The sequence below is a fragment of the Pavona decussata genome, unplaced genomic scaffold, assembly GCF_977016875.1.
Source record: "Pavona decussata unplaced genomic scaffold, jaPavDecu1.1 SCAFFOLD_131, whole genome shotgun sequence".
Lineage (NCBI taxonomy): Eukaryota > Metazoa > Cnidaria > Anthozoa > Scleractinia > Agariciidae > Pavona > Pavona decussata.
The window spans coordinates 1246519-1385000 of record NW_028145545.1 but is presented as its reverse complement, the minus strand read 5'-3'; the positions used below and the strand labels follow the sequence as shown (position 1 = coordinate 1385000).

The window sequence follows — 138482 nt, the reverse complement described above, 5'->3', positions numbered from 1 at the left end:
CAATCCTAAAAAGACAACGCAGATGTAGATTATCAGGGAACAGTGAAAATAGAGCTTTTACAATGGTACAGGTCAACTGCTTTCTTGGCGTGAACAAAATCTCACAAAATTTGCCGTTGTCTTATCTGCAAACCTTGTAACAAGAGCACCGATTACTTCAGCAATTAGCAATTTTCCTAGCCTAAGTAAATATAGCTTGTTGAGTCATTTTCCTCTGTGAAATACCCTTGTTGATCCGACCACACTATTAGCACCAATAACGTCTAAAAACTCAGTCGTCGGTGGTCGTTGTTAGTGGGTCTACCGTAGTTTGTTGTACCTTAAGAATTCCTGGAATTTTTCCTTGCTACACGCGGACCACTTCATGGATCCTGGTCCGCTGGCTATGGTTGAGGCCATGATATTTCGATGATTTGTGCAGGGAGAACCGTCATGCGAGACACCCATCCTGTGTACATGTGATGGAAAAAAAAGTGATGACTGGAAGATTTAGCTTAATTGCTTTAGCTTGATTGACCTCACTGATTATCAGACACTCCGTCTTGGTGTGGAACCTTGCCATGGTGACGGAGCTTGGGTGGGCTAATGCAGATCCAAGCTCAACATCACATGGTGAGATCTTAAAAAAGCTCAATGGATACGTAAAAAAAACCAAAGTACGAGATATCATGGAAATTATAAGCAAACTTAAATGGAATTGGGCTGGTCATGTAGCGAGAAGAACAGATAACCGTCGGACAACCTGCATTACGTTCTGGACGCCCCGGGGACACACACGGAACCGAGGAAGACCAAGGACGAGAGGGGGGGGGGGGGGGGGACGACTTACACAGTTTCCTAAAGCACTGGGACCGTGTCGCGCAAAACGTGGTCCCGTGGAGGTCAATGGGGGAGGCCTTAGTCCAACGACGGACATTTAGCGGCTGAAACTGAACTGAACTGAACTGAACTAATAATCAGACAAAGCGTAATTTTACTCATCATACACAGTTCACCAGTTTCTAGCAATCTTAAAATGCAACGAAAATTTTGATTTCAATTCCCCACTCCAGAAATTGTGAAAAGACAGCTACGAAAGACTGCTATGGGTTGTTGGATAGTCTGAATAGACGGGCCGACGAATAAGTGGATTTGTTGGCATTTTCTCTGGGTAGTGTAGCTCTTTTTAAATAGTTTTCACCTAAATATGTATTTTCTATGCAACTGATTACCGAGAAATGCAGTTATTCATCGACGCAATTCCATCTATCTACCGAAACGATCCCGTAATCCCTCACGCGCACCAGTCTCCTTGTACTTTCTGGAGTAGGGAATAACAAATTAACAACGTAAACTTTACAAATGGATTGATCAAACTTACGTATGAGCTAGTTCGTGAGCTATAATCACAGCGCTTCCAAGACCAGCGTCATTGGCAACTGCTGCACCAAACGTCTTGGCGCAAGTCGATCCCAAAGTCGCTATTCCTGAAAATAAAATGAGATACTCCTTTAGCTACTTCCTCTTGCAATAAAAGCGGTAGAGTTGTTACTAAGATTCTAAGTAAGGGTATCTTCTTTTCTTTATGTCGCCGCACAGATGAGATATGTCAAGAAATGCACACTAATGAGATGCATGAACTGTATGATAGACATCACAAGGTGTCCCCTAATCTAATTTACAAAAACACAAATAATTCTGTCTAATACGAAGTCCTACGAAAATGACGGAAAGAGTCATTCAGATTGGCCTCTTCGGCCATATGCTCATATGAAAGAGAAACGTATACTGGGTTTCAATTTCTGAACGAAGAAAGTACAACAGAAGACGTCTGTACATGCTCTCTAGCATGAGGCAAAAAGCCTTTGTTTATGCCTTGTGCAAGTTACTTCGGTTGGAGAATATCTGCCCAGAAAACAGTAGACATTCAGTTGAAATAATCAGAAAATCTTGAGCACTTTTTTCAGATTAAGTGAAATGTTATCTCGTGGTAAAACTGTTGCCTTTCTTCCCAAGGGGTCCATATAAGATTTGATTTGTGTACAAATTCCACCTGGGGCTTCGAAAAGGCATCAATGACTTGTACATTTAATAGAGTCGGTTCGTTGAAATATTTTGCCCTTTTATGATAGCGTCTTTTAAGTAATAAAAGAAATGGATCTCGGAAACTCACCTCCTGAGCTCCTGCAGCCAAAAAGGAAAATAAATAAGTTAGAAAAAGAAGAAATAATACTGATAACATGGAATAATTATACTAATACCAGACTGGTCGAAGTAAAATATCAGTGGGGTAAGCCGCAGTTCTCTCTCTCTCTCTCTCTCTTTTTCTAAATGCTACAAAGGTTCTTTTCCTTACAGGGAAGTAAAAACTTTGGTATTCTCTCCCGCTGAATTAAAATAATTGGGAGTCTTATGCTATTTTTAGAAAAGAACCTATCGAACACCTCAGTGATACCTAAAATGGTAGTTGTTCAGGTCGTTTCTTTTTATCCGTGTAAAAGTACGTTACATGTATTTGAGATGTAATTATTGTATCACTACGACTTTCATGTAAAGAAGTTATAACTTATCCAGAACTACCGTAGTAAAATACAAGTGATTCATTTACTCTCTCTCTCTAGCTTACCCTCCGGTTATCAGAACGATAGCATCTGGATGGCTTGGATCAAGGTCTGAATGAGGAAAGTTTTTAGATGCCCAGTTCTCTAGCGCCTTGATTCTCTCGACTAGTAATGCACTTGAGTCATATCCAAACTAAATGAGTTGGAAAAAATAATAGAAGTAGTTACGATTATACAAAATAATTGGGACTCTATTTGTCTGCTTGTCTTTTGTGTTTTTTAAGCTGTTAAAAATCGTTATCATGAGAGAGTGTGCTATTTCAATTTCTATTTACCCCGTCTTTCTTTAGTACCAGTCGAACTATCACCGGAGTGATCTTGATCGAGCCAATACTGCTATCGTGGAATAACTGTGTGACCTTTGGAGAAAGAAAATAAACAGGATATATTTTACAATTATTTCACGAGCGTGCGTTGAATGTAAGCACAAATGTTACATTCAGATTGGCTACTCGTTAATGAGCAATGAAGGATGGTACTGAAAAGTGCTCAATACACGTTTCCTTCATATTTTATATTATTAAAAATTGACTCAGTGGATAATGCAATTCCAGCGATTTGATTGGTTTAGCGGCCATGGTATTTGAGCCATTATACCATGCCCCACAAATATTGTAAGAGCACTCTTGTGGTGGAAAAGACAATATCCCTGAATCAGTAGCATTAAGCGATATTTCCGTGGTTGCTTTAATAATAATAATTCGTGCTTGTTGGATACGAGATGATTATGGCCAACAGGGCGCGCAGCGCCGAGCTGGCTATCATTTTGTGTCCAACACGCGCTTGTGGAATAATTGTTAATGATGCCAGAATCGGAGTATGACTGACCCCGGAACACATGGTTGAGTACTCGGCACTAGCCTTACTCTGCGAAAATTTGTGAGTAATACTGATTTGGATTAAATTCCTAAAGTGAGCGGAAAAAAGAAAGCCCATTAGAAAACATGTATGAAGTCGTACCAATTGTTAATAGAATAATAGTAATCATAATAAAAAATAATTAACAGAAAACGTACAATATGGGAAATCATCAACAAGTGTGTTTTAATCCCGTCTTCACCGTACGCTGAGATCGCCAAGTTGTCTGCTACTAGCGCCATTTCCAGGAACTTGTGCGGAGCCTGACGCATTCTTCTTCGGTGTTGGTTAGTTTTCACCTCGCTCATGACTGTGTTTCCATTATCTAAATAGGAAAAGGGGGCTAAGAAGAAGAAGAAGAACAAGAAGAAGAAGAAGAAGAAGAAAAAGAAGAAGAAGAAAAACATTGTATAAGCCATTTTCAGGTATTTCTTTGTCTTAGTAAAACAATATATTTCGGCGCCTCGGCCCTACGGGCGTCGGTTTTCATCTAAAACATGAGAAGGGAGGGGGGTTTCCCCTGGTACCGTCCCCCTTAATCTACTGGGTATTGGGTTATAGCAAAGAAATAAGAAATAGGGAACAGGGTATTAGGTCACATCTGCAATATTCTCTAGGAAAACCCGTGGAAGAGGATAAGAACGGATATAAACCACGTGATAATATTCCCATATGAACAGAGAGCGTATTTTCTGACACCATAACAACTGTTGGAAATTTCCACATTCATTATTTGAAACATTACTAAATGATTTGAAGGACTGCATACCCACACAACGGAACTAAGAAATTACCTGTCATGTCACAATGTTTTTAAGTACGCAGCTTCGGCACCTGAAGACTTTTTCTTCCTGGAGTCGCGCCTAGCTGAACCATAAAAGGCCAACACCGGGTTTGGTGCTTACGTTCTGAGAATACCATTGATATTGATATTCAGAGTTAAAATAAACTAATGTGGGTTATGTATCTCAGGGTGACGCTGAACAAGTTGTAGTCCAAAGCAACCTGGCCTGGTCTTATTCAACCTCAATTGTCAGTCGCTACTTAAATAACTTGCATGGTCCGCAAATAAGCTGCTAAAATTATTTTATTTATACACAAGCTCTCAATGAAAGGATTAAAAATTTCTATTTTATTTTGCTGTAGTGATACCTTTTTTGTCGTCTGAAAATAAATATATTTCAAAGGACGTTTGGGGAGTCATAGTGTGCTACGAATAATAGATATCACCATTTGCATTCACACGGCAAGGGTACAAAATGAAGGACGTTTTATCCTTTTTTGGCCATGAACGCTTCAGTTTAGGTCTCAGTGTAAGATTTTACCTGAAACATGGTAATCAGACGAAAGTTCTTCTTCAGTCGATCTTCGATAGATCACGTGAGGATCGCCATCAAACTCATTTTTTCTAACAAGGTGTGACGGGATTGGCTGGATATAGAATGTGTCATCTTGAGTCCGGATCATTCCTGCCTGCGATGAAAGAATTAAATATTACTTATATCGGTGGTAGAGATATTATTATAAATCTTCAATTTTTATTAGGAAAATGGATAAGATCTTTATTAAAAAGGGGCCTTAAACCATTTGGAGAGATTTAATACGATGATGTCTCCGAGAAACATTTATCCTCTTTCCTTGAAAAGTCAGTGGCTAATTTTGCAAAAATCGTTGTGCCTTTTGGACAAAATTCGCAGTGAATGTGTGCCTGACGTTTATCTGAAGAGCCCTAGATAAAGATAAGGACATGTGAACTGAAAATATAATTGCACTGCGTTTCCAGTTAATATAACCAGACAGTTTGTCACTTACCAGTCCTTTGTTTCCATTTACAGCAACTAAAGATCCCGGATCGGACATCACGTGACCACTGTAATATACACCGCGTGGAATTTCCTTATATGTAGAGCTACCATTGTCATCTACTGTCTGAACCATAGCTCCAAGGGATATTTGAGGTTTAGCTTCAGTGACTTTTAAATGAAGTGACCTTCCAAATGCCTGAACTTTAAAGTACTTCAAGTTAGGTCCCTTTGTATCTCTTCGTGTCTTGAATTGTTCTTGGAGGAAACTATTTACCAAATTTCCAGATTCATCGGACTCGTAAGGCGTTGTCACCTCGTATTCTGGAACTAAAAAGGGAAATCATTTTTGAAAGCAGTGATCTAGAACGGTTTTCAATTGAGTGTCGTTAAACCAAATCCCAAGTAACTACTGTGTAATGAGCCAAACTGAGTGAAGGAAATTCATGCAACCGGCACCAAGCGCGGGAGAACGTGAGCTCTCGAGTCACGATTGGTTTTGGTTTGGCTTCTCATTCATTGGTTCGGAAAGTGACCTGATTTCTTTTTAACCAATCGTGGAGCGCAGTAAGTAAAATCAAAGAGAAAACGAATTACTTTGGACACTCTAATTCTGCAATCGTAATTACTTGGAACCAGACGAACTTCTGGCATTAAATTCCCCTTCAGAAACGATGAATTTTTTTCCAACAACCTGACTTCACAGTGGCTCTTATAACTCAAAAGTAAATTCCCTGTCTAGATAACATTGAACCCAATATATTGTGGATTTGAGATTGCAAGTTCAAGAAAGTTGTTGGACGCTGTAAACACCAGAATTGTTGTTTTGAATATTTGAAAATTTAATCAGACAAACAAACAAACAAACAATCCAAAGAAAAGAAATATAAAGCAAAATTGTGTCTCTGATGAGCAGATATAAATTACCATTTACTATAATGCAAAGCACCCGAAAGGATACTTACGGGTCCAATTTAGCAGGTTTAATCTCAATACATTCAGGTTATTCAAATCTAGACCCCTAAAAGCGTTGAATATTGCTATCTTTCTCTAGAGCCTGAAATGTGTCCGTTACTGTGAGAAAACTCTTCTAAATAATGGGATTATCCTTATTGCGAAAAAAATACCAATGTGTTACTGTCGTTTTCAATCCTGATCAGTTGATTACATCTCAGTAGACATACATCATTTGGACGGTGAACACAGAAATGCGCCTTAATCAACTCACTGAATTAAGACGCATGTGCAAACCTTTGTCACGGGAGTCAACTCCAAAGGTCGTCTGTAAGTCTTTTTCTTTCATGGAATGGTGTAAATCATGGTGCTGTGGGTAAGAATTATACGATCGTTTCAATTATTCTCTTGTAATATAATTTCATGCCTCACAAATGATGGATTAATCATAAGAATAATCAGCGGACATGAACTAGGGTGTCGGAGATTGGGCACCATGAGTTATCGATTGTGCAATAAGATCAGTGATTGACAGTTGAAATGATGTAATCATTAGAAATTCTTTTATAGTTACCGCCCTGAGTGTTTTTACTTTACTTGAGATCAAACCTCGGACCGAAAAGAACCTCGTAATCGCGGGGAGAATAAACCTTAACCTTGTAACCTGTGACTTGCTGTGGATACATCTCTAGCGGCCGGAGAATTCCAGCAAAAGGGGCGTTTGTAGGCAGATCTTTCAAATATAGGTAAAAATAAGCTGGAGACATGAACAACACAGGCAATATAACCTTAAGGTACTTGGTAAGCCGTAAGTTGTTCCACGGCAAGTCTTATACTTCAATTATGTGCAACGGTTTTTCTAAGGTGTGGGAAACGAATATAATTCTTAAACACTTAACAATACATTACCTGGCCTTTGAGATGGCGACTGCTTCCAAACACGCCTGTTTAGAAATAAAGAAACAGATAATTGAGAGGGTATTTGAACAGCGCCGAGTGTTGCTCGAATTTATGGCTATGAAACACATTTTAACTGGACCTCGCTAGGTCTAATTAGGACTAGTTAGGCTTGATTAAGGGCCCATTAAAGTATCTTTCGATGCCGTTGCTAGGCGAAAATCAATTTGCTATAACTCTGCACGTGTATGTTTCAATTGGACCAAATTTGGGCAATACCCATAGGGGGCAAATATGGGCCAGTTCATGACGTCATCGGACCACGCCCTATGTCACGTGACAAGAAACAGAAAAATGCAAAAAAATGGCTTAAACCTTTTTTCCCGCATTTTCTGTACAATAACAAAAAGCCGTTTTGAAGAAATTTTGTGAAATTTTGTGAAATATTGCCCGGCCAGGAGCTCCTGGCCCGGCCCATTGACAAGGAATGAAAGAGCAACGAGATTACGTATTGCATATCTTGGATGAGTTGTGGCTTTAACGACAGGAATGCTACTCTTCAAGTTGACTCAATTTTTCCCACATCGACTACACATGAACTCGAACTCTTCAACTGTGTTTTGTTTTACCGAACAAAATTCGAATTCAGTTTCTTTTTCACAGTCACAGTGTTGTAGATTACTTAAATTACTGCTAACTAGGTTCTCAAGCGAAGTTGATGTTGTAAGGAGAAGTTGTCCATCAAAAGTTTCCAGCTCACCATTTTCAGTCGGGTTTTCTATCGAGTGGTTAGCATTTTTGATGTAAGAATGAAATGCTTGAGCTAGAGCTGCTTTCAAGGATAATTTACACAGTGTTATCGCAAAAGACGTCAGGGAGTTTCGGAGCGGTCAAAAAGGCCGCGGACACAGAGTTTTCTTTGAAGTTTGCAGGTGATGATAGCGCAAAACTAATTTCAGTTTGTGTCTCTGCATCTTTGAGTTTCGATTCCCAACCTGACACTGGAAATCTTGTACTGTCACCTTTTCGAGATTTCCCCATCGACATGCAGCCATCGCTGCGGCTTTCTGTTTCATCCGTACGTGGATGACATTTTCAAGCAAAACACTCAAGTTTCAAAAATAAAGGCACAACTCACATGTTGTAACCGTAAAGCAGAAAATGAATCAATAAAAATGTAAACGAAAAGTTTTTCTTGTTTTTGTTCCAACGAAGTAAAAAAAAGGTACCGACGACTTGAATCGGCGACGCCGGGCCGGCGCAGAAAAAAGCGCGCGAAAAAATTTTGGCCGACCGGAAGTGAATTGCACTTAGGTGGCAACCGTGTAGCTTAGCAACGAGATACTTTAATGGGCTCTAAAGGCTATAGGTAATTTATCGCAGCATAATAAAATATAACCCTAGGATATGACCGCATAAACCTACGACTTACCTGGAGTGAACATATACATAAAATAAACAACGATTAACATCTTAAAGTTGCGAATTGAAGGAAGGTGCAGGTACTGGCTCACAAAATCTGTAAAAAAAAAAAAGAAAAAACATAATGGTAAAGAGAAATACAAGGTTTTAAAAACGTCTGCGTTGAATGATTTTTCTCAAAAATAGATGTGCTCATTAAATTTCAAAGATGAATTTAATGCTGTTTTAATAATAGCTCGGAAAATTTCTAATCTCTTATCTTCCACTTTGTTATGTAAATGAATGCTTTCCATTGAAACGCTATCGTACTAGTCAAATAAACCACATGGAAAACAGGGAGAGAATTATAAGTCAAATTTACCATTACAAAACGTAATACGTTGTACAACATAATGAAATTGTTTTTCAAACCTGATTATATAAAAAAAAAAACAATACCTCACAATACAGCGCTCTGAAAGTTTTCAGCCTCGCCTTGAAAAAGTATATCTTTCACCGCTAATGAACCTCTTTTTACTTTTCCAATATCTCGATAATTGTTTTCATGTTATCATATGCTGTTTAGCATAATTATGTAGTAACAGCTGTTCTATACTGACTGTCAAATTAACAATGTTACAATTAAATGGACCTTTTGTTTCTTTGCCATATACCACCCTTTACGTATTCTACACATTTCCTCTTTTTACACGAGATGACAACCTTTCTGTTGATGTGATAATATTTGATCGGAAGCTGGTGGCCTTACGTGTCTTGTATTTCAGGCTTTTATTTCGTTTTCAGTTATATTCTGTTTCAAGTAACCTGACGCCCAGCATATAAATACAAGTAATTTGTTTGAGTTCCATGCGTTAAAAGGTTGTAATCATACTTTACATTGATACTACTTCCAATACTAATTGATAATTTCTAGAGCGCTTTATACCAAGGGTCTAAAGCGCTTCACAAGAAATATAAACTATAAAATGATTAAAAACTAAAGCGTGCTTTTTTTCACTAGCTACCCAAACACAGGCGCAACCACAAGTGCAAGCACAAGAGTGCTTATTTCACCCTGAAAACGGCCTTGACGCAAGCATAAGCTCAAGCGCAAGCACAAGCACAAGGATCAAAAGTTTTCCTTTTCTTGTGCTTGTGCTTGCGTCGCGTTCGTTTTCATTTGACATAAACCTCTTATGTTTGTGCTTGTGCTTTTAGCCTGTGCCTGTGAAATTGATAAATCTTGTCAGGACGATAGTTAAAAATCTATTATCAGAAAATAATAACGATTGCAAAAGTGCAATTGCAAAGGTTAAAAGAGGGTTAAAAATACACCATACGAACAAATGAGTTTTCAGTTTAGATTTAAATTAGTTAAGGTTTTCAGCAGTTCTAATTTCACAAGGAACAGAATTACACAGTTTTGGAGCGGCAACGCTGAAGGCTACGGTCCCCATAGGAAACGCTCTTTGTACTTAACTGCATATATCAAAGCCGTTAGGTATCATTCTTTCACGGATCAAATCCGTACCGACTTAATCTGTACCCGCACAAGACTTCTAGAGATCCAAACTGCACCAGAACAAAATCTGCATATACCAATACTGTAGGAATACGTGGAATTGGTACAGTAATCCTTACAACCACAGGTTTAAACTAAAATCTAACGAGGCTTTTACACCGTATTAATACGGATTCTAGACGGATATCTGTCTAAAATTACCCCTCAAGTTCTGAAGAAATTACATGCGTTGTGGTTCAGGGGTCCAAAGTTTTTCTAGATGACAGCAATCGTGTTTAGTGGGTAAAAAGGACGATTGGAATGAGAAACTTTCTGAATCTCAACTGCAGTTCACGAACAGGATGGCGTTGAGTGTTTGTAAAAACGAAAAGTCAAGTATCTGTCCATGTTGACCGGTTTTATTCAATAATGAGGCCGTGTGACTAATTTTTAGTATCACTGATATTTTTATGGTAGATCTGGTGAATCGAAGCTCTCACCAAACTCGAATGAGTAAATATAAAAAGCATCTTTTCAGAGTTTTCTTTTTTAAAACAAAATTAAAAAGAACTGTTTCTGCTATTAAAATAAATAAGGGACTTTCTAAACAAGAGCACTTAAGTTGACCCAGTTCGTGCTGTTTTATGTATAACATTTCACAACTTTAAAGTTTAGATTTTAGATTTGAGATTTTTCCAGTAACTCGCTCTAAGCATAAAAACAGTTTAAAAAGAAAAGTTAAACTGAATAATCTTTATCTTACCTTTAAATTTTAGAAGGAACTATTTTGTGTCACTTATTTTTCTCAGTACTGTGGTTTCACAAAGCTCGCAGAACAAGATTTATATAATTATACGTTCGGACTACAAACGCTTTCTGCTTGTCAAGAAGACGAAACCTTGGCTATCAGCTCGTTTAGTGTATTTCGTTGCTTTTGCGAACACACTTTTAAAGTAAGTTGTGTAACACGGGCTTTTTAGTAAAATGCTTGAATATTGATTCATTTTGACACATCCCGCGTAACGTGTGTAACGTGTTTTAGTTAAATAAACAATACAAAAGTTCCATGAAGGAAATAGGATGATATGTTTAGATAGTGAAAACAAAATCAAAATGGTTTAATAAAAAGTATCCTTTTTATCCGTCACAAATTATATCGGATAAGGAAACCGAAACGCCAACGCCAGTTATTCGAAAATAAATATCTTAAAAGTAACAAAGGTTTTTTTTTGTTACTTTTAGGAAAACAGACACCCCCTATATCGCGCTAAGAGATTTTAAGGGTACGTTTTTTGGCAACTATTCTGGGAAGGGCATTCTCGGAATGGCGTTTAGGCGTGTTTTTTGTTTACCATTGTTCTCATTCCGGAGGGGGTGGCGGAAGCTTATGCACGATGACGTTAAGAAAGCGGAGTAAAGATGGCAGCAGTAGGGACAACTACGTCGAAAACAGGCGGTCTCTGGCGTAGACCGCTTGACACTAGGATCTGAGTAGGCTATTATCTCATTCCGTGATCGTTAGAATTGTAATCTATGTCATTCCAGTCATCGCACTATTTGAGGCAAATTAGAGTGAACGAACAAGCTCTCATATGCATTCCGCTTTTAAAATGATCTTTTTTTAAATTTTTTTTATTCCCCAATCATTCTAATCAAACCCATTTTGTTCATTCTAATTCCAGAATAGACCAAAAAGCTAGCCTGCGATGTAGTATGTTCCTTTCCAAGTAAGCGCAAGAAGCGATCGAGTTCCTTCTCCCCAGAAGCTTTTGTTCACTTCACATAGGCTACCAAAAACGGCGCCTTTTAAATACTTGTTAATACACGAAAACAAGACAACAAATCAAAGATTTCAAATACTTACAACACTGTCGGCCGAGAGGACTTGAAAGGTCGGCTGAATGTATTAAATAGTCATTGAAAATAGTAAAAATTGTTGTGTGGCGTTGGCGCAAACATAGCGCAAAATGTAGCGCTGTACATGTCAAACCTAACGTTGTCTGCTTTCCCCAATAAAGGGGCCGGTTGGTTCATGTTCATACTTACAAGTCAACATTAAGGGGAGGAGGGGGAAGGGGTGGGGTGAAATATATCAAATGTTTTTGTCTCCAACAAGGCCTACAGGCCAAGCAGGGCGGAGTAAGAGATCGAGTTCTGGGACAGGACTAAACACAAACATGCTTCTGATTTTGGCAAGGATCGGTCTCAACCACTTTGCAACTGCTTGTCGCATCTAATATTATTTCACATGTTCCAAATATACTTTTAAATCTTGAAATAGATTCAGGCGGAGGTCCCGCGGATTATGAAAGCACTGAGTTCGCAAAGATGAGACAGGTTTGACCCTCCCCCCACCCCAAAGAAATTTTTGTGTCGAATGGCTTGGTTACTAAGTCGCCGGCGAAAAGGAATGCGCGAAAGTTTCGAAGCGATTACAACCAATGGAAGGCGATTTTTGGTGTTTCTGTCGGTCTCTTGAATAGGATCGTGTTCTTCTTTATTACTTTGTAGGTAAAGTCAAACCCGAGAATGTCAAAATTCACCAAAATGCGGTTTAATGACTTCAAAACAACGAAGCGGCCGGGAGACAACAGATTGACAGCGACTCATGTGGTAAGTAATATATCAAACACGAGAAAGCGTGTTTCATCAGATATCCAAACACTGAGAAGTAGGTTGAAAAAACGAGGCGCAGCCGAGTTTTTTTAAACGACTTCGAGGTGTTTGAATGTCTGATGAAACACACTTTTGAGTGTTTGATATGGCTTCTCAAATGATCAATAATTCTTGGAGAAATTCAAGGCTAAAGTTGGCAAAATTTTATGGTAATTAGGATCACATATCCAAACCACGGTCACAGTAGTGATTTTCTTTGTTTTCTTTTGATGAATTATTAATGAGTTTGAGAAGCTTACGTGAACTTCAGTGGCTGCTTAATGGTATTTTCAATTGATCAGCAGCTTTGGTGACACAAAGTGGTGTTATTGTAATAGTAGCATCCTTGGGGAAGTACACTAACCATTGTATTTTTGCTTCACCTTCGTATTTTTACTGGAAAACTGAAATGAAATCAATACAAGTTTTGCAGCATCAAAGAAACTCGGGGTTAAACAACAATGCCTGAGGGAATTTACCAGCCGTTGCGGAAAAAGGCGGCGATTGGCCGTTTTAAGCCCGTTCCAGCCATAAAAAATTATAATCGAAGTCATAACTCAGGTAGTCTAGGATCACTTGAGCAGGCAAACCCTTGTACGAATGAAAGTCAATGAACAATTGGTTCATAGTTAATTTTTATAAGCGTGCCTATTTTTCAGTTGGCTCGGTTTCCTTTGTTCTTTTCGGTTGAATATATTCAATAGCCCCTGTCAATGGTCCATTTCGGAGTTGCTTTGAACCTCATTATGAAAGCGAGGCTAAGTGCAAAGCTTTTCACGTGAAAATTAGTTTTATTTGCATACGAATGAAAACTAATTTTCATAATAATAACTGAGCACTTAGCCTCGCTTTCATGACGAGACTCGAAATGGCCTATTACTAACTGTCTGAAAAGCTGGGTGCGAATTTGGTTGTTAAAGGGGAGAGCGGGGCTAAAAACAATAGCTGATAACAACGGACGAGGGGATTATAAGAAGGGGGGGGGGGGGGAATATATACCGCTCGACTTATTCCCCTTATTTAGTAATCTCAAACATTTCAACGAGTTCTTAATCGTTTATTATTAAAGAAAAAATGAACAACAAAACTTTTACTCCTACTACTACTACTACTACTACTACTACTACTAGTAATTCAATAACAGGCGCAACAACAAACTCAAACTCATCTTCTTGTCGACTACTAGTTGGAAAGGAGTTTCTTTCATCGGCGACCACTCATTCCATACTCGTACTGTCCCACTGGTAGCTTTCTTTACATTTGCAGGAATGCGGTCACTAATCCGTTCAGCAAAGACAGTGTAAGAAGTTTTCGGTTAAAAAGCCTTCATCTTAACAATCGCTCATCGTTGTTTCCACACGGAACGATAGCCGACTGCACACTATTTCCAAAATTTAACAGCAGCCGCTCAACCACGTGTAGTGTACTGAATGCAGTGAATATGCAAGAGTGACAAACATGTTTACCACGCATACCAGCAGACAAAAGCAATTGTTTTTACAAATTATTGTGTGAATAATCCAAAGTTCAGAAAACAGTTGAGAAAAACATCTTTACCGCCGAAATCTCACTACCTACTACTGCCATTAAAAAATGTTATGTATTAGACTTCCACCTGGTATAAAATAATCATTTAATTATTTAAGGTCATTGTTTCTATTAGGAATCCTCACCAACCGAAAAAATAGGCATGTTATTGACCTGTCCCTCGGGGATATGTGATATATTCCCCTCGTGGCGTGCCCTCGGGCGTATATCACATATCCCCTCGTTCCAGGCCAATAACCCTGTTTATGGATACACCAGCGGAGAGCACAAGAGAAGCGTAACGGCGGTTCTTTTGCTTCTTGGGCTCTCTCAACTTCCCAAGTAAGTTTTTAACTTGAATACGTACAAAGGTAAAATATTAACCAATTGTACATAGCTGATAGGAAACATTAAAACAAGCAGAAGAACAAACAAACAAACAAACAAACAAACAGACAAACATTTGAGCGGCGAGCGAAGAAATCTCTAAAATGAAAACCCGGACACTCACTATATTAGCTTCACTTACTAAGCTTTCTTTCCCGGATAGCTCTTATACAAGAAACGAGCTTTTTCTTTCTCTCGAGGTTCTAAACGATATTCTGATCGTGAGCTGTGCAAGAAGTTTGTAGGAACTGTTTGTAGACTGCAAGAAGGATCCGCGTCGTTGGCTTGTCAGTTAAGCTTATTTGTGCCGTTTTGATTTTTGAAATGTTTTTAAAGAAGACTGAATATTTGGATAGGGTAAGGATTTGTGGGGAAAGAGAAAATTAAAGATTTTAAGGTGATTTGAAGGTAACAATTGACAAACCAATACCAGACAGTCCATGCACTACCAGCACAAGGTGATCTGTACTGTGTTGGCGAAACTGTATGAATTTCAAAGTATTCATTTGTTTTAATTTAATACATTTTAAAAGCTCTCTTCAAACAACACTTTCTTCCAAATTTCAACCGTTAAGGTTACCGTATACCTTCAGACGTGTCTCGCGTCCAAGCGATGTAGCGCGTCCAGTTTAAACTGTAGATACCTAAACCCCTATATAAAATTAAAGCTTAGAAAGCTGGCTATCAAACTATACCAAAAATTTGTGAAATAAAATGAATTGACGAATTTTTCACGGCCTCCAAATGCGAGCGTCCGAATCACCTTTTGAAAACTACAAGTGAAAGCGAATTTTGTTTTTCGTTAATTTAATTTGCTTCTCAGTTTCCGGACCCACAGCGCTAAAAAAACGTGTCTGCGTTTTTCCATATTCAATCGCAATAGAAAGTTACAAAACATTTTCGAAATAAGATAAAAAAAATGTGTAGTGATCGCACAAAAATCGGTCTCGGAGAAGACATATTTGGAAAGAAAAAATTCGCAGACACGTTTTTGTTGTTAATATGTTCAACTAGCTACTGTCCAAATTTGAAGGCAAACTCCCTTTGAGTTTTAGCTTTTTGAAGTGGTTCCTCCAAGTGAAATTCGAGACAACAGTACTAAAAATTCGGCAATTCATTTTATTTCAAAATGGTATAGGTATAGTTTGATAGTCAGCTCTATAAGCTTTAATTTGATATAAGGGTTTAGGTATCTACAGCTTAAACCGGACGCGCTACATTGCTTGGACGCGAGACACCTCTGAAGGTATACGGTAACCATAAAAGTAACATTCACGACATTGATCTTCCCTTCCTGGAATCAGGTAGCCCGCCATTCATGTGTTTTACACAACAGTTAGCTTTTTGTATATCTGTGTCAAGCGTCCATAAACGTGGTAGGTAAATAAGGATTTTGTAAATTAGTAGTGACAATTTTAGCTAGTCTTACATAATCTTAGTTATTTTTAGTGTCCCAAGTTAGTGCAGATTACGTTAGAAGCATTTGACACTTAAATTAAGCTCCTTACTTACCTATTAGTTACTCTTGTGAGTAGAAGACGTTCCAAAACCCACCTTGCAGGTCGATGGAAAAGAGGAGGAACGAGTGCGTGGTACTGATTGTTTTCTGGCCCGTTTATATTTTCTCGTGTGTTGAGAGGGTGAGATGATATCACCTTAGTTTCCATTTTAGCGATTGTTATCAGTAATTTTTTTTGAAATCTGCACCTTTCAAAAGCTCTATTTTCACTGGACCCTTATAACCTGAAGCTGCATTGTTTTTTTTAGGGCTGGGAGCATTATTCTGTTGTTCGTTCTTTTGTCCTCTCGACCAACTATGTAAGATGCTGCAAACGGTGTAGGTCGCCCCGACTTCGGTACTCTTTATTAAAATAAAACAGCATAAAACATGTATCCAAACAGCAAGTGACATCATATTGTAAAAACAGATCGATTCAAAAATACAACACATTTCGCAAACAAACGAACAAGCAAACAAACAAACAAACAAACAAACAAATAAACACACACACTGACACACTAAAAAACTTCAAGTTTATTCTGTTTTCGCCGTTAACTTATTTTGATCGATTAATTTCCGAAAATTATCCTATTGTTCTATTCCGTTTAATCCGCAAAAGGATATTAAAAAGATCAATTCGCACAAGCCACAGGTGGCATATAATAGACAGCTGGCCGAAGAGCAGAGGTCTACGTCTCGAACTGAAAAGCTTTGTTTTCTAAAACCAGGCAAGACTTCACAGGTTAGACTTCTCTGCTCAAGGTTAGGCCATTCTCATAAAATTTTTCATTTTCGATGACCTTTTCTGGCCCATTAACGTAGGTCGGTCGGTTTATAGTGTTACAAAAAGCGACTTATTAAAAGAAAACAACGGCAACAACAAATATCTCCAAGCTTGCCTTGATTTTATCTTCCTCGCGCCTGCCATTTTACAAATGGTCACTATAAAAGTAGTTTCCAAAACTGATGTCCGAAGATATTCTTATAACAGCCCTGATTAGAAATGTTCATTTTACGCCCAACTATTTTTTTTTTCAAGTATGATTTGGGTCATTGGGCTTCAAACGCTTCAAACGAACTTTTCCTCAATTTTTACTTGTTAATCCTCAGTATTCCCAAAATTTTTCTCGCCCACTTATCTTGATTTCTGCATTGTTAACTTCTCTCTCTGCGCTCAAAGCTAGGCAAGCCGGTTACCTGGGAAACGAGCCCACGCTCTTTCACCGCAATAGAGCGTCGGGAATCGAATGTAGCTCAGGGCCGGGTCGTTCGAAGGCCGATTAACTGTAATCCACGACTAAAAGTTATCCGAGGTTTTCATCTCGCTCATTAAAGATGATTTTAAAGGCTCATTTTAATCTAATGGTAAAGAAAAGTCTAAGGCAAAACTGAGGGACAAAAATCTTTTGGACGAATCCTTACGGATTAGTAAATAGACTCGAATCAAAGTTCACGTTAACCCAGGATTAGCTTAATTGGGCTCCGAACAACTCGGCCCAGTATATTATAGTCCAGCTGGTATTCATCTAGTGCATAGATTAAAGAAGGCCTGCAGCCATTCTCTGAAACCAGACTTTCGTATGGAAGCACCTTTTTGCACGCAAAACCATTCAGTTGATGCCAGTTTTCAGTTTAGGAAACTTCGTGTGTGACCGCCCGGCCGGTCAAAACGGTCAATTTGGTTTATTATACATCACCGCCCAAGTCGATTGCAAAACAGCTCTGCCTTAGTTAAACGATATTCTTAGTGATTAATTCTTCCTCAGTCCGTCTGGGTTATAACTGCCAGTGTTTTTGCTTTTCTTTCACTAGTTGCATAATTCTCACCTTTTGAAATTGTGTTCATTAAACTGGACTAACGGACGGTTGCGAGAATTTTTATTTCAAACTTACCCATAGCAATGTCTTAGTTGGCCAATGCTGTAGAAGTGCTTTTAAGATGACGATGATAGTCAAAATATTCAAATGTTCGGATCAAGTTGACAGTATTTATTTGTAAACAATAATTTCATGGGCAAATGTATTAAACTAAAAAGAGGAAAAAAACAAAAAAATATATATATATATATGTGCATGCCTTAAAAATCAATATAAATCATCAGCATAAATTTCATGAACAAATTGATCATCAACACCAAGAGGCTTAAATCAAGTGGAGGGCTTCTGTGCAGACGTAAGTTTAAACTACTGATACTTACTTTAAAATACTATAACGCTGATTCAACTTAATAGCAACAGAAATTTCAAAATATTTTTAGGATTCTTTACTCTTTCTCTACTTCACTAAGCCGAAATTATAAAATTAAAACTTTTAATGTTATGATGTCTTTTAACGATATGATATCTTTCATTGTTTTGAACTCTGTTTGTCTTGGGAGCAAAAAAAGTTAGCATATGCAAGGATTAGTTTTATAATACGTATCGTTGACAACCAAAATGCCACGGCCTTTCGAGATCCACTTAAATCGTGCCCAGTTAATTAACTTAAGTCGAATCGGATTTAACTATTCAAACCACGGGATGTTATTTAAAGGCATCGATTTTCCAAATAATCCATGATATTAAAACAATATTCTGCATCAATGCCACAAAGGATTAAAATTTGTTAAAATGACATTCGCTCTTTTCGCATAAGGCAGTTCATTCACTAGTACCAAAGCGCTGTCAGAGCTGTATTCAAAATTGGATGAAATAATCGGTTTAAGAAGGCCAGTGATTCCACGTTCCTTCCTGCGGAACTAACATTTATCGACTCTTCATTTTTCTGGTAAATCTAAAAGCCGCTTAAAACCGTGCAGATGTCGCACTATAGTGATCAGTTTTCCATGGAGTGTCATGATTTTTTTTATCAGAAAACAACTGAAGTGATAACATCCGAAAGAAGACAACGAAAATTAGTTCATATTTGTACAGACCAGTTTCAAGGACATAGTCATTGTGATGTGAGCCAATCACGTTGCATGTTCACAATCCAGACGGTAAATGACTCCTGATTTTAGAGATAATACTAGACTGACTGTTATGCCAGTTCCATAGAAGACAAGGAAATTCATTAACACCTTATAGCAGTAACTTATTGCTTGGTAACGGCTGTTAACATGGCAGCTTTTTATGATTCTTACGTAACTTAATCTTCCCTTCCCGTGGAGACAAGGTCGTAGATTTTCAATGTACCTTGAATTTAATTCAGCAATTTCTAAGATCAATTAAGACTAAGAATTCATAACCTTCATAGATTTTTAGACAGTACAAAGTCACGCCCCCCCCCCCCCCCCCAAAAAAAAAGGGAAAAAAAAATCTCTAAAACATCATCGACGCCTACGACTGTCGTGGGATTTTGAAACGTGTTTTAAAATCGCACGACATTTTATCGTATCGCAGCAAGTAGAACGTAGGTTTAATTTATACGAGACAATTCGTTTCATGGGCTCGTGGTAAGCATACATGTCTTAGGCTTGATCCAGACACCGCTCCACTCATGTGCCGAACCTAATTGATGAATTAAGTCCGGCGAGAGAGCGAGACAGTTTGGTAAGGCAGATTTAATTTGATAAGGCAAACATCGTTAAGTTTGACAGGGGCTGCCGCATTATGTGACACTGGAGCGGCAGCTGATTCAGACGCCGCTCCTACCATGTGCCGAACCTGTTGCATAAATTACCACTTGTATGCCAACTCTTGTGATTGGCACAAAGCTCCATACCGTGACAAGTCACGCATGAAGTTTTAACCGTCGAATGAGGATAAACATGAGTATCGCTTGGTCCGTCTTTTGGCTTTTAGTTCGCCTAGGTTTTGTGCTTCATTTAGAAGCAATTGCTTTGGCTTTGTCTGTTTTACCTCAGCGACTCATTTCATCCTGACAAAATATTTAGAATTGAAGGCTAAAATAATTGGAAAACGTCCAAATTACCGATAAGGTTTAATTTCTGTTATTGTATGACTGTTTTAGCGATAACTAAACCAGATCAGCCACATCTTTGTACAGGATTCCTGATTGGGTTGTCTCGGTGAAAATTGTTTCCTTCCTTTCTACAAGGTTTGGCGAATGAGCCAGAGTCGAGCTTAAATGAATTAGGTTCGGCATATGAGTGGAGCGGCGTCTGTCGTTTCTTGTTGTTGTTGGTTTTTTTTTAAGGCTTTCTTTTCGCTACTGCTTCAGTTGCGTAAATTTTTTCTTCTATTTATTCTTTCACCCGCAGTTCAAATGTATGTTTCATATATTGATATTAAAATATCTTTTTTTATTATCAACTTAGCTTTTTTTTCTATTGCTTTATAAGAGTGTACTTAAATCCAAAAATGAAAGTAAAATTTGATGAAATATTTTAACCAAAAAAAAAAAAAAAAAAAAAATGAAAAAAGACCATAGGCCATTTCCGAGTTGCTTTGAACCTCATTATGAAAGCGAGGCTAAGTGCAAAGTTTTTGTTATGAAAATTAGTTTTCATATGCAAACAAAACTAATTTTCATATGAAAAGTTTTGCACTTAGCCTCGCTTTCATAGTGAGATTCACAGCAACTCGGAAATGGCCTATTAAAGGTCTAAGTGATATTTAACACGGAGGGCTGAGATAAGTACTTTGTATAAAAAATTAACTAACGGGAAAAAACGACAGTTTGAATTTTGTTCCAGCTTCAGTGGAATGCTCCTTTCACAACTTTTGCTTATCAAGGGCCATTAGTTTTAAAGGCAAATTAAAAATAAAATTCTCTTTCCGAAATTTCCGGTGTTTATCAAGTTTCAAGGTAAAGAGAAAAGCTTATCGAGAGAAAAATCTGAAATTGCCAAACGTGTTTTTTTCTAACAAGAGTGTAAACAAAGTTCTCAAAGGAGATATGCAAGTTTAATTGTGGAGCCACAGACGTTATCCCTTTTCCTTTATTTTTGCCGGTTTAGAATTCTCAGAAGTCACGTTGAATTTGCCTGTAAATGATTGAATGCAAAAACAATCGCGGTGGTCTTTGAATCGCATGCGAAAACTATAAATTGAAATAAATGTTCAGACGAGCTATATTCTATCGTGTAAGACGCAGTTCTCTTCGAATATCTCTCGTTTTTAACTTAAAACGGAGTCAGTTTTCAGCTAGTTTTGACCGTTTCTGCTTCCCCATCCTTCGATCTTGAGTCGTTCGTGCGATTTCTAGTAGTGAGTGTGGGCGCAAAGTACGACGTCCCGAGAAAAATAAGTATATCTTCACTTTGAGACAATCTTTGTAAACTTTCGAGCCCACAGTAATTTGGCCTGCGGTATAGTCAAGGAAAACATCCAGAACGGTGATGTTCAAAGCTTTTTGTCTTTATACGATGAGATGTAACTCCGCAAGACCCTGTGGCTAGTATGGCAATCGCAAGCAGTAATAATGATTATTTTCTCAGCATTTTTCGTCATTTGCACGCCTACAATTTGATGCTTGTCTCTCGGACTGTTCTCGCATTATTCGACTTTGCGAGTTATTTTCTATAAGAGTTTTTAAAGCGCCTTGTCTTCAATATTACATTCACAGTGTAAGCTTAATACGCTGCTTTGGGGTAACGTTTAAATGATAAGAAAAAGATTCAATCGGTAGCTGTCACTTAATTAACACTGAGAAAATGTTTTCTCTTAAAGATTGAAAAGAAAACGCCTCGAGTTGCAGGGCAAATAGAAAATAGCAGGTTGACTTTAATTGACGCTGTTTAATCTCCCTTACGGTATCTCTGCTTTTTATTTCTGTGGATCGCTCTCGAGCTCGCTATTCTTTGACGATCCGCCAAAAGAAAAAGACAAAAAGTACAACAAAAAACAAAACAAACCCGTCCAACGCGAATTGAAGTAAAATTCAATAATGTACGATCTGTTGTTACTACTGAATGAAATTCTATTCATTTTTATCAATAATCTAACGGGTAATATTGTTTTTTACGTCACTCGTGTCAAGAAAACCATATTTATCCATATATTACACCCTTATTTTGATGCCCACTGCTGAACTGTTCTACGTAATTACGGAGGATCTTTACAAAAGCTCAACTGAGCTTACTTAAGATTTCCTTGCCTAATATAACAGCTTAGTTGTGCGAAAACCATTAAAAACATGATGTAAAGGATTTAAGGAAAAATATAACAATAAAAAAATCAATCTTTATTAACATAAAATATTCGTTATATTGAACATACTTGCTTTATCTGATATCAACCGGACATGATAGTTTGAAAAGCTATTGCTTAAAAGATTAAAATCTTCTTACGTGATGAAAAAGAGGGAGATATCAAGATATATTTACCTAACACGTGGGAGTGTAGTAGGTGTGTTTTCCAACTAGATATTGTCTAATCGCAATAAGTATCGTTATTAAATAGTTTCCATTCTATTCATTCTCTTTGAAAGCATTACACCTTTATGGATACAATAAAGTGGAGTATCCCATTTGCAATCCAGCCAACACACTTAAGGACTTGGAGTCTCTCTAAACGGAAGAAGTGTAATTTTACAGAACATTGAAAAACAATCAAGCCTGATCTAGAAAACAAGGTCACTCTGTTGTTTGCTTTTGTGGCGACTTCATAAAGGCTTTTGTTTCAAAGTTTGTTTTATGGTGTAACAAAGGTGGCACTTTAATCTTTTATTCACGAAATTCTGAGAACTTTACAAATCTTGACACCTGTTTGGGAACTTGTAATCAAGACCGTTACTGATAACGGCAATATAAACTAGGAAAAACTTGTCTTTGGTGAGAGAAAGACTGATGCCTTACCCATTGTAACTTCGTGCTGCAGTTAAGGTAAGCACCCGTTTCTTTCTCAATCCTTAAAGTTTTATATTCCTAGCTATCAAAGTCTGTTTCTATTTCCGGAATCTTACATAAAAAAATTGAGCAAAAACATCTGCGTTGATGGAAAGTCTTATTCCTTCGAAATCCTTTCTCATCTTCTTAATTTAAAGCCTTAAACGAAAGGTTTTAATTAAAAAGGACAATAATCCGTATGCCTAAGAACTAATTTATTCATTTTTTCTTTATAGAAAGAACTATTTTTTAACATAGTTTTTTTTGCTAACTCCTGTAGCTATTTTTCGATAGAAGACAAAAACAGAATTAAGATTGTTTTAGTTCATTTTATTTTCGTAAGACCGGCTTTTCTGTATTTGTTCTTCTTAGCATCTAAATAGTGCTTTGGTTTCCGTTCAAATATTTCATAAGAGCGTCATTTACTTCGAAAACCAATTTACATGGCACAGAACGGCCTGTCATTTGCGCATGTTAATGACTACTATGACGGGCCATTCACAAACATTAGGAAAAAAGGGTTAAATTTGGTTAAGAAGACAGCATAAAATCATCATTTCACTATAGGAATACTGAAACGCGTATTCTAGTGATTACAGCCGGCCGAAGTTGATCTACAATTTTGCCCTAAATTAGGCCGGACAAATTGAACGGGAGCAAGTTGTAGAGTTTGATCGCAAAGCGCCACAGGCTCAAAACTCGCGCACATTCTGCGGTCAGCTCTTTTTCAAACATACCTTATATTTATGGTTTCCTTTTAAAAAAAATCCTAAATCTACTGAGACATTCAAATAAGGGCTTTTAGCCGATACTTACTAACGGGGCTATTTAATGTGCCGTAAAAAGGAGTCTTTTCTTTGAAAGAAATCCTACGGTATTTTTTGTTTCAATGTTAATTTGACATCAAACTGCTGCAATCTTAAAACTTGTTAGTGCATAGCTAGGATTGGTAAACGAGGGCTGAATGTTTTGTTGATTTTCTTTATTGCTGCTTGTCTGTCTGACAATTTGTTTGTATTGTAAGACGTAATCCGGATGTCTTTTCAAATAATGAGATTTCGGGGATTAACAGTAATACGACATCTGAAGCCACAAAAGGTAAGTTTTATATCTGCCAAGCGCGCGACAAGTTATCGGAGATTTTAAATATCCTTCGCTTGTCATAAGACCTTATAAGGCCGAAACGATTTAACATAACAGTAGCTAATGTTTACAAACTTGAGCCGCATTTCTTGAAAGGAGTCTATAAAATTATACCTTGGTACCATAATATATCAGTGTTAAGTAGTCTTTTTATCCCCTTCAGGATGGCGTCGACAAAGTCTACATGGATGTTAATTTTACTCGCTTGTTTCATTCAAGAAGGTATGCAAAGGTCAAAGGCTCGAATTCCAGTGCTGTTGGTGATCGAGCCAAGTACAATCATCTCTTCTTTCTATGCTTGAAGATGTTAGCGCGTTTTTTTTTCATGAACTGCAGGTGTCTGTTTCTCGAAAGGCCCGGAGATGACATTTCAGTCCCAAGATATATTTTGTCAAATTTGTTTATTTATGGATTGGTGACAAATTTCAATACACACTTCATCTTTAGCGTTTCTGAATATTTTTGTAATAACCTAAAATTTAGCTTTCTAATGGATAAAGATGAGGATTGGGCATATGTGATAGGTTTAGGATTCGAAATGTTTTCGGGGGTTTTAGGAAATTAAGCAAGGCTTGGCCTCTAAAATAAAATGAAAAACGTATAGGTTCGCCACTAAACGTTTAAAACAGTTACGTTCACAGTAAAAAGAACAACCAATTATCATAAAAACAACAATTAACAACAAAAACAATAGCAAGATTAACAATATTAGTAGGTATGATGACAAAAGCAACCTCATAAAAGCGAAGTATACACTCGATTGATAAAACTTTGTCCCGTACAAAGTATGAGTCATAACGATGTGCCCTGGTGGAATTATGGGGTGACAATTAGCATGCGTATATTTCGTGTTTTTTATTTCTCTTTGTCCTCGAGAAATAGGTAAATTTTAAGCCCTAAAACCCTCATGCGTTGCTCTTAGTTTCTGACAAGAGAAATGCATATAAGCTCAGAAGGTCAAACGCTTCCCAGAAAGGTGTTCGGTCTTATCGTTCATGGTATATACCTTTTACCTCGATAAGGTTTTTTCAATTGAGTGCATAAAAAGAACGTTGTCGGGCTTTATAACTGTTGCCTTTTAGTAGCAAGGCTAAGGTACACCGCGGAGTGTAAATAAGGTGGCTTACTTGTCCTTTTTTCTCTTTCATTGTATGTTCCTTCCTGGGTAGCAACCATGTCTGGACGCCTCTCACAAAAGGTAAGATAAATATAGCAAAAAATCTAAATTTGAATTTCCTGTGTTAATTGTTTATAACTGAGTAACCAGTTCGTTTTACCATATCAATGAACATTGTATTGACGTTGTAGAGACACCACATGTTGCATCACAAGATGACCAGAAGAGATCTGGAACATTTCTTTGGAACAGATGATCTGTCAAAAGGTAACTGCAATCTTTTGTACGTTAATGCGGATTCTCTGAGACTGGTGAGGTCCTCCCTCCCTGTAACCTTGAGAGCTTTAAAATTAGCACTGTTAAAGTGTATTACAAAGACGTCCAAGGATACTTCCTTCAAAGACCTAATGCCGAATGGACTAAGACGTCACAGGAATACTGAAGTAAAAGTCTTAGAGCCCATTGGGCCACTACAACTGGCGCTCATCCCGGTTTCTGTACCATAAAGCTCCTCCCCCGTGGATGTGATACAAGTCTATCACAGGTTACCCAGCATGAAGGGACTACGAGTATTGTTACTCCCCCCTGGATGTAATATTAGTCTATGACAGGTTACTAGCATGAAGGGACTAGGAGTATTGCTACTCCCTCCTAGATGTGATACTAGTCTGTCACAGGTTACCAGCGTGGAGGGACAAGGAGTATTGCTACTCCCCCTAGATGAAACTAGTCTATCACAGGTTAACTCCACAATAGTATAGTTTTCCTAACAGTTTGCCGATACCCATTTATACTTCTGGATGGAGAGAAACAATATGAGAGTGTAGTGTCTTGCCCAAGAACACTACACAGTCACCCCAGCCAGCCCTCGAACTCGAACGCTTTGTTCCTTATTCCACCGCGTTTACCATTGGGCCACAATAACCACGTAAAGCCAGCGATACGTGACGAAATTTTCTATTCTCATTGCTGCGAATTTTATAACAATCAAAATACGGCGATTTTCCACTCCAATTTGTTGCTGTCCACCATTTTGAAAATTCATGGTAAAGTCGTACAATCTGATTGGCTAAATTAGTTCTTGATTCGCAACGATGAACCTACAAAATCGCAGGTGCGGGCATACTAGGCAAATGATGGCGAATTTAATCGCCGATATCTTACATGCCAGATATCGGCGATTTGATACGCCGGCCGAAAATCGCAATCGCAGTACCAGGCACACACTAGGCGATTTTCGCCGATCGCCTGCTCGTCGCAGTTTACCTATTCCGTGTTCAAAGCATAAATTTATCTCTCATTCTTGCATTAACAGTCCCTGAGTACGACCTGACTGTAGTCCAACCATCACAAGAAAACAGTCACCGACTAAAAAGGAGCCTGGCAAACGGAGACCAAACTGGAACAAAGCTCTATAAACTGAAGGCTTTTGATGAAGAGTTACCGCTCGAACTTTCGTTGAATGAAAAACTCATGTCACCCGATCTGAGGGTGGAAGTTATGCGCAGTGGTGGAGCAATTGAGAATCAGCCTGTTCCTAAAAATACCTTCTACCTTGGAAAGCTCTCTAACGAGCCAGAATCCACGGTGGCTGTGAGTGACGATGGAGGATTGGTGAGTCTACTGGGGCATTTGTGATGTCGTCTTTTAGTTAAACTTGTGTTATCTTATAATTCAGATTACGTTAGCCTACATGGAAGTCGTTTCCTATCCGAGGGCATGGAAGGCTCGCGAAGGCATGGGACGAGAAGAAGAGAGAAAAAAAAAAGTCAGAAAGTCAGAAAGTTTGGCCGTGTTTGTTTGATATTAAGAAAGTTAAAATATTCAAAGCTGGTGGAGTCAATTGTACCCCCATAAGCCCCAGGCTAAATAGGGCTGATAGGATTCTGAAGTATGCTAAATTCCGTCGACATTCGAGCCAACCCATTATTATGAATAAAAGAGGTCAAATTTGCATTTCACCTTTAAAAGGTTTGTGTCGTAGAAGGTGTGATCCTTGGCTATAATAACAACAACAACAACAACAACAACAACAACATTTTATTGAAAATTAGAAATATAACTATTTATATTACTTTCCCCCGCAAATAGCTTATGAACGAATCGAGGCGGGGAGATCTGAGGACATATTACAAGCACAAAGTTTATCTATATATAGATGGACTAAATAACAGTGAAGACACTACTATACAGTGAATAGGATAAACTAACATAAAACAAAGCAAATGCATCAAAATTACAAAGAGAAGCTAACCTAAAGTCTTAAATAACTTAGTAGGACGGGAGACTTCGACAAAATCATATAGTGGAACTACTTGTTTAAAATTGCCATCCATGCTGTTTTGTTTTGTTTATAAAAAAATCACAAGTGAGCAGACAAGATTTGGTTAGTTAGTAGATGATCTGTCTTAGTATGGGGATTTTTAATTATTTGCCATCCTTTCTTTTATTCTTATTTTGCTATAAAATTGAAATAAATAAAAAAGAAAGAAAGAAAATCGCGAGTATTACGTAACTATTTTTAATAATATTGTTTCCACCGTCATATCTCTAGCATGGGATGATACAACGTTCGGATGACACGCTGTACGTTCAGCCGCTACCCTCTCATCTCACAGAACACGCCAAGGGAGGGCAAATGGATACGCCTCCAACACACATTGTGGTCAAAAGATCTCCAGTTGACAAGATAAAACACAAAAACTTCATCAGCTCACGAGGTAGATTTGTTTTATCATGGACACATTTCAGTGAACCTTGGACTATAAATGACAACATAGTTAATCGAGGGACTGGTTATGAAACCTTGCCATGAAAACAATGGTGCTGCAATTTATGTTGGAAGGGCCGCGTCCGTGCACACTCCTTTGCTTTAATGTTTACAGTACAGTTGAATATCTTAACAGGAACGTTTCTATTTGCCAGTTGCTCCAACAAATTTCAAATCCGTTATAGTTTGTGTTCGGTCAATGCCAACAAAACATATAACAAAGAAGTTTGTCAGGCTTCATAGCCATTGCCTTTTATTAACTATGATGATAACCGTAGTACTTGTTGCACGCTTCAGAATCTTGAAATCAGCGCTATGATGGTCTACCACTCGGAGCTGACGGATCTGACACTGTCTCCATTGCCTTTGCTAATTTCAGTCTTTTCTTTCTGTCAAGACCTTCAAGGGCACTTTAACCTTTGCAAAGAACTTTGCGCGATAAAATTTAAGCGAGTCTCTATCCTTGTTTCGACTTATGATTCGATGGATGTATAAATTTCATAACGGAACGCGTTTTCAAACTTATGGAAATAATTCTTTGTATTAGGTGTGGAATGGCGGAGCAGTTCAGTTTGAGGCCCACTCTGAAAGCTAGATGGAGCTGCTTCTTGTTCGTGGTTTAGGCTCCCTCACCACCCTTGTAGTGTAGCAAACTGATCTGCCTCATAGCACACGGGATTTTTAGTTTTATTTCTAATATTTGAATGCTTAGTTCAAATGCGGATACTCCGGTTTTCTCCTCTCCTCAAAAACCAACATTTCCAAATTCCAATTCGTTATGGATTATTATGAAAGACTTTGTCATAACGTTCTGTCTCAGGCCAAGCACTCCCTGGGTTATTGATCTTTGGAATTGAAAATGTATCGGACAGCTTGTATTTTGACGAGAAAGAGTTTGTTCTCTTCACTGCCTTATTAGGGACCCTCAGATTTGACTACGAGTACGAGATTGAGTACGGCGCGGCAGAAGAGTTGTCATATTGTTTAAATTCTGATGTCACATTTATTGTTATATATTTTTCCGATGGTCATTTCTTCTGTCTGAATAACATTGGTATTCTATCTATGTACTTGATGTTTTTTCGCAGATAAAAGAAGCGTAACGGATAGAGAACCTCGATCCTCAGGCTCGCAAAGGAAAATTCTGGAGGTTGCCTTGGTGACAGATGAGATCACGTCTAAGCGATACCCCGAGTACAAGGACATCTCAGCATTCATGCTTATACTTGGGAATATTGTGAGCAAATACTCTTAATTTACTTGACTGAAATTTTTATCGTTACCTCCCCTTCCCCCTTCCTGAAACAACGAAAATATTCGACATGGAGTGTGTGTATTTCGCACAAGAAAGATGTGACATTTCTTGATGGGGTTGTATGGCTTAAAATTTACGGTTTTGGGGAACAACAAACAGAACAGTTTCACCTTCTTTGATTTCATGACTTCAGAACCGGCACAACTCACAGAAAAGTAGTGAAAAGGAAGTAACCGATACTAAAACGAATCAAAAGAGTAAAAATTGCTGAAATAAAGCTAACAAGCTTCATATAATGACCAGGCAGATTACACGGGAAATTTTACAGTTCAGGCAAACGTGGTTGTTATTTTCGAGAACAATTACATTGTTATTCCAAATGTTCCAAGATCATTTCAGATGTAATTACCAAATCGGTGGCTAAAAACATTGTACATCTCATATTTCGTATAATATTAAATATTTTATTTAATATTTCATGTTAGTATAATTACTCAGGTGATAATAGAGATTCTGTTGATCTGATTGGTCGAGGATTGCGTCATATACTGCTATAATCACCTCGCGCGAGGTGATTATAGCGGGAGCACTAACTTTCAAAATGGCCGCTTAGCGATTTGTTGACGTTTCTGAAAAAGAAGTAAATAGGATGAAAGAAAATGCAATTCCGAAAAGCACTAAAGATGCAGCTAAGTCCGAGATGATACTTTTCGAAGGCAAGCTATGAAAATTTTGCTAATTGTAATTAAAAAAACCCTTGTAAATTGCATGTTGTCGATGTCGATGACTTAAAATGAAGACAACAAATTAAGTTAAATTCGAGCAAGATTTTCTTTATTAACAGAATGATTTCACAAACTAAACGAGTTTAATACAGAATTTGAAAGTATGGAAGTAAACAAGATGAATAAATGTCTCTCTAAGTTTTACGTTTCAGTGACGAGAAAAGAAAACAGTTTTTATAATCTGAAAACTGGTTTGTTGTCGGTTCGAGCGGCTCTCGACCACCATCTAAAGTCACCGCCTCACAACAAAATATTTTCATCTGAAGCAGCTTATCTCCGAGGGCAATTTGTAAACGTCCGTTAACCGGCGAAGCCATCATGTCAACAGGAAATTGTGCAATAAAATGCTATTGCTAACACTTGTGATACCGGCTCGAGTTTTACACCAAACAGCCTGGTTCATCTCTATCTATTTTGGTAAACGGGTTGGAGAAACCCAACATTCATTCACAAAAGTCAGTGCTTCGTCTCAATGAAGCGGCAGTTAAAGATTACTGACATTCTGCTTGAGGCCGTGTACAGTTTATCGATTGCGCATGTGATTTCGTTTGAACATGTGATCGGCAGACTGCGCGTCTCTGTTCATTGACGCGTGACGATTTGAAACAAACAAACAAAATCGACATTTTTCGGACGGTACTTGTTTTTCTCTGATAATCACCGGAGTAATTATACTAAATCAATTATTCGCCTCAGGCTCAGTAAATATTGGTGAATATTCCCCGAGACGAATCACCAATATTTACTTCGCCTTCGGCGAATGATTGTTAAATGCTAAAAATATTGAAAACGTTTAAAATGTTCCAAATTTCAAGCGAAAGAAGAGGCCATAATTGAGTCTACTCACAATTCACTAATCTGTTATAATTGAAGGGACACCAAGAGTATTCTACCAATAGGTCTCCGCTTTTGGATGAGGACATCTCAGGACTGAGAAGTTTTAATCTTGTCCTTGTTTTCTTTTCTTCATCCAGGTTGCCGGAATTTTTCAAGATCCCAGCATAGGAGACATAAAAGTCACATATATCGTCAAACGAATTACTGTTTTGAATTCAGTTGAAGTGAGTAGGAAAGAAAACATCTCATGTACTTAAAGTAAACAAGGAGTAACGCGCGTGTCTCCTTGTTTACTCCTTGTCAACCCTTGGGTGATGTAGGTAATTAAGGATAATACAAAAACAATTCTTGCAAAGAAAGGAAGTCGTAGAGAGGAGGAGAAGGAGGAGGAGGAGGAGGAGGCGGCGGTCGTATGTTCGCAGCGAAGTAAGATAATTCACGGTAACTTATTCAATAAATTGCGTTCCGATTTTTTTTACTTTCTTCTTACTTTCGTCTTGACTTGCCCGTGCCGCATTCCAGGTATTTGTGTATTCGCTTGTTTCTTTTTAGCAATTTACCTCAATTTTTTAAAGGTTAAATTCGGGAACAGTCTCTTCTACATTGTTTGAATCTCTGAAACAATCGTGGCCATCTCGTACTGAGGTTACTACTGACTCACGAAAACTGTAATGTAAATCTTTCTGATTAAGCCGAATAACAGCTATTGTTTAAAACCACTCGTATCGAAGAAATTTCTCATACTGTAGAATAAAACAAGTACTTATGCATTGGGCACTTATTTATAATTTTCTTAAGTAGAGGTGAATATATTTCTTATATTTATATTAAGGTTGGCTTGAACGGCGGTAATGCGCTGGACAAAGTCAAGGCTTGGGTGAAAGACAACTTTCATCCAGAGAATGTCGATGTCACTACCTATGTCTCCAGGTGAGTGTCTGAGCACAAGGTAAAGATTTTGAAATCCGATTTGATTGACGGTCTTGCATAGCCAATGCATTTGATGCCTATCGCATATGCTACCCGTAATCGGGTAAAACACAAAAACCACGAATGACACGCCCTGAAGGCATTTAAACTATGATGTTATTTGAATTCTATAACTGAAAAGTGTTTCATCGAATAGCATACTTAAGCCGTTTCCTGCAGAGCAATTTTAGAGCAACCACTGTATGAATAAGTGTGATGGTTTATAGTTTTATATATTTCACTTTCATACGATTTTGTTAAAAAATCCACCCATATATCATATTTTTTCACCAGCCAAACAATCCTACTCATCACGCAAATTGTCCACGTGTATTATTTCGACGAGCTGAATACAAATATTTGAAACCACGTAGAAGTTTTAAAGCGCTAAATTTACGTATGTTACACTAATAGACGGGATAAGCTCTAGATACGAGATAGGTCTTCTCATAGGTGTATTAAGGACGGTGCCTCCTAATACAGAAGTACTCTTGTGCAGTTTATGACTATGCTGGAAAAGTAGATCTTAACAAGGTCTATTGAAATTCAAACGGAACATTGGCAATTGACAATAAAACAACTTACAGTAGTTCTTAATAGCTTTAAAATAGATAACAATGTAGGACATTTTTCTCCTAAAGCTTGATTATCTCTGGAAAATGCATGGTTTACTCTCAATTTTGTTTTCAGATTTTAATAACCCTTGCTAAGATATACTTTGCAAAAATACCTTTTGGCACCGTCTTTAACCTTTACAGTCAATCCGCGTCACACCTGACCGGTATTTTTGAAATTTAATCGGAGTCAGTTTTGAACATCGCCAACGAGATTTCAGAGTTCCCGTAGAAATTTCCCTAGTTTATTGACGGTGTAAAGCTATGAATTTTTCTTTACATTACAGCATTAAGTATTTCAAGAATAAATTAAAATAAATTGTTTCCCAAGTATTTTGAATCCTTTTTGTGTTTTTTTGTTTATGCGTCTTTTTAGGAAAGATTTCCAGAGAAATGTTCAACATTCCATTCACATGTGGGACATTACAAAGAGAAATTCGAATGTTCATTTCATTTTCGGAAATACTGGTCACACGTGACGTTGATTAACTGTATGCCCGAGTGGTGATCGCCATCTAATTTCTCCTTACAATGTCGCTGCTTGATTAAACATTTAAGTCAGGAGAATAAACGAAATGATCACCAAAGATGAAATGCCTTGATTTTTAGACAAAATCTCCTAACTAGTAGCATAAGAAATATATGGAGGACAGTGAGGAGAATATACGTGATGATATTGGAAGCCATAGTTTCTTGGACCGTCCCGAGGTGCGCAGAACGTGTGCCAGTAGCACAATGAGGCATGGTCCTTCGATCGCTGGTTCACACCGACTAAGCAATGTTTTTTCAATCAAATATACACTAAATTTGTTGTAAATTACCGCAGCCACAAGCCCGAAATGCCGCTCCTCTTATAATCATTTTGACTGCAAATATAATCGAACTAAGTAGCCCAGATGGTAGGCTAAAATGTTATGAAGTTATAGTATGTTTACGAAGATCAAGTTAGAAGTGCAGTTCCAAAGTTTGAAACTTACATGAAATATTAACAACTATTTTTGCGTCATTAATTTTTCGTTTTCTTTTTTCCATTTTAGCTTAATTGGATCTGGTGGTAAGTGTTGTGACATTAAGTCTGTCAGTTCTTTTTATTGTAACTCGGCTCGCCTTTTACACTATTGGATATAGGTGAAATGCAGTTCGACTAAATTAAGTTTAATTTCTCTCAAATAAGCGAAAAGTAAAATTAAAGTCACTGTGAAGCAGTGAACATCAATCATCGATTTCAATATACATTTAGCCCTACAGCAATCCATGCATGCTACAAACCACAAATACATCAGTTGAGTCATAGCTAAGTTGCATCAAGGGTTCGTTGAAAATCGTCCCCTCCCCTGTGGCAGAGTCATCTTTTTGTCACATTTTTCAGCTAGCTGAGGGTGGAAGGAGTTTATTGCTCTTACCAGCTGCAGACGAATTTGAAAATCAATGCCTTTTGTCTTTTCGACCCTGTGATTGACCAGTAGCTTAAATCTCCTAGCAACGGTTGAACCGGTTCTTACCCAGTCGTTTTTTTGAGAAAAATACCAAGTGCTTAGTCGCCGCGCCTCGGCTTCTAAGAAAACGCATGGTTACCAAGACATTGGAAATGCTCGTAAAAGACTTCGTGAAAGGAATGTCTTCTAAGCCTTGTTTACGAAATAAAGGGCTAGAAACGACGAGAAAAGACACAACACTACTTCGCTGTGAATTTAATTAGACTTTATTTGAGAAAGAATTAGCTTAATTTCGTCGAAGGGCATTTCTTCTATAGCCTATGGTTACACGTGTCAACAGTCGAATGTGCAGTGAATTGTCTCAGCCGCTCTGTGTCGTTTTGATTGTTAGTCTGAGGTTAAGGCGCTTATTATGATGTGATCCCTTAAGCTGAACATTCCTGTGATACGTTTTCTTAAAATGCTGTGTAGACTTTCCACCAAAAGAGTTCTTCGCGGACTTTGTTACGCCAGTGATAATAATAAAAAGTTGGGCTGACGACACAGTCGGCAAAACGATCAAAATAGTCTAATTGTCTCCTTCCTTTTTCTTCTCCTTCTTCTTCTTCCTTTTTTTCTTTGCTTTTTAAACTTGTTAGATCCACTTGGTACTCTCTGAGTTTTCTTAAATTTTCACTTGTTTATTCCAAGTTCTACCTCTACTTCTTAAATTAATATATAAATAGGTAGTTCTTTTTGACTCATGTATGAATGGGCAGTGGCTCGCTGTTGGACTAGTCCATTAAATGTACTTAATGTAAAATGAATTAAAGTTCTTGTTGTTGTTGTCTTACATACATCTTTGGCATGATTATATACATTTTTAGTAACAATGTTCTGTGGTTTAAATAAGCGATAATATAAGACATTCCAGTTCAGCAGACAATTTCAGCAAATCTTATTTAAAAGATCTAATAACTGAAACTTGCCATTCCAGCATTTTATGTAACCGTTAGCTGATCTTTACCATGCACTTCTTGATTAAATGTTATTGTGTTTTAGATAGATGTATAGATACGTACCCCAGTCAGTGTACTAGTATTGTGAACTAGATTTTTATTTTACACAAGAGGTTCGGCTATAAAAGGGCAAGTCCCTCCTTCGTTTCACACCTTTGTGGGCGTGAGATGCAAATTAAGACGCCGTTCAGTCGTGGAAAGTTGTTGACTCAAGCGTCGTCTGAAAAATATGCGTCAACATTTTATAATATCACCATAGCAATATAAGATATCAAGTTCTTACTTGTTTAACAACGGTTAGCATGAAAACTAATGCCCCATTCACACCAAGGCTTAAACACGTTTAAAAAGCTGTTTAGTTAAACACAGTTTAAAATTGTTTTCCTCAGAAAAGCCTGTTTCGGATTTTTGTCAACTACAGATTTAGCACAAATGAAAGTATAAGTTAAAGTTTACTTGAATCCTGTGTCAAAGCCAATGGTTCAGCTTTCTGTTGCCAATTTTCATTTTTTTAAACCTGGTTTAATTAAACATGTTCTGTTGGTGTGAATGGAGCTTTAAGCCAATTTTATCGGTAAAAGCTGAAGAGACATTTTGTCTGTCAGTTGCCTACGCTCTGGTGGTTGATTGACAACCGAAGGTGAGAATGGCCTGGCCAGGCCCCTTTTATACCGGAACTTCAGTTTAATAAAGTTGTTGTTGAACCAAGCTGGTTTTCCCTTTACCTTTCGAATCTCACGAGTGTATCATTTTTTGTGGTTTTTATCTCACTCAGGTCTAGCAGAGTTGGGAGTAATGTGCAGACTGTCAGTGGGAGCATTTAACGTTAACAATGACTTGGGATTACAGACCGCTGGAATAATAGCACATGAAACTGGTCACAAGTAGGTTAATTATATATTAAGATTGCAAAATATACAGGGATAAAAAAGAAAACAAAAGAACGACTAGTGCAAAACAAGTACAAGGAGCGGGCGAGGGAAAGGGTGTGGCTGAGAGACAGTTCGGATCGAAGATTAAATTTACTACATTATGAGGGGTGAGCCAAGCTTTGTCTTACATTTACGAAAACTTCCCACTGATTAAACGACTGTGTGATTACCTAGCACCAACTCAGGAAGAAGTAACGCTATGTTTCCCCTGACTCATTTCTGTTTTGTTTTGATAGCTTTGGCCTAAACCATGACGCTGGTGTTTGTTCCGGGGGATATATTATGACACCCACTCTACCCGGCGGTGTAAATGCCATGAAATGGTCAACCTGCAGCAAAGATAAACTTCAAGCATTCCTCGGGTACTCTATCCATAAACTACATTTATCAATCAAGGGCCTGGTTGTTCCGAAGCCGATTAACGCTAATCCCCGATTAAACGTTAATCGAGGTTTTCATCTCGCTCGATAAAAAAAAAATGCTGATATGAAGCCAAAGGTAAAGAAAAGTCTAAGTCAAAACTGATGGGTAAAAGTCTTTTGGAAAAATACTTATTGATAAATAATTAAACTCAAATCAAACTTCACGTTAACCAGGTTTAGCTTAATCGGGTTTTGAGCAACTGGGCCCAGAGGGCAAGATGCTCGCCTTTCGATCGTAATGATTAATCATGCTCGTCCCTAAAATGGGTAGCTGGCAGGTTTGTTCGAGAAGACAACGTTTTGTTGCTGGAACCACGAAAATATGTCGCAATCACAAGTAGAAGGAGGAGGAGATAATGCCTCTGCTCGCGTCATAAATGTTCATTCGCACAAAAAAGTACCAGCTGTCAGGAATGGTTATTCTCCACTCCTTCATTGATTAGGAAGCAAACGCCCTTGAGTATTACAAACTTTCGATATATCCAATTTGGTCGTATGAAACAAATAGTTTTCTCTCGATATTGGCATGAGGTTCTTGAAGCACCAAACAATCACAGCCATATGCTAAATCAGCCAAAGAGTCGGCAAATGATTCTTCGGAGAAAAAACCCACCTCTTAATATTTTTCAATACAAAAATCACTCTGAAAGTGACAAACTTGAAGGAAAATTTGGACCGGTTCTACTGCTGTCAAGAGCTTAACCTGAAACGGAAGCCACATGTCAAGTAAGAAATTGAAGTGGGTAGCTCATAAACTCGGGAAAAAATATTGTGCTGTCTCTCTCTGCCTTCTGGGTTTCTGATGTTTTGAGTGACTTTCATTGAATGAATTTCGCCTGAAAGACGAATGAAAGTCTTGAGCGTGAAAGCTCCAACAATTCCGACAGCACCCCTTCAAAATGACACCTTCGATGTACAGACTGGCCGGTCTGGCCGGCTAGTCGGTATATAGCCATGCAGGAATTCTAAATATTGAAGCTTTATTCCGTATTCACTGGTCAGCGGAATTAACAATAAAAGCAACAGGCAACTCATGTATGGAGACATAGGTTGTACATAGTTTACGACCAAGTGAAAGAGGTCATCTTCTCACGGCTCTTATAAGAACCCATTTCATGTGGTTTGTGGAAGTGCGATCCACACGAGGGAACATTTTGATCTGAAATAAGAATGGAACTACTTTTTTTCTGTCCAGGGAACGCGAACGTTTCGCATTTCATGTTTTCTTTTAGTTTGGTAAATAAAAATACATCTGACGGGGCGAAATTTTCTAGACCGAAAGTTGACTGTAGTTTCGTGATTGGATCATCTTTCCAATGCTATTCATATTGCACAGGGGCAGCGGATCGACGTGTTTGGATAACGAGCCGCGTGAAGCTCTTCCCACTCCACCCGACAGTGTGGATTTATCGCGTCTACCTGGTGAGCTCTGGGATGGTGACAAGCAGTGTCAAACGCATTATGGCAACAGTTTTAGGTCGTGTGGTCAGGTGAGCTATGTTTAAAACTTTTTATCAGTAATGAAGTTCTTTCAAAGTTCTGTGAGCTATCTAAGGGTCCATTTACAAGGAGGGCACCTGGCACCATATGTCTTCTACTTTGAGCTCACATGAGAAGGTTCAAAGTTTAACCTCTTGTTAGGATGATCCTAGCTGACAGGAAGGACCATCCTAGCAAGTTGAGTGTCAACGTCGCATGTACTTCAGGTATAGGGATAACTTGACAACCCGGGACAAGATTTGGTTGGCCTTAATTGAAGTCACAATGCATGTAAACTTATTCCTTTAAAAGTGAATAAATATTGATGTCAATGGAAACTGAATTTAGTTGTCTTAAAAAGAATATTTCTTTTGATTAGTATTATACGTAGGCGCAATGTTGGTTTTAAAGCTTGCTGCTAAAGGCCATGGTAAACGGTGTTTCCCAATTTGGTCGCCTGGATTCTTTTAAACTTACTTAAAGATTTAGTATGAGAATGCTGCTTGATCTCAACATGAACTGAAGTTCTGTAGGTCGTTATAAGTTGAACTTGAGCGAGAGAAATTGGTTTCGGGTTAACATAATTTTCAATTGTGAATTTTGGTGACGCGCTAGTCCTTGCAAAGCCCGGCAACCTAATCCCGTCAACCTACCGTCTATTTAGCCATGTAAAATAAAGCAAAAAGCAAAATTTCTCCGTCCGCTTGAATAGTGCTACCCCTAGACACATCATCCTCCTATGTAAATAATCGCTAAAGGCAGTGTTCCATGCACTTTGCAAAATTCCTTGCACCTTATCTCTAAGTGACTTAATTAGCTATGTTAAAGTGGAATAAAAAAGAAGTGTTATACTAGGCAACGTTTGCGCAGATTCCCTCACAAAGTGGACCATCAAGGGATGCTGATGCGGGCGACCTAAGCTCAATATGAGAGAACAATACCAATCTATTGGATTTGAATTGCGCTATTGATTAAAATTACATAAATTGATTAAAGAAGATTAATGAAGAAATCTGGTAATAAAAATGTCAGCCTTGGATCACCAATAGACGGCAAGCCAGACACCAAGCCTTGCACGTGTAATAATAAGGTCATGCATTTTAATTGCCATATATATTTTTTTCATTTCTAAATCCCATACAAATGCTATACTTATGCTACCTTCGCGTAATTCGAAAGTTTGTAACCCAACACCGCCAATAGATTGGTAATAATTTGTTATGCTAAACATAGGTTGGCTGTGAGCTGATAAATGTTTTTGTTGGGAAAAAAGTGGAATCGCGCGATGAGTTTTGAAAGTGAGCGTTACACTTTGTAAACTGCAAACAAAGAAAATCAATCAATCAATCAATCAATCAATCAATCAATCAATCAATCAATCAATCAATCAATCAATCAATCAATCAATCAATCAATCAATCAATCAATCAATCAATCAATCAATCAATCAATCAATCAATCAATTAACCAATGAGGAAGATAAGAAATGAATGAATAATTGAACGTTTTGTTTTATTGTATTAGGTACAGTTTCATCGGGTAATAACCGAATACCAAACAAAAATTCATTGTTGCGGAGTACCATTGTAACTTGTGTCCATTAAGCGGGTGCTTTAGATCCTCTTTTGGCGAGTATCTTAAGAACGTTTACTTTTCATGGAATGCTTTATATCCCGGAAGAAAACAAATATTGTTGTTTATATTCCAGGTTAATTGTGCCACGTTGATGTGTACACAAGACGGTTATTCCTGCCTGTCTCGAAACGTCCCTGCAGCTGCAGGCACTGCCTGTGGTCCTGGAAAGGTCTGTGTTACCTTATACTACTTTATGTTTTCCATTACAACATGACTTCGTCTAGTCTGTCTTCGAATTTGCAGTATTAACGCTATAATTCTCCCTGGACTGGGCTGGACTTGTGTTGCTAAACCTTCATAACTCTAAGAGCATTAAAACTATTGTAATAAAACCCGAATAGTACATAGAACGCCTAAGGTGTTTCTTGTGGCGACCGCAAAATGGGGTGATGACGTGATATGATGTAAGAATTACGTAATTCATTTCCGCACGGATGCCATTTTAGATCCGCCATCTTGGATTTCTCAACTTGTACAGAATCTCAGAAAATCGTTCAAATTGACCCCAAAATAACCAAGAAACAATAAATGGTATAAAAATGGGAAAATAAAGAGTCAGACATCCATTGGACGTTGACGATCTGACCTATTGAAGATCTAATTGCCGGCCTTACATGCGTTTTGTTTTATATAGAATGTTTAATTCCAAAATTTCATCTGTAAACAAATCAGTTCTCATAAAAAGCATCTCTATAACGATGGATATATCTTTTCTGTCAGTGATAAAGGCATGGAACCTCGATTTTACAATATGGCAAGGGGACAGCAAAATCATATCGTTAAATCGGGTATCGTTGTTAGCGAAGACCCGATTTATAAATAACTTTTGCCGGGTCACATAAAGTTGATCGTTAAATCGGAAATATCGTTAGATCTACGATCGTAAAATCGGGGTTCCACTGTACTGGGAAAAGAAAATCTAAGTTTTCCGAACAGGAGTTGAATCTTTGACCTTCCTGTTACTAGTTCGGGTGCTCTACCAGTGAGTTACAGGAGACTCGTGAGCTAGACCCTTATGTGCCTGTGTCACTGACTGAAAAACCTACACCTACCATTTATTCTCCAGGGTTCTCAAACTCATTAATAGTTCATCAAGAGAAAACAAAGAAAATCACTACCGTGACTGGGTTTGGATATGTGATCCTAATTACCATAAAATTTTGCCAACTTTAGCCTTGAATTTCTCCAAGAATTATTGATCATTTGAGAAGCCATATCAAACACTCGAAAGTGTGTTTCATCAGATATCCAAACACCTCAAAGTCGTTTAAAAAAACTCGGCTGCGCCTTCGTTTTCGTTTGGATATCTGATGAAACACTCTTCCTCGTGTTTGATATATTACTTCAAACATAATATTTCATTTCTTTACTTTATTTTTCTTTCAAAAACTCACTAATAATTCATGATTCCATTGACCTATCAAACGGTCGATAAAACATCACGTGCAGTGTTTTTAAAACCCGATAAAACCTCCTCCTTATTAGTATGCGGTGTTTAATGTTTTTCTCGTATGCTAATTTCCAACGTTCACAAAAGTATCACTGTTATGAACTCTCTTGACACACGCTTTTCCAGGGATGATTTTCAAGCCGTTCAAAAAACTCCCAGCACGTGTTTTATCGGGTCTTAAACCACTCGGCTGCGCCTCGTGGTTTTAAATCCCGATAAATCACTGCTGCTCGTGTTTAAGACATTATATAATGCACATATGACACTGTTATATATGTTTAATCTTAGCGTCATTTTTATTTCTTGTCAGTTGTGTTACCATGGCCAGTGTGTTTCCAATGGCCGTCCACAGATTGATGGAGGGTGGAGCAGATGGGCAGCAGGTTACAGTTCTTGCACACACACTTGTGGCGGTGGCGTGCAGCATAGAACCAGAACGTGTACCAATCCACCGTGAGTGTCCCTTCACGTATTTTGATGTCATATCTCATACACGAAGAAGAGTGTTAAATCTGATTTCCAAACACCGAGAGGTGGGCTGAAAGGAGTGGGGCGCGTGGGCGAGTATACTCAACCAGCTTTGAGGTGTTTGAACAACGGATGAGGCACTCTTCTTGGGTTGTGGTATGGCTTCTCAAACCGTTAATGACTCTAGTAGAAATTCAAAGTAAAGGTTCATCAAAATTTCTGATGATTAAAATAGCCTTTCCAAACCTCCTTCATGGTAGAAATTTCCTCTATTTTCTCTTCGTGAATTATTAATGAGTTTGAGAACTAAATTTCCCTACCCGCAGAGTCCCATTTTCCTTTTTGTTTTAACAATTATCCTGCGAAATCAACACATCGATAACAAAGCACAATTTTAAAGCAGAGAAACTCTGCTGCAGACGATCTTTATTTTGCCATTGTTCTCCCTGTCACATGTAATTACGTATGTCGCAGGATATCTGTTGACTAAGGACAACAAATATTCAGTGCACCACGAACATTACCAGTGTTACAATGTGTTGAATAATAACCCAAGTTATATGATGAAACAGTGAATAAAACTTGATCTTTCAGAGAAGTGATATAATACCTCAATTCATCGCAATGAAGTGGTGTGATATAACTTAACAGATTACATTGGCAAAATAGCTGCCATCTAAAGTTCAACTGAATTTACAGGAAGAAGGCCACAAATTGTGAGGTCTGAAATTTCCGTACACGTCCAAGTGTCAACCAATCCAAGGAAGATGCAAAGAAAAACAAACAAACAAACAAACAACAAACACAAATTACCTTCCACACTCAATTCGGAAAACCACTGTAATATATTTTAATATGATTAACAATACTAATCATATTAGATGCTAATGCTAAGCATTTACTTAGCGGATTTTTGCGTTGTAAAAAAAAAACTGTTGTACCTAGACCATTAGGAACGGCTGTTTCAATTTCATTGGTTTTCTTTTCCCAGGCCTTCAAACGGAGGAAAGACCTGCGTGGGATCAAATATCGGGCAATGGAGAATTTGCAATTTTATGGTATAAAATACGTTTATGACTATGACTATGACTATGACTATAACTGTGACTATGACTATGACTACGGCTATGACTATGGCTATGACTATGGCTATGACTATGACTATGGCTATGACTATAGCTATGACTATAGCTATGACTATGGCTATGACTATGACTATGACTATGACTATGACTATGACTATAGCTATGACTATAGCTATGACTATGGCTATGACTATGGCTATGACTATGACTATGACTATGACTATGGCTATGACTATGACTATGGCTATGACTATGGCTATGACTATGACTATGACTATGACTATGACTATGACCATGACTATGACTATGACTATAGCTATGACTATGGCTATGACTATGGCTATCACTATGGCTATCACTATGGCTATGACTATGGCTATGACTATAGCTATGACTGACTATGACTATGACTATGACTATGGCTATGACTATGACTAATGACTATGACTATGACTATGACTATGACTATGACTATGACTATGACTATGAGTAAGGCTATGACTATGGCTATGACTATGACTGTGACTATGACTATGACTATGACCATGACTATGATTACGTATGAAACTGCAGCTGCAACCGGAAGTAGAATTATAAACGTAACTTAAAAACTGTAATGCTTATGATCTCGTTTTTTTTTCATGTATTCAGAGTTTTGTTAATGTTACTATTATTCCAGTATTTCCCTTTTTTTCTTTTTGTTTGTTCAAGCCTTGCACCAACGTGACCCTTTCGTACAGGGAGAAGCGGTGTTTGGAGGTATTGGCAAACTCTGTGCCGTATTACATTAATAATGGTGAGGTTCCTTTTTAACTGAATCTCGAAACTTAATCAGACACTTTAGAAAAAGACTTAATTTTATAAAATTTTGCTCTTTACTGTTGGATTGACACGTGTACACAAATGAAACTCGACAAAGAATTCGATGATTATCGTTAAAGACTTCTTACAATGTTTCTTGGACTCTTTTTCAATCTACAACAATCTTTATTCGTGCCCAGAAATTAAACAGTGTTACATTAATACAAGAAAGAAAAATTACTAAAGAAGAGGGTACAGCCACTTAGAAATAGCAAGCTAATCGAGCTAAGTGGCTGGGCCAAGCGGAAAAATTTTTTTTCTGCATGAGCGTGTAATAACAAGTGTCCAGATTGTTAGTTACGAGAAGTGCATGATTTATTAACCTAGCTTAGGCTGATATTATTCGATGTTTGAACAAAGAGGAATTTTTGGTGAAGAAACGATTACCTTTCTATACTCCTCTACAAAAAATAGAGGCGTAAAATGCCCTGTAACAGAAAATAGATTCACTTAATTAAACACAGCGGGAGGATACAATGTTTTCGTTAAAGTTAATGTCACAGAAACTAGAAACAGCGTCCATTTTCTGCAACGTAAAAATTGGTTGCGCGAGGGATTGGTAATTACGGATAACGCAAGCGCAACTTGTAACGCAAAATTTGTTGCGCGGCAAGTTTTGTCCCCATTGCTCGGCTTTTATTCAAATTCATGTCTTCTTTTTCAAACTTTCTACGCTGTACACCAAGCCCCATGTTCCCTCTTCTGTCGGCTTGGTAATACGGTGAGGGGCTTTGGAACTGTGGCAGACGGAAATCGAGCAAAGGCTGCTAGTCATATCTACGATGTATGCATTGGTGGAGGAAATAAGGTAAGATAAATTCAGTGGCATTTTGAGCAGATGCCTTTTTATTGCTTACCTTTTAGTAAAAAATTATTCTTTTTCAAGTAGATCTTATAACCCATGCTTTTCTTCAATTGCGCGTTCACTTGTTTTATTAAAGGAAATTTTGTTTGCTAAGACACAATTAACAGTTCCGTTTGGATTCAACGCTCTAAAGAAACACCTACTCACTTGCGCACGTGGCAATTGCGATTTGAACTAACATGAGTTTTAGATGTTCTCCATATTGTTTACGTTTACATTCTTAACATTTTCAGTCCTACCGTTCGTCCATCCATACGTTTCCAGTCAATTTTGATTAAGTGCTAAAATTTCTGTATACTTAAATATCTGTATGTGAATTTCTTGTGTAAATAAAGTGTACCCATCCATCCGTCCGTCCGTTCGTCCGTCCGTCCGTTCCTCCCTCCATCCATCCATCCATCCATCCATCCATCCATCCATCCATCCATCCATCCATCCATCCATCCATCCATCCATCCACCGTTCATTGTATTGTAAACTTTATTTATACACGGTAAAAACATCAGTACAAAGATAATTATAATTATGTAAAATACTGTTTTACATGTTTGCCGCGTGGGAGTCAAACTACAGAACGCGAATGTGTAGGCTGTGATCCATTTGTTGTGTCATATTTAGGCTGTAGGGTGTGATCACGTGCTTTATTCAGGAAAAGTGGTTGACCGATGTGGTAAATGTGGAGGAAAAGCAGATACTTGCAGAGATGAAGTGGAAAGATTTACAGATAAGATAGCGAGTAAGTCCATTAAATATTAAATAAGTGAGAGGTCATCGGAACGCTTCGTAAAAAGGGTAACATAATCAGCATCATTTCACCATAAACTTTATATAGACCTGAAATTTGAAGTTATTCAACAAGATAATGTCTTGGAGTTAAATGTTACACTGGAACAATATTAGATTTTAAAAATATGTATATAGTAGATATTATAATTCTTCACAGAAGTTCAGGCTTCAGGAGTTATCATCGTTTATTGCGGCAATACTGTTTCGTATGAAGTTATAGGACCACACGCATCAAGCAATTTCAACGACTGATATTCAAAATACAAACTGGCAGTAAAATATGGGTGATTGCTATGGGGATGCGTTACATTCAAGAGAGTATCTAGGTAACAGATGCATCGATGATAACCCCTGAAGCCTGAACTTCTGTGAAGAATTATAATACAATGCTCTTCAATTAAACGAATTGAGCGCTCTACGAAACACATTCTACCCAGAATGCAAATATATATTAGATATGTATATATTAAATTGCTCACTATACACTATATGAAAAAGAAACACCCTGTTTGATCTTAGTCTTAACATATCTAGACCGGAATTTTTTTCGTCTTCTGTGGCCGGTGGATAACGATGTCACTTGAAGTGTAAATAGTACGTCCAAAGATGTAACCTTTAGTGCCCGTAACGAGGAGTCATGACGTCACATTACGTCGTAATTACATTATTATTGCCAATGGCGGGTATATTGGGTTGTTGGATTACCTCAAACTTCAGGAAAGCGCCAAAATTGAATAAAAAGTGACCAAATCCGCTAAAAGAACACTAATATGAACTAAAAGGATAAAAGTTGCTGTAAGAAACACGGATCGTCAAAAAGTGGTTGCCATGGTCCGCAACGAGAAGTGATGACGTCCAAATGGCGGTCATCGTGGACCGTCAAATATTGGTTGCCACGGTAACGTCAGAATCAATGAACACTTGCCGACTTCATCAAATTCATCGCAGATACATTTCTAAAAACTGTCACCAAGTTTCGTCGCATTTGCGCCGATATTGAAAAGGTTGTTCAGGTTCAAAGTCGCTTGTGGGCAGAATCCGTCCCCACTCCCGGCCTAAATCGGGTGAAATCCTTGACGTGTTGAAGAGGACCTAATATCACCAGAATGGCAATTCCAGTTTCATGGCTAGGTATCAAAAGAATATGAAGACCATAAGTCGTCATATGTGGTTTGAGAAGCCTGAATTTTTTTCAGACTTTCTTTTGGCAACTGCTGAAGTTGAGTACTAACTGCGAGGATCTTAAGTTCAAAATATGTTACATATATTCATATTTCTGCTTATATAATATTGCATTACCGGGACTAATTTAACCTGAATTTAACCGTGGTGTAATCTTAGTAACCTACTGAAATACTTATTTACAGATGTTAAAGATGCAGCTCTAGTGAAAGAACTACCACCTGGCACAATTTTTGCCTATTTCAGAAAAAGGGTTGGAAATACTTATAACGTTATAGGTAAGTATTTGAGACGATTGAACTCAGCAACCATATAAACTGAATAAGTATTAATCTACTAGCGTTCTACTACGAATACTGGTCTCTTATTGGCTACGCTACTCACTGTCTATTCTGTTTGTAGATTGTGAGTAGAGTGAGTAGCGCGTGGCTTGACCTATTTATATCATTATTCAATAAAACGTGAACCTGTCTTGTTACTATGTTTTGAACGACTACTAGATTTATACTAAATAATTAGTTTTTTCTCTCTTGATTGCTATGCGTGATAGTTGATTCGAGCTTTGCCCTCATCGATTATCACGCGCTAGAAGTAACGAGCTTATAATCTAATTGTTAAATAGAAAATTTAATCTCAATTTTTTACGTGCAAGTGTAATTATTCAGATACATAGCACGAAGCTAGTTTAGAACCTCTAATTTCGTTAGCCTGTATATCAGCAGTTATATCCTATGAGGGCTAGGGTTCACTGTTTCTGTTCTTGGTGCTTTCCTGCGCTAATGTTTTCTCAGCCAATCCTTTTTAGCCGCTCAAGGAACTTCGCTGTGTTCCTAATAGGCCATTTTCATGATGACGTCATTTTACTACAACTACCAGAATTCATTTCGTTTTTCTTTTCAAATTTAAGTTTTGTAATCCCAGTGGATAACAAAGAACACTAGCTCTAATTAGCATGAGAAAACAAAAACCAGAAGGATTCTGATAGTTGTAGTAAAGTGACGCCATAGTGAAAATGTCCTATTATCTTGTTTAGGGCTATTTTGTATGCTATAGTATGTAGCTAGTTTAGTATGCTTAGATGCTTTTGTAGAGACAATGAATGCACAGTACTTGTGCTGCTGAGCTCTTTTGCTTAGCTTTTCTCACATCCGGCAGTTCATACGTCACTTGTGACAAACAAGCTTCCTGATTTAACCACCAGTCGCGATCAGAAAAGAAAACAGTTTCTTGTACACATCTAACACCAGTACACACATCATTCCGTACTTTTATGCAAGCTTGTGGTCCTGCTTGTTGCCTAAGTATAATCAGGCTCAATTGTCTGTGATTATTAGATTGCCATGGTGACTGTTTTCTTGAAAAATTTCCACGACTTGAATTTAACTCCAGCAACTATCTAAGTATGACGAGTACATTAACCTAATAAGATAATACTTCCAATGTAAAGTACTGCAAATCTAAATATCTGGCTTGTTATTGCAGATTTCCCAGTTTAAGATGAGGCAAATTGCATAACTTGACGTGAAGTTCTTCAAAAGGAGAACGGAGGATTTGAAGGAAAAAAAATCTGAAATGAGTTTATTTTTTCTCTCGTTTAGGCATTCAAGATGTTTATGGAAAATACCTTATCGATGTTCCCAACGTTTATAGTAAAGTAATAAAGTATGCTGGAGCGAAAATAATTTACACGCACAAAAAGAGGAAGTATGAAGATATATTGCAGATAGAAGGACCAACCACGGAGACGCTGAGAGTTGTGGTATGCTTCTTTAAAGAATTATCCTGCTTTTTTTAAGATTTTTAACGATATGGTAAAATAAAACTTTTTAGACAGTTCGATAATATGAACTAATAAATACACGCTTTTGGCTCAGTCTAGCGAAAAATGTTTATTACCTCATCGAGTCTCCACGAGTCTCCTGTAGCTCAGTGGTAGAGCATTCGAACTAGTAATCGGAAGGTCTTAGGTTCGACTCCTGATAGGAGCACTCGCATTTCCTTTTACCAAGTATGCCTGTGTCGCTCATTGAACAATACACCATTCTCATTCATTCACCGGGCTTAAAATATACCATCGCATTTATTCCTTTGAGCATATACCACACAGTGACATTCCAATCCCAACAGTATGCAGGATGTTTGTCCCATGAACCTAGTTTAGTTGCCTTAGCTCCCACAAGTTTACTGTAGCTCAGAGTGGTAGTGGTCGGATTCAGAGTAGTCAGAGTATAGTGTGGTCAATGGTAAAAGATCCTTACTAGTAATTATGGAATCCTCGATTATAATGCTGAACTCTTTTACTGGAAACTTCCACTTCTCTAATCCTGCTCGTAATAAGAACCCAGTTTGCATGCTCGTAACGCAATATAAGACACTACATCTCTCCCTTCCTCTAAGAATGAGAAGGGTAAATGCCACTACGAAAATTTCACTATGAACAAAAACAAGAACAAAACTCAACATATCGTTTCCTTAGACTATCTGTCCAAATAATGTCAAAGTTGCATAGACCTTGAAAATGTTCAGGAAATGTTCAAGTTACGTAGTCCTTGAAATGTTCAGGCACCCTTCTTGTTCTTTCCGATCTGCAAAGTGCAGGTGGTGCTTCTGGTTCATCCTCAACTGCTTCATCTGCTTCATGATATCCTTCAGCTACATCAGCTGCTTCAGCTGTCTCAATGCTGGGTGTAAATATTTCTTCCTCGTCACTTGGAATGAGTTGTACTGGTATGCTGGAAGGCAGCTTTTTGAAGAATGACGCATTTCTGGTTACAGTGCGTTCTTCGTTTTGGGCCGTAATCATGCTTCCTTTCTTGTCTTTTATCTCAAGTGGCTCAAGTTTAAATGGTGTGGACATCTTGTTCTGCTTGGGCTGTTTTAGCAATACTTTGTCACCAACACTTAGGTCTGTGTTTTTGGCATGGCTGCATCTATCCGCATATTCTTTCATCTCTGTCTTTCTCTTGGCATCGGTTTGTCTAACCTCTTGAGGTGCCAGATCGTGTTGTATCTGAGGTAGTGTGGACTTGAGTTTTCGTCCATTCAGCAATTCAGATGGAGACTTTCCTGTGGTGCTGTGGGGGGTTGCCCTGTACTGTCGAAGAAAGGTGAACAGCTCTTGCCTCCAGTTTTTGCCTTCTATGACTGCTGTCCTAATTGCCTTCTCTAGTGTTCTCATCAGTCTCTGTGCCTCCCCATTTGCTCAAGGCTACATAGGAGTTATTCTGCGATGAGTGAAACCAAGTTGAGTGCCAAACGTTTGGAAATCTTCGCTGTTGAAAGGTGGACCATTGTCCGTTCATAATACGTTGGGAATTCCTTGTCTAGCAAAGATACTGTCAAGGTGTGGAATTACTGCTTTTGCTGATGTTGACCTCAGGATCTCAACTTCTGGATATCTGCTGAAGTCATCAGTCACGACTAACAAGTAGTCTCCATTTGGAAAAGGACCACAGAAATCCATGGATAGCTCTTGCCACGGACCTTGTGGTAGTGGGGACATTTGTAGAGGCTCAGAAACCGGCTTTGTATCATGGTTTGCAGCTTGACATGGTAGACACTCTCTCACCATTTCTTCTACCATTTTATCTATCCCTGGAAACCAGGCTGAATCTCGCAGAAAACGCTTCGTCTTGACGATGCCTTGATGTCCACTGTCGGCTAACATAATCACTCGCTGTCGTAGTCTTCCAGGAACTACTATGCAGGTTCCTCTCAGAATTACACCATTTGATACTGACAGCTCCTGTTTGATCTGTCGGTACTTACCGACATCCTTTCCGACTTCGTGCCACTTTTGAGTTGTTATCACCCTTGCCAGGTTCTGCAATGTTTTATCTGTTGCTGTCGCATCTTTGATCTCTTGAAGGGTAACGGCAGATGGCATAGCATTAGTGATCACAAAGTTGACATAGGCATCAACTCTCGATAAATGACGGGGGGTCTGTGACTGCTTGGGATCAGGATGGCGACTCATGTAATCGGCTGGGTTGTCTTCTCCTGGCTTGTAAACAACTGCAGTTTCATATGGCTGTAGGCGCAGCTGTAGTCTTTCAAGTCTTGCAGTTGCCTTGCAGGTGGGGTTGTTGAAAATTGTTTCTAATGGCTTGTGATCTGTGATGACGCGAAAAGATGATCCATACAGGTACAGTACAGATGAAAGTGGTCAACTCCCCAGATCACTACCAGGGCCTCTCGTTCGGTTTGACTGTAACGGCTTTCGCAATCAGTGAGTGAGCGACTTGCATAAGCTATAATGTTCATTCCTCCATCTGCTGTTAATTGTGTGAGAATTGCTCCCAGTCCAACAGGGCTGGCATCAACGATCAGCTCTGTTTCCAACGAGGGGTTGAAGTAGTTCATGACTTCTGGAGTTGCCATGCGAGCCTTCAGACAAACAAATGCATGTTGTTCTTCTGGGCCCCACACCCATTTGGCATTTTTGTGTGTGACTTGACGGATTGGAGCGGAAATGGATGCAAAGTCCTTGATGAAGCGTGCAAGGTACTGAGCCAAACCAAGAAAACTGCGTGCCTCAGTTGCATTCTTTGGAGGAGTGGCATTGATGAGGGATGAAATTTTCTTATCGTCTGCACTGATGTCGTCTGCAGAGAAGTGACGGCCAAAGAAGTCAATGGATGATTGGTTGAACAGACACTTGTCAGGGTTTGCAGTTTGATTGTTTTCTCTCATTCTCTGAAGAACAGCTCGTAGAGCCTTGTCATGATCAACTTGGTTCTTGCCAAACACTATTATGTCGTCGGATATGTCTCTTGCACCTTCGACTCCCTCTAATACCTCTTCTATAGACTTCTGAAATATTTTTTAGCTGCTGAGTTGACTCCAAAGTTGAGTCACTTGTATCGAAATAAACCAATAGATTTATAGGTTATTTCACGGTTGGTGAGCGCGTACGATTTTTATTCACAAGTTGTGTAAAACGAACGAACGAGCGCAGCGAGTGAGTTTGTTTTACACAACGAGTGAATAAAAATCGTACAAGCGAACTAACCGTGAAATAACTTATTTATTATATACATACCGAGATTCATAAGCGAACGGAACTCAAAGATAAACATATCTTTATTTTCTTTCAAAGGAAAACAACGCGCGGTCAAGCCGCCTCACAGTTCGAGAGTTGCACTGAAATGGCTTCCTTGTAAAATACTTCACATCCAAATTATCAAGCAAAAATGCCGTTAAAAGGCAGAACTAGTTAAAACAAAATAAGGCGTCCTGAGAATATGTCGAAATAGTTCTACGCAAGTTCAAAATTTGAAATACAGAAGTGAAAACCCGGGCCTTCATTTTTTGTTGTTTATCAGAACCCGCATGCTTGAATTGACAAACACTAGTCAGAATCCGAATCAAGAGGTTTGATTCTTTTATAAGTTTTGCTAGGGTTTTCCTCTCGCACTGAAAGAGTGGGCGATTGATTTAAAGTGTTTATTATCCACACTAATATGTCCTCCGCTTATAACAGCTCCTGAAAAAAGAGAAAGGGGCTGCTGTGTTGCTTGCTTGCTTTGCTGAGAAAACGTTGGACGAAATGTTGGATAAGTGAGTTCGTCAAACTCGTGCTTTCTTTTCTCCGGAATAGAAGAGCCAGACTGTGGAGCCATTTCTCCCGAACTCAGTCCAGTGAGAATGTGAGACATGTTCAACTGTTGTTTCTGTGAGACGGTAGAGTAGCTAGTGATACTTTGAACGTTTTTGTGTCCTGACAGTTGCATAATATCAGTTGGCGGCACGTCGTTGTTGACTAAAGTTTGAATCATAGTTTTTCTGCCGCTGTGGTTTTTGAAGTTTGGCCCGAGTCCGGCTTTCTGGGCCATTGTTTTCATTAAAGTATTAAGCTTATTTACACCGACTTAACCTTTTTTGAACCAAGGTTTGCCGGAGCCAGATTTCACATTGTTTACTGCCAAGTAAAATGGTGCATCGTCGGTTTTCATTTCCGCGGGTCGCTTTTCAGCGTAGACTTTGTAGGCCTTTACTGGACATTTATCGTTGTTCGGCACAGCAAACATTTTCGGTGCAATGGCTCTTACATTCCGAGGATCGCTTCCTGAACGAGTTTTGGTTTCTCTTTCATTGAATTCGAGGTACTCCTGCCCTGTGGAAGTTTGACAAAGTTTTACGTCTCCCCAACACATTTCTCTGTGCTCCTTGCAGCCTCGTAACCCGAAATGGATTGTGTTGTTGAACCACACAGTGTTTAAAAGCGCTTCTGCCGTGGAACTTCCCAAGAGATCCTTTTCATACAGAACTTGAATATCTTCCTCACTTAAAGCAGCAGAAGCATTAGGCTTGTTGCCCTTGCCTTTCCGTTTTAAACCCCTTTGCTTTGACTGAAGCGCTTTCCGAGTTTGCTCGAACTGGACGTCTTTCATAAGGCAAAGTCCATAGTTTTTTTTCTTCAAATGGCGCTCAAAGCTAGCAAAGAATGCCCTTAAGGAATTAGGCTCGTATTCCTCGTTGTCTTCTTTTTTGCGAACCGTTATAAGGAACTCGCTGAGAAACTTGTTCAGCTCTTGAGGAGTCAATTCGTCCATTTGTCTCGTCTCGCCTTTCAAAACAAGAAATTCGTGGAACAGAGCAACATCGTGTTTGGTGTTTTTCTTTGTGTTTTCATTTTCCTGTCGGTCTATGAATTCTTCTACTGATGAATCTAGGCTCTGAAAACGGTTAGTCTGATTTGAAGCCATCTTTCTAAAGAAAAATGCGCCTAGGCTCTTAGAAATGCGCTATTTGTCAGTCAAGAGGAGCGGCGAGCGAGCGACACGGTCTTTTTCACTAGTGAAAATAATGATATATCCAATCAGAGTGTCGATACGTCGTTTTTCACTAGTGAAAACAATCGTATGGCCAATCAGCTGGCTTCTCTAGCGCGAAGAGACAATTTTTATCTCGATGCTTTTTGGCGCGTAAATCTCGGTATGCATATAATAAAGCAGTTTATTGTGAAAATACGCTTAGCTTTCGTGAGACCAGCAAGCTAGGCTCACCAGCTAGTTTACAGGTATTTCACACTATGTGCGTGGCAAAAGTAGTGATGCCTCGAGAATTTTCTTCCAGCTCAAGTTGGTGATAGCCTTGGTTTAAGTCTATCTTGCTGAAGACAGTGGATCCATTCAGATCAACGATTAGGTCTTCTACAGTAGGTACTGGGTGTCGTTCCCGTTCTATAGCCTGATTGGCCGCTCCTATATCGACGCATATGCGTATTCCTGTCTTCTTTGGAACTACCACTATCGGGGACACCCAAGGAGTCGGTCCTTCAGCTCGTTCTATTATGTCAAGTTCCTCTAGATTCTTGAGCTCAGCCTCGACTTGTTCACGAACGTGAAATGGTAGTCTATGGAACTTCTGAGCAAGTTGTCTTGCACTACTATTGACATGTAATTTCGCAGCTTTATCTTTCATCTTCCCCAGCCCCTCAAAGCAATCTTTGTATTACCCCACGATGTCATCCACCTGGGGTGCTGATACACTGTTTACTATGCGCAGCCGTCCGAGATCAGTTGCCGTCTCGTAGCCTATCAGGTTTCCGTCCTGTCCGTCAACGACACAGAATTGTGCGACCTTGAATTTGTTGGTTACTCCCGACTTGATGTTGGCTTCGAACGTTCCAACGACTGGTAAAGGCTCGGAAGATCTGTAGCCATAGATCTTCTTTAAAGTAGGTGAAATGTGAATATTCTCCATCTGATTGAAAGTATACGTGTCAATAACATTCACTCCGGCTCCTGAGTCGATTAGACATTTCACTGTCTTTTCTCCAATGATAACTTCAGTTAGTGGTTGTGCCTTGTCACGCACGGAGTGGAGAGTGATACGGTAGGTGTATTCTTCATCAGTGGACTCATCACTATCTTCTCACCCACTGTGTTGACTTTCTTGCCAGTTAATCTACTTCTGCACACCGTAGCGAAATGACCCTTTTTGTATCAGTGCTTGCACGTTTGTTTCAGGACTGGACAAGGTCGCTCTTTATGAGGATAGTGTTCGCCACATCTGTAGCATTTCTTGTTTTCGGACGTTCGCTTTTCTGTCTGGACTGGCGATACTTTGGCTAACTTTTCGTGCTCCTCGATACCTTTCGCTTGCTTGTCAGACATTTCTAGACCCCGGCCATAGGCAAGTAAGTCTTTGAGATTTATATCTTCTCGTAGAGCTCTTCTCCGTAGTCGTGAAGATGAACAAGAGACAACTATGTGTGATTTGATTTCTTCGTCTTCATTGGCAAACTCACAGGTTTGAGCCAGGCGTCTGAGCCGTGTGCAGTAGGAATCTAGCAATTCACCAGGATTCTGGGTAGCATTTCTGAACATGTAAATTTCGCACGTCTTGTTTACTTTGGGCTGGAAGTAAGCATTCAAAGCGGTTACGGCTTGTCGTATTCTTTCTCTTCGCCCTGGTCTGGAAGTGTTTCGAAAATGTCGGCGACTTCCTCACCAGCGGAGTACAGTAGCAGCGCTCTCTTACGTGTCAGATCTTTCACCTCATGAGCAGCGAGATACATTTCAAAACGCTTCAACCATTTTTTCCAACGCGGACCGACTGAAGCGTCGTCTTCATGTACGGAGAATGGAGGAAATGGAGGTAAAATATTCGCCATTTCGCTTCGGCAGTTGTGTAATCGTTTGGTGTAATCTTTTGATGCAATTTTCCGGGGAATCCTCCGTGGCGAGTGTATATTGTCGTTCAACTGAGCCGAGAAGTCTAAATTTTCACCTCAAAACAGTTTCAAAATAGCGGCCAGCGCACGTGGTGGTGAGAAGAGTGTTGTTTTTTCCATTGTTTATCCGATGTATTTGTTTCGACTGAAATGACTGTAAATTGAGTTGTAGTTGTAGATGAGCTCGTTTGAGATATCCTCGTCGCCAGTTATGGAATCCTCGATTATAATTCTGAACTCTTTTAATGGAAACTTCCACTTTTCTAATCTTGCTCGTAATAACAACCCAGTGCGCATGCTCGTAACGCAATATAAGACACTACAGTAATAGGAAGGTCTTAGGTTCTACTCCTCATAGGAGAACTCGGGTTTCCTTTTCCCCACTATGTCTGTGTCACTCACTGAATAATACGTTTCTTATTCTGTTTTCAGTTTCTTCGAGTTTCGGAAGAAACACAAGGCGTAGACTATCTGGTGAGAACACCTGTTCAACGTGGCCGTAGATCTGTTCAAGATCTTTCTTACCAGTGGGTTGTTAAGAGCGACTGGACAGGCTGCTCAGCAACTTGCGCTGGAGGTACAGTCCTAAAAAAACTGGGGGGGGGGGGGGGGGGATGTGAGGAAAGCACCGCTGGTAACTTTATTTAGACACGGTAAATCCTTCAGCAAATATTAGACATACATTCAGAGATAAAAGATAAAAGATAACCAAAATCATACCTAACTAAACTAACTAACCTACACTACTGTTAACCACATACTAAAAGCTGCTTTACAAGGATGCCGTGTTAAAACTCATTCAAAACTGTGGTGACGTAGATTAAATTTAAAATCATGTAAAGATGTTGCTGCACGAAGGTCACTAGATAGGCTGTTCCACAACCCGGCTCCACTATAAGAGAAACTCTTCTTTAAATAATTGGTGGGGGGCTGCGAAAGAGCCAATTTATTTTCAGCATTCCTTAATCGATATGATGTTACGTCGTTTCGAGAAACAAATTTAGAACTCAGATATTCAAGGGTCATTCCATGTAAAGATTTGTACATCATAATAGCAGCTGATTCCAATCTTTGGTATTTTAGTTTACGCCAACCCAGTGCCCGGAACAATTCATCGAAGCTAGAGTCATAATTGGCACACATTAAAATACGGGCTGCACGATTTTGGAGCTTCTGAAGCTTTTCAGACAGACCACTGCCACAGTTGCCCCAAACAACACTACAGTAATTAAAATGTGGTTGAACTAGGGCGTCATATACATTAATTAATATGTTAAAAGGTATAGCATAGCACAGCACAGCACAGCACAGAATAGAATAGAATGCCTTATAACATGGGAATCTCCCATAATAATTTTTTGGGGCGCAAAATAAATAGATACTTAAAAAAAAGACAAATTAAAATTATTTTAAACTGCGTAAGATACATAACAATCGAGTGATAATCGCCCCAAAAAAATTGATATAAAAATGATAGGATTAGATAGTCATGATGAGCAGAGGGAACATCCCATGAAGTCATCCGCCAGTAAACGTATATCACATTTACAAATCTTGTTGCGTTCGAGGAACGAGAACGCTTCCTAATTTCGTTCGGTCTCTGTGTACAGCCAGGAAATTATGAGATTTCCTCGTGTCAAGACTGCAGATTGGACCTCGTTGTCACGCACCTCATTTTTGTGACCGTATGCTACGTCATTCTTGTTTTTAAAAGTATTTAAAGTTTTTGCGGATCTCCCCATAACTTAGGCCTAAGATAACGCAAAGAATGTTTACCGTATGTTACAGTATTTTGATGTGTTTTGATAAGACAAGAATAAGTGGAATAGCTGTTAAATTTCTCTTTTTAAGAAATTTGGGACGCCAATTCTGCAAACTATCGCTGACACATGACAATTTAAGAGCCGTCTCGTACTCCAGTAACTCCTAAAACCTTTTATGACGGATTTCTTGTCATCGTTGTATGAACTGATTCCTATTTCGGAAGAGGGTCAATCGAACGCACCCTAAAGTTAAGTATTTAAGGTAACCGCGTGCGCTCTATACTTCTTCATCACACCTCAGGCTGAATAGGGATAACTGGTTTAACCATCGGTCTTCGAATTTTTTGTATTTACTTTTAAAATGTTAGATATTTTACTTTTAATAAATGACGATGTTTGATAGTCAACCAAACCCAAGGGTACCGCGACAAGTGTTAACCTTAAGAATGCTCAACAGTCTACACACGTGACATTTTCTTTCAGGTTTAAAGACTCGTAATGTACGTTGCGTCGTAACCAAAGACAGCTCCATTGTGTCTGACGAGGCTTGTGATGCTCTTACCAAGCCATCAAGTTCTGAGGAGTGCAACACCCAAGCCTGTGAACCTAAGTAGATTTTATTTATACATGCCAATTAATGTAATTATGTTTTACGTATTAATTTGGGTAATTTAACTATAATTTGAATGGCTTTGAGGAGGCCACGTTTGAATAATTAAGAATACTGAGAAATGTTTAGTAAGCCGATTCAGTATTGGCTATTAACGTAAAAATGTGATTCAAATAACACTGACGAATTAAGTTGACAAATGTACTTAGATTTAGAGTAAGTGATTAATGATCATTCTGGCTTGTGAAAGGTATCATAATTTGGGAGCACCGACGGTAACTTAAAGTATGTATTTTTTTTTTTTCGTTTTAGCTATTCCACTTTTACAAGTACATGAATTTTCTTGGAATGATACTTGCAATACTCACAGTTATGTTCATTCATAAATGTACATGAACCTCATGATCAAATGGCTTATGTGGTTTTAACGTTACGGTTCGTCAATATGTGTGAAAGCAATAGGTTCCGGTGGTCGTGTTTGTCTTATTCTTATTCTAAATTCCAAAGCCGCCAATATCGTCCCATTTTGCCGTTACCCGCTCTTTTGTAATAGCAAGGTTAACGGTGACTGCCAGAACTAACCACCGAGATCGTAAAAGAAGTTGTAAACTTTTGTTACATTATACTTGGGCAAAAACATTTAATACATTTAAACTGACTAACAAGATTAGTCGTAACCTTTTACCACGTTAACTCGCCTCCTTTATCTACAGTATAAGAACTGATTTAATCTTTCTGATCATGCCTGACCTTGAATGAGAGAGAGAGAGAGAGTGACGGCAAAATGCGCGGGCATTCTCTCACTACTCCAACATATTTTACCTGCATGCTGTCCCCGAGACCAATGAACGAGTTTTTCCTGCTTGCACGGCATCTAAGACTCTCCCTCTCCGAATTGCAGATGGTTCATCTCAAACTGGACACCGTGCTCCAAGACCTGCGGCCTGGGACGGCGAACGAGAGAGGTGATCTGCCGAAAGCAAGTGTCATCTGCGAAATATGTAAAGGTATCGGACTCAGCTTGTTCAGCAGGTAAACCAGCTAATGTTGCTGAGAGAGAAGACTGCTGCGCGTGGCCTTGTCCTAGCAAGTGGGTTGTTGCTTCAGACTGGACAACGGTAATGTAATAGATAAACAGACAAGAGAAAAATTGGTTTAAAACTTTTATAATTGTTAGTATGTTCTTAGAAGATGGCTTTTCGACAGGATCAGAAGGTTCAACTCTATCTAGACCCCAGTTGTTCAAAGCTCAATTAAGCTAATCCTGGGTTAACGTGAACTTTGATTCATGTATATTTGCTAACCCATAACGATTCGTCTAAAAGATTTTTGTCCTTAAGTCTTATCTCAGACTTTTCTTTACCATTAGCTTAAAATGAGCCTTTAAAATCATTTTTAATGCGCGAAATGAAAATCTCGGTTAACTTGTAATCGGTGGGTAAGCGTTAATCGGCTTTCGAACAACCCGGCCCGGACTGTTTTTAGTCTTCTACGATGTACCAGGGCCGGGTTGTTCGAATGGTGATTAACATTAATCTACGATTAAAAGTTAGTCAAGGTTTTCATCTCGCTCTTTAAAAGTAATTTCAAAGCCTAATTTCAAGCTAAAGGTACAGAAAAGTCTAAGTCAAACTGAGAGCCAAAAATCATTTTAAAGAATCTTTATTGATAAGTAATTAAACTCGAATCAAAGCTCACGTTAATCCAGGATTAGCTTAATCGGGCTTTGAACAACTGGGCCCAGATCCCGGTTCCTGGAAAGTCGATTAGCACTAACCTACGATTAAATCACCTTAATCGAGGGATAAAAATTGAATCCTTCAGTTTGACTAATCAAGAGATAAACATAGGGTTGACCATCCAAGTGAGGTCGATTGACCCGCTAATCGGGGAATAAAATTTGTCAAAACGAAAATAGGTGACAAATGCTCTTCGAGTTGCTTCAAGAAATGGAGGAAAGCAATATATATGCGTTATTGACCAAGCGTGAGGTCAAGATGGCTGGAGATTGCCCAAGTTCTTTTTTTGCGTTTCGTCGAGGTCCATAAAAACGCAAAAAAAAAAAAAAAAGAACGAGGCCAATATCCAGCCATCTTGACCGAACAAGCTTGGTCAATAAAGGATTTATTATATGGCTTTACCTTCAAGTTAAAACTACAACAACAAAACAAAACGGGACATGAAACTGCTCTACTCGGAAAGAAATTCTTCATAGCCGGCCAGTGCAAGATTTATTTTCAGTGCACTTTTGGATTAGCATGTAATCGTGGGAAACAAGGAATCCCAAATTATCTTAGGGCTCTAACTTTATAATGGCTTAAAGGGAGTATACAATTATTGAGAACGAAAAATTTAGATTTTCGCAAGAGCGGGAAGATTTGAATGGAATCCGGCAAACTCGCCATTTTCAGCCGATCGCGCGATGGCGTAAATAATAAACATTTTTACACAATTTTCGGCTTCCAATCATTAATTCTTGAATGAAACGATAGATTTTGAGATTATATGCAAACATAAGCCAAAAAAAGAGCGGGTAAATCAGAAAACTGGGCGAAACTTTGATAAGATTTTGTTGTCTACAACAAGCAAGACGCGGCTAAATTAAAATCGTGAGCTTCTTCGGCGAACTTGAAAAAAATACTTTTCTGAACTGCTCTAAACACTTAACGCAACTTCCACTACGCTATGATGTAAATGCAGTCATTGCAAACTCAGAGAACTTATCAATTTGGCACTCGACTTGAGACAATAAGTTTTACAAAATCAATTCTAAAACCTCAAACCTCTAAAATACTACACGCAGAGCAACTCACCGATTCAACTCACATTCATTGTAGCTGAAACAAAATTTTCACTACACCAGGACGATTCCATTCTCTTTCCTTTCCTTTAGGTAAATGTTAAGAGTTTACCGAACTTTTTAGTGAGCGTTTTCCCCCAAAACAACGAGAAAATCGAAGAAAAGTTTAATTGCATTGTTGTTGGGATTAAACTTTCGATGCCAAGGGGACGGGCAACGGGTAATCCCGAGCGAGCAAGATAGCTCCATCTTGCCCGCTCGGGTAGCCAATCACAGCGCAGGATTTGACTCATCTTGCCCGCTCGCGGAGCCAGCCATATAATAAATATTAAAAATAGTGCTCCTTAACGACTTTAATGATAGATAAGCTTGTTGTTCTTAAAAAAATGAACCAAGTTTTCGATAGAAAAACAAAAATGTCATCCGCGGTGACAGGTGATGTTAAAAGGCTCCCAAATACCTGCTAGTCAGTTTACCCTCGCCCTTTTGCCACAGTTTATTTTAGGGATTCTATCAAAAGGTTTTGAATGAAATAAAAGTTTTGCAGCAAATTGAAGTAAAAAGGAGAAGGAAGTTCACCTTAAAAGGTGAAATATTGCTTTTAAAGAGGTAATTCGTTGAAAAGACGATCTCCTTTTTTGTGCTAATTCTGTACACAATCGAAGAACTACGATGTAGATCGGAGCGGGGAACTTGGGGGGCATTGGCTGGGATATGTTAATCAAGTTCTTAAAAAAGTTCTATCCGTGAGATTTTAGATTCTAATTAATTGTATGTTACGTTGTGAAAATCCTTAGAGTAATCGAAGAATCATTATGTATTTATTTAATATTCCATTTCCCTTCAAGTGTTCAAAATCATGCAGACGTGGTGTTATGACACGGCAAGTGGAATGTCAACTAACAGACGGACAAGGAATAACAACAACGTTGCCAGATGCAGCGTGTGCTTCTCAGCTCAACAAGCCCTCATCTCAAATGCCGTGCAACGGGAACATAAAATGCGGTGGAGGTATTGCTATACGGGAAAAAACCGTACACTCTTCATTAGCGTTTCATTTTGTTAGTAAGATAGTCGATGGGTAAGTGGATCTGTTAGTTATAATTAGAGCGACGGTTTTCAATTGAGTGTCGTAAAACCAAGACCAAAGTAATTTCTCTGGTCAATTACAACAGCCGTAAACAACACAATCAGCCAATCAGAACTCGAAGCATGGTTTTGGTTTGGCTTTCCACTGGTTGAGAAAAAGGCGCGAACTTTGCCAACCAATCATAGAAACCAGTAAAGCAAAACCAAAGGAAACGCAGAATTACTTTCGTCACTCAACTGAAAACCGCTGTAGTTTGTCGTCTGGTCAGTTGATCAGTCGCTTACAATCTGTAAATTGAATGCGTTATTTTCGAGGGACGGTGCTGCAAAATCTTGAAACATGAACACTCCGAAAATGGTGCGCGTTGTTTTGAAGAAATTCGAAGTACTAGAATAAAACGGGTTTGGCAAGCCAGTTCAGACAAATGGAAGTCCCCTTAGTCAGACATCCAGCCAGTCGGCCAGTCAGTCAGTCAGTCAGTCAGTCAGTCAGTCAGTCAGTCAGTCAGTCAGTCAGTCAGTCAGTCAGTCAGTCAGTCAGTCAGTCAGGAGGTAGCCAATTAGTTGTTAAGCACTATGAATGCACTTTTTCAATTGATTATACATTAAGTTTGTTACTTTGTTTATTTGTTTGTTCTTCTTCACCCTTCGGTTACAGTCTATTCGATTACTACCAAATCGAATCCAGCCAACTTTTCCTACAATTCTGTTGCTTCTTCCATATCCATGGGAAATAGAATAATTAATGTTATTTCGCGTACAGACTGACTGTTGTAGTGGGAGGAGGGTGGGGGGATACACTAAAGTGCGCGACCTCGTTCCTTGTAAGGTATGGCACGCGAGTGGTTACCCGGTAAAGCATTGTGTAAGAAAGGAATCAGTACTAATTTATTTTCATAATTCAAATCACTAAAACGTTGTGATTTTCTCCACATAAATTTCCCTCTGTAGACAGACATTGGTCTACAACAGTGGTTTTCAATTTAAATTTCTATTATTTTTTTAGTACATACCAAAACGGTGGATAGCCAGCTGCAATAAACCGTCAAAATGACTTCTATTTTCAGTACTCCCATTGATAAAAGTGTTTTGTTTATAGATGCAAATGGGATCAGCCTGAATAAAATAAATAACATTATTTTAATATTCCTTTGTTTGCATTCAAATTATCCCTTCTCTTTTTGTTCATGGTAAAATATTTTCTTAATTTTTAAGCCTAAGAACGACGTAAGAAGGGCTTATTTGAACGAGAACAAAAGATGTTACACTGGTTGCCATTTTGGAATAAGCTCCTCAAGTCTCTTAAGACTCGCGCGCGAAATTCAAGTCATTGCCGTGATGTGAATAGCAAATACAATCCAAAGTGTAAGTAGCCAATCAATGCACCCCCTCCCCCCCCCCAAATAAAAAAAACAAAAACAAAAACAACGACAAAAAAAAAACAAAAACAAAACAAAAACAAAAAAACAAAAACGAAAGCAAAAACCTATCTACCGGTTTGGAATGTGCTAAAACTCATAGAAACACGAGTATGCTGATCACTTTTTATCTGATCCAATTAACAGTAGGTATAAATTCCGTCTGTGGTGCAGTGAATCCGTGCCTGAACGGTGGGATATGTAGCAACAACTCTCCCGGGAAACCATGCGTGTGCAGAGATGGTTTCACTGGTACTTCTTGTGAAGGTAAAGTTTTAAAACAGGCTCATAACTGTGTTCTAATAATATCTGAGCTATCACACTTAATCATAACGATATAATAACTTCTTTTAAAAATGTAATTATTCACTGGCAACATCGACTTTACAACCGATCGAGAGCATGAGCTTTTACGAGTGAGTGATTGGTCAGTACGCGCCATTGCATCAATGGGGAAATTGAGGAACCACAACAGCAACGTCAACCCCGTTTTTTGGTTGGGGCTGGTGGGGGACTTTCCCGTTCTGTCGTCTTCTTTGGGTCGGCCACTACCACTCAAAGGGAGGCAAATAATGGCAGTTTCGTCTCGTTTTATGGACGTCAGAAAGTCTGTTAAGTTATGCATGGCGTGGCTATGTTGTTGACGTGATTACATGGTCATTAGTCCAACATGCTCCAAAATCCCATATTTTCAGCTACGTGGGTGTCCAATTTGTTTCACAGTTTCAGATAATTACAGACTGAATTTCACCTCACCCATCACTCTTACAACAAAAACAGACTCAAACAATAAATGGCAGCTGAACAACTTGGCAAAGTTAGTCTACAATCCTGCTCGTATTTTAAGCAGTGTGCGGTTGCCCGTTTTCTTCATCATCATTCACATAATTACAGACTGGACTGCCCACAGCTTGCCTCACTTACTTACACTCTAAAACAAGTTATTTTAGTTGGTGAAATTTGACCACCAGTCCGTGTCAACGCACCTACTGCAGTAATACTTAACAATGGCTTTTTGTATCTTTAAGAGAGCACTTAAGGCGTTTTTCTATAATAATTATTATTAGTTTTCATTTTCTTGTAGCTTTTCTTTTGACATGAAATTGTTATTGTACCCGTCGCCGTGTTCTTACCTTCTTTTTGATTTCATCTCGTAAAATATTAACTGAGAAGACTTAATTAATATATTAAGCTTCATAGTTTCTTTTAGGTCTCCTCGCCATTGTTGCATCTATTTTTTTCTATTTTGTTTTGTTTACATTGTATTTGCGGTGTGGCAAAATAAATAAATAAATAAAAATAAATAAATGGCTTTTTGTAAAACTGAAAAAAAACAAACAAAAACAAATGAAAAGTGAATGATTTTTTTTTTAATTGAACATTTCCAGCGTTATTTTTCGTCACAGTGAATATAAACTTCTAAGATAGTATCAGACGATGGATCAAGTTAAGTTTACCCCAGACCTTCCAGTTTTACTTCACAATACAGAGAACGTTAGGAAGACCTTTGTTAGTACCAAGCGACATGTATTCTTAGCATAAATATACGCCTGTCCGTTTCAATTCCCTACGAGATCGAAGAAACGAGGCGAGGTGAGGTGGATTTGTATTGTCATTTCTGTTCAAAGGTAAAACGCTTTGTTTCTCTTCAAAGTGAAAATAACTCCATGCGACAGCAATCCTTGCAAAAATAAAGGGAAATGTACCCCTGACGCCAACACAGCTCTTGGCTACATTTGTCAGTGTGGGGAATGGTTTATTGGTGACAATTGCGAAGGTAAGAGGCAACGTGTCAATAGTTTTAATTTTTTACTTTTGGGCGAGGTTCGTCCCCTAAAAGTGGTCGATACTCTGTGTTAAAACCTGTGCTTTTTTGTTGCATCGCACACTATTTTTCTAATGGAGTTTATATCTTTTGTGGCATCATGGGGGATGTCTATTAAGATCTTTGATTAAGGACGGTGTATGCTAATAAAGAAGTATTTTTGTTTGGTTTATGACTATGCGGGGAAAGCATATCTCAGGACTATTCTAAAAAGCAGTAAAATATTAAAGCAATGTATGGCGTTTTTTTTTCCAAATTAAAACTTTATTTTCTCTGAAAAATGCATGGTTACTCCCAATTTTCTTTTTGGATTCCAAGAGCACTTGCTAAGTTCTGTTCTCTCTGCATAGCTTTAAACTGCGCAAAAATTTCCTTTCCCACCCATAAGAAAACCGAGTATCTCCAGATGCGCAGAACGTATGCGCAGTAACAAAGTAGGCACCGTCCTAAATAGCTTGCAGTTAATTGTGTCATCCGCACTTAACAAATGTTATCATATTGATTTTTCTCTCTTGCAGAAAATGTTTTAAGTATATTAACATTTTTTCTCTTTTTATCAGTTAAAATAACTCCGTGTGATAGTAGCCCGTGTTATAATGGCGGCACCTGCGTGAATAACAGAAAAGATAAGTCAAAATACCACTGCAAATGCCCTCAGTGGATAACTGGTGCGAACTGTGAAGGTGAGTCTTTTGAACCATTTTTATTTAATTTTTTTTTCAGATATTACTTGCATACTGAATTAGATTACTCCACGTCACTTACGACTTGTGCCTGTGTCATATTCTACAGTTGAAACGCGTCGATAAAACTATCAACGGGCCCTCCTCCAATTTTGTATAACATACAACAGATAGCAAGAACCATTTGTACCAAGTGAATCAACACTCTCGAGGATTCATTTAGCGATTCTCCATCTCATAAAAAGTTACAATTTTGTTAGATTTGCGTACATAAAAATGCGTCCGTCGATTATTCGAATTCTACTCAACACTATTCTGCTTATGATTTTCGTTAATTTTATCCCTGGAAAAAGTAAGCCACAACCGAAAAATTCACCTCCGTACGCTTCTGAAAATAAGAGATAGTGGAAATCAACCTTTTTCTTTGGAAAGAATTCTGTCTTTGAAACAGTTGTCTGTTTTTTCTGACAGTTTCCTCTAGTGCGTGTAAGAGCCAACCGTGCCGTAATGGTGGTTACTGTAGTAGTGATATAACTGTGGATCCATCTCAGTACAAATGCGGTTGCAGTTCGAAATGGTTCAGTGGAAAAAACTGCGAAGGTGAGGGACATCAGTTTTCAACAATAGATATGTCTTTATTTATTTTTTTAAACTACATGACAAATGTTGCAAGGGTAATAAGAATATCGGCTGGTAAACTGGCGCTTTTACGTTAACGTCATCAAAGGCCTACAGAATGTTTTATTCCTTATTTTCTGTCGGACTTCCAGTAGAAGTTATGCTATGTCTTTCAAAAAGAGAATAAACTATAATTTGAAGTATAAAAGTATCATTTTGTCGATTTATATGATGATTTCTTTATTTAAATTTATTAAAGAATTGTTTACAGCGAATATTTTTTTTGGTCGTACGCAGTGCAAACTTATCCATGTGACAGCAATCCGTGTCAGAATGGTGGACAATGTAAGAACGACCCTCGAGATGTCTCCAAGTATCGCTGCGTATGCCCAAAATGGTTTGTAGGTGACAGATGCGAAGGTATGGCAAAAATATCTGCTGTAATTAGATTTGCTTTACAGTTAAAGGAGGTCATTCCTGAATTCGTGTACTTTTTAATCCGTCGATAAAACGTAGACATTGAGTTGAGTTACTCACAGTTTTTTGAGCTTCTGAAGAGCATCCGATCCATACAAAATTCCTCTCCAAAATTCAAGTTGAGTATCACCATTTTTTACCACCATTTTGAATTACGTTTAGTTGCCTGGTTTCTTCTACGTGACGTCATTCCGTCGAACGAAAGTTGGCGCGAGTCTCAAAGGTTGCTAGTGACAGTAATTTTTTTTCCGCGGTAAATTTTCATCACTTTTCGTTATGGACTGAAAATACCGTCGTTTTCGGTTCTAGGCTGTTATAACAACCGAAAAAGATAAAGAAAGGACTGTAACATTTCATAATTTGCCTGGAAAAACGAGAGGCTTTCGAAGAAGCTAGTCTGAAACAGCTACGCCGCGACAAGAGACTGGTGCTTCCGAAGAAACTTCAAAATATATATGTGTGCGAAAGTTCTAATGTCATAATAACTTTAAAAGCTATGAAAATTGAAAAAATAAACCATTATTGCTCTCACCGATTCTGCATTGGAAAGGGGCCAGGAGACCTATTGCAATAGTGGAGGTCCACTTTTGCTGTTCCTAACACAGCTTGGTTAAAGCTGGCTAAGACAAACCATTGAGAACGCTTCCTTTTTGGTGATGCATTAAATCCCTATACGTAATACAACGCCAGGCAATGAAAGAGGATTAGAGACATGAAACACACTAATTTAACATAATGAAAAACATGTTTATTCTTGAACCGACACGCAATTAATTAACTGCGGCACAGCGAGTACAAATCGTACCTTCCATCCTGTTTTCCGACGGTCGGATTTTCCGCGACAAAAAAGGCTTCATAGAATTCACAGGTTCACCACCATTTACCTTGTACTCACTCGCTATTTTCATTATCTTCCAATTCTACATCGTCGGGATGGCAGACGCGTTCTGGCTTGAAACGGTACGGTTCAAGCGAATCCAATTCCACATATTTATGTTTGTTGGTTTGGCAATTTTCCGTCTTGGACGGGGTGACGTCACGAAAAAAGGACCAGGCTACTAAGTACTAATAAAACTGGCGATGCTCAATTTGAATTTTGGGCAACTTCGTAGACGAATTTTGTGTGGATGAGAAGCTCAGCATTCGGTGGGGAACTCATCATCATCACCATAACAATGATCATCATCATCATCATCATCATCATCATCATCATCATCATCATCATCATCTATTGCCGCTTTCGTCATCGTCATCAATACAATACAATACAATACAATACAATACAATACAATACAATACAATAAAATACTTAATCGACACTCTCATTATGTATGATCATTGCAAGCCATCATTATTAACATTTGCTTTAAGTTTTGGCCATCGATTGAACAAACATTTTCACGTCACTAAATTTTCCTCCAACCGTCATACAATAAAATCAAAGATTACTGAAAGTAATTTAATTTATATTTTGAAAGAGATTTATATTTTATTGCTGATCATGCTTCTTGAATTTTATTTCTTTGTGGATCGTTTTGAAGTTCTGCTTTATTTAATATGTAATTCCTGTGTCTACCAAACATAGCAAAACAACAACAACAAAAATTTATTTACAGATTCAGATTATATAAAGGGCTTGTCCCGCAAATAGCCACAAAGCTAGTCGAGGCGAGACAAGACAAAAAAAATTAGCAAGAACTGATCATATAGATACATATTTTAAAGTCAAGTTAATATTGCTATCAATTATCTGCTAACTTGAGTGTATTGCACCTAATTCGTGAACACGGTCACCTATTCTTTTTATGGGATTTTTCAAAATAATAATACATGCTGGAAAACAATCAATGAAATTTGAGAATTTTTTACTAGAACTTTATTTTTATTATATTTACTTAGTCATCACTAACTAAAATGAACTCACTACTTTTCATCAACATGGAATGCTATAGGAGGTCATTTTCGAGGGCAACAAATACTTACTAAATGATTCTTTTTCCTAGTTTCCCAGACCATTTGTAACACCAAACCCCCGTGTTTGAACGGTGGAAAATGCTTGAGTAACTCAAGCAGTCCAGCGAAATACGTTTGCGATTGTGGAGACTGGTTTAATGGGAAAACCTGCAAAGGTGAATTTTTTTTTCATTTAAATTCACTTAATTCTACGCAGCACGTCTCCTGAAAAATCTTACTGAATAATAATTATTTTTGTAAGAATTAATTGAAACTACATTTTCTAAACCATATTATGCTCTTTTTGAAATATTATTTGTGTCTGGTTTGTTTCATTATCCCAAAAAAGTCCCTCTTAATCTCTGGAGAGAGGGTAATAAAGTGCGTAATAAAGAGAGTGATGGGGATTTAGAAAAACAAACGTTGTCGGAAGTGTCAAACTTTGGTCTCGAAATGTTGGATGACGTTAAAGCCGTTTGAAAATTTCGTTCAACGTTTGTCACACAATTTCAGGCACACAGAATTAATTCCCGATTCCTCGCAATGAATTTCGTGGCTAGCCCGACTGTTGGCACGATGTTGTAAGTGTTTACACGGGCTCCACACAACATTGTTTTCATTCTCAACATTCGCCCACCATTCGCTCAACTTTTGTTGTACGAATGGTGTTGAAAAATTGAAACCGTTCAGTAAACAGCCTTAAGGACACTGATGTATAATGACTGTGTAATGAGCAGTGTACGTTTGATTCCTTATACGTGTGTCTCCTTATCGTGCATGCTATTTCCATTGCGATAGCCTTAAGTGTACTGATCTTTATTATACGAGTCGTAACATTCTTGCCACTTCCTTCTATTTTTCCGTAGAGACTTTGTTGTATAATGACTGTGTTCGACTTGAGCAAGTGTTTATATTCAAATCATTTCATGTAGTGTACCTGTAGTGACCTATAACAGTTGTTCGACAGCTCAAATTTGACCCTAATCAAACTTATTGCAGATCGGATATACCCGTGCGCAAGCAAGCCATGTTTGAACGGAGCCAAGTGCACTAATGATGCTCAGGATATATCTGTATATCACTGCCAGTGCAAACAAGGGTACAGCGGGAAAAACTGTCAAGGTACAACATTTGGACTTCCTTGCCCTTGAAAGGGTATGCGTTTAACTTACCACGAAAAATGGCTGTATGTAATAAACAAGAGACGATTTTGAAATGTCCAGTTCACTTAGCAGTTCGATTATGGAGCTTATGGAGACACAGTGGATGACATAGCAAAGGGTTGGCGACAAGTGCGAATGGTTTATAAATTTAGAGTAATTTCTCTTTGATGGTCAAAGGAATGTCTAAAGACAAATGGCCAGTTTATACGCAGCCTTCAGAAACAAATGAAGAGTTAAGGAGCAATATAAGTTTTTTGAGTTATTTATTTATTTATCAGCTTTATTCGGACACATCAAAATAGGTACAAGAACAAAACAGAAATACAAGGAACAAAATGACTGGCTCTAACGGGTATTGCGCAACACAGAACAACGAGACCCATGTAAGATGTAAGATGTAACATGTAAGATACATCAACTAAGAAATCTTCCGTTAACCAAGGTGGCAATGGCAGTCTTTTGCAAGTGACCATGTACAAGGCATGTCAATATCGTAGATATAGTCCAACAGTGTCATAAACGGCGCGAAGAAAAATTTTAAACTTTGGCAGTGGTCGTTCTGGCGTATAAGTAGGTAGACTCAACTTTAGAATGGGCAAAGCTTGGAAAATAACCCAACAAAATGGACGTATAAGAGCTAGGTATTTAGTGTAAAATGTTAGGAACTGCCAACAGGCAGGAAAGGACACTTTTTTTGCTAAACTATCCAATTGCTCTTGTTCATAATTTACTTTCTAGTACCACCATTCATCAGAATCGCGTGCTTCAACACAGCAAATAATCTGCTAACAGACACACTTGGCGACTTCAGAAATATGGTGAAGCAAAACAAAGCTGCGGAGGTGATAGCCAAGTGTTCGGAGTTGGCGATTGCGAAAGGCTACAAGTTCTTTGCTCTGGGATACAGTGGAAAATGTCGATCAGGACCGAAGGCACGAGATGAATATCACGCCAAACCTTCCACGAAAGACTCCAAGTGTCCAAACGGCATTGGTTCAGGCAACCGCATTGCCGTGTACACCTTTGGTGAGTCAAGTAACATATCAAACACGAGGAAGAGAGTTTCATACGATTTCAAAACATCGAATATTGGTCTCAAAATACGAGGTGCAGCCGAGTTCTTTTTGACCAACTTCGGTGTTTGGAAATCGGATGAAACATTCTTTCGAGTGTTTGAAATAGCTTTTCAACTAATAGTAATTCTTAGAGAAATTCAAAGCAAAAGTTCAACAAATGTAATGATAATTAAGATCACAATTTCCAAACCTCCTTCGCGATAGTGATTTTCTTTGTTTTCTCTTTATGAACTTTAAGAAGTTTGAGGATGTTTGGTAAGTTTGCACCATAAAGTTATCAAAAGTTCGATCGAAGCCTGATTGAAGCACCTAGTTTATCTGTTTGTTAAAAGCCTTTTCATGCCTGCAAACTTTGTAAGCTTGGCAAGCTACATGCAAAAACGTAAGTGACCAAAATCTGCTCCTTTGAGGGCGCCAAAATCTGGAACTCGCCATCCTAGGACCTTTTCGGAAAAGTGCCAACATCAGTCTGAATAATGTGAACAATGCATGTTATACTTCCATTTACATTCTTATATCCATCTTGTTAAGCCTTTTATAATACCTGTACCTCTATTTCTATATTTTTAATATCAGCTTTAACTAAAAGCAACTGCTTTGTGTTCACAACTGCAAATGGTCATTCACATATTCAAAAATTTTAACTTAAGTTCTTTCATTCCATTTGAAGTAACCAGCATCTTTTCGAATTTTTTTTTTCTGGAATCACTTTTCTAACTAGTGGCACGAAAAAGTCAATCAAAAATAAATTTTATCTGAAAGAACTATCTTATATGGCTGGCACCAAAAATCAAACCATTGGGAAGTACTTAACTATTCTTTCATTGTTGCCAAATATCATATTGTTCCTACAAGCGTACATATGAAGTGTGATTACCGCTAAAATTAATACTTGGTATTTTGCCATTTAGACATGCACTTCTTTTATTCAGCTCTGGTATTTTGCTATTTAGACTTGCAGTTCTGTTATTCAGTTCTGGTATTTTGCTATACCAACAGTGAAGCCTCAAGTTTTGTGTTTGCGTTATGCCATTTTCATGATGTGCATCTAATTTTAGTGTTTTGACATGGTAACATGACACTCAGTAACGCGCTTTCTACACAGTAATTTATTTTCCGCCAAAATGTAAATATTTTAACTTATGCCTTGAGTATAAGATGAAAAAAGATGACATACATCAATGAAAGGTTTCTGCACCCTTTTTTATCCTCAAGCTCGCGAACTGAATCCCTTTCGAGCAGAGTCTCACCATATAGTCCATTTAAAGGAGTAGTCCCCTCTCCCAGGCGGACTGACGCTAATCTATTTTGTTTTTAGCGAAGATTGTGGTCTCTATGATGGTCTACTATCATGTCACTACATTAATCAAAATGACTCCTTGAAGGGACAATCGATCTCACCTGAATTCATGTGATGACTAAAGTAAAAGATCTTTTTTCCCCTCAGAATTACTTCCCAAAATAGTTTCCTTCGGATGTTATTTGGAAAAGAAAAACGATCGACTCCTGAACAACAGGTTTGCCAGTTTCACAGCCACATACAAGACGTCAGATCCAAATGAAACAGTCGAGAGGTGCGCGCATCTCGCCCGTGATATGGACTACGAGTACTTTGCTGTACAGAATTACGGTGAGTGCTGGACAGACGACAAAATCGTTGACACCTATGACAAACATGGCGTCGCTCCTCCAGAAAAGTGCGTGGGTGGGGTCGGTGGGGCAATGGCAAACTTTGTGTATCGACTGAGGCCTGTGGTTGTTGGTCGAAACGTGTGTAATGCAAAGCCGTGCAAGAATGGAGGCAAGTGTGTGGTGCACTTCAATGATCCTAATAGGTACTACTGTAAGTGTGGAGACTGGTTCAATGGGGACAACTGTGAAAGTAAGTTCTATCTGTTTTTTTCTTGTTGTGTAATACCAGCAGGAGCCCTGATACCAGTGACCAACCAAGTTAAACGTAATAAAGAGAATGATGCACTATCCAGTGAAGACATAGGCATCCCCGGAAAAAAAGGAAATCCAAGTGCTCTTATCAGAGTCGAACCTAAAACCTTTCGATTATTAGGTCGGAAGCTCTACCACTTAGCTCAAGAGACTCGTGGGAGTCTTTTAAATGCATCGTGTTTAATGCTTATGAATTGGAATATAATTATAATGTTGTTTACGGATCAAACAATAACCTATAAAAGCATCATCATCATCATCATCATCATCACCTTAATCGTTGATATCCTCGTAATTGGTGTCATTTTTCAGCGTTTAACAGTCACCGTTATCATGACAACGACAATTTCAGTCACATTTACCAGTATCATAAATTACTATAATAATCACAATCACAATCCCCTACCTATATAACTTAACTGAATAGTCATTTTTTAAACATTTTTTCATGGTTTATTTCGTAGATTAGTATATTAATTTGATATATATGTTATCAAATGAGTAGTAAAGACACGAATTGATTAATTAATTAATTAATTAATTAATTAATCTCCGCCTCAATACTCGCTTCCACCTCTGTATCCATTAACCTATCGAAGAAGTTAACGTCATCGTCATCGTTGTGATCGCCATCGCATCCACTTTCATCATAGACGTCGGCATTGTTATCGAGGTCATCATGCATAAATATTCCAAAAAGCATACCACATCGCTTAAAATTAAATCCACTATACCGCTCTCTTCTTTGCTTTTCTCAGTTGCAGTGAACCAGTGAAAACATATTTGGTGGATCAGTTGTCCACGACACGGCGTTGTCATAAAACATTTCTTGACGTTTTTTGGTCAACAAAAGTCCCAAAAAGTACTTGTGCAACAAGAAAAGTCATTAATCTTATGACGTTGTAGTATTTAGGTAAACGGGAGGAAATAAAATGAATACAATGTCTTAAAGCGTCTACTAAATGAAAAATGAGTTTTTTATACTTCATGCCGCACCAAGTAAAAAATAAAAAAAAAATAATAATAATAATTGTATCTGCACTCACCACACGTTTATATTCAACATTCATCTGTGCAGTAGCTGAAATGTAAAATGTCTGAATCTATCTCGCCTGTGTGATGGAAGCAATATGTCGACCGCTTAGAAGATTTTATATAGGTTTTCTTTACGTCCATCGTATTAGTTTTACAATAACACCTAAAACTGTCCACAACGTCTTCCATAACACAATAGTTGATCGATATTATACTAAAAGCCAGGCGCCAGTTGTTCAAAGCCCGATTAAGCTAATCCTGGATTAACGAGAATTTTGATTCGAGTTTAACTACTAAACAATGAAGATTTTTCAAAAATATTTCTGTCCCTCAGTTTTGACTTTGGCTTTTCTTTACCATTGGCTTAAAATTAGATTTTAAATACCTTTTTAACGAGCGAGCTGAAAACCTCAGTTAACTTTTAATCGTGGATTAGCTTTTGAAAACCGGGCTCAGAGCGTTTGCACATGATTAATTAACTGAGCAATGTTTACATAATGGACACAACGAGACATGCTGAGTGTAGTTGATCCAAAGAGAACAGAAGATGAATTACCTTTAATTTTTTTAATAGACAATTGAAATATTGCCTTGATAATATTGTGAAAACAGAGAAGAAAGCTTAAGGAAGGTACTTGCTTTTGAGGACAGAGCTAAAATTAGATACCTGTTATTGTTTATGTTTTTGTTTTCCGCAAAAAATTCCTTGCTTATTTGATTGTCTTTATACCAGTCTTAATCTGTTGTTGATTACCTTTTCCGTTACCTTTCCCCCACTTACGATAGAAAACTTACTTGAAAAAAACAAACATGATTACGGTATTGCCAAATTTCGGGGATGATTAACGCCAAACATGCGTGACGCTGCAAAACGGAGGCACGTGTGTGGTGCATGTCGCGAATGGCGCTAGTAATGATTGTCAAGGTAGGTAAAACAACTTATATTGCATGCATCTGAGCATAACAAAAGCATGGTGGACTTATCATGAGGATTATGGACATCGTTTGAGCTGTGGCTATGTCACTAAAGAAGCTCTTATCCGTTAACTGTAACGGAAAGTACAACCAACATAGCCTGGAGAACACAGAAAGAATTAAACACCATTGGAGTTTTGTCGAAATGAATATAAAACTGGGCTAGATTAGAGACTTTGAAAGATGGGGTTTGTGCCTTTTGGCGCTAATAAGGCCTATTAGTAAGGCTGACTAGCCCAAGGTGAAATGGGCAACAATAGTTTTATAATCTTGAGAACACTTCATAAATACCTGGAAGTTTTCTTAAGTCATTTATTATTGTCTTGTTCACCCATTGCTTTGTTGAATTGTTCCCACAGCTCAAATCTATCCATGTGACAGCAACCCCTGCCAAAATGGTGCTCAGTGTGTTAACGATCCAAGTGACATGTCCAAGTATCAGTGCAAGTGCAAAGATTGGTTCGCTGGTGTAAACTGTGAAGGTAATCAACTTAAACCTGTTTAGTCTTAGCTTGGTTTTTAGTTTCCTATGCCAGCTAAGGGCAGATCGAGTAAATATTTCATGAGCATTGAAGTCATAAAAATGTAATTAGACTTTCTCAAATTCCGGTTTTCGTGGGAGTCGCTCGTCGATCACTCTTTTGGCGAATACAAAGACGACTTGAGGCTAGTCTAATTCTCGATTTGTCAAATTAATGAATTAAACAAAAAAAAAAAAAAAAAAAAAACCGTTAAAATTGAACCTAGAGAAATCGGCACCAACTAAAAGATGCCCAATTAATAAGAATGTTCTAATTTTTTGTGAAATCTTGCTTGTCGAAGCCGAGAAGTGTTACTCAACATCATAGCGATAAGGAAAAACCTCATTTGCATTCATTTTAACTCGCTCTTAGTACATTCGCGACTACAAAACCTAGTTTCGTCAAAACTAGTTTTGTAGTAGCGAATGTAAGAGCGTGTTGAAAGTAAATGGAAATGAGGTTTTTCCTTATCACTATGACGATAATTTTTTCCCTTCGTTTAAAAGAATCAAAACTCCAAACTGAGAAAATAAAAATGCGTGTCAAAATGTGACCATGATTACCATAGGCTAATTGAAAGGCCTTGGGTCCTTGTGATTTAGACATCAGTATTAGTCAGTACTTCTCACTAGTTATTTTTCTTCTTAGTTGCTCAAACTATATGTGACACCAACAATCCATGTATGAACAGTAGAAAATGCTCGAGTAGCACAAGCAGCCCAGCGAAATACGTCTGTGACTGTGGAGATTGGTTTCAAGGCAGAAACTGTCAAGGTATGGTAAAGTCCTGGTATTTATTTCCTGCATTTTAGCTCCTTAAATTTTTTTAATAAGTTTCCGTTTTCTTTCGGCAAATTTGTACATGAAAATTTGTGATCACTCCCACAGCAACCGGCCAGCCAGTTTGTAAGAATGTTTGGTGCTGAGTTGTCTGATTCCTCCGTAGCCTGATTCTCAGACGGTCCAAGTCGCTCACGGCCACACACTCTCTGTCTGGCCGCGAGCGACCTTGACCGTCTGAGAATCAGGCTAGTTCCGCCTTCGCTTGCGTCAGTGTGTTATTGAAGTACTAATATGATGGAAATAGTTGAACAAAAACAAGAAGAAAAATAAATTTAGAATGAAATCCTTTGTTGCAAACTCATTTGTTTAGTCTCTGTTTATTTTTGTTTCTTTGTTTTGTCTCTTTGGCTTTTATTGTTTTATTTTATCGCCTTTTATTTGTTTTCCAGTTCAAATCTACCCGTGTGACAGCAAGCCGTGTGTGAACGGAGCCAAGTGCACTAATGATGCTCAAGACGTATCTTTATATCACTGTCAGTGCAAACAAGGGTACAGCGGGAAAAACTGTCAAGGTGCGTACGTTACTATTTTTTGTGTCATTATTCAACACATTGTAACAATGCATGATACAACTACAATAAGACGACATATTGACATAAGGTAACACAACGTAACATAGCGAAACACAAGATAATGTGTTGTTCAGTTTTTTACATTTTGATGAAAACCTATTGCGTGACCAATTGCAATGTAAAACATTTTCTAGATCAGTTGCAAAATGTTTTTTTTAATTATTATTATTAAATATATCAGATAATATCAGCTCATGTAATGTACACAGCTATTCCAATTAACGTTGTCGGATCAAAGTATGAAACTATTTATAAGGAAGACCAAAAGATTCTGTGCATTTTTTCTACCAATAAGTTCATCAAAATCAGCTATGCCTCGTCCGTCCAGTGAAGATATAAGATGACGAGCCATTTGGATGAAAGAAATGTTAGGATATCAAATGGATGAGGTGGCAGCCTCTTTGAAGATGTCTTTAAGCATTAAGCTTTGATCCGACAACGTTAATTGAAATAACATTTTCCTGTTGTACCCTCAGTGCCATCATTCAGCAGAATTGCCTGCTTCAACACTGCAAGCAATCTATTACCAGACGTCCTTGGTGACTTTAGGGAAGAGGTGAACCAAAACAAAGCCCAAGAGGCGATAGATAAATGTTCTGAGCTGGCGTTTGACAAAAGCTACAAATTCTTTGCTCTGGGATATAACGGCAAATGTCAATCAGGACCTAAAGCGCGGGATGAGTATCACAGGAAGCCAGCTACTAAGGACGCCAACTGTCCGAATGGAATCGGCATTGGCAAACGCATTGTTGTTTACACCTTTGGTAAGTTTCTCTGGATTGATCCTTGCACAAAAATTGAAAAGAGAAAAACTTTTGTGCCTATGCTGATTCTTGCGGGTCAATTGGCGCCTTCCTGCCTTAAATTTACGGTGCTAACTGATGTCTTTTAAACATATGCACCTCTTCAAGCTTGGTTACCTCTTTAGCTCTCTTAGTCAACCGCAATAATTTAAATAGGCGTGGTTCTGTTGAATCTAGATTCAATTATTTGAAGGCTTCTTAACGGCAAACCAGGGTTAAGAATTAATTAAGGCAACTGTGTCTTTTGAAAATCATTTTTACTTCTAGTTTAGTAAAGAAATCAAATCAAATTAAATCACTGGAAATTTACACCTCTTCCCCTTGATTGGCTTAACTTTGCTTTTACATCCACGCCTACTGGCGTAACCTAGGATCCCCATGTTGTTCTGGTAAGTCTGGTCAACTACAACAAAGGCCAAAAGTCTTTTGCACTATAAGCTGAAGTCTGGTACTTCTCCCTCCCTCATACAAAGTTGGGTGAAGCACTGTTTCCACTGCGAATCAATTCATTCGTTATCAGTATTGTCGTAAGTAAATGTAAGTACCGTACGGGGAATGTAAATATATTCGGAATGTAAATATTTAACTACACTACAAAATGGAGTGTTTTTTTAAAAGCTGGGTTTATAATGAGTCCTAACAATTGTGACCTGGGCGACTGCAGACATCATTTAACGTTTGCTAACCTTTCCTGGGCGGTTAATAAGTGATTTTGTCATCTCAATTTATAATTATTTATATCCCAGTATACGGCGCTGTCAAACTCAGGTGAATTAAGGCCTGGGCCTATATTCCTTCTCGAAAAATTGAAGGAGTGGCGTAACTTTGTTGGCATTTTAAAAAACTCAAACTGGCTTTAGGGTCTACTTGAAAGCAATACATTATAGAAAAATGAAAGGGTTAGAGAATTCTTATCTTGTCACGTGACGTACTAAGTTGATTTTTAGCCTTAAATTCTTTACAGCAAAATGGGGACATTTTTTATTACTTCTTGGAGGCTACCAAAAGTATTACACTGTTAAGAGTATTACGTTTATCATTTCCACGCTTGGCAACTTTGAGATAACGCAAATTAAAGGTATGAAAACATCAACGATTTTTATGGGACGACTGGGCACTGGTGCAAAACATTGTATATTTTCACAACTAACAAATAATTCAATGATTTCCAAGAATTTTAGTTTTGCCCGTTTTAGTAAATCACCATTAGTATAAACTGTTCCCATTTTTGGTGGAAAGTTTTCCATCATTTTCTGGCCGTACCGAGTCACGTGACTTAATTTGCATATGCCACACATACCAAATGGCAAGATTTGCAAACCTAGACGTCTGCTTAAGTCTTACGATATTAGGACGAAAGCCTTAGAACATAGACCAACCCCTGACTTTTTGGTCGACAGAACTGCCGGACCCATGCATTAATTTACTTGAGAATTCCAATAAATCCAAGATTTCCAGGCTGTCGAGAGTCTCTTGATATATCACAATAAAGCCAACTTCAAATATTACAAAGGACGTGTTTGTTTCACCAGAACAACTCCCCAAGATTACTCCCGTCGGATGCTACATAGAGAAGTTACGGGCCAAACGACTCCTGAGAGTTAAGTATGCAAGTTTTGCAGCCATGTACGACGCGTCAGATCCTTACGCAACCGTCGTGAAGTGCGCGCACCTAGCTCGTGACATCGGCTATAAGTTCTTTGCCGTGCAAAACTACGGTGAATGTTACACTGATGGGAATATAGCTGACAACTACGACACCTACGGAGAAGCCTCTCCAGAAAACTGTGTGGGAGGAGTGGGTGCGTCACTAACCAATTTTGTGTATCGACAAAGCCCTTAAACTTTGAATTATAGCTAACGTAACACCGCATTTTCTCTTTTTCTCTCAATTTTCTCGTTTTCTCAACTAAAAAGCAGTGGAAACGCAGCTAAGCATAGTCAAATTTTAGGAATTTAACAATGTAATTAAGCTGAAGATTCTTATTTAAAGTGATGAAATAAAATGTATGAAATAATTTAAATGACTCCTAAATAAGAAAACCGAATTATTTTCATTAGATAACCTTTTCTAATTTAAAAGCGCATAAATCAGACATTATGCAAAGGCATTAGGTGATTTATAGTAACTTTGATCTTTGTCCTCTCCAATTTAAATAAAGTACAGTTAGACGGGCCGATGTCGTATAAAGGAGTGTCAAACCGTAAATTTCTTAACCCCCTCACCCCCCCCCCCCCTCCACTTCACCGTTCCAATTCAAAGACTCCCAAATATCAGACAGTAAAATCCTCCAGATTAAAAGCCCTCCAATATATAAGCTCGTAGACTGTAGCATTAGCTGTTTCAGGCTGTAACCTTACCTGTTCTCGTTGTCAATCCCAATGAATTTTGAAACATAAACTTCACTCCAACGGTGATAAGTCGTACCCAGAACAATTTTGAACACATTTTAAGCCCCGTGGTGACATTTTTCGACACGTAGTGATCAGCCTTGCGCGAAGGAGAGCCCAATTCTGGCGATAGATGTTAACGGTCCTTCCTTACGCCTACGTTATATTAACCTTGTGAGTTGATCGAGTCAGTGATGCAAGTTATCTACACAAATTTTTCACGAGCAAGTTAACCTAATTCAGAACACTATGACCTGCTGGGAAACGTTTCCTTGTACCAGTGGGACAAAAACACTGGAAAATCTTTTCTAGGGTTTTTACTAAAAATAGTGTTGAGCTATTCCTTATGATATGTTGAAAAACGAGGATCATTATTAGTTGTATCACGATAATAAAGAAAATAATCAGAGTTCTTTCTTGTTCATTTTATGATCTCCATCTTTCACTTTTCTGTTTTTCTTTCCCTCTTTTTTTTCACAAACAAAGCAATGATTGTAACGAAAGCCATTAGTTATCGTGGTTTTAAATCATAGCTCAAGTTAATCGTTCGTCTCATGATAGGATTGATTAAAGAACAACTGTGATTTTTTCCCTATGACGTTCGTCTTTTAAACTTAAACAAAACGATTCAACTAACCCACTGCTAATGGCAGCAACTACCTTTATTTATCAAAAAAGTTTCTTTGTTGTTGTTATCTATATATAACTTTTCATCAATTATAACATAGAAAGGCAATTTGTGAGAGCTTTAATGGATGATTTCAGCCGGTGCGTTTGGTTAATTTGTGTCCATTCTCACCTCAGACTGCCAATCTTTTTCAAAATGGGTTATCCCAGCAATCGTTTGGACGACCAACGGAACAGCATAAATATAAGTGGAAGAACAAATAAAAAAGGGAAGAATTTCTCTTCGTGGCTTGATGCTTGCGTTCATGCTCATATCACCGGTTTCGTTTTGAAGGTAAACTTTTTTTCCGACTACTTCTGTACTTAAATTTATGATAGTGTCCTCAGCGTAGACCTGCTTTTCATCTTTCACGTCAAGTTGAATGGTAATAAGACGTTCCTTTCCCCTTGGATCTCGATATCTATTTCGGAACAAGACATTGTGGAATTTTATTACGTTTGTTGTTAGGGAGGGCAGGGAAAGGGGGAGGAAGAAAATAGGAAGAACTATTAAGCAGCTCAACGGATTGTTGTCAATATCGTTTGTTTGCCTTTTTGTTTATAGGTTAAAAAAATTGCATGTGGGATGGGGGTGAGGGGAGGGTTTGTCACCCCTAGTGCTCGTTCTTACGCCGACGTCCCTGCAGATAGGGATGATGAGAAATAGATGACCAGACATCTGGGAATATAAACTTCGGGTTATGTGATACCATCAACATAATGTTAAGCACATGCGCTCTGTAAGTAGTTAGATATTTGGGCGTATCAACCCACTTTTCAAAAAATGATAAAAAATCCCATACAAATCCTTATGAATCCAATATTTTTTCTAAACCCCATAAACCACACATTATCTCACCCCAATAACTACATAAAATACTATTTCAGCCTTTGAATTTAACAATGAACTCCTGCAACGGAGACGTCAAAAACCTAAAAACCTAAATCCTCGGTTTTCAAAAACCTAAACTCAAAAACCTAAAAACCTAAATTTAGCTTTTGACCTAAAACCTAAAAACCTAAATTTTCCTTGCTTTTTTCAAAACTGGTTTAAACCGGTTATTCAATTTTATGTAACCTTATTTATATGAACAACCAATTTGATCACAATGATAAAACATATTTTATTCATCCAACATTTGAAAATTACGGAGCCTCAGTTGATGGTTATATAATCAATCGTAAAAGATTAGAACCTAGAAAAGGATATTTGTCTGAGAATGGCTATTATATAATTTCTCCGGGACGTAACAATACATGCCCCGCTCATCGATTCGTCTATGAGGCCGTAAATCAGACAAATATTTCTCCTGGATTGCAAATAAATCACATTGATTCCAATCGCCAGAACAATTCAATTGTAAATTTGCAATTGGTTACAGCCTCTGAAAATATGAAACACATGCACAAAGCCAGAAAAGAATTTTTGAACAGTTCATACTCTGAAGAAGAATTGCAAACAGTCAATAGATTAATGGAATTTCCACCAATGGAAGACAATGATTGCGAGTTTACACGCACAGAAAATAAAATAATCAATAAGATGTTTTACAGAATGTGTAACGATTTGGATGACATTAATTTTCCATTTTACAATGATTAATCATCAATGAATACAAGGGTTGTTTGGCTATATTTTGAATTCAACAATGGTTGATGTCTTTTTGGAGGGTAATTTGGACATGAATTTGAAAACCTTAACGATATAAAGCGATAATTATAGATACTCTCATAGAAGAAATGAGAGGAACAAAAAAATCAGACAACGCAAACATGAATTTTTCTGCTGGTGAGAATTCATCAACACAAATTCCAGCCACAAATACTGTTTTTTATGAAGGAAAAACATATCATATTCATCCAATTTACAATAATTACGCGGGATCAGAAGATGGATACATCATTAATCGCAAGAGATTGAATCCAAGAAAGGGAAGATTACGATTTGATGGTTATTTGCAAACAACTGTTTACAATCAAAATGGTAAAAAATTATACCAAGCCCACCGGTTCATCTGGGAAGCTGTTAACCAAAAAATAATTTCAGAAGATTATCAAATACACCATATCAATAATGATAAACAAGACAATTCGATTGAAAATTTGGCGCTTGTGACTAGACAACAAAACATGATATACAAAGGAAATGAATGCAAAGGAATGAAATACAAATCAACACAAAATGTTGAAATAAAATGTGATGTATTTTATTATCATCCAGTTTATACGAACTATGGAGCCAACAAATTTGGTCAAATATTTAATAAAAAAACCAAAAGATGTTCAATTGGATGTATACATACTTCTGGTTATATGGCAACCAGATTATCACAAATTGGATTACCTTGTAAACAATATTTTATTCATCGACTTGTCTTTGAATGCATCAAAGGTGAAATTCCTGATGGAATGCAAATAAACCATATCGACTCAAATAAACAAAACAATTGCATTAAAAATCTTGAATTAATGACTCGTTCAGAAAATGCTAAACACGCTCATGAAGCCAAGAAATACAAAACAAAGATTGAAATTGAAACTGAAAAACCAATTAAATCAATTAAAATGGACATTGAATTGGAGGAATCAGAAGACGAGTTTACAGAAGATGAAAAACAAAAAATTGATAAAAAATACAATGCAATAATCAATAAAATCAAAAATGGTAACTTTCCATTTAAAAAACAACTTCAAGAACATTTACCAAACATGGAATTTTGGTGATTTTTGTAGTTTAGTTTGTAGTTAGTGACCTCCAATTTCATGAAAAATAAATGGAATTTGAGGCCATGTTGCCACAAAACAGAAACAAATCAACGAAGCCGTCAGTCCTTCCACAGATGACTGGCATGGATGTTGCCTCCAGTCTTCATCCATTAGCAAAACTGGAATCACAAAATAAAAATAATATAACATATAATATTATGAACAAAAATAATTTATCAAAATTAACGAAAGATCAATTAATAGCATTATTATTGGAAAAACAAAAACCGGTTCCAATGCCGAGAACCAAGAAAGTGAAACCAATACCCTATCCACGAAAATCAGTCAAACAAATGGTAAAAGATTACGAGAATACAATCATCAAGCCGCCAATGCAATTCAGAGATCGACCAATTGTTCAACCAAGAAACAACATTATTCCTCCTCCAAAACAATTTGCTGATAAACCCAAAGCAGCACCAAGGACTAAGAAAATGGCTCCGATTCCTAGACAGAGAACTCAAATCACAGAAGTTGCAAGAGCATTCAAGGGATATAACAAATCTTATGAAGTTGGAATTAAAAATGAAACAGATCCTTTGATACAAATGAGTTCAACCAGATTAGCTATTGCTCATTTTATGAAACAATTATTAACTCAAATGAAAGGAATAAAATTTATTGAAACTTTGACAATTTATTTTGAACAACAAAAAGGAAACCAAACTGTCTCCAGAATTGGATATTTTAATAGTAAACCAAAAACAATAACTAATGCCAATGATTTTCAAGAATCTTTGGATGTTAATGTTGAACAAATTATGAATGATATTCACAAATGGATTAGTGAAGGTTCAGCTTGGATAATTAAATCAATCAATGGACATTACATTAATATTATCAAATATCAGCCTCTTACTGGAAGTTCTTACATTAAACTTCCAACTGAACTACAACATAACAAAAGTGGATTGATTAATCTCAAGAATAAAGATAATGAATGCTTTCGATGGTGTCACGTTAGACATTTGAATCCACGAGAAAATAATCCACAAAGAATCAAAAAAACTGACAAAGCATTTATGCCACAATTGAATTACCAAGGAATTGAATTCCCTGTTTCAGTCAAACAATACAACAAAATTGAAATCCAAAACAGTATCAACATCAATGTTTTTGGTTATGAAAACAAACAAACTTATCCAATTTATGTGTCCAAAGAAAAGTTTGAGAATGTGATGAATCTATTGCTAATCTCAGAAGATGAAAACAAACATTACTGTCTTATCAAAGATTTTAATCGATTTATGCACCACAAAACCAAATCACATCAAAGAAAACATTTTTGTATGCATTGTTTGCAATGTTTTTCATCAGAACGAGTTTTAACCAAGCATCAGGAAGTATGTATTGAAATCAATGGTGTACAATCAATCAAAATGCCCGAAGTTGGTTCCAAAATAGAATTCAAAAATTTTAATAAACAAATGCAAGCGCCATTCGTGATTTATGCTGATTTTGAAGCAATCACTGAACCAATTCATGGTTGTAATCAATCTAACCAACAATCTTTTACTGAAGCTTATCAAAAACACACTGATTGCGGTTATGGTTACAAAGTTGTATGCTGCTATGATGACAAATATTCAAAACCAATAAAATATTATCGTGGAGAAAAAGCTGTTTACAAATTTATGCAAGCAATGCTTGATGAAGTCAAATATTGCAGACAAACTATTAAATACAAATTCAATAAACCATTAGTTATGTCTCCAGAAGATGAAGACAAATTCCAAAAATCAACATCTTGTCATATTTGTGGTAAAAAATATGAACCAAATGTTAGACGTGTCAGAGACCATTGCCATATTACTGGAAAATTCCGTGGCTCAGCCCATAATCAATGTAACAGGGATTTTACAATAACTAACAAAATCCCTGTAATATTTCATAATTTGAAAGGATATGATAGTCATTTTATAATGCAAGAAATTGGTAAAATTATTGAGACCAATACTTATGTGGATAAAAAAGGTGAAACCAGACAACACAAAATTAATGTAATCCCAAATAACATGGAACAATACATGGCCTTCATGTTGGGTTATAATTTAGTATTTATCGATAGTTTACAGTTTATGAATCAATCATTGGCAAATCTTGTAAAAAATCTACCAGAAGATGCCTTCAAATATACCAGTGAAGTTTTCAAAGGTCGTAAATTACAATTAATGAAACAAAAAGGAGTTTATTCGTATGACTACATGAGTAATTTTGATAAATTCAATGATACTCAATTACCAACCAAAGATGAATTTTACAGTCAAATGAATAATACAAATATCACTGATGAAGAATACAGTCATGCACAAAATGTTTGGAATACATTTCAATTGAAAACCATGGGCGAATACCATGATTTATATCTCAAATCTGATGTATTATTGCTGGCTGATGTTTTTGAAAATTTCAGGAAAACATGTTTGGAATACTATAGATTGGATCCTTGTCATTATTTCACATCTCCAGGATTGAGTTGGGATGCAATGTTGAAAATGACTGAAGTCAAACTTGAATTAATCACGGATATTGATATGTATCAATTTGTTGAAAAGGGCATGCGTGGAGGAATCAGTTACATAGCCAATAGATACGGCAAAGCTAACAACAAATACATGCAAAATTGGAATCCAAATGAACCCAGTAAACATATCATGTATTTGGATGCAAACAATCTATATGGATGGGCTATGTCACAACATCTTCCAACTGGGAATTTGAAATGGTTGAATAAACAACAAATAAAAAACATTAATTGGAAAACGATTCCCAAAGATAATAAGACTGGATATTTATTGGAAGTTGATTTGGAATATCCTCATGAATTACATGACCTGCATAATGATTATCCATGTGGCGCTGAACAAATCAAAGTGGCACCAAATATGCTGTCAGAATATTGCCAAAGAATTGCAGAAAAATTTGGAATAACAAGTGGACAAGTCAAAAAACTGATTCCAACATTGGCAAACAAATCAAAATATGTATTACATTATCGTAATCTGCAATTGTATCGTGAATTGGGTTTGAAATTGACTAAAATATATCGTGTTCTATCATTTAACCAATCACCCTGGTTGAAGGCATACATTGATTTCAATACACGTCAAAGAACTAATGCAAAAAATGCTTTTGAAAAAGATTTCTTCAAATTGATGAATAATTCAGTGTTTGGTAAAACCATGGAGAATATCAGAAAACGAGAAGACATCAAACTGGTGACTAATGAGAAACAATTATTGAAAATGACTTCCAAACCAACATTCATCAATAGCAAAATCTTTAATGAAAACTTGGTTGCAGTCCATAAAATAAAGGAATCGTTGACACTCAACAGACCAGCCTATGTTGGTATGTGTATCCTTGATTTGAGCAAAACATTGATGTACGATTTCCATTACAATTTCGTTAAAAACAAATATGGTAACAAAGCTAAGTTACTGTTTACGGATACAGACAGTTTGACATATGAAATTGAAGCCGAAGATGTGTATCAAGATTTTTGGAATAAAAAAGAAATGTTTGATAACTCGGATTATCCATCAAATCATCAATTTTATGACTCCACAAATAAAAAAGTTATTGGAAAATTCAAAGATGAAGCCGCTGGTGTACCCATTACTGAATTTGTGGGATTGAGATCCAAAATGTATTCATATATCAAAGAAAACAACAATGGTGGAAAAACAGCCAAAGGAATCAAAAAGAATGTCATCAAAAATGATATTCAACATTTTGATTACAAAGATGTGTTGTTCAATGAGAAACAATTATTTCACCAAATGAAAACAATCAGAAGTAACCATCATGAACTTGGTAGTTACACCATCAACAAGACATCGTTGTCATGTTTTGATGATAAACGATATTTGTATCCTGATGGAATACACTCATTGGCCTATGGTCATTATGCTATCCAATGATAGTATCAACTTGTGATCAAAACATTGCAACAAAAACTTGTGACAAAACTTGGTTTTTATTTGTTTTTTGATAAATATTTGATTTGAACACTTTGACTCATCTTTTGTGATGAGATATTTAATTTTAATGTTTTTGGAGAAAATTTGGTTTGTTTTTTGGTGAATATTTGGTTTCAATATTTTTGAAAACATTTTTGTGTAATTATATTATATACTATATTTATACAAAAATGAAATCCATTTTGAAAAAACCAAAAGATGTTTCCAAGCAGGTGGAATCATCTCTGTGCCAATTCCTGCATTGCAAAGATGAATGTGAATTTTGTGGATATCATGATGAATCCAAAGTTGAAACACAACAATCAATGCCTGAATGTTGTGGATCACAGAATTTGAAAAACATGGAATGTCAATTAACGTGTGTTGCTTGTGGACAGGTTGTTGGTGAAGAATACAAAACAGAATATATCAATTTTCATGCCAATTTGTTCAAAATATACAAGAAAACAGTGTATAATAGAAAATACCATTTGTCGCATACATTAGATAAAATTATTTTGAAAAACAAAATTGAAATCAGTTGTTCAACCAATTTCAAAATTCATAAAATATTCGTTGAAATAAACAAAATACTGCCACAAATCAATGGCAAACGAAAGAGAATAATCAGTTTGAAATATCTTTTGCATAGAATATTGCAATTTATGAAAATTGATTCTTCCCAAATTGAGTTGACAAAATCCAAAAAAACAATGAAATTATACAATGTTTATTGGGATAAAATTATGGACATTATTGGCCCCCAAATCATGCACATTATTAATCAAACATAAGTGAATATCTGATATTTTTTATCATATTTGTCACCCCATTTATCGACAATCGGCGAATTATCCAAAATGAAATCATCATTTTGAGTAAGCTTGTTTGTCAAATCATCTCTATCAAAATGTCCATTTCTCATTATTTCTTTTATTTCATTTAATAAATGTCCGTAAGTTTGAAAAGCATATTGGCATTGATAAAGTTTGATTTCAACTTTTTTATGCTTCATATAAGCTTGAATTATGACAGACACCGATGATATTGCCAATAATGAAGCTCCACTGGTTGCAACCGATGATGCAATACCACCAGTTGCAAATACAATGGATGAAATATTACCAGCGAATTCCCATTTTTTGAATCTTTTGTATGCACTTTTGTACATCCACATCTTTTTGTGATATGTCATGTAATAAGCTTTCAATTCATCAATTTCTTCTGTTGATAATTGATTTGAAATATGATTGAAATCAATTATTAATTTCTTCTTTTGCATATATTATATGGTTATCTTATTTTTGATGCAATAATAGAAACCAGTTATTTGACCCAAAAACATGCATTTTTTCATCCAAGGATATGTTTTTTTCTCATTAATGGTGTACATGTATCCTTTGTCATGATGATATTTGTTGTAAAATTGACCATAAGCATCATGTAATATTCCATGAGACCTGATATATGGTTGCCAACCAAATAATTTATGGAGAATTGCTGTTAACCATCCATCTCCAGGCCCAATTAATCCGATTCCATCATGAATTAACTCTTTGTAAACTTCATCAGGTAAACCTGTGTTGTAATGTTTTTCATACAAATATGTGAATATTACGATACTTTTTATCATGCATTCCTGTCTGGGTAATATTGGAAGACTCAATTTACGGTGAAAATCTATCATCGATGTTCGAATGTGTTCTTGCAATTCTGACAATTCTTTCATTATACAATTTGATTACAATATTTTTATTTAGTTATTTTATGAAATAAAGTAACGGAGTCCACGACCTAGTGGACATTATTGTCAGGTAATTGTATCCTAATATATTCAACAAAATACTTCATTGTCCAATCAGATGGATGATTGTTGAAGTAGCAATAATAGTTTTCAAATGACACATCAAAGAAGAATTCCAATTGATCAAATGATGATGACACCAAATCGGATTTGGAATGATGATATCTGTCATTTCTCCTGATATATGTGTTTGTCACAATAATCTCTTGCAATGTATTGATTCCTTTAATGTCATCTTTACTCAATAATTTTATCCATTTGTAATTTGTTTTTGGTATTGTACCACTTTTTCTTCCTATTCTCATTGCAACTTGATTGTTGAGAAACGTTACAGCTTCCTGAGCTTGTTGAGCTTTAAACTGAGCCAGAGCTTGTTGTATTTGTGTTTCAATATATGGTTTGATGATGTCTTCATTGTTGTTAATTAATTGTTGGAGTGAAATTGCATGATTTGAATTAACTCCATCTTTTATCACCAAATGTCTGTTTTCTGTATCCAAATGACCATCATCATTCACATGGATAGATTCTCTGTGTTTGTATCCATCTTCTAAGTTGTCATAAGTTACTGTGTATTCTATTTTATCTCCATTTTCATCAAGAATATGGTTTCCATTTTCATCTTCAACGTATGGCATTATATTAATAGTGTTGATAACTAAATTTCAAAAGTTCCTGTGACTTCTTGGTTTATAGTTGGAGAAGTAAACCCTGGACGTCTTTTAAAAATCCCCATTTGAATTATCATGGGTTTGATTGTTGTATTTGTAGTTACAAAATTTCTCCCAATTTTCATATTAAATTGTATTAAATGGGAAAATAAAGTTTTACTGTTAGCAATGGCGACAAAAGAAACTTGGTAATGATTTTTTGTATTAATTACAATATTTTTTATTTTAACCGGGCCTAATGTTCCAAAATTGAAACCATGAACATTTTCAAAAACTCCATTTTTTATGTTGCCGTTAACAACACTTGAAGTTTCAATATTTGACAACCAACTTTTATTGACAGCATGATATCTTTCAAAATAATCAGAGTATAATACTTTCAATTCAAAAGTTCCATTAACAGCAGTTCCTGCTCCAATATTATCCAATATTGACATAGAATCAATACTGACAAATTTTCTTGATTTGGGCAAATCAAATGTATTGCTTCCACTTATTATGTTTCCAATTCTGTGGTATGTGTCAGTGTTGGTTGTTTCACCTTGTTTTTTCCCATTTATCAAAATTTGTGCATTTGCAACTTGTTGATTGCTTTGGAAAACAATGGAGTATAGATTGAAAAAGTTATTTCCATCAGCAGCGATTTGAAAATTATTTGTTGGATTTGTTCTTTGGAAAACACCACTGGCAATAGTTCCAGTGTATTTCGTTTTGAATAAGTTGGTAAAATAACCCAAATTCATTGCTTCAGAATCAAATATCGGATTTAATAAACCAGAAATAATCTTATTATTCATATCCAAATTGACTTTCATCTCCATATCTCCATTTTTATATTCAAACATTTCATTATCCAAGCCATCATACACTCCTGGATAAACGCTATCTGACCAATCTTTGACACCGTAAACAACCAGATGACATTGTACTGGAGTCGCTGTAGCTGTTCCATGCATCGTCAAATAGATGTAATTTGGAGTTTGTTTGCTGTTGTTATTGAATTGAACCAATAGCTTGCTATAAGCAGAGAAATCACGCTGTACAGCTTTGTGGATGTATGCTTCAGAAGCAGTACATGATAATTGAATATTAGTCATTTCTGGTGGGTAGAATTCAAACACAATTGTGTATGTTCCAATAGCAAGAGTATAAATATTGAAACCTATCCTTGATCTGTAATCATTACTTCCACTGTCTTTAATCAATGTGATATCATAAGCTTTTTTATTCTGATGTGGGGATTGATTGAAAGCAGCTATTCCATACACTATGATATTATATTCTGAACTGCTTTCATCGGTATCTGTAAGATATTTGAATTCATTTGTTTTATGGCTGCTGACAAGATGACTTTGCTCCAATTTGTCATCAAAATATTTTTTGGTAGTAGCATCATTATCATCAGTTGGTTGAGCCATATCTTTGATTTGTTTATTATTCATATCAAGGTTTCCAGTCATTGCAACACTTCCATCTTTTTTCAAATATACACTCAAATCACTTCCAACAGATGGTATTTTAGCTATTTCTGTATCAACATATGCTTTAGTGGAAGCATCATTGGGATTGGAAGGATTTCCAAGAACGATTATTTTATGACCTCTCATATCTAATTCACCACCAAGAGCATTGGGTGTTAACCTGTTGAGAAAGTTATGATCAACGTAGTGTTTATTAACAGCATCGTTATCATCAGTTGGTTGAGCCATATCTTTGATTTTATGATTGTCCATATCGAGGTCACTATTGGAGACTTTTTGTAAATATTTAGTATCACAGAAACCTAAATTAACGACATCATATGTATTTTGTATATTGGCTCCAAGATGAGTAATTTGTTGATTACCCATATCCAGATTTCCAGTCATTTCAACAGTGCCATCTTTTTTCAAATATGTAGACAAATCAGGTGATGGTATTTTTTTAATCTCATCATCGACATATTTTTTATTCGCCGCTTGATCGTTATTATCGGGTTTTAAAACACTAATATCAAAAAATGTTTTCCGTCCAGTAATATGTTGTTCTGTTGATGTAACCATTATTTCACTTTTAGCTCGTCCACCATGGCCATCAAAGTTTTTCAAATCTGGTATATTAAGATGAATGTTTTCATAAGACTGATGCTCAGTCAATAATCGAACATCATTGGAGCTGCCAGCCCCGTCTGGCGTGTCTTGTAGATAAATACTATTGGTATGAACACTTCCACTGTTGCTGTAAATTACTGCTTTATTAGCTCGCACATCACCAGGAGCATTATCCAACAATTGTATTTGGCTCTTTGTGACAACATCATTGGGATCAGCTCCTTGTTTAACATTAACAAGTTTTTTGTTTTGTATATCATAATTTCCATTTGGGGTTAATTTAAACCCTATTCCTTGAGGCCCAGCGGCTCCTTGAAGAGGAACCGTTGTGAAAGAAGACGATGAACTATGTTCGTTGAATATTCCCATTTATATCATTTGGTTATATTGTTCCATAAAAATTCCTGTTAATTCTCTTCATGGGCTTATCAACATATAGAAATGAAAATGGCTCTTTGGTTGCTTTAATGTATTTATCCTTTTCGACACCCAACTCACGGGATATCAGACCTCTTTCATTGCTGCTAGGAAAGTCATAGACACAGAAATGAGAGCAATTGAGTCGAATATCTTTTGGTGTTTTGTAGAACGATTGGCTCAGATAAATAACAGAGCAGTTCTTGTGTCTGCCACGAATAAAATAATCAATCAATGGTTTCTGGTTTTTTTCACAAATAAAGTCATCAAATATGACTATCTTCTGGGCATCTTCATCCTTCAATTCCTCCACTGGAATTATATCATCATTGCTACAAACAAGGACATTATACCCGACACTATTTGATATATCAGTCAATGTTTGTAGCATATCCTTGTATTTTTGTTGCTCCAAATTTTTGGCATATAAATGTATTCTATCATAATACAAAAGTGGTTTCATCAGCATATGGTACAATAAATTTGTCTTTCCAGATCCTGAATTACCACATATTAACATCCGAAACGTGTCACTTGGCATGTAACCATACAATCTTTTGAAATTAGTGTTTTTATCATGTCTGTCATAGTTTGGGATTTCCATGTATATCAATACATTATATAAGTTAAAAAAAGTTAATATAAGTTAATAATATAATGGATCTACAAAGATTAAAACAACTATCTGAAGCCAAGATTAAGGCTGGAACAATAACCAAACAAGTTAGAGATACATTGAAGGAGTACAAGCATGATAAACAAGATTTACAACAAGGTTTATCAGAAACTTTCAAACCAATTATTAAAGCTCAAGAGGAAACAAAACAAACAATTGATGAAAAACAAGACAAACTGATTGAACAATTGGAGAAAAACCAAAAAGCGTTAACTTCAGGTTTGGAAGACATTGCTATGTTAACTTATCAGCCTGAAACACAATCACCAGAAGCAAAGCTACCAATTGGCTATAAACCATTAATGATGTCACCTGATGTTGAATCAAATTTGGATGCTGGTTTTGATATTGATGAAATCCAAAAATTGATGCAATACGATCTTGCACCTCCGAGTTCTGTTCTCCAAGCTTCTATGCAAGGAGATATTGACATCAAGGATTACGATGCTTATATTGGCAAAATGTTGAAAAAACTTGGAACAAAGAAGGGTCCTTTATCCAAGGGCCAAGGAAAGACCAAGAATAAAGACAAAATTGATAAAATAGATGAAGATATAAAATTATTGCAAAAATACAAAGGGCGCATTAAAATAATCCCAGAAGGAATGAAAACCATCAAAAAAGGTTCTGGTTATACGCAACCAAAGAAGAAATACAGCAAAAAATTCAAGAAATTGGGCTCTGGTGTTGTTTATTTCAATGATGCTAATGATTTGATTGACAGAATGGAATTGCTTGGTGGATCCATTTTGGCTGGCAATAATGGAGTCAAAGAGGAATTTTCACAAATAGCCCATAAATTGAATCAACTTGGCTTGATAAACAACAAACAACTCATTGATTTATTGCAACAATATATAATTCGCTAGGACGCGGATTATTCTTGCATAATATATAATCAAATAATATATGCAAGAAAGAGCGATACATATTTCATCTGTTAACCGTCAAAAAATAGGTCGAAGTCGGCCTGAAGACTTTATTATCAAATTTGATCCACCATTGAAGCTTGACACAACAATGAGACATGAGCTAGCTGTTGATCGAGTGTCAATGACATACTCGTGGCATAATGTCAATGCAGGATACAACAATAATACAATAAAATACAGCCCAGATAATGGTACAAAATGGGAAACAATCACATTTGTTGATGGAATGTATTCATATGATGATCTTGATGATTATATCACTCAATCAATAATTCAAAATGGAGATAAACCATCTTCCAGCAAGGGCATCAATCTATATTTTGTGCTTTCATCATATAGAGTTGTCATTGAGCTGGACAACCAATGGCAGCTTGATATTAGAAACTCTAATTTTGGAGCACTTATTGGATTTGAACCAAAGTTAATTAACCAAACTGAACATGGGACAAAATTGCCAAATATTACCAATGATATTGACGTTTTGGACATTAATTGTGATATAATAACTGATAGCCTCAGTGATGGACGATTCACAAATACACTGATAATGATACCCACTGACAATTTAACAAGGAGTTATCCCTTTACTTTTGAGCCAAAAAGAGCATTATTCAGCCCAGTTTCCAAGTCAATTATTTCAGAAATGGGGATAACAGTGACTGACGCTTTGGGTCGGCCAATTGACTTGAATGGCATTGACTGGTTCATGAGCTTGATTCTCAGGTCTAGTTTAATATAATATATCAATATATGGTACGACAAAGTGAATTTAAGCCACGTTTTGACCCAGAATTGGGTCGTTATGCGATGAAACATATCCATGGTGAAGGAATTATGGATGTTTTCAGATCAGTTGGATCAAAACTTTTCGGAAAAACAGCAAAAGAATTAGCTAAGAAAGGAGCCAAAACTGCAGCTGAAAAAGCAGTCACCAAAACTGGTGAGTTTGCTGGTAATAAAGCAGGTGATAAAATAATTCAATTATTGAGCAAAAAACAACCTTCCAAAACAAAATCAGTGACAATGAGCCAACCAAAAATGGAGCAGCCACTGACTGATTTTCAAATAGCTGAGAGAGTTAATAGGATGATATCTGGTGGAAAACTCAAAAGAAGGAGGAAATGAAAATAATGTAACATATCTGTATAAATGAAATCATTCAGAAATCCAAAATACATTGAGAGATATGAAGATGTCTTCTTCCAATTGGAGACACCATTGAATACTGGTAATCCAGGAAATAATAGGTCACAAAAGAAAGATGGTTATCGTTTTGTTGTTGACAACACAGGAGAAGTGACCCCATTTGATTGGTATAATGCAAGAATATCAGTTGGTTTTAAAGTCCAAACAATGCAGAATGCAAATATAGCAGCTGAAGACCATAATGGTATTGTTAATGGTTCACACAGTCTTATACATGATTTCGATGTAAGATTGAATGGTAAAATGGTATATGATTGTAATGATGCAAATCATTGTGTTAATATCAAGAATCTATTGGAATATAGTCCAGGATATGCTCAATCGACAGCAACAAATGAGTTTTTCTATCTGGATACAAACCGACACGCTGAAGAACGATCAGCTGAAGATAACTACAATAAAGGATTTGCTGTAAGAAAAGCACTTTTGGGTCTTTCAGTGGTTGTCAATACAGAAATACCATTGAATCGATACTCATTCTTTGAAGCATTGATGGATGAGTTATTGCCATCAACAAGATTGGAATTAAATTTGCAGATTGAATCTGATACTATTCTAATATGGCAAGCTGGGGCTGATTGTCGTGTAATTATTACCAGAATGGAGTTGATTGTACCAAGAATCACTTTCAATTCAGAGGGGCAATCACTGTATATGAGTCAGTTTTTGAAGCCACATAAATGGGTTTATTTGCGAGAAAATATTGAGAGAAGTAATTCTTCAACACAAAGAAGTGGTAATTTTCAGATAACAAGTGGGATTTCAAAACCAAGGCATGTATTTGTTTTCATTATCAATGATGCAAATCTTGCTGCACAAACAGTAAATCCATTTTTGTACAATACATTTAGTGTATCAACAGATCCCAGAACATTGCTAAATTGTCATTTATCTGTGGCTAATGGCAATGAATATCCTGATGTACATTACACTCCAGAAGCTGATTTGACTCGAGTTTACAGAGATGTCCTCAAATATGTGCATGCAAACAATGAGTACAGTCAAGGAACTTTATTGAATGTCAACAATTTCAAAACACTATTCCCATTCTTGTATTTCGATTTAACAAAACAAAAAATGGATATCAAAGATGGTACCACAAAGCTGACATTCCACTATGAATTATCTGGCACAACTGCAACTGCATATTCAGTTTATGCATTGACATTATACGAGCAAGACGCGGAGCTCATTCAAAAAGATGGCAAACTATTGTTTCGATAATTAATGTAACGTTAGTTATATAAAAGATATGACAACTTATCATTCACATGGAGTAACACTATCAATTGGGCAAAAAGATAGACTAGCAAAAGCATTAAAAAACAATTCAGCAATAACAATAAGATTATCCAGTTCTGAATTAACTGGACCGGATCAGCTGATGTTAACCAAAACACAAATAAATAGGCTGAAAAAGGCAATGCAAAACAAAACTGGAGCAGATATTAAAATAAGCAAAACACAGATACGAAAAGCTGTACAACAAGGAGGCAGTCTTTGGTCATCATTATTCAAAATTGGCACAAAATTACTACCAATGGCAACGAAAGCAGTTGGACCATTAGCTACTGGAGCACTTTCTGGGCTTGCAAATGTGGGTGTCAATAAAATATTTGGTAGAGGACAAGTTGGTGGTTTCCTCATTCCTCAAAATAAAATTGATCAATTAATAAAATACAAAGATTGGCTCACTGAAGCACAAAAGAAGCAAATTGTCAATGCAATACATACTGGTGGACAGATTGTAATTAAACCAACTAAGACACAATCAGGAGGTTTTTTGGGTACTTTACTGGCTTCAATTGGCATTCCAATGGTTTTGAATGCATTAATGGGCAAAGGCTTGCAGGTGGATAGAAGTAGATCCAGAAGATCGGTCCCAGTTTTTGTTCCAAACACAACCAAAAAAGATGGTGGTTTGGTCCTACCACTTAATTATAGACCGCCTCCATTTTTCGGTACATGGGATCAGTATGGTAAAGGGAAAAAAAAAACCAAAAAAGGAAAAGGTCTGTTGTTAGGCAAAAACAGTCCATTCAAGGGGATTCCATTAATCGGAGACATTCTGTGAAATTCATAAATAAACCAGTCAGTAACTTTGAACTCATTGACTGGGTCAAAAAACTCAAAATAAAACACTTCAGAGGCATTTACAGCAGAGATAATCTACCACAAAAGATGAAAAAAGATGAAGTTGGTATCATTAACCTGGATTCACAGATTGGACCAGGTACACATTGGGTTGCGTATCGAAACGGAGACAAATATGTAGAATATTTTGATAGTTTTGGGTTAATTATGCCAAAAGAAATTATGCAATTCATGTCAACAAGTGGCAAACGATTAATGTATTCAGGTGATGAAATCCAGGAAAGAGATTCAGTATTGTGTGGCTATTGGTGTTTGTATTATTTATTTGAGAGACAAAAGGGTACAAGTATATTGAAAACAATCCACAATGCACATTTTGACATGAACAATCAAAGTGTCAATCATAATTTTATAATCCAATATTTTAAAAAATTATCTAATTAGTTTGTATAATGGTTGATATAAGATATTGTGAAGAGTGTGATGAATACACAGAATTTTCAGGAAAATTATGTTTATGGTGTACATTGGTAACAGATTCTGAGTCAGACTCTGATGATAATTAATCTAATATAGTGATATAAAATGGTCAAATCATATTGTGTTAAACAAAAGAAAGAAACTGAATGTATTGAGCCTGCAGGTTACAAGCAAGCCAAAAATGGTCGGCTTATGTTCTTCTGTACATGTGCTGAATGTGGGATAACTAAAACCAAATTTGTTAAAAAACAGGGAAACTAAATAGCCCCTCTGAAGGGGGGGGCATAATGGATACTTTAGGATCAACTGGTGCTGATATGTTAATTCAACATGCATTACCATGGATGGGAAAGAAAGCAGTTGAAATGGGTCGATATTATGGTTCTGAAGCACTTAGAAACCCTAAATTGCAGAAAAAAGCTATTGATTATGCTATCTCTAAAGCAACACCTTTTGTTCAAAAGACTGGATCAGAGATGTTTGATAAATTATCAACCAAAGTAAGGCCAAAAAGAAGGTACAAAACTGACCGAAAAGAACTTGATGGTGGTAATTTAGATACAATTTTAGAACAATTTGGCACACCAGGTAAGGTTGCATCGAAGTCGATGGATGTTGTTGGAACATTAATTCCATCAACAAATGAAGTCTTTGATAGATACAAATCCGGTGACATTGCCAAAAGTGCATTTAGCACAGATACTGGTATATTGTCGAGTCAATTTTGGTCTGGCAAGGCTGGAAAAAAGACATTAGAAAAATACAAAAATTATCCATGTGAAAGCATGGTAAAAATTGGGAGCAAATTTCACAACACACCGAAATGCTCAAGTTATGATGCAATTGGTTGGCACCCACCAAATTGGGATGAATATGAAAGAGGCATGAAGGGTCGTCCCAAAAGTCGTTCCGCTGTCCTAAGCGGTGGATCAATTGATATACACAAAATGATAGGTAAATTACCGCGTCCAAAATCTGGATGGGTATTACCTGGACACAAATACACTGGTCCATACAATGATTTGGAAAATCAAGTCAAATATAACCCCAAAACTGGACAAATATTGGAAATATATGATAAACCAACAGGCAAAACAGATGCAATAGCCATGCAACATGATGTTGATTATTCAGTTTGCAAAGATGACAAAAAATGTAAATTAAAAGCTGACAAAAAGATGGTAAAGTCATTGGATGCTGTTCCATATTCCGAACGACAATGGGGACATTGGTTGGCAAGAAATGCAATAAATACAAAATCAAAATTGGGACTTGGGGTTCCAAAAAACGTCAAAAGCCGTCGGGTAAAGAGGAAAACTGGCAAGAAGAATTAGCTAATGAGCTGCATAAACCCATAAGACGTAACTTTACTCGGCGGCGTGTTATTGTAAATAATATTGATGAAATATGGGCTGCTGATCTTGTTGAAATGCAACAATTCAGTAAATGGAATAAAGGTAATAGGTATCTTCTCACGACTATAGATGTTTTTAGTAAATACGGCTGGATTGTTCCATTAAAAGATAAAAAAGGTGAGACCATAACGAAAGCATTTCAAAGCATATTCAAAGAGGGTCGAAAACCAAAGTATTTGTGGACTGATAAAGGCTCAGAGTTCTACAACAAACATTTCAAAGACTTGCTCAGTAAACATAACATTAAACTGTATTCGACTGAAAATGAAGAAAAGTCCTCAGTTGTTGAGCGATGGAACCGAACGATTAAAAATAAAATGTGGAAACGATTCACTGCTCAAGGCAATACAATGTATCTGGATATTTTGCCTAAAATATTGAAGCAGTATAATAACACTAAACACAGTTCAATAAAAATGACACCGACAGAAGCATCTAAGAAAAAGAATGTAGGAACTGTTTACTTCAATCTATTTGGCAATTTGAAGCAATTATCATCTTTGCCAAAATTTAAAGTTGGTGAAAAGGTTAGAATATCAAAGTATAAAAGAAAGTTGTTTGATCGAGGTTATACACCCAATTTCACAGAAGAGGTTTTCTTTATCGATAAAATACAATACACTAATCCAATCACATACAAACTGAGAGATCTCAATAATGAAGAAATTAAAGGGAGTTTTTATGAACCAGAATTATTGAAAGCTAATCAGGAGATATTCAGAATCGATAAAGTTATCAGGAGAGATTACAAGAAGAAACAAGCTTTGGTAAAGTGGAAAGGATACAGTGATACCTTTAATACTTGGATCCCAATCAAGGATTTAGTCGATGTGTAATCATTCTATCATACAGTCACGGTTTCACGAGTATTCGATAGCGAGTCGATTCAATAAAAAAATCTATTGTTGTGTGCAAGATAAATGATATTCTTACCTCAAAAAGCGTCTACAAACATCAGAACAATGAAAGTGGAGAAATAAATGTTCAAAAATCCCAAAACAGGAGCCATAAACATTAAAATACAACCTCTTCGCAAAATGGCAACAAAATGGCCGACACGTGTGTTAAACAAACTAGTGTCCAGTCCGCTTTGGGTTGTGTGCATGAAAGCGCATGCGTGTTAATCCAAATCAAGCAATATTACGCAATATACAGAAAAATAGCACCACAAGTGTAAAAATTTCAGAACTGAGTGTAATATATAGGTAATCGGGTCACTATTATATTAGTTCACAAACTCTGGTGAAGCTTTAGGGTGGTGTCAGCTGGCCCCTGACTGAAACCTGTTTAACGGCTTGTGCAGATGGTGAATTACTGAGTAGTGTGGGATGTCTTCCAGTAGACGGTACCTCCAGGGTGAGCCCGCTCAGGCCCTACTGGTTTACAGCGGGGTGCTCAGAGTTCTTTCCCGAACTCAACCTCTGTCCCAGAGGTAAACTGGGAAATGGACAGCCGCCTTGTCAGCGGCGGGAAAAAGACCTGGCTGGGGCCAGGCAAGTAAACAGCCAACCGAGCACCCCACGTTCAGGGTTTTGTCCATTTTCGTGACAAGTCACACAACGTCACGCGTGACAGTAACGGCATCCAGTCACACAACAACCATAATGATTATTTTTTTATCCAAATTGGTGTTCAAAAATATTGTATTCATCATTCAAATCAGCGATTGATGAGTTGGTTGGATTTAATCGATGATTGTTTGTGAGTTTGGTGTCATTTATGAAAAACCTAAATTTAGGTTTTAGGTCAAAAGCTAAATTTAGGTTTTTAGGTCAAAAGCTAAATTTAGGTTTTTAGGTTTTTGAGAAACGAGGATAAAAATTTAGGTTTTTTGAATTCAAAGGCTGAAATAGTATTTTATGTAGTTATTGGGGTGAGATAATGTGTGGTTTATGGGGTTTAGAAAAAATATTGGATTCATAAGGATTTGTATGGGATTTTTTATCATTTTTTGAAAAGTGGGTTGATACGCCCAAATATCTAACTACTTCTGTAAGTGAAGGCAAATCCCGCGTGCAAATGCAAGCATTTAAGGAGTTTTATTTGAGTGTATTAATAGGGAGTTTAAGCAGCGGCGACGGCGACGGCAACGACAACGACAACGCCGCAAAACAAAACGTTTAATGAGCAAAAACAATCGCTCTGCAAAAATTCGACAACGTGAAATGACCAAATTTAAGGTTTTGTGGAGAACGTGAACGCACGACGGTGAATGTTTCATTTTCTTTTTTTAACCTGTATGCCACTCCTACCAATTTTAATTGGTTCCTGGATAGTTCGACATTTTTGTCAAAGTTGAACGAGTTGAAATAATCGCGAAGTAGTACAAATGAAAAAAAGATATATTTTCAGGTGACATTTTCGTTGCCGTTGCCGTCGTCGTTGCTTAAGCTGCCTAATTAAATATTGGTGGTGGACGAAAAAGATGTCACCAGGAAATTAACAAAATAAAAAGAAGACGTTCTTCTCTGTTGTACCCTTCTAGCTGTGTTTTATTTAATTCGAAATAAACCAGTTTAGACTCAATACAAGGAAACTGGTAGTCTTGGTAGTTTATCCCCTGGAATCCCTCTGTTTGGACATCTTGACATTGTGTGATGAAGTTTCCTTTAGAAAATAAATAGTATTGTCAGTTTTGCTTGTTTCCACTTATAGTATTTCAGTTCCTTTATTGCCCATCATTTTATTGTTGTTCGCATCCCTAGAAATTCGATGTTCGATGTTAACTAGAATAACGAGTGGGTGAGTGGATAATTAATGAAGTCCTTTCCACTGATTCGGATAATCTCATTAAGCTACATCTGCTTGCTTAGCAAGACTGAAGTGTACGAAGGCAAGCTCTCGGTACTTGACCACAGCCAAGAATAAATTAATCCAAACCAAATATAGTCGACAAAGAAGCTGTGTAACACCTAAACAAGTGGCCATTACCTGCGTTTAAGCACTTCCAGGATCGTTCTCGGCATCGTAGAGGGAACTTCCTGCGTCATATTCGTTGTCATCGTACTGGGCGCTTCCGGGGTCATTGTCGTAAAGGGAACTTCCTGCGGCATAGTCGATGTCATCGAACTCGGGGTCATTCTGCGGCAAGTTCTTACCAGTCACCAATGTAGCGATGAGCAGCAGAAGGAGAATTCGTAGCATTAGCGCCATAACTCTGAAAGGGGGATAACACAGTTACCTAGACAGACATTTTAATCAGAATACCTAGGATTATTTGCAGGTTTACTGTACATGTATTTTTTTAATGGCCGGTTTGCTAAGTGGAAAACATTTCCAATTCTAGCAGCTTTTTTCAGACAGAAAATTGTGAATCGTACATAGGAGCAACGATCACTGTAGAAAGTTCGAAAGATTGGAAAAATCAGCCGATAGTCATAAAAGTTAAAAGTACTCGCTTCCCATCCAGAACACTCCCAAACCAACAGAGAGTGTGCTCAATTAGTGCTCTGCGTTTAAATGCAAGCTTCCCCTTAAGCGTTTCTGAATATTTTGACATGCCCCTTTAGTGTCAGTGACAAAATATAAGACCCCAGGTGGAGATAAAGTACCACGGATGGTATTGAGGCAGACACGAAGAGAGAAAGATAGAAGTTAAAACGATCGAGGAAACATAATGATTGGCAATTAGCACTAAATTAAATTAGCCCCTCCAAATAAACCTCCCAATTAACCCTCATATTTCAAAATAAACGGCAATGGAGTCATTACCAAATTCCAGTTTTATTGGCCAACAGAACTTCACACGACAGGAGTACCATAATTTTTCTGTAGTTTCTTTGTACGAAAGCAATTGTTCCCCGACCATGATGTTGCCGTTCCAAATGTGCTATCAGGCTGAATGTTGAGAGCACTCGCTTCCCACCAGTGTGGTCCGGGTTCGATTCCCAGACACTCGGTGTCATATGTGGGTGACTTTGTTGTTGGTTCTCGTCTTTGCTCAGAGAGGTTTTTCCCCGGGTACTCCGGTTTCCCCTTTGCTCACAAATCAACACTTCTAAATTCCAGTGTCCCCAGTTAGTGCTCTGCGCTAAAGACATTGACACTTAAATAAAGTAATTTATGTTTCAAGAATTAATAACCCAACAAATACAGAGTTATATATTAGCGGAGCCCCGCGCGCCCCCCCATAACTAAGAAATTTTGGTAAGCCCACGAGTGCAAGAAATTTTTGTTATGACGTCACTTCCCTTCTACCGACCGACCGTACTTACGTACGCTCCTTCATGTAATCCAATGTGAAATGACACTCAAACCCTGTGCTGCAACCCGAGTTTTTTTCGGCGGGAAGTGGGATGGCCAATTTCTTTCAGAAAAACAAACGAGAATTTTGAAGGAAACTAATTGTTGTATTCGTTGAATATTTCGACAAACGACATATGTCAAGAAAGCAGGCGACTAATAATAATCATATTCTCCTTTTGTTAACTTTTACTTAGAGAATAGAACTATTTCTGTAGAAGAAATATTCACAGCGTTATGATTTTTTTGCAGCGCATATTTTTAAACACGCTCTAATTTTAAGCTCTCACTGAAATATTTCGGAAGACAACCAACAATTATTTTTGCTATATTCTCCTTTTGTTAACGTTTATTAAGGGACTAGAATTATTTCTTTTTGATGCTTTTCGTTTCACGCACATGTTTTAACGAGTTTTTATCACTCCTAGATGTAGCGTGGGTAAATAAAGTATTGTTGTTATTGTTATTATTTCTGTAGGAGAAATATTCCCAGAGTTATGAATTGTTTTAAACATTTTGCGTTGGACTTGTGTAATTCATTCCCCCATTCGCAGCGCATATTTGTAAACACGCTCTAATTTTAAGCGCTCATTGAAATACTTCGGACCACAACCAACAATTATTTTTTCCTATTCTCTCCTTTTGTTAACATTTATTTAGAGACTAGAATTATTTCCTTAGGAGAAATATTCCCAGAGTTATGAATTGTTTTGAACATTGCGTGTTGGACTTGTCTATTATTTAAAATCATTTGCTATTCGCGGCGTATTTGTAAACACGCTCTAATTTTAAGCGCTCATTAAAATATTTGGGACCACAACCAATCATTATTTTTCCTATATTCGCCTTTTGCTAACGTTTACTTAGAGACTAGAATTATTTCTGTTTGAGAAATATTCCCAAAGTTATGAATTGTTTTGAACATTTTGTGTTGGACTCGGTGTATCATTCGCCATTAGAAGTGCACATTTGTAAACACGCTCTAATAAATTTTAAGCGCTAACTGAAATATTTCGCGTAAACAGTTTGCTTCATACGCACTTAAGACATACAGTCGGACCTCTATGAAGCTGCCACCTATTAAGCGGCCACCCTCCATTAAGTTGCCACTTTCCAAAGTCAAGTCCCGAATTATCTGTCAGTAAAGTGCTGTATGGGATACCTCTATTCAACAGCCACCTTAAGCAGCCGCGGCCACCTTTTTGTTGTTACAACTTTACTATCTATTATTTTTTTCCTCTATTAAGCGGCTGGCAAATTATCTTTTCAAGCGAGATGGTGACAGATAATATGAAGGTGAGAACTAATAACAACAAGAACTGCAATTTAATCTCCACCATAATGACACCGATCAACTCCGACACTTCAGTTCCCCAGTTTCAAGGTTATCATGACCTTACCCTATCTATCGGAAAGGCAAATGACTTAAACGGCAAACAGCAGTGACGAATTATTTTAAATTAAGCGTCCTGAGATATTTTTACAGACTGTTGATGCAAAAAAGGGCCTAAGAAACTTGTTGTTTTGTTACATAGATTTGCATATTTTTCTGTACATACTCAACAGTAAAAAATAATGCAGTTATCGACTACATGCTCTCTGTGTTAGAGCTAGAACTTTGCACAGACTTGAAATACGCAAATAATGGGCTCTTAATGTTTTGTTTCAATGATTTTTGCATTCATCTTAAAATATGTTGACCCTAGCCTTTCAACAAGCGTTTTGCTATATAGAGGATATAAAATTACGTTGACTGCCATTTCTACCCAATTTACTCTATTGAGCGGCCAGTTTCCAAAGTCCCCAGGGCGGCCGTGTAATAGAGGTCCGACTGTATATAACTCTAGAAAGGATCAGGAATTTGTACCGTTATTGCGTGTTATTAAGTTCATACAACAAGCAGACTTAAATGTGTAGATATATTTTTATATGTAAATGCTATTTAAAATATTTAAAAGGAATTGTGGAGGTCCGCTTTTAGGCTGGGCTAAATAATTATATATATTTTTGTAAATACTATTGTTTTAACTAAAGGGAAAAGGTCGACTTTTTCAATACCTTACGATCAGTGAATGTTTGAATCCTTACAGGGATGTTGAGCTCTTGCTTGTTTCACAAGTGATCTGAAATTGGATGATTAGATGTCTCTTTTAAGCTAGTTACACATGAATGCTCCTTGGAAACGAACAGTTAAAAGCAAGAACGTAAACTTCAAGGTAGGAAAACATTAAGAACTCACACTTTTCTGTCTTAATTTAGGCCCACAAAACAGTTGAGATAAACGTTTTTAAAAGACCTCTTCTAAATAAAATATTGCAAACTACTTATTTGCGCTTTAGAATAGAAGAAAGATCCTCGCAGTTACTACACAGCTTAAGAAGTTGCGAAAAGAAAGCCGGAAAAACATTCAGGCTTGAACGGGATTCGAAGATGACCTCTGCGATGCCAGTGCAATGCTTTACCAACTGAGATATCAAGCCAACTGGGAGCTTATCATATTGTGAGCTCGTAATATACCCGTGGAGGATAAATAAATAAATGAAAATATATAAACATGTATGAACTGCGGATGAAAGATCAAATAGAGGAAAGATCCTCGCAGTTACTACGCAACTTAAGCAGTTGCGAATAGAAAGCCTGAAAAAATTCAGGCTTGAACGGGATTCCAACCCATGACCTCAGCGATTCCTGTGAAGTGCTATACCAACTGAGCTATCAAGCCAACTGTGAGCTGGTCTTATTGTGAGTTCGTAATATACCCGTGAAGGATGACTAAATAAATGTAAATATATGAAACATATATTTGAACTGCGGATGAAAGATCAAATAGAAGAAAGATCCTCCCAGTTACTACCCAACTTGAGCAGTTGCGAGAAGAAAGCCTGAAAAAAAATTCCGGCATGAACGGGATTCGAAGCCATGACCTCTGTGATGCCGATGCAGTGCTCTATTAACTGAGATATCAAGCCAACTGGGAGGTCATCATATTGTGAGCTCGTAATATACCCGTAGAGGATAAATAAATAAATGTAAATATATGAAACATATAATTGAACCGCGGATGAAAGATCAAATAGTAGAAAGATCGTCGCAGTTACTACGCAACTTAAGAGCGCCTGTCTGTAAAAATCAGACAAATTCTAAATTTCGCGGCAAGGGTGGAAAATTCGATTTCTTTCATATTTTAATGTCAGATAGGCTAGGATATAACTGAAATCACTGTATAGTTTTTTCGGTGAAATATCCTTTTATTTCAAAGAAAAATGCAAATAACGAAAATCCGTTAAAATCGTCATTTGAGGCGCTAAAATATTACACGGGTTTGAGAGCCTCGCGTGCGAAAACAAATCATTCTACCGCTTTTAAAACACACAAATCTTTTTTTGCAATCTTTAAATATCTGTTGGAATGATTTTGGGAAATATTACGTCGTTCTGTTTATGCGAAATAATTTAATTTCGAAGGGATACAATTCACTGCAGTAAAAGTACTTCGTGAATAAAATTAATTTTCACCATGTGCAAAACCTTCAAATCGATTAAGCTTCTAATGGTTGAATGTTAGAAGGATGGTCTATAGATTTCTGTAAAAATTTCTTTGGGCAAATGATTAAGAGCGACGCGAGAGCTTTTCAAAGTCCGTAAAAAATGCAAATATTTGACCCTCAGCGGTAAACTTTGAAGTTGCGGGTCAGACATAAATTTTAGTCCGAGTTCATGTCTTGACCCATATTAGGTTAAAATAAGCACATAGCATATTTCAAAATGTTCTGACCTTATAATATGCCGTAAAAGACAAGTCCAAAGGCCATTTTAGCACGATTCTCTGGTCGTTCGTCGCATAAGTTTGAACCGGCTGTTTGTACTGAAACGTCCGATGTAAACCACGCAAACTGGTCGAATACAAATCTTTGATCAACTTTCGGCGCATTTCATCAAGACTGCGTCTTCTTCGACGGCTAAGTCATTTGTGAAGTATTGCTTGGTTTACAGTAGCTTACAGTGCAAGAAAATATCATATCTGATCGCTGCTAGAATGACAAAAAATGTCGGCGCTTTCAGTCTATCTCGCATTGTGGGCAGCCGTTTGTTCGTCACGCAATACAAAGTCTTCGACATTTTAGGGGGGTGGAGGAGGGTGAAAATGCGAAATGCTTGATAACTGAACATCAACATACCCAAGGCAACAACAACAACAACAACAACAACAATTAAGATAGTGATACCTTTAGTTACGTTCTTTATCCGCAGCTAAAATCCAGATAATTTATTCACTGGCGAATTCATTTGCGCGCGCGGCCTGGATTGTTGGGAGCTTTACCGTGGAGAGGGGGGGAGGATAAGATTTCACTAAACCGTATCAGTATTTACTGATGAAGATCACTGCACATCCGTTAGCTAGTTCTTTCTACCTATAAATACAATAGATCCTGGCATGAAACCAAAAATTTCCCTCATTGCAGGCATCTGTTCTTTCTACTATCCATGTCATGGGCATTTTAAGGGAGTGGGCAAGGGCTAAAATGATTGAAAGCTGCACTCGGTACTAGTCCTGGTACTAGTACATACTCTAACTTTGAAACACAAGACTGCAAAATAAAGAAAAAAAACCCCGATTTATTTAAGGAATTTCGTCTTTCCTTGCTTGCTTTATCTTTGGTAAGCCACAATATGCCCTGGTTGCAGGCCAGCACTATTCTTAGGTCTAACAGCTTTTTGGGCCCTTATTTTTCTTACTCTTATTACTTATGTTAGTCCGTTCGCGTTCACCCAAACTTGAAAAAAAAGATATCTCAACTAAACAGCTTGTGCAAGGCCATAACAGCTTGAAAGTGGTAGTTTAATCGACTGGACATAACTCTGATCGCTGCAGGTAAGTGTGCTGTCCTTGACGGGTGGATAGGGCTAGTAACAAGTTATGGGGGTCTGTTGACGTAACTAAAGCTTCGGCCTCAAATATGATACACTATCCTCTACTACATTTATCTTATATTCAAAACAAGTAAGCACCCTACTCCCTCTCCCCCTATCCCTCAAAAAAAAAATTTTCCGATCCTTCAGTTGATAAATAATACCGGTGCTTATGTGGTGCTAGCGTAACTCGGGTGGGGCTTCTGACAGGAGGGGTGCTCTCGGGACGGATGATGTTGTGGCCCACGCGCGTTACGTAACACCATAATTTCCTTCAGGTAGCATCCAGACACGTTTGGGGGCTTGTACCGCGTAGTCTTAGTGTTGAACAACAACCCTCCATTTTCAGTGTAATAAGCTTGACTTCAAAACAATTCACTTGTGGCCCCCTCTAAGTATACAAACGGCGCCAAGTAACTAGCACGACAAGAGTTTGTTTACTTAGTAACTTTTTGGCGATTTTTTTCTCACGCCGAATGGCCATAGCCATAGCCATAAATTCGACTGAACTTTTTTTAGCGATTTTATTTTTAAATTTAGGAAGAACTTCAAATTAGATATTGTTTAATTTAGACATCATAAATTTGATAGTATTTGAAAAACAACACCCGTAAGGAAGTAAAACGCAGATGAATGACCACCCAAAGCCACAGGACAACCAGACTTGCGGAAGAATGAAAAAAAATGGATGATAGGACTCCACTAACTCAGGAAAACAAACGAAAGGGAATATTTTTCGTAGGTGTGGGTTCTTTCATTGCTATGTATCAGCCATTTATACTTGAAATGCGCTATTTTGGGTCATCTGCGTGAAAAAAAAAAACACCTTTCTCTTCGGTTCTTTGGTTTAATACTAGGATCTATTGTATTAAAAAAATTGAAAGAACTAGCTAATTCATATTTTTGTAAAATATAACCTTGGACATGGGCTCCTGCCTTGGATATACCTCTTCAGTAATCAAGCATTTCGCATTTTCACCCTCCTCCACCCTCCTAAAATGTCGAAGACTTTGTATTGCGTGACGAACAAACGGCTGCCTGCAACGCGAGATAGACTGAAAGCGCCGACATTTTTTGTCATTCTAGCAGCGATCAGATATGATATTTTCTTGCACTGTAAGCTACTGTAAACCAAGCAATACTTCACAAATGACTTAGCCGTCGAAGAAGACGCAGTCTTGATGAAATGCGCCGAAAGTTGTATTCGACCAGTTTGCGTGGGGTCTCTGTAAAACGCAGACCGGATGGCGGCGGATGGCGGATGGCGGATGGCGGATGATAAAATGCGGATGACAAAATGCGGATAACAAAATGCGGATGGAAAAATGCGGATGACAAAAAAAAAAATTAAAATAATAAATAAATAAATAAACAATTTCTTACGTCCAATTTCTTTTAGAAAGTTATGTAAAAATTACGTGAAAATGAAGTACTGATTCATGCCGAAAGACTTATGCTATGGCTTGACTTTTGTTATATGTTATGAAGTTGCACTAGGAAATAGCCGGAACAAATTTTTCTAACCGCTCTGCTTGACTTAAGGCTAGGGTACATCTGAAAGCTATTTTCACGCCGCTTAAAATCGATTTAACGGAAATATCTCGTTCGCGTTTTAAGCAATACAAGAACCCTTAGCTCATAACACAAATCAATGTTTGGGGGTATTTTATAAATTTTTGGGGGATTTTTAGGTATATTTGGGAGGAGATAGTTTTTCTCAAAAGAGTAGTAAAATTTGGAGAAATAAGAAATAGTTAAGATTTGATGTAGTTTCAAAATTAGAATTTGAAGTTAAAAATTGATATATGGACACTCAAACAGTCCCCTACCAACCTGGTGTGCTCTTGGGTTGGGGGCAACTGTCTGTTGGTGTTCCAAATATAATTTTCTTTGTTTTATCCCTTCTTTAAACCTTTTAAAATTCCATCCAAATTCACGTTTACCTCCACCTTAAGAGAAGTAACCGAACTGGCAAATAGTCTCCTACGTAGACGTTCTTTGGGATCGTCACGCAATATTTCCTTCCCCACGAACGGAAATATGACGTGACGAGCCCTACGAACGTCTGCGTGGGAGGCTAACCGGCAAATCGAGTAAGTTATTTTGCTTACGATATACTGTCTACGTGCGGGTCTAGGGGTAAGCTACGCCTTCAGTGGCTGTAAAACAATGATAATAAGATTTACCTCGACAGAAACCGGAAGACATTGGTCAAAGCTATAACTAAAATGCTACTATCGCAATTTTGTAACATGCATTAAAGCGGAAAAGCTATAAATAATCCCTACCATCGTGGGCTGGACTAGCATTTTCACCATATACATATGCATGTACAGTGAACACAAAAAAAGGTTAACAAAAATTGCCTGACATTAAAAAAAGGTTGAAGATCGATTGAGTTTAATAACAATTCAATAACTTAACTCACCTCTTCCAAACAAAAGTTGGCTGGCCCAAATCCGCGTCGCTTTCCGACAACTCAGACATCGGTTAACCCAGGTGCGCGGTTCATTCACTCGAGCTATTACTTACGCTAACAAGCCTTTCTACAGGTGCCGTGCACGTGCAAACGCTCGTTGTAAAATTGACAACTATTTAGGGTAGGGTGGGGTGTCGATCAAGTACTGTAGTGGTAGTAGTATAGTTTTCTTTGTTAAATGTCAGTTACTAATAAAGATGGGGGAAAAAGGACTGTAGTGGTGATTTAAGTTGAAAAGTATGGATCCCGATGATAAGTACGTCTTCTTCGATGAACGTTCTTTCTTTGTTTCGGATCCGACGATACATAAAGAAAAAATGTGGGAAATCTGTGATTAATTAATTTATCAATTTATTTATTATTTTAATTTTTTGGTCATCCGCATTTTCCATCCTCATTTTATTATCCGCATTTTATCATCCGCCATCCGCCATCCGCCATCCGCCATCCGCCGTCCGCCGCCATCCGGTTGCGTTTTACAGAGACCCGTTTGCGTGGTGTACATCGGACGTTTCAGTACAAACAGCCGGTTCAAACTTATGCGACGAACGACCAGAGAATCGTGCTAAAATGGCCTTTGGACTTGTCTTTTACGGCATATTATAAGGTCAGAACATTTTGAAATATGCTATGTGCTTATTTTAACCTAATATGGGTCAAGACATGAACTTATGTCTGACCCGCAACTTCAAAGTTTACCGCTGAGGGTCAAATATTTGCATTTTTTAACGGACTTTGAAAAGCTCTCGCGTCGCTATTAATCATTTGCCCAAAGAAATTTTTACAGAAATCTATAGACCATCCTTCTAACATTCAACCACCAGAAGCTTAATCGATTTGAAGGTTTTGCACATGGTGAAAATTAATTTTATTCACGAAGTACTTTTACTGCAGTGAATTGTATCCCTTCGAAATTAAATTATTTCGCATAAACAGAACGACGCAATATTTCCCAAAATCATTCCAACAGATATTTAAAGATTGTAAAAAAAGATTTGTGTGTTTTAAAAGCGGTAGAATGATTTGTTTTCGCACGCGAGGCTCTCAAACCCGTGTAATATTTTAGCGCCTCAAATGACGATTTTAACGGATTTTCGTTATTTGCATTTTTCTTTGAAATAAAAGGATATTTCACCGAAAAAACTATACAGTGATTTCAGTTATATCCTAGCCTATCTGACATTAAAATATGAAAGAAATCGAATTTTCCACCCTTGCCACGTTATGTTTGATTTTTACGGACAGCCGCTCTTAAGCAGTTGCGAAAAGACAGCCTGAAAAAAATTCAGGCTTGAACGGGATTCCAACCCATCACCTCTGCGATGCTCTACCAACTGAGATATCAAGCCAACTGGGAGCTGGTCATATTCTGGGTTTGTAATTTACCCGTGAAGGATGAATAAATAAATAAATGCAAATATATGAAACATGTATGAACTGTGGATGAAAGATCAAATAGGAGAAAGATCCTCGCAGTTACTACGCAGCTTAAGAAGTTGCGAAAAGAAAGCCTGGCTTGAACGGGATTCGAACCCATGACCTCTGCGATGCCGGTGCAGTGCTCTACCAACTGAGCTATCAAGCCAACTGGGAGCTGGTCATATTGTGAATTCGTAATACACCCGTGAAGGATGAATAAATAAATGCAAATATATGAAACATATATTTGAACTTCGGATGAAAGATCAAATAGAAGAAAGATCCTCCCAGTTACTACGCAACTTAAGCAGTTGTGAAAAGACAGCCTGAAAAAAATTCAGGCTTGAACGGGATTCCAACTCATGACCTCTGCGATGCCGGTGCAGTGCCCTAGAAACTGAGCTATCAAGCCAACTGGGAGCTCGTCATATATTGAGTTCGTAACCCGTGAAGGCTGATTAAATAAATGTAAATAAATGAAACTTATTTTTCAGTTGGCTCGGTTTCCTTTGTTCTTTTCGGTTGAATATATTCAATAGCCCCTGTCAATTACTAACTATCTGAAAAGCTGGGTGCGGCTTTGGTTGTAAAAGGGGAGGGCGGGGCTGAAAGCAATAGCTGATAACAACGAACGAGGGGATTATAACGAGGGGGGATATATATTCCCCCCCCACCCCCCTTGCCATATACCGCTCGACTTATTCCCCTTATTTAGTGATCTCAAACATTTCAACGAGTTCTTAATCGTTTATTATTAAAGAAAAAATGAACAACATAACTTTTACTACTACTACTACTACTACTACTACTACTACTACTACTACTACTACTACTACTACTACTACTACTACTACTACTACTACTACTACTTTAATAACAGGCGCAACAACAAACTCATACTCATCTTCTTGTCGACTACTAGTTGGAAGGGAGGTTCTTTCATGTGCGACCACTCATTCCATACTCGTACTGTCCCACTGGTAGCTTTCTTTACATTTGCAGGAATACGATCGCTTATCAGTTCAGCAAAGACGGTGTAAGAAGTTTTCGGTTTAAAAGACTTCATCTTAACAATCGCTCATCGTTGTTTCCACACGGAACGATAGCCGACTGCACACGATTTCCAAAATTTAACAGCAGCCGCTCAACCACGTGTAGTGTACAGAATGCAGTGATTATGCAAGAGTGACAAACATGTTTACCACGCATACTAGCAAACAAAAGCAATTGTTTATACAAATTGTTGTGTGAATAATCCAAAGTTCAGAAGAAAGTTGTGAAAAACATCTTTACGGCCGAAATCTCACTGCCTACTACTGCCGTTAAAAAATGTTATGTATTTGACTTCCACCTGGTATAAAATAAGCATTTAATCATTTAAGGTCCTTGTCTCTATTAGGAATCCTCACCAACCGAAAAAATAAGCATGTTATTGACCTGTCCCTCGGGGATATGTAATATATTCCCCTCGTTCCAGGCCAATAACCCTTTTATATATTTGAACTGCGAACGAAAGATCAAATAGAAGAAAGATCGTCGCAGCTACTACGCAACTTAAGCAGTTGCGAAAAGAAAGCCTTGAAAAAGTTCAGGCTTGAACGGGATTCGAACCCATGACCTCTGCGATGCCGGTGCAGTGCTCTACCAACTGAGCTATCAAGCCAACTGGGAGCTGGTCATATTGTGAGTTCGTAATATACTCGTGAAGGATGAATAAACAAATGTGAATATGCTGAAGTTGCGTGGTAACAGTAACAGTAACAATTTATCTTTATTGCGCCTCTCTTTCTAAAGGGAGATATTTGTCTAGTTACAATAAAGGGTTCGATGTTAACTTGTTTAACGAGTGGGTGAGTGGGTAACTAATGAAGTCCTTTTCACTGATTCGGATAATCTCATTAAGCCACATCTGCTTACTTAGCAAGGGGAAGACTAAAGCGTACGGAGGGAAGCTCTCGGTACGTGACCACGGCCAAGAATAAATTAATCCAAACCAAATATAGTCGACATAGAAGCTGTGTAACACCTAAACAAGTGGCGATTACCTGCGTTTAAGCACTTCCAGGATCGTTCTTTGCATCGCAGAGGGTTGTTCAGTTTACAAATATTGATTAAAACTTATTTTGTGACCAATTAAAATGTAAAACATTTTTAGATCAGTTTCAAAATGTTTTTTTTTAAATTTTGTTTATTAGTATCAGCTCATGTAATGTATATAGCTATTCCAATTAACGTTGTCGAATCAAAGTATGAAGCTATATATAAGACAAGACCAAAAGATTCTGTGCATTTTTTCTACCAATAAGTTCATCAAAATCAGCTATGCCTCGTCCGTCCAGTGAAGATATACGATGACGAACCATTTGGATGAATGAAATTTTAGGATATCAAATGGACAAATGGATGGGGTGGCAGCCTCTTTGAAAATGTCTTTAAGCTTAAAGCTTTGATCCGACAACGTTAATTGAAATAACTGTAAATGCAAATAATATTTCCCTGTTGTACCCTCAGTGCCATCATTCAGCAGAATTGCCTGCTTCAACTCACAGCAAGCAATCTATTACCAGCCGTCCTTGGTGACTTTGAGGAAGAGGCACAAGAGGCGATAGATAAATGTTCCGAGCTGGCGGTTGACAAAAGCTACAAGTTCTTTGCTCTGGGATATAACGGCAAATGTCAGTCAGGACCTAAAGCGCGGGATGAATATCACAGGAAGCCAGCTACTAAGGACTCCAAGTGTCCGAATGGAATCAGCATTGGCAAACGCATTGCTGTTTACACGTTTGGTAAGTTTCCCTGGATTTACTGATCCTTGCATAAGAATTGAAACATAAAAGTGTTTGTGCCTATCCTGATTCTTTCGCGTTAATTGGCGCATTCCTGCCTTAAATCTACGGGGATAACTAATGTCTTTTAAACATATGCACCTCTTCAAGCTTGCTTTGCTCTTTTAGCTCTCTTAGTCAACCGCAATAATTTAAATAGGCGTGGTTCTGTCGAATCCAGATTCAATTATTATTTGAAGGCCCCTTAACGCCAAACCGGGGTTAAGAATTAACCAAGGCCACTGTGTCTTTTTAAAATCGTTTTTGCTTCTAGTTTAGTAAAGAACACTAAATCACTGCAAATTTAAACCTCTTCATCTTGATTAGCTTAACTTTGCTTTTAACATCCACGCCTACTGGCGTAACTTCGGATCCCGACCCCCTACAGGTTCTTCTGGTAAGTCTGGTCCACTATAACAAAGGCCAAAAGTCTTTTTACCATAAACTGAAGTCTGGTACTTCTCCCTCCCTCATACAAAGTTGAGTGAAGCACTGTTTCCACTGCGAATCAGTTCATTCTTTATTAGTATTGTCGTAGGTAAATATAAGTACCGTACGCGGAGAGAGCTTAAGGGTGAAAGAAGACTTGTAACCTATTTGGAATGCAAATATTTGACTACATTACAAATTGGAGTGTTTTTTAAGCTGGTGTTTTTGTAAAGAGTCCTAACAAATTGTGACCTGGACGACTGCAGACATCATTTAACGTTAACCAACCTTTCCTGGGCGGTTGAAAAGTGGTTTTGTCATTTCAATTTATAACTATTTATCTTCCGATATATGTGCGCTGTCAAACTCGGGTGAATTAAGGCCTGAGCCTATATTCCTTTCCCGCAAAATTGAAGGGGTGGCGTAACTTTGTTAGCATTTTAAATAACACAAATTGGCTTTAGGATCTACTTGATAGCAATACATTATAGGTTTGGTTTTGAAAGTAAACTTTTTTTTCCGACTACTTCTCTACTTAAATTTATGATAGTGTCCTCAGCGTAGACCTGCTTTTCATCTTTCACGTCAAGTTAAATGGTAATAAGACGTCCCTTTCCCCTTGGATCTCGATATCTATCTGAAACAAGACATTGTGGAATTTTATTACGTTTGTTGTTAGGGAGGGCAGGGAAAAAGGGAGGGAGAAAATAGAAAGAACTATTAAGCAACGCAACGGATTGATGTCAATATCGATTTTTGCCTTTTTACTTATAGGTAAAACAAATGCATGTGTAAGGGGGGGGGGGGGGGGGGTTGAGGGGAGGGTTTGTCACCCGTAGTGCTCGTTCTTACGCCCACGTCCCAGGCATCTGGGAACATCAACATAACGTTAAGCACATGCGCTCTGTAAGTGAAGGCGAAATCCAACGTGCAAATGCAAGAATTCTAGGAGTTTTATTTGAGTGTATTAATTAAGGTTGGTGGTCAAAGAAAAAAATGTCACCAGAAAACACAATAAAATGAAGACGTTCTTCTCTGTTGTAACCCTTCTAGCTGTGTTTTATTTAATTTGAAATAAACCAGCTTAGACTCAATACAAGGAAACTGGTAGTCTTGGTAGTTTATCCCCTGGAATCCCTCTGTTTGGACATCTTGTGATGAAGTTTCCTTTAGAAAATAGATAGTATTGTATAAGTATTGCTTGTTTCCACTAATAGTATTTCAGTTCCTTTATTGCCCATCATTTTATGTTTGTTTGCATCCCTAGAAATTGGTCGCTTTATTACCCAGTTCCGTCAAAAATAGAGTGTTTTTTCCCACTGTCAGTGTAAATGTACATAAGGCTGTAGGAAGATTTGCTCAGATACCAAGTCCAGGTTGTTCGAAAGCAGATCAACACTCATCCACGATTAAACGTTAACCATGATTTTCATCTCGCTCGTTGAAAAAGTTGTGTAATTTAGGGCTAATTTTAAGCTAATGGCAAAGAAAGAAAGAAGAATTCGGACGGCCAGTGAGTGAGTGAGTGAGTGGGTGAGTGGGTGGGTGGGTGAGTGAGTGATTGAGCGAGGGATTGGGTGATTGAGTGAGTGAGTGAGTGAGTGAGTGAGTGGGTGGGTGGGTGGGTGAGCGAGTGAGTGAGTCAGTGGGTGGGTGGGTGGGTTGGTGAGTGAGTGAGTGAGTGAGTGAGTGGGTGGGTGGGTTGGTGAGTGAGTGAGTGAGTGAGTGAGTGAGTGGGTGGGTGGGTGAGTGAGTGGGTGAGTGGGTGAGTGAGTGAGTGAGTGAGTGAGTGAGTGAGTGAGTGAGTGAGTGAGAGTGAGTGAGTGAGTGAGTGGGTGGGTGAGTGAGTGAGTGGGTGAGTGAGTGAGTGAGTGAGTGAGTGAGTGAGTGAGTGAGTAACAGTAACAGTTTATCTTTATTGCGCCTCTCTTTCTAAAGGGAGATATTTGTTTAGTTACAATAAAGGGTTCGATGTTATCTGGGATAACGAGGGGGTGAGTGGGTAATTAATGAGGTCCTTTTCACTGATTCGGATAATCTCATTAAGCTACATCTGCTTATTTAGCAAGGGGGAGACTAAAGTGTACGGAGGCAAGCTCTCGGTACGTGACCACAGCCAAGAATAAATTAATCCAACCAAATATAGTCGACAAAAAAGCTGTGTATCACCTAAACAAGTGGCCATTACCTGCGTTTAAGCACTTCCAGGATCGTTCTCTGCATCGTAGAGGGAACTTCCTGCGTCATATTCGTTGTCATCGTACTGGGCGCTTCCGGGGTCATTGTCGTAGAGGGAACTTCCTGCGTCATAATCGATGTCATCGTACTCGGGGTCATTCTGCGGCAAGTTCTTACCAGTCACCATTGTAGCGATGAGCAGCAGAAGGAGAATTCGTAGCATTAGCGCCATAACTCTGAAAGATGGATAACACAGCCCTTGCAACAAAAGCCTGGTAAAAAGACTGGTAAGCCTGGTGAAGTCTGGTTCAACCAGGCTTACCAGGCTTTTGGTTTGAACTCAAGTCTGGTTAAGAGTCTGGTATGCCTGGTTTTACCAGCCTTTCCTGGTTAGCTTGGTCAAAAGTTACCTAAAAAGCCTGGTAAAGCTGGTTTCGGCGCGCAAACTAGAACCTGAAAAGCCAGGTAAACTTGGTTTTACCAGGCTTTCAGGGTGAGTGTGGTTAAAACACCGTACCTGAAAAGTAGGGTTAGACGGGTTTTCCCAGACTTTCAGGGTAAGTGTGGTGGGAAAGCATAACCTGAAAAGCCAGGTTGGCCTGGTTTCCCCAGGCTTTCAGGTTAGGTATGGTTGGCAAATCCTACCTGGAAAGCAAGGTTTAGCCTGGTTTTCTCAGTAAAAGGGTGCATATGCAGCTGTAGTAGGAAAACAAACTAGAAAAACAGAGAAGTCTAGCTTATCCCAGCGTTTTTTCACGTTTGCTTTGGCTATGGTTCTACTTTACTACGTTCTATGATTGGGTAGCAAAATGTGCGCAAATTTCTCAACCAATCAGAAACAAAATCATAAATCACAATAATAACAAAATTCCCATTCAAGTTCAGGTAGATTGTAACAACTTTTATTGCAAACTCTTGTGCAATTTCTTACACTTTTCTTGGAATTTAAAACGGAGAATGTACATGTACACATGCTGAGAAGATAAATTCTTGACAGCTACAACCATAAACTTTGTAAAGAAATTGATGGTTAACAACTTTCTGAGAAAAAAATCCTTTTCACACCAATGCCTCATAGGTGTCAGGAAAATAATACATGTATCATAAATGATCTGATGTTTACTTCATTGAAATTGTACATGTTGCATTATACAACTCTTATCTGATTTTGATGTCAATGATTGCTCTGTTTCTGCTGCTTGGAAATTTAGTTTTCTTCTTCAGGAATGGACCTGGAAAAAAGGTGAGGAAATACATGTGTAAATATTAATTTAAAGTTACACAATTATTCAGTGGCTCTTAGAGGATGGGAGAGCCTACAAAAAATGTTTAAAATGCATTAAAATACATCTGTAGTTACTTGCACCTTCATTTTCATGATCTCAAACTTTATGGCATTTGAGCATGATTACAAACTGCATAATACACAAAATCTGGTTCAAAGTTTTTTTTACGGTATTTCTTTCCCCAAGGTTCAATGCTTCATAACTTGCAATTCACAACAAAGTTGAATACAATGTTCTAACAATACAGTGTATAATGATAGGTACATGTATTTTCAATCACTAAAATAAATTGTAACAAGGCGGATAAGGATTTTGTTACCCACCCCAATGGTTAAAATGCCTGTTTTGCCTACATATACATTTTGCTGACAAGAAAGAAAAATTTTCTCCACCAACAATGTCAATAGTTGTCAAGCAAAACAAGGGAAGCAGTTAAATAAATATTAATTAAATTGATATTAAAATTATAGCTGAACTGGTCTGCACTGAACATACTTCATGCTAGCTCTAGTTTTGTGACTATGCTTCTTACACCACATAAATGTACTGTAGGTTTGCTTTGGCCCATCAAAGGTGTGATATTTCTTTTAGCCAATGTAGAACAACTCAAGAATCACTGTGTATTAATTCCTGCCAGCATACTGCACTCAGTTTGTCTATGTTGACACTGAATGTCAGTGTAGGGGCCAATTCATTAACCATTGCCAAAGTAAATTTCTGAATTACCCCAATACAGTATGTCTCTTGGTTGACAGGGAAACAACTGACCAGGACATCACCACATGTGAAATCCAGCACTCAGATGACTGTGTCTCGTGAATGAGGTTTACGGGTAAGTTACATTGTACATTGAATTTACATGCATATGGGGTTATTGATTTTGTGTCACCAACTGTGTGTCAAGAGGGTGAAGAAACAGACCTCGAATTCACATACAGTACAATGACTTGCGTTGAAGCTATTGAGCTACAATCCATTCCTTTATGCAAAGTGCAATACAGTAGATGGTACATGTAATTCTAAGTTTTGGCCCGGAGGGTACACATTGGGTATGCTTCATGTAAAAGTCCTTTTAAAGTGTGTATGTACATGTATACATTCAAGAATTCATTTCAATATATACAATCTAGGACAGCTTCACTTAAGTTGAAGTTACAAAGTGGCAAGAGAAGGGGGCTCTCATAAAATTATTAATACCCATGACTCAACATAGCAAAATAATTTTTTCTCTCTGTGACAGAGCCATAGCCAGACTTTTAGGAAAGGCGAGGTGAGCATTGAAAGTGAAAAGGACTTGAGCTTCAAGGGGGAATTTGGGGGTACACGTATGCTTCCCCAGAAAAGAGTGAAATGCAGAAGTTCTGGAACGCTATTTTGAGCTCTTCTTCATGGATACAATGTTCAAAAAAATATTCTTGTTCAAATGTGAAATAGCAACTTTTTGGTTTCTTGCAAGTCAACATTATTATTTTAGCATTGCTCCTGGCATGGCCCCTATGGGACAAGTGTCATGAGGAGATAGTTTACTTTTTAAAATGGTGTAAGGCCTGCGTGTCTTAGACTTTCTTTACATGTATATTGGCTACCTTTCCTCACCATTTCTTGACTAATTTAGTTTCCTGTGTACATTCATAGCTCAAAGGCCATATCTTTGTAATGCGTTCTGCACATGGCTTTTGCCTAATCTCTATATTTTGTAAATTTACTCTGTTTTGTGACTATGCTTCTTACATCACATACATGTAGGTTTGGTTTGGCCCATTAAATATATTTCAGCCAATGTACATGAAGAGCCTTTCTTGTAAGCAGAGAATGATGAATTATTCCAGAAAGTGACACAGGCATAAACTGTACTCAGAAAAAAAGAAATCTGAGTGCTCCTATCAGGAGTCCAACCTACATGTAAGACCTTCTGATTATTAGTTCAGATACTCTACCACTGAGCTACAGGAGACTCGTGGGAGCTAAGGCCATGAAACTACGTGTAGGTTCATGGGACAAACATCTTGCATGCTGCTAGGATTTCAATATCGAACGTGTTATCTTGGAATACACTGTATTTTGTAAGAATGGCTGTCTTTTCCATCACCTTGCCTTGCTTTGTTTCTTTCACAGGAGTTTAACACCTTGCCACCCTTTTACCATAAAATTATGCTAGTCACTGACTGTGCTTTGAGTACGCATGATATGAACAGGCAGGACAAAACTTTAGATTCTCCTTTGAAGATCTCATCCCTTTCCGGGATGAGTTGCTCTTAATGCAATGATCTCATGATTCTTGTAGGATAAGAAGCATAGTGGCAAAACAAACTGAATTATGGTAGACATTAAATTCAAAATAAAGAGAAAGCCAAAGCCACAGAATTCATACATGTAGGAAAGAAATGACCTTTGCACTCCTATAAATTTGAAACAAGTGAACACAGGGTTTTGTTCAGTCAGCATCAAATCCTCTCCGTACATCGTATAATGGTAAGCGCACTTTAAGTGTACACAAAAAAGTTAATTAGTCAGAAGACAGAGAGTAAAAGTGGCCATGCCACCAGCGAAATCAGAAGTTTTGGCTGTTATTTAACATGCATGACAAAACAAATTGTGACTTTACCAGGGCCAGTTTTGGATGTCTGCAAACTCACCATTTAGTCGCATTGAATGAATTTGTGATGACTCTCACTTGTAATTTTGAACAAATTGCCCTCTGGAATCAGTGGATTTTTCCCTAAGCTTGATAAGCTTATGCGGGTTAATCCCGGGGATTAAGCTTGGAGGATGCAATCTAAAATGCTTATTGGGGAACTGATTACTTTTCAACTTCAATGTAATAGTAGTTTTTCTACTTCCAAATGCAAGGCAAGTGCCTCGTCTTGCTCATGTTAGCTAGGCCCTGCCTAAATGTAAACATATAATTTGTATTATATCAATATGAGACATCAGCGAACTGGCTTAGCCGTTAGTTGCCTGGCCGTTGGAGAAACAACTCGTAGGCGCGAAACGACCCGTTACCGTTTTGCTTTTAAGCTTATATAGAGTTACAGCCGGCCTCACAGAGGAAATAAAGATTTGTGACCTGTTTCTCGTGGAGTCAAAACGTCAAACTTGCTTAAATTCAAACCAACAGCTTTCAATGCCGAATATTGCATTGAGGGCAGAAATCAAGTTTGAGCTTCAATACATGTATATTTCAAACAAAATGGCCGCCAAAGCAAAGTTATATTACATCGTGTACAGCTGATTTCATAAAATTAAAGATCACTACTGCATCTTACCTTTATAGCGTCATTTAGACCACATCTCCTTGGAATCCTGAAGCTGAAATTAGGCTGCTCAGAGTTTCCACAGCAATCATTAATTCACAGACAACTTTTCAATCCTCTACATTCCCACGAGTCGATATTATTTTTGTTTACGCCAGCGCTACCAGCGGCCAGCAGATGTCAGAGTCACATGTGACTTGAGGAGGCGCGGTCCCACGGCTTGAGCAACAGGCGGTCATTTTGAAGAAAGAGGTACCAGGTACTGGTTTGTAACCGTTTTCTCGGCAAACGAACTCGCTCTGATCGTGTGCAAAAATAGCCTATATGGTAACGGATGAAAATATAGACTATTTTTGCTAACGATAACAAAGGTCAAGGCTTTATCGTTCTCGAAGATGACTGTGAGACGATCATTTGTGGTAAGCGGAGCGATCAAAGGACGTGGTGATTTCAAGGTCAGTAACATATCGATATGCTTCTTCCCTTCTTAGCTGGTTATTTCATGACGTTTCCATTTATTACAGAGTATTATCACCTTCTTAACATACGTTACATACATCTTATTTCGTGAAATCTCGAAGTGAATTAGGAACAGAAGCCATTTCATTTGTTTAACTTCAGTCGATTGCGGCATGTCTTGTATCGATCGGTTAAGAATTAATGGGCTTGGAAGGCCCGAACGAAACCACATCAGCCAACTTTTCATCGGATTTTCGACAAAATGTACTTTTTTGTCTGTAGTACGTTAACTTCATTTTAGAGGAGGCTCGATTGCAACTCAATCGAGCCCTTTTCCGGCGCATGTTTCTCATTTTGATCTCAAAAGTAATTTCTGTGCGAAAATGCCATAGTGCTCATAACACAGAAGTGACCCTTAAAACAGGGCTCTATTTCAAACAAGATACAACTATGCACAATTTAATCTGGTCACAGAAGACTTAAACAAAAGGTGGCAAACATGAGGCTTAGTTTGCATGTACTGTAGTTTTAAAGTCGAACCTCTATTACACTGCACTGCACTGTCACCCTCTAGCGGTCAATTGTCAAAATCCAAAATTTCTTTCCTTTATAACTGTAACATTTTGACCTTTTTTAAATGGTCACCTTTTTTGAGCGGTAGTGGTCATCCTTTACTATATCCCAACAAGCTGTTTTTATACTGTGTTGACCTGTTTTAAACGGTCACTTAATAAAAGGAATCCACTCCAATATTGCAACAAATGGCATTCCAGGCAATTGAATTTGTTGCAACCTACCTGAATGCTGGCTATAGGATCTTGGCATTAATGTTTTATTAAACCATTTCTATACCATGTTTTTATTTGTCAAAGCATTTTATTGCTGCAGTTTTTTTCTGAGCAAGCAAGTGATTTGTACATGGGTGGGGGTGATGTGGGATGGTATAAGACAGCAAGAGATGGCTGTACAGTGTAAAGTTTGTGAGGGGATTGGGGTGGCCTGATTTTTACTGGGTGTTTTTGGACTCATACAATATGATTCCCAGAAGTAATAATTATTGTTTATGTTTCATGTTCAGTCTAAAGCAGTTGGTTGAGATTTAGGTGACTTATGCCTATTGCTCTAGGTTGCACTGACTGCAAAGCTGGCAAAATTAAGTGTCTGTGGTTGACACTGATTTGCAGGTGATTTCGTGCAATCAACAGTGTTATAATATGAACATTTCACATACAGTCTGTAAAGTCTGGTAAACTGCTAAACCCACTACTTGTAGATGCAAAACGCAACCTGATAAAACTCAGCCTCACAGATTGTGTAATGCTTTGTATATTATTCTTTGTACATGGAAATTTGCACTTAATCTGACTAAGAATAAAATTGTTTGTAATTATTTTTACAGATTACCATCTTCATGTATAATTTCCCATGTTGGGAACACCATTCTTGATCAGGTACAGTACATGCAAGCTATATTTTAGTGTAAATGAAATCATGTTGTGGTTTTTGTTTGAAATACATGTACACTGTAGTTTAAAGCAGTTTAATTCTAATAGTTTAATTGTTCCAGCTCAGTCAACATTAGGTTTTTGTTTAATTTCCTGCCCATTTGAGTTTCCTGGACTCGCGGGCCAGTTTTTCAAATTAAGTAATGTTCAAGGTCCATCGCTGAACTGCAGAAATTTTTAAAAGTATGAATACACTGTAGTGTATTTTGTTTTTCCTGACGCAGTCATTTACATACATTTATCCCATGCCATAGAGAATGCAGCCAATCAGAAAGTTAGAAACCTATGGCATATTTTGTGGTATGCAACCAAAAAAATCCTGGTGTTCCTCGCAGCCTAAAAATTTTTCCCGCCAAAAGATTGATTGAAGAGCCTATGACAACTCAAAATTTTCATTCAGAAAAAATGACTGCCAACAATGACTAAAACATGGAAGAAGAATACCCCAGTTTTGACCTTAATTTTGAATTCCTGGAACCAGACATGAAACAGGAAAGTTACAGTGCAGATCAGAAATAAGCGAACCAAAATATGCGCCTAAAATGCATGTAATGCCCGTATGCATATTACGCATACGCGTATTGACATGTCGTTAAATGAGTGGCATGGGATAAATTACTGTAGTTATGCAGTGCTTTCTGGTGGTACATGTAAATCAAGTTGCTCATAGGATAGTTCACGGTATACCACTCGAAAGCATTGCATAACCAGCATGTAATAATGGGAACTGACTTACAGTACATGTACAGTGTTACATGTACATGTTAATCACTAAAATGATATACATGTAGCAGTTCTTGAACTGACTGCAGTGTGCACTGTACATGTACTGTAGGTGTGAATGCTCTATTACAGTATGCCAATCTTCATCAATTCATCAAAAAATAATTTCTATTTGGTTAGCCTGAGTGAACGGGTATTGTTGCCCGCTTCTGTTCATTTACCCGGTCTCCCCATGAAAGCTGCATCTGAGTAATAACCACAGAAATTCTGTAATGTCATGATGTAATTTCTACATATACCAGGATCTGGGTGGTTAATCTGATTGGTTGAAGAAAATTTCCTAAAGGAACTTGTCCATGGCTTTTTGTTGTGGTGTGTCAAACTGCTAGAAAAATATAATTTGAAGATAAGAATATTATTTTGAATTGTCCTCCAATCTACAGTGTACTGAGTGAAAGGTTTTTTACCATTTTAAGGTGTGTCAATGTTTGAGTTTGAAAAAAAGGCTGCAGGGAACTTGCCAGCAATATTTCTTATAGTTCTTCTAGTTTGTCAACCAAATTGCTATTTGCCAACAATGCGGTGTACAAATAAAAAAAAATTAAGATTCTGTTTCTTCCTGTTTTCTTGTTTGTGGAGATGATACTAATTGTCTTGTTGGTGTTGAACTATACCGTAAACACCATGCCAAGAGCAAATTATCTTTATTCAAAAATAAAGACTGACTCATTGGACTGACAAAAAGCTTTAATTCAGTAAACAAGAGGGTATTTTACTGATTCCAATCTTTGGAGTTTAATTGTTTTAGCAGCCATTTAGTGGCAGGCTCAACATACATTTGTAAAGATGTGGCTGATTTTCTTTCGGTGATCTTGAAAACTGACATGATGGTTATAATTATGATTCTGTGGTGCCTGATCTGCCATACTGGCCTTTTCTGCTCTTGTGGAGCAACTGCTGCAATGTCTGTTATTGATCTTTCCTTGAGACACACTACATGTATAAATCATTTTCTTGAAACTATAAAAAACATAGCCCGTGAACAGGCTGCCAAGTGGGGTATAGGGCGAAGACAAAAATGGTGCTTGGAGAGGGAGTAATAAAGAAGGGGAGTGAGCTTCTGGACATTCTTGTCATGCCATGAAACAAAGCAGCTGAATTCTAGTGGAAGTTGATGGTCAAAGGCTGTCAAATCATACTTTCTGTAAACTTGGAGCTTTACCAGGTTAATGGTTTTGAAACCTCTCTTTAGCCATTGGCAGTCAGTAGTTTTACTTTATGTCTCATTTCTTTGCCAATTACTACAAAATTCCACAGCTTTGAACTGTTTTGATACCATTCAAAAGAATGGGAGCTATTCTCTGCTACACTGTAGGCATGTGATACTGAAGAAGGGCTATAACGTTTTGACTGCTTGCATGTCGAAAAAAAGGTACACATGTAGCTTTTCTCTGCTAGGCATGTAATATTGATAAAGGGCTTTAAGGTTTTGACTGCTTGTATGTCAAAAAATGGTGCACCTGTAGCTACATGTACATGTTTTCTCTGCTAGGCATGTAATATTAATAAGGACTTTAGTGGTTTGTCTGCTTGCTAGTTTTGCTTTGAATAGTGTCCTTTAATGGTTTTCAATTTAGTGCTGAAAACCTGAGAGTGTATTATTACTCTGACCATTCACAACAGACATAGACAGCATTTGGTTTGGCTTCCCATTGTTGAAGAACAATAATAATTGCCAGTGATGTGAACTTTGCCACCAAATCATAGAGCACAGCTGGTGTAAAGCAAAACCAAGGCAAACATGAAATTGCTTTGGGCACTCAATTGAAAACTGCTGAAAAAATATTACCTGTATTCATATGTCACTTGTCACTATGACCAAAGAGCACAACCTGTGGGTGCATCAAGCCAACAACAAACTCTGAACCCTCCACAATCCATACATGTATATAGTAATCCCAGAAGTTAAACTCTCTTGTTTATTATTACTAGATTCACCATGGTACATGTACATGAACAAGGCAAATGGAAGTTGAAGTGAAAAGGCAGGTGAAAAAGAGCACTACAGGCAGATAAGTCAATGCTGTATAATGTAATGTTAAAGGGACACAGTCACCTTTGTGACCACGCTGACCTGGACACTAGTTTTGTCAGTTTGAAAAGCGTCTACCTCAACCGCCTGCGTCGACTAAAATAGCAAGAGAAATCAATCAAAAACATTGGAGAGCAAATCACTATGATATACATGTATATTTGGAAAATCGCATTTTCTCAACCTGACGATAGGTTCGTGCGGAGAGAATCTTCGTAAATGATTCAAACTTCGCGTCATGACTGCATGGTTTGGAGCTCTGACGAAGACAAGCTTCGGTACACAGTCGATTATCTCCTCGACAAGGACAATCTGTAGTAGTGCCTTGTTTTCTACGGGTCAAGCAAGCATTCTTGCAATGACATGGGTTTGGTTCCTAAATTTAGATAGAGGAGAAGCTGTCGAAACGAAATTATGAAAGCGAAATGTACATGTATGATTGAAAGCAGAAATAAAGCTTACCGGTCGTTTCGCTACAAAGTAGTTTTGTTACACTGCAGTTCAGTTGATTCGCTACGTTTTAAAATTGACATATTCTGTAATGTTTGAACTCAACTTGCTTCTCATGCAAAAACGTAGAAGCAGCTAAAATAATATTTCACACGACTGGATACCGAAATAACAGTTAAATGACTCTCTGACTTTAGAGGTACAGTGTGAATTCATTGACTATTTACTTTCCCTGGACAAGTCCATCAGTAAATTATTCCATGGTATCAAAGAAATGAGTGTTCTAATAATTATGACATTAGGTCTATAATCACTATAATAATTTTGACTGGCAAATACTTCGACTCGACAAGATTTGACTGTTTAAATTTTTCAAAGGATGCGTTTCTCAGTGCGAGGGCGTGCGATGAAGTGTGATATGCAAATCAGCTAAGAAATGGTATCTAATGCGCATGTGCACCAGGTGACTGTGTCCCTTTGATACATGTAATTAGGATAGTCCCTAAAAGGTGATTACATTTGGTAGTTTCACATCTGATCTAAGATATCAGAGACTGATCATGAAGTAATTCTAATTTATTGGTCACGACCAGCACAAGTTGAACAGTTTAATGAACTAATTTGTGCTGGACAAATTCCATGCTTTTGATAAAATTATATTATTTTAGAATCTACAGCTGCTGAAAGAAAATTCAAATTTAAATTTGCCATCAAACCAAATGTAGAATTGTTTATCTTTGTTACCCATAAACCTGTTAGTATACCAGAGTTTTCCAGGCTTTCTCAACATTGCATTAAAGCCTGGAAATCTTGGTTCTTGCAGGGTCGAGTCTGGTTAAACTCTGGTAACCCTGGTTATTTCTAAAACCTGGGTTAACCAGGTTTTTGCAGGACCAGGGTTACCAGACTTACCTAGAAAACCAGGGTTAACCAGGCTTTTTTCACATAGGGTTCAAGCCTGGTAAGACTGGTTCTTGAAAACTCTAGAGCCTGGTTAAACCCTGGTAACCCTGGTTATTTACGGAACCCGGGTTGCCTGACTTACCAGGGTTACCAGGGTTAGCCCGGTTGACCAAGACGTCTGGGAGCCTGGTCATACCCTGGTAACCCTGGTTATTTGCAAGACCAGGGTTACCAGACTTACCTGGAATATCAGGGTTAACCAGACTTTTTGCACATAGGGTTCAAGCCTGGTAAGTCTGGTTCACGAACCAGGATACCCCGGTTTTTTTACCAGGCTTGAACCAGGGTATAACCCTGGTTTTACCAGGCTTTTGTCGCCAGGGAGTCACCTAGACAGACATTTTAATCAGAATACCTAGGATTATTTCCAGGTTTACTGCATATTATTTTTTTAATGGCCGGTTTGTTAAGTGGAAAACATTTCCTTCTAGCAGCTTTTTTCAGACAGAAAATCGTGAATCATTTCAGCTTAAGGAAAGTGTTATTTAACGATCACTATAGAAAGTTCGAAAGATTGGAAAAAGCAGCCGATGGTCATAAAAGTTAAAAGCACTCGCTTCCCATCCAGAATACTCCCAAACCAACAGAGAGTGTGCTCAATTAGTGCTCTGCACTTTAATGGAAGCTTCACCTTAAGCGTTTCTGAATATTTTGACATGCCCCTTTAGTGTCAGTGACTAAATATAAGACCCCGGGTGGAGATAAAGTACTACAGATGGTATTGAGGCAGACATGAAGAGAAAAAGTTAGAAGTTAAAACGATCGAGGAAACATAACATTGGCAACTAGCACTAAATTAAATTAGCCCCTCCAAATAAACCTCCCAATTAACACTCATGTTTCAGGATAAACGGCAATGGAGTTATTATCAAATTCTAGTTTTATCGGCCAACAGAACTTCACACGATAGGAATACCATAATTTTCTGTAGTTTGTTTGATCGAAAGTAATTGTTCCCTAACCATGATGTTGCCCTTCCAAATTTGCTATCAGGCTGAATGTTGCATGTAATAATAAAAAAATAATAAAAATAATAATAACCCAACAAATACAGAGTTTATGTTTTTGTAAATACTATTTTTTTAACTAAAGGGAATAAGGTCGACTTTTCAATACCTTGCGATCAGTGAATGTTTGAATCCTTTCAGGGATGTTGAGCTCTTGCTTGTTTGACAAGTGATCTGAAATAGGACTATTGGGTGTCTTCTTTTAAGTTACACATGAACAAATTCCTTGGAAACAAACAGTTAAAAGCAAGAACGTGAAATTCAAGGCGGGAAAGCATAAAGAACTCACACTTTTCTGTTTTAATAAAACAGCTTGAGATAAACTTTATTAAAAGACATCTTCTAATTTAAATATTGCAAACTGCTTAATTGCGCTTTAGAATAGTTACATGTTAAGAACAGTGATCATGACTACAATCCTTGATTACATTACTATTATTATTATTATTATTATTATTATTATTATTATTTTATTTATTTTTTTAATAAGAACGTCTAATTTTGGGTCTGAGGCTGAACGTTCGTGTTATTTTTGGCAATTTGAGCCTGAAAAGTTCTTACTTAAAAGCTGTTGTTAGTTATCTGTTATAGTATTCCAATAAATATATGCGGACGTGACCAAGACACCTATTGTTTGGGTCAATTTGACAATATAGACTGAATTTTTATCTGTATTATTTTAACCGTATTTATACTTCTTATTTTAACAACATTTGGTCGTAATAAAAATGTTCTTAACTGACTCTCAGCCTGGGTAATGTTCTTACTATGTTCTTAAATTTTATTTTATCTCAGCCTCAACGTTCTTATAAAAAAGGCTCTTTAAAAAAATTATAATAAAAAAAAAAGTGTATGTTATTACCAACTTCTTCCCTAAATGGCTTTTTTTGTCAGTCCTTTAGTTTTTTATCCTTCCGGTCAAAATAAGCTCTTCAGATTTCCCGAAAAGTAGAGACCTTTGGAAGGGATGCCCAAAGGCAAACACAATAATTATTAGGTGTCAAATGTCCCGCAAAGGACTATTTCAAAATTATGAAATATATCCATTGGAGATACAAATGCTAATATTTTTTTCCCTGAAGAGTGTATTTTCAGCAACGGCAATTGTCCAAGTTTAGGTTCCTACAGTAGGAAGTGAAGATATGAACAGGTGAATGTGAAGGGGTAAGTGTTCTGAGGCTGTCGGCCTACGAATAACACGGCCACACACGGCCAGTCAATAAAACATTTACTGCTTTTGAAATGGCAAGAACATGTAAGTGTAAGGTCCCTTGGAAACTCCCATTCATAAGCAAGAATGTGAACTAAGGATCCCTACAGTTAAAGAAATTACATAAACAAGGAAATTATGAGTAAACTAAACTGCATGATGTCCGTTAATTAATTTTTAGACCTTCCGTTAACAATACGGGCGGCGAATAATATATTTCAATTTTTTCCTCGTCTTCTAACACTTTACCTCTTCTAAAATAAAGACGTTGTTTATATCCATATTCGTCAATAGAATTCTTGACATCGCTTGACCGTGCCAAAACTGTATCCGTTTAGCATATACGTCTATTGAGCAACTGTTTCCTGCCGTTTAGAAACTATGAATGTGGAGACGAATTCGACCCTGTGGGAGACTGTAGCAATAATTGGACTTTATAAGGAGGATGAAAGGATCTTTTCGCCGCTGTAGTGCAGTGTGTTACGAAGAAGATTACAAAAAGACTATTTCTGTGAAAATCTTTACAATCACTATCATCGGGAAGTTCATTTACTCACTCACTGGTTAGTGGTCACTATGGTAAAATGTTAGCTCTATAAAAGAAGCTTTTTATTTATCTGAAAAACTAAGTCAATGACCTACCGATTTTATTGTTTTGAGTAAACGTTATCCAGTCAAACGTTTGTTATATTGAAAAAGGCATTCTACTCGTCCCTCATTTAAAAAAATCAAGAGAGGTCACCCTGAAAATTTTCGTAATAAAAAAACAAATGTTTCTTCCGAGTTTATTTCAGGTTCTTTTTCTTTGTCGCGCTGTTACTCTGTTCCTTTTAGAATGCAATTTTTTTTTTTGATAAATTGTTTTCACTTCCGGTTTCCACGAAGTTTTTTACTTCCTGTGTGTTCCGCGCGCAATCATTGATTAAAAACTTGATTCTTCAACCTGACTCACGCATCCTAGCTAAGGTGCATGTAAGTTATGCCCGCTTCCGACTAAAGACTCTTTCAGGCCTCCTTAATTCTTGGATTACGTTACTGGAAACTAAATAACTCTATCAAAGGCAAGGCCATTCTGATAATTAAGATAAAGATGTGCCTTCTGACATCAAACTATATAAAGCGGAAGTTTACTTAGTAGTACAATAATTTTGATTTAGGTTGAAAAAGGCCACTATCGCAAGTGCCTTTCTACATGCAGTAGACATTGTCATACTGTACGATTGTTATCAATTTTCTTGCACGTTCTGAAGACCATGCCATATAAAAAAACATTCGTCCATCGCCCCTGAAAATCGTTCTTGACAAGCCTACATATGAAATAGAAAGGTTTTTGTGTGCACGACAAAAATTGTCAAGTTTCTCTTCGACAAGTCTCCTTGTTAGAAGACTGATGATCCAGTTTTTTAACACGATCACCGTAAAGTTGGTAATCCTTTACACGCGAACAAGTCAATATTACAAACAAAAAAGCAAGAACTTGTCAAGCATAAAACCAATGCTAGGCGAATAAATAAACTATTCCAAAGTTATGATTTCGACTGAGCTTTAGATTTTACCCTTATTACTAGTTACCCCAGGTTTGCACCGGTCGCATTTCCTTCCTTTTATCTTCGAATTTGCATCTAAAAGAAAAAGCACTGGAGAATTGGAAGTCGAGGGCGCACATTTGAATTGTAGATTAATGCTAAATTATTCGTCTTTTTCTCTCACCTATTACCACGAGGAACGTTACAGCAGGACGAACAACGGTGAAGCCAGAATACGCTCTTTTAGTTGTTTTTCCGGACAAAGTAATCGCCAAGTTTACCATGGAATGGTCTGTCTATTACATTACGGAGGGACATTATGGCGTTATGGCAGGTTTGTACACGCCAAAGCTTGAATTGGACCGAGGGATGCAAACACGGCGTGGCTGGACATTCGATGTGGAAAAATCCAACATTTATTACATCAAAGGTATTTAATCAACATTACTATCTTCTATTAAATTTGTCTTGTTTTCTCCGAGTAGTGCTTGATTTACAATAAATTGCAAACAATAATGAGAGAATTTTCCAATAGCTATTTTAACTGAAGATCGTTGTACTTTAGAATTTGATCCACGACTTCAAAATTAAGAACAACCGTTTACGGTGCCCCGTTTACAACGTAAGAAGCAGTACCACAGTAAAGCACTTCTCAGTAACCTTTGGAATATCTTACACAAGGTAAAAAAAGTAGAACCACTTGGTACAGCATAATAATTATAAACAGCACTATACATAGGATGGTACGGCTCAGTAGCGTTATTTGAATCGTCACAGTTTGGATTTCATACACAGAAGTTCGAACCACCTTGTATAGCTCTAATAAACAGCACCATAGTAAGAACTGCTTCATAGCTTCCATCTAATTTTTTATGCTTTAGAATTCAATCCATGGACGTGAAACCTGTAACCACATTATACAGCATAATTAATAAAGAGCACCAGGGAAATTAGTGACGTGTAATAATAAACAGCACCAGAGCAATGTACCACTTAGTAGCTTTCATTTGAATGGTCATACGTTAAGCTATCATCCATTAGTATAAATCTACTAGTGTTCTATCACGAATGCCGTTCTCTGATTGGCTACGCTACTCGCTATCTATTCTGTGATAGATAGTGAGTAGCGATTTTCAACAAAATGGCGGCCGCCTGTTCGCGTTTTCGAAGTGTCTGCGATGAGGAAATAGATAATTTACTTGTTTAGTTTTGAACGACTAGTAGATTTATACTAAAACAATTAGATTATTCGCTCTCGATTTCTATGCGTGATAGTTGATTCGGGCTTCGCCCTCATCAACTATCACGCGATAGAAATCTCGAGCTCATAATCTAATTGTTAATTAGTCATTAGAGTCATAAGACTCAAAATTATCACCATCTTGTACAGCAATACCGTAACCAGCACCACAGGAATGTACTGCGCAGTCCGAATGAAGAGAATATGCAAATTGCACAGTTAAAAACGTGATTTTATTAGACAGATTTGATAGCTATAGCCCCGTACCACAACGCAATAAACAGTACCACCCGAAAGTAATGCCCAACGCCTTTGATTTGAGAGTCACACTTAAGGAATTTACTGAAATCTATCAAAGCAAGGTGTGTTAATTTGCCTGTTCAAGGTATAGTTGAACGTTAACATGATACGATTCTAGAACCAACGCTGATTTCTAGCTGGATAACAGTTCCCACCGCACGTCTTAACATTATTAAATTATATTTTTACAGGCAGATTTCTACTCAGACTGGTCTAGAGCGTTGGAAGAAACCCTGACTGACAATGATCATTTGTTACAGGTAAGATAGTTACCCTGAGTTCATACATGCAAGTGTGTAGCTTCTAATTTGTTTCTAGAATGTCCACATATAGTATAACAAAACACACAAATATTGGGAACTTGTTTCGTGGCTAAGGGATACACTACTTTAGGATGCTTCTGTTGCATACAAACTGATCTAAGAATATGGAACGCCAACACTGTCTTCTGTGAAATTCTCCCATTATATCCGGTGCATTTTACATTATATGTGGTGCTTTTTGTATTATATGTGGTGTATTTTCCATTATATGCGGTACTTTTCACATTATATGTGGTGCTCTTTACATTATATGCGGTACTTTTTGTATTATATGCGGTACTTTGTACACTATATGTGGTACTTTTGTCCTTATATGCAGTGCTTTTGTAATTATATGCGGTACATTTCGCATTATATGCAGTGCTTTTGTCAATATATGAGGTAGTTTTTTCATTATATGCGGTGCTTTATTTGTCACCATTATATGAGGTGCTTTTGTCGTTATATGCGGTGCTTTCTTCATTATGATGATGAGGTCGAGAATCTACGGGGATCTGGGCAAGAGTTTACTGATATTGATAATCCGCCATTTTGTTTCAAACGCGCGAATTGACCTCCTCGCTCATGGATTCAATTGCGCTTGGGAACCCTTTCAGAAAGCTTTTTAAACGAAAGGATAGACCCGGGAGTACCATTATCTATGTCAGATAGCACTTTTGCCGACCTTAGAGTCGATACGATTGGTAAACGTATTCGACTCAGAGAACTGTGCACAAAGTATGTGGCTGATCAAAGGTAAACAGATGAGGATGAAGAAAATTAACGCGGCTGCCACAGGCACAACCATGAGTTACAGCGATTCTGTTAGGCAAGAAAGGAGCCTTTTATTCCAACCAAGCAGCACTGGTGGGAGAAGCACTAGCTCTGGAAGGAAGAGAAAACGGAAGAAATCTTGTCCACAAAGGACATTGACTGTGCAGTTTGTGTGCCTGGCATTTCGCTTTGCGAAAAAAAAGATCCCGACTGCAACCGAGAAAAAGACGCTATACCAAGCAGGCTTAGGGTGTAAGATATCTTTTCTCTGTGGGACACTGGTAAACATGATATAGAACGGTTCATCAAACAAGCAAACTCATATCATCCAACAATCAAATTTACCGCTTAAAAATCTCAAATACTGAGACTGCATTCAGTTGCATTCACTCCATATTGGATATTAAAACACTAACACCTTTCAATACACGCGTTTTTCCTCTAGCCACCCATCAAGAGTCAAAAAAGGATTGGTTAAAGCCGTAAGACTCGAACGAGCAAACTCCTCAAAAACGTTTGAGGAAAATATTAAAAAAATTAAATAACGACTCCTTGCTAGAGGCTACCCGAATAATCTGATTGAAAAAATTTTATCAGGTGTCAAATTTACAGAAAGGTCAGCGGAATTGAAGCAAAAAGACAACACCCCAAACAAATATTGAGTTTCGTAACAAAACCATCAGTGCCCAGCCTCAAACATGTTTTAATGGGAAAATGGCACTTAAAACAAAACCAGCCTTTAATTGCGAGAAATCTTCAAAGAGCCACCACTAATTTCCTTTAAAAAAGGAAAAGCTCTAAATGACATGCTTGTCAGAACAAAAATATAAAGAAGTTACATTTCAAAAATTTTTCCGTTTTTAGAAGTCGTGCAGGCCTGTCATCCCTTGCTATTTCCTACGAAGACATCATATCACCGCAAGAAGTTACGCCTATTAAACATTTCCATTTCATGTACCGACAACTTGCAAACAAGGTCCGGAGTAATGCGTTCGGTTTAAAATTTCTCAGTTAGACCTCTGAGGTTGAGACTCTCTAAGACTGTCTCCATAATGAATTCCACTGAACGCAAATCAAAGAAGAGCACCAGCAAGAATGTCCATTCGTAATATTCGCGCGCTTGAAACAAAATGGCGGATTATTAGTAAACCCCCGTAGATTCTCGACCTCATCCTCGAAATGAAGAAAGCACCGCATATAACGACAAAAGCACCTCATATAATGGTGACAAATAAAGCACCGCATATAATGAAAAAACTACCTCATATATTGACAAAAGCACTGCATATAATGCGAAATGTACCGCATATAATTACAAAAGCACTGCATATAATGACAAAAGTACCACATATAATGTACAAAGTACCGCATATAATACAAAAAGTACCACATATAATGTAAAAAGCACCACATATAATGTGGAAAGTACCGCATATAATGGAAAATACACCACATATAATACAAAAAGCACCACACATAATGTAAAATGCACCGCATATAATGGGAGCATTACACAGAAGACAGTGTTGGCGTTCCATATAAGAATGCCTTACCCCTAAGGGTACTGCCCAACATTCCTGTTACCTGTTACTCTCCCTCGTACCTAGTGGCAAACAATAAGGCCTTTCTATAAGCTGTATGGGTCTACTGTATATACAGCCAACGAGCTCTGTAGCCAGTTTGTATTGTAACAGGTTACCAATCTTTGTCGAAGGCGAATGTTTATTTAACTGTCCCACTACCCCACTCCCCCGCCATCATTTTCTGCTTCACATGCACACACACTACAGCCCGAACCTGTCTTCGCAAGTTCAGTGGCACAATATTGCAACCAAAAGGTTGGACAATTCCTCACTTTGTTGTATTTTCTTTCCAGATGATGATGATGATGCAAAGAATGAGAACATCACAAGTTTAATAGAAAGACAACCTTCTGATGATCCAGTTGGAGGCAGTTATAAAGGTAAGTTACTTGAGAAGCATGTAATTTTCATTACAACGGCGCTTTTACACTTAACAGATACAAACAGTAATTTGTATGGGATTAACTTGGCCAATCATTTAGTAGTGCCTATGGTATGTGTCTCGTCGTTTGTTTCAAATAAAGACGGAATATCAGCAGATCACGAATCCAGCTGAACTGTTAAGTAACAACCTCAATAATTCTCCAAGGAAATGTCAACAGCTTATGCAATGTTTCTATTTTATTGCTTTTAGTTGGACTATCGGAGAAGTCTCGGAAGTGTCATAGGAAAATATCTGTGGATTGGATTGCAGAATGAGGACGGCGGACTGCTTACGTTTCATGGGATCAAGGTTAATTGTTGACTACTCTAAAATTTATCGCCGGCTTAGGGTATCCATTATCTGGAATTTTCGCCAGGTTAAATTTTTGGCGAAAATGGTCACTTCCGGCGATAAATTTGTGTAACTCGCTAAAGGCCAAAGTGCAGTTGTTCGAAAGCCGTTTTTTTATCACCTAATCTAGCATTATAGCTTACGATAGAAGTTTTTCTTAGCTTAATTTTCGCTTGCCAAAAAATCTGCTTAAGGTAATTCAAAGTTGAAAAAGCATTCTGCATTGCAAATTTAAGTTTTATGCAACCCAGCAAATGAACATTAGAGAGGAATTTAGCCTGCGAATTTATATTAGGCGCTAATAATAATCCTGGATTGGTGTAATCGCGCTTTGAACAACTGAGCCTAGGCATTTATGGATTCTTTTATAAGAAGGTCTGATTGGGGATACTCAGGTTTGAGTAAGCATTTGGAGTATTTATAAAACTAGCTTTCTTCTAGTCTGAAACATTCGAATTTGTAAACTAGTAAGGTATGCTATTAAGCACAGCCACCTTTGAAAGCATACAACAAACACAATCATCTAATGGACTTATGTCACAAGAAAGGCTTTGAGTTCACAGACTTGAACGTTAGATGCAGCTGGAAGGGAAGAATAAACAGTACAACTAACATTTGTTTGGTCGCGCATTAGAACATTTCATCTAATAGTACAGAATTAGTACAGAATCAAAAGTTAGAACCACCTTGTACAGGAAAGTGCTGCTCAGTAGCTTTCATTTGAATGGTCACACTTTAGGATTTCATGTACAGACTCAAAAGTTAGAATCACCTTGTATAGCATAATAAACAGCACCACAGAAAAGTACTGCTCAGTAGCTTTCAATTGAATGGTCACACTTAAGGATTTCATCTACAGACGCAAAAGTTAGATTTACCTTGTACAGCATAATAAACAGAGCCACAGAAAAGTACTGCCCAGTAGCTTTCATTTTAATGGTCACACTTTAGGATTTCATCAACAAACACAAAAGTTAGAACTGCCTTATACAGCATAATAAACAGCAGCCGGAAAGTTCTGCTCAGTATCTTTCATTTGAATCGTCACACTTTAGGATTTCATCCACCGACTCAAAAGTTAGAACCACAACAGAACATGAAAATACTTCATGGTCAGTAGCTTTTATTTGATTGATCACACGTTTAATTTTATACGCAGCCCCAAAAGTTCCAATCACCTTGTACCGAGAAATAAACATTACCGCTTTAGGATTTCATAAACAGACTTAAAACTTTGTCGGAATAATTCAAACTGTACCGCACTGCGAAGAGCTACTCAGCTTTGGTAGTAGGTCAGGCTTTAGGATTCTATCCACAGACTCAAAAGTAGGACCACCTTGTATCACACAATCAACAGTACCAAAGAAAAGTACTGCTCAGTAGCTTTCATTTGAATTTTCACACATTGGGATTTCATGCACAGAACTAAGTTACACAGGAAAATAAATATCACTGAAGGAAAAGTATTTCTTAGAAGGTTTCAAATAAATGGTACACTTTAGGATTTTCATCCACAGACTCACAAATTAGAACCATCTTGTACAGCATAATACACAGCGTTACGGGAAAGTACTGTTCAGTGGCTTTCGTTTGATTGGCCACACTTTAGGATGATTTCATCCACAGACTCAAAAGTTAGAAACATCCCGCGATCAACAAACAGAAGGTCTAAGTACTGCTCATCAGTAGCTTTCATTTAAATGGTCACACTTGATAATTTTATACACAGACTCAAAAGTTCGAACCTCCTTGTACTGACAAATAAACAGTACCGCTCTAGGATTTTATACACCGAGTCAAAACCGTGTACAGAATAGTTTGAACAGTACCGCACTGAGAAGTGCCACTCGGCTTTAGTAGGCGGCCAGACTTTAGGATTCTATCCACAGACTCAACAGTACTCAACAGTACTGCTCGGCAGCTTTCATTTGTATGTCCACACGTTGGTATGCCATGCACCGAACTTAGCCTTACAACATAAAGTACTCCTTAATGAAGGTTTTATTTAAAAGGTTCACTAAGGATTTCATCCACAGACTCAAAAGTTAAAACCACTTTGTCACGCATAACAAACAGCACCATTCGAAATTACCACACGGTCTTCATCATCTTTCCTTTGAATTTTCACAATTTAAGATTTCATCCACTAACTGAAAAATAAGAACCACTTTATACAGCGTAATAAACAGCA

The 138482-nt window shown here is 37.6% G+C and overlaps 2 protein-coding genes, 4 long non-coding RNA genes and 1 pseudogene across 8 annotated transcripts in view; 2 read left to right on the top strand and 5 right to left on the bottom strand.

Moving 5' to 3' along the window:
* The window catches only part of LOC146468424 (A disintegrin and metalloproteinase with thrombospondin motifs 6-like), a 26065-nt gene extending 15150 nt beyond the window's left edge, over positions 1 to 10915 (bottom strand). Inside the window, exons 1-12 of the mRNA XM_085124600.1 lie at positions 10777 to 10915; positions 8544 to 8630; positions 7124 to 7158; positions 6512 to 6584; positions 5271 to 5590; positions 4784 to 4931; positions 3617 to 3783; positions 2876 to 2959; positions 2606 to 2733; positions 2153 to 2163; positions 1361 to 1466; positions 320 to 448 (exon numbers count right to left, since the gene is read on the bottom strand). Of these exons, the coding sequence (XP_084980726.1) occupies positions 320 to 448; positions 1361 to 1466; positions 2153 to 2163; positions 2606 to 2733; positions 2876 to 2959; positions 3617 to 3783; positions 4784 to 4931; positions 5271 to 5590; positions 6512 to 6584; positions 7124 to 7158; positions 8544 to 8583 (1241 nt within the window). The 5' untranslated portion in view covers positions 8584 to 8630; positions 10777 to 10915. The remainder of the gene's footprint in view (positions 1 to 319; positions 449 to 1360; positions 1467 to 2152; positions 2164 to 2605; positions 2734 to 2875; positions 2960 to 3616; positions 3784 to 4783; positions 4932 to 5270; positions 5591 to 6511; positions 6585 to 7123; positions 7159 to 8543; positions 8631 to 10776) is intronic.
* A 13018-nt stretch (positions 10916 to 23933) lies between these two features.
* LOC146468422 (A disintegrin and metalloproteinase with thrombospondin motifs 6-like) lies at positions 23934 to 78806 on the top strand. 3 transcript variants are annotated; one of them, XM_085124602.1, is made up of 39 exons: positions 23934 to 23951; positions 24160 to 24218; positions 25166 to 25194; positions 25305 to 25380; positions 26429 to 26727; positions 27668 to 27833; positions 28972 to 29120; positions 30898 to 30984; positions 31593 to 31690; positions 33381 to 33397; positions 35553 to 35661; positions 35946 to 36071; positions 37468 to 37621; positions 39319 to 39414; positions 41006 to 41148; positions 42155 to 42221; positions 42960 to 43044; positions 43796 to 43917; positions 44593 to 44710; positions 46128 to 46220; positions 47541 to 47701; positions 55055 to 55199; positions 56869 to 56995; positions 57897 to 58113; positions 60644 to 60806; positions 62450 to 62569; positions 63957 to 64079; positions 64688 to 64810; positions 65282 to 65410; positions 65726 to 65848; positions 67909 to 68034; positions 68858 to 68980; positions 69760 to 70047; positions 71545 to 71979; positions 74411 to 74533; positions 75221 to 75346; positions 75805 to 75927; positions 76464 to 76751; positions 78323 to 78806. In XM_085124602.1, the coding sequence occupies exons 2-39, from the start codon at positions 24161 to 24163 to the stop codon at positions 78631 to 78633; spliced, it is 5466 nt and encodes a 1821-aa protein (XP_084980728.1). In that variant the 5' UTR covers positions 23934 to 23951; position 24160; the 3' UTR covers positions 78634 to 78806. The 3 variants fall into 3 exon arrangements, with proteins under 3 accessions (XP_084980728.1, XP_084980729.1, XP_084980727.1); XM_085124601.1 differs by lacking the exon at positions 23934 to 23951 and having other exon boundaries at positions 24119 to 24218; XM_085124603.1 differs by lacking the exons at positions 23934 to 23951; positions 74411 to 74533; positions 75221 to 75346; ... (1 more) ...; positions 76464 to 76751; positions 78323 to 78806 and adding an exon at positions 72800 to 73916 and having other exon boundaries at positions 24048 to 24218.
* LOC146468423 (uncharacterized protein KIAA1958-like) lies at positions 50824 to 52873 on the bottom strand (annotated as a pseudogene).
* Positions 78782 to 104744, bottom strand: LOC146468421 (uncharacterized). The gene is made up of 5 exons (XR_014867509.1): positions 104661 to 104744; positions 101292 to 101517; positions 100349 to 100967; positions 79628 to 80583; positions 78782 to 79002 (listed from the first exon to the last, which is right to left on the bottom strand). It is a non-coding gene; the product is annotated as an uncharacterized LOC146468421 (long non-coding RNA).
* A 10953-nt stretch (positions 104745 to 115697) lies between these two features.
* LOC146468418 (uncharacterized) lies at positions 115698 to 128740 on the bottom strand. Its single transcript, XR_014867510.1, has 3 exons — positions 128691 to 128740; positions 116853 to 117078; positions 115698 to 115831 (listed from the first exon to the last, which is right to left on the bottom strand). It is a non-coding gene; the product is annotated as an uncharacterized LOC146468418 (long non-coding RNA).
* LOC146468420 (uncharacterized) lies at positions 117723 to 121512 on the bottom strand. The gene is made up of 2 exons (XR_014867511.1): positions 121395 to 121512; positions 117723 to 118074 (listed from the first exon to the last, which is right to left on the bottom strand). It is a non-coding gene; the product is annotated as an uncharacterized LOC146468420 (long non-coding RNA).
* On the top strand, positions 121593 to 126483 carry LOC146468419 (uncharacterized). The gene is made up of 3 exons (XR_014867512.1): positions 121593 to 121837; positions 123241 to 123292; positions 126062 to 126483. It is a non-coding gene; the product is annotated as an uncharacterized LOC146468419 (long non-coding RNA).
* Positions 128741 to 138482: the final 9742 nt, after the last annotated feature.

Coding starts and splice junctions, on each gene's coding strand:
- LOC146468422 (XM_085124602.1), top strand. CDS start 24,161: ATGGCGTCGACAAAGTCTACATGGATGTTAATTTTACTCGCTTGTTTC. Junction 41,149..42,154: donor AGAACGTGTACCAATCCACC/GTGAGTGTCCCT, acceptor TTCTTTTCCCAG/GCCTTCAAACGGAGGAAAGA. Junction 64,811..65,281: donor AACTGGTGCGAACTGTGAAG/GTGAGTCTTTTG, acceptor TTTTTCTGACAG/TTTCCTCTAGTGCGTGTAAG.